We start from the raw sequence: 121,896 nt of genomic DNA, 5'->3' as shown, positions 1-121,896 counted from the left end.
GGTTCTTGAATTGATGAAAATGACTGAAAATCATTCAAATGTATTTACTGTTTGAGCTCAATGTCATGTTTGAACCACTAGAGGGAACTAGAAGCTTTTCTCGTCTCCACAAAAAACTCGTTTTTTTTTTACTTTCATAGTAATATTTTAGAAAAACTTTTTTTTCTGAATAAAAGAGAATAGAAAGGAAGGAAAGAAAGTTTATACATATAAATCATCGTATGTCAAAATAAAAAGTAATTCAATCCACTTTTATTTCTCTTCACTTTAATTTGACACTCCTGGTATTCCATAGTTCACATTCTGCGTGACTTTAAGGTTCAGAAGAACGACTCTAAGAAATAATAATAAAGTTTAAAGTGGAGTTTTTGTCACAGAAAATAGTCGTAATAACATGTTTGGTTTACTTTGACTTTCCATCTGGACGTGACGTCACACTGAATCCTCATTGGCTCAGATATTTCTTCCTGCGTCTGTTGTTTACTTTCACTTGTACTTCGTTCGTCGACCTGAAGACTTGTTGGATCCTAGTCTCCAGAAAAGAGCTGAAGATGAAGAAGGTGTTGTTTGTGCTTGTTGTGTGGATCCACAGCTCAACTGCGAGTGAGTCTCCTTCCTCCACTTTCATGTGTTCACACCTGCGTCACCTTTTATTTCTCCAAATACTCTTCACTACAACCTTCATGACCTTTTCACTCTCAGAGGAGTCAAAGTGTTTCACTGATTCACTTTTCATCTCAGAACCGTGAAGAAGTCGTACACAGAAAAGTAGATCCGAGCTCAATGTCAGGTGCTCACCTGGTGGCGCTGTTGAGTCACTTCTGTTGATTGACGGAGGAACTTGTTTGACGCTGAACAGAAAGTGACTCCAGAGTTTTGCTTCATGAGCTGATCACTTGTTTTTAAACGATGCTGCCATCAGGAGATTCATTGACTCACAAGAAGAGCTTTTACAATTTTCATTGATTTGACTTTAGTAAACAAGTCTATCATGAACTAAAATGAGGAAATAAAAACAAAGAAAGTGTCGCATTTCTTAAGTGCGCATGTTCAGACAACCTTGTAGCTCAGCTCACTTCAACATATTATCACATCTCACAGTTTATTGGAGCAACTCAGTGAAGCAGCTGCTCTGAACTTGTGTTTGGACTTAAAATATCTAAATGAAACATTTACAATCATGTTGAACAGTAATCTTCAGAAACATGTTATTTATAAACTGATATAAACTCATGTTATTTAAGTTCATCATTAACCTTAATGTCCTTCAATGATCTTTATTCTATCAATCATTCTTAGATTTGTTCCATGAACTTGGTTTTAATATTTTATTATCTATGCGTTTTTTAAAAACAATTTCAATTTAGTTGTTTGATCTTTTTCAACATTGTTGCTCCTGTTTCTTCTTAATTCATCCATTTATTCTTTTAATTCTCTTTATTCCTTATTTGTTTTATTATAAATATTTATTACATTTCAGATTGTTATTAATATTAATCGTTTTTTCTTCTTTCTTCTTCTTCTTCTTCTATAGTTGTGTCCCAGTTAGCCAGGGTTCTTGGAGAGTGAAGTGTGAAGGATGTTCTGCTGGTGTCCGTGTGTGGACGTGAACTTTGTGTCACTGCTGACTGTCCCTCTGTTCTTCACCTCTTTGTCTTTGTAGAAGATGTGATTGTTCTGCTGCATCACAACGTTGTGTCATCAGAACCAGAGAAGATCTAAACTTTGTTTTTGTGTCTCACAGTGATTCACACAATGCAGTTTTTCCAAACTGCGTCTGCTGGAGTTAAAAACTTCCCAGAGTTTGTTTCTGTCACTTATGTGGACGGAGTTGAAGTGGAACACTACGACAGCAACACCAGGAGAAAAGTACCCAAACAAGACTGGATGATCCAGGTCACAGCAGATGATCCTCAGTACTGGGAGAGAGAGACAAATATCTTAAATAATAACCAGCAGGTCCAGAAGAACAACATTGAAATAGTAAAACAGAGATTCAACCAAACTGGAGGTTTGTTGTCTTTAAAATCAATGTTTGACCTTAAACTGAATCATGTTCAACCTTTTTACATCCTGAACCATCAATCTTGTATACAGAGTAGATCAGAGGAGGAAACTGGAGTAGATCATACAAGTTCAGAGAAGAAGAGAAGACCACAGTGGAGTATTAAACAGTGGAGTAGACCACAGTGGAGTATTAAACAGTGGAGTAGATCACAGTGGAGTAGACCACAGTGGAGTATTAAACAGTGGAGTAGATCACAGTGGAGTATTAAACAGTGGAGTAGATAACAGTGGAGTAGATCACAGTGGTGTATTAAACAGTGGAGTAGATCACAGTGGAGTATTAAACAGTGGAGTAGATCACAGTGGAGTATTAAACAGTGGAGTAGATCACAGTGGAGTATTAAACAGTGGAGTAGATCACAGTGGAGTATTAAACAGTGGAGTAGATCACAGTGGAGTATTAAACAGTGGAGTAGATCACAGTGGAGTATTAAACAGTGGAGTAGACCACAGTGGAGTATTAAACAGTGGAGTAGATCACAGTGGAGTATTAAACAGTGGAGTAGATCACAGTGGAGTATTAAACAGTGGAGTAGACCACAGTGGAGTATGAAACAGTGGAGTAGATCACAGTGGCGTATTAAACAGTGAAGTAGATCACAGTGGAGTATTAAACAGTGGAGTAGACCACAGTGGAGTATTAAACAGTGGAGTAGACCACAGTGGAGTATTAAACAGTGGAGTAGATCACAGTGGAGTATTAAACAGTGGAGTAGACCACAGTGGAGTAATAAACAGTGAAGTATTAAACAGTGGAGTAGATCACAGTGGAGTATTAAACAGTGGAGTAGATCACAGTGGAGTATTAAACAGTGAAGTAGATCACAGTGGAGTATTAAACAGTGGAGTAGATCACAGTGGAGTATTAAACAGTGGAGTAGATCACAGTGGAGTATTAAACAGTGGAGTAGACCACAGTGGAGTATTAAACAGTGGAGTAGATCACAGTGGAGTATTAAACAGTGGAGTAGACCACAGTGGAGTATTAAACAGTGGAGTAGACCACAGTGGAGTATTAAACAGTGGAGTAGATCACAGTGGAGTATTAAACAGTGGAGTAGATCACAGTGGAGTATTAAACAGTGGAGTAGATCACAGTGGAGTATTAAACAGTGGAGTAGATCACAGTGGAGTATTAAACAGTGGAGTAGATCACAGTGGAGTATTAAACAGTGGAGTAGACCACAGTGGAGTATTAAACAGTGGAGTAGATCACAGTGGAGTATTAAACAGTGGAGTAGATCACAGTGGAGTATTAAACAGTGGAGTAGACCACAGTGGAGTATGAAACAGTGGAGTAGATCACAGTGGCGTATTAAACAGTGAAGTAGATCACAGTGGAGTATTAAACAGTGGAGTAGACCACAGTGGAGTATTAAACAGTGGAGTAGACCACAGTGGAGTATTAAACAGTGGAGTAGATCACAGTGGAGTATTAAACAGTGGAGTAGACCACAGTGGAGTAATAAACAGTGAAGTAGATCACAGTGGAGTAGATCACAGTGGAGTATTAAACAGTGGAGTAGATCACAGTGGAGTATTAAACAGTGAAGTAGATCACAGTGGAGTATTAAACAGTGGAGTAGATCACAGTGGAGTATTAAACAGTGGAGTAGATCACAGTGGAGTATTAAACAGTGGAGTAGACCACAGTGGAGTATTAAACAGTGGAGTAGATCACAGTGGAGTATTAAACAGTGGAGTAGATCACAGTGGAGTATTAAACAGTGGAGTAGACCACAGTGGAGTATTAAACAGTGGAGTAGACCACAGTGGAGTATTAAACAGTGGAGTAGACCACAGTGGAGTATTAAACAGTGGAGTAGATCACAGTGGAGTATTAAACAGTGGAGTAGACCACAGTGGAGTATTAAACAGTGGAGTAGATCACAGTGGAGTATTAAACAGTGGAGTAGATCACAGTGGAGTATTAAACAGTGGAGTAGACCACAGTGGAGTATTAAACAGTGGAGTAGATCACAGTGGAGTATTAAACAGTGGAGTACATCACAGTGGAGTATTAAACAGTGGAGTAGACCACAGTGGAGTAGACCACAGTGGAGTATTAAACAGTGGAGTAGATCACAGTGGAGTAATAAACAGTGGAGTAGACCACAGTGGAGTAGACCACAGTGGAGTATTAAACAGTGGAGTAGATCACAGTGGAGTAATAAACAGTGGAGTAGACCACAGTGGAGTAGACCACAGTGGAGTATTAAACAGTGGAGTAGATCACAGTGGAGTAGATCACAGTGGAGTAGACCACAGTGGAGTAGATCACAGTGGAGTATTAAACAGTGGAGAAGATCACAGTGGAGTAGACCACAGTGGAGTATTAAACAGTGGAGTAGACAACAGTGGAGTATTAAACAGAGGAGTAGATCACAGTGGAGTATTAAACAGTGGAGTAGATCACAGTGGAGTATTAAACTGTGGAGTAGACCACAGTGGAGTATGAAACTGTGGAGTAGACCACAGTGGAGTATTAAACAGTGGAGTAGATCACAGTGGAGTATTAAACAGTGGAGTAGATCAGGTCTCACTCTGGTTTCTCTCTCAGGTGTTCACATCTTTCAGATAATGGACGGTTGTGAGTGGGACGATGAGACTGGAGAGGTCAAAGGTTATGAACAGTACGGCTATGATGGAGAAGACTTCATCGTGTTTGACCTTCAGACTCTGACCTGGGTCGCTCCGAGTCCTCAGGCCGTCATCAGCAAACACAAGTGGGACCAGAATGAAGGCATGAATAAATATAATCAGTTCTATTACACCCAGGAATGTCCAAATGAACTGAAGAAGTTTGTGAAGTTTGGGAGCAAAACCTTGATGAGAACAGGTAGTTCCATGACCTTCTTCTCCTTCTGCTCTCCTTCCTCCTTCTCTCCCTCCTCTCTCTCCTCATGTCCTCTCTCTCTCTCTCTCCTCTTATCTTCTTTTCCTCACCTCCACCCCTGTCCTCCCTCCTCCTCCTCTCCTTCATTCTCTGTCCATCCTTTGACTTTCTCTCTGAAGTGTGGTGTCTCTCCCTTCAGAGCGTCCACGAGTGTCTCTCCTCCAGAAGACAGCCAGCTCTCCGGTCACCTGCCACGCTACAGGCTTCTACCCCGACAGAGCCATGTTGTTCTGGACCAAAGACGGAGAGGAGCTGCACGAGGACGTGGAACACGGAGAGATCCTCCCCAACCCTGACGGAACCTTCCAGAACATGGTGGACCTGAAACTCCCGTCTGACGACTGGTCCAGGTACGAGTGTGTGTTTCAACTGGACGGCATTCCGGAAGACGTGGTCACCAAACTGGATCCGTCAAACATCCTGACCAACGGTAAGAGTCTTCAGAACCTTCTTGGTGTCTCCAGAGGTTTCTTTCATCCAGATGAGAGTCCAGGTGTGGTCAGCATGGATCTGCTGAATGAGGCCCCACCACGTCTCTAACACTGGTCACCTGATCATGTCTCCACTTACTTTGCTCTCCATCCACAGCCAGGACTTTCCTGACCTTGTACATCATCATGGCCGCCGTCGCTGCCTCCGCTCTGGTGCTCACAGTGGTTGGATACTTCATCTACAAGAAGAAGAAGAAAGGTGAGAGTTTGTGATTTGATCCAGATCATCTCCAGATACTGGAGAGAAAGAATAGAAGGTCAAAGAAGGTCAGCAGAGATGAGAAGAGGTCAGAGGAACTCTTCTATGTTCATCTTCTTCAGGTGTAATTTGTCCTCTTTCTTTCCATTTCAGGCGACTCTGACTCGTCTTGTAAGTACATGATCTTGTCTCAGCTCAGATGTTGACCATGTGACAGAGTGCTAGCATGCTAGCATCAGTGTTGACACTAGTTTCATCTGCTGGTGAGAAGCACACAAGCTAACAGGGTTTGTGATCTTACAGCGGCCCCCAGCTCGGAGCTGGACCATCTGAAGGATCCGCCCGTGGACAGAGACTAAAGTCAGTGGATGATAATTGTCACTTTTCTTCAAGACTCACTTCACGCATGATTTTACAAGTTGATACATTTTTCTGTCTCCGTGTTTCAGGAGGAATCGACCAAGAAACGTCTTTTTCTTCTGAGACTCTGCAGACGTCAGAGCTGCTGATCTTTGTTCCTTCACTGGAAATGTGTTTGAAACTCACATCAGGATGTCATGTGATCTGAGCCGTTATGAAAACTACACACACACACAGATAAATGCACACACACGATTCTGTACCACACAAATACACTCACACACACAAACACTCACACACATGCTTCACTTTAACACAAATAAATGCACACACACAAACACTCACAAACATGCTTCTCTAAAACACAATAATGCACTCACTCACAATCACACACAAACACACACATGCTTCACCATCACACAAGGATGCACACACATGCATCTCTGACACACAAAAATGCCATCACAAACAACTGCAAACACACACACGCATGCTTTACCAAAGCAAAAAATGCACAAACACGCACACACACAAAAAAGCAATCACACACAATGACAAACACACACACATGTGCTTTACTACTACACAGAAATGCACACACATAAATACTTAAACACATGCTTCTCTGGCGCAACAAAAGCACTAACACACAATAACTAACGCACACACACAGATGTCTCTGTAGACAAAATGATACACACACGGAAAATATATACAGACAAACAGAGTCTAAAAACTGGTACTGACACACAAAATCAGGCACACATGCCCAAACACACTCACGAAAACAGTTGAACAAACCTGAAAATAAGCGCACACACAAATAAAAAGATAACAAACACATGTATTTACACATCAAATAACAAACAGAAGTACAAACATGCAAAAACCAAAATGGAAAAAAATCAGACACACAGTGACAAATTTATGAATGTGTAGACACACACACACACACACACACACACACGCACACACACAAGTACACGCACAGACAGTTTTGTGTTCATGTAATAGTTTGTGTGTTTTCTTCCTGGTGTGTAGACACTAGTTAATGAAGCGTCAGTTGTGATGTCAGAGGTGAAGAATCTTGTCAAACATAGTTGAACTGCTGCTTCATTTCTTGTGTGTTTTGATCTTCAAATAAATGGACAGAAAACGTCCACATGTGTTTGGACTCCAAATGTTCAGTAAAGTCACTTGTCATTGAGGGTCAGTGGAGGCTCAGAAAGAATCCATTTGTGCAGCTGTTATGAAAGGTCAACATCTCTGACCTCTCCTTCTGTTTCCTGATCAACTCATGTCCTAAATATGACTGTATTGCTTTGATCAACTCGTCTTGTGCTGAACAGGTGCACATAAGTTGTGTCCACTTTTGTGTAGAAGAAAAATCCAGAAGAGCTTGTGCCGACAATTCACATGTAGAAACTTGATTCAAAGTTTCCTGCTGAGTCGGCTGAATGTGTTTGTGGAGGTTTGCTCTCTGACCTGCTTCTCTCAAGTCAAACTTCATCAGGTTACACAACCATGAGACGCCGATCTCACGCCACACCTGTGCCGCCATCTTAGATCCCGCCAGAGCTCAAATGTGCAACACTGACGACACATTTGGACAGGTGTGGTGAGACGCCCAGTGTGGATGTTTGACTCCGCCCCCCGAGCACCTGCACCAGTCAGGTGTGCCTCTATGAGACTTGTGTGTCACGCCCTCACTGCACTCAACTGCTTTCTGTTTGCAGCGTGGAAGAGGACACCACAACAATCCACCTAGATCGCCCCCTAGCTGTGAGTCGCTCACCTAAGTTAACATTTTTATAATTGAATAAATATTTTCATTTTAACATCAAACACAACTCTTGTTCAAATGTATTTTCCCTTGTATTAAACTATATTGTTTAATGTTTACAATTGTTTGTAATGCATAATAAAATAACCTGATATAGTTGTTTTAATGTCATGGTGATCAATAATCACAGTTTAGATGAATTATGGAATTGAACGTAGTGATTTTGAATACATGTTGTGTATAAACTATGAAACTACAATTATGTTTTCTAGTCTCATCTCTTTGCAATCAAATGAATGACAGTAACATTTTAAAATTCAAAAACTATGCATCCGTCACTGTAATGGTTTGGTGTGAGGATGGAGTGTGATGTTGGTGCAGAGTTAAGTTAAGACTATACTTTCAGGGATCATTTCTATAGTTCTTAACTTAAGAAATGTGTTTGTAAAGTGTTTGGTGTCACTAACCATGATGAAGAGTTGTGATATTCCTTCCTGAGTGTGAAGCAGACAGAGAATAATGATTCACTTCATATGTTCTCTGTCATTGATGATCCTTCTTTACTTCCTTGTGCAGTATTGAGAGGAATATGATCAGAGTGGTTGTTGTGTTCAAGACAATATACTATTAAGCGACATTTTTAATGTAATTCTTTATAACTTTTAACAAAAATAAAAATGTATTTTCCTATTAATGTAAAGACTATAGTTTGTAGGTCTTTTTGTCTTTGTTGAAATTGATATTAAAAAATATCCAAACCTCTGTGGTGCTCGTCTGTAACATCTCTCTTGTACTGAAGCCTTGACGACAACAATTGTTCTGGAAAAATGAAAAGACACTGTTTCATGAAGCTTCACCAGACCATCACTAGTATTTGGATATTTTAAGTTTGTCATTTTGGAACAAGATGTGGACAAAGACCATTGAGCGTCATTTGCTTCTTTAAAATGAACAAACATTTTTTTTACTATAACTCTGAAAAGGAACCCATTATTCTAAAATGAATCACAACTGTTGAACAACATGAGGCTGAGTAGAAAATTAGTATTTCACCTGAACTAAATTGCTTTTACCATTTAGCAGAACAAACAACCACTCTGATCGTATTCCTCCTCTCAATACTCCTAAAGGAAGTAAAGAAGTAAGTAATTTGTATTTATATAGCGCTGATCATCAATGACAGTGAACATATGAAGTGAATCATTATTCTCTGCATTATCATTTTTTCACTGATAGCGGTTGATTTTATTGCCCATATATGAGACAAACATACTTTGTACGTTTCACACGGTTTCAAAATCAACAGGTTATTTTTGTTTCCATGGTTCTACAAAGACATGTGACACTCTCTATAGGAGGATTTTATGGATCTCTTGGCCCTGACTCACTGTTTCAACCACACCTTAGATCTTGTTCTAGCAAACAGACCTGAAGTTAAAACAACAAATGTCTCTCCTCAGAACTCAGTTTTGTCCGACCATCAAGTATTAAATGTGTTCTATGTATGTAGAATCCTGCTGATAAATTCTTGAGTAGCGTGATATTACTTTTTAAATTTAAAATATTTGTATCGAGCACAAGTATGCAATACAGGCATTCCAGGCAATGTTGGTCTGATGTAAAGGCAACTATGTAAATATGCAGACACAGCAATGTTACGTATATGCTCTTTTTTTTTCAAGAGACAGTAAATTCAGAAAAATAATCTATTGCAATACCAAAGAAACAACAACAACAGAGTGTACATATAGAAACAAAAAAACACATAAAACAATGAAAAATAAAGGTCAAGACAAAATCAATCCCTCCTGTATCACTGCTGTATTTAGACAGAGCTTTACCTCGTAATTTAAATGAACATGTTGATTGAAGATTAAACCAATTGTAAATATTTACAGGGTCTTAATCTGAATCAATAAAAAAGTTTGCATTCAACTTTTATCATTTAGTTCTAGTGATGTTCTGGATCATGGAGATCTTTTAAGGCCCTTGTATATGAATTGTTTGGCATTTGAATTTTCTGCTCCTGCACTCTGCTCAATTCATGAGTAAAAAAAAAATCAATTTTTGGAACAAATCATTTAATCGATTGTCGAGAAACGAAACAAATGCTTTGAGACACCATTTCAAATGTAATCTAGATAGAACTGCTCAAGGATTGTCAAGTTCAGAACACTCTTGCTTTCAGTACAATTGTTCTGGTGGTTGTGATCCAGTTGTGGGTTCGACTCCAGCCCAAGAAACATCAAAGTTCTTCGGTTTAAATAAAATACTTGGGAAGAAGTAATGTGACCTTCCTTGGTGAAAGTTTGTGTTGTTTCTCCACTGAAGGTCATTCTAAAGTCGTTCATTAAAAGTTGGGAAATGACATGACATCAATTTAAATACAGTTGGTGCTGAAATACTTTGTAAAATAGAGCTACTATAACACAAGTTGTCCACAATGATTGATTTTAAACTTTTTTAAAGAATTTAAGTGTTAACTTGAACTTTTTCTTCTAATCTTTGCCTATGAGGTTTTGTTGTTGTTGGAGTTTGTTGCTCATTACCATCTGGATCCACCGATACTAAAGGATTATTTTGTGTGACTTTTTTTGACAATCCTAAAAAGATATTTATGGACTTGATAATACAATGAAACAACATGGATTTAAATGAGTAGGAAGGTGACGTCCATGTTCTCAGTGATATCTGATCTATACATGTTAGGTGGACTTTGGTTTTACCTTTTTAAAATAAAGTTGAATGTTTACTGATGGAAATTCTTCTTTAAGAGCTACATGTTTAAGACGTTACAAAGCTAGCATCTCTCGGCAGCAGCTCGTGACGGGTTTAATACTTCTAGATGTTTTCTTTTTTCTTTTCTTGAAGAGAAAAGCAGATCCTAATCTCCATCATGTTTATTAGAGGGTGGTGAGACGATTCTCTGAACTCTGTTGGATCAGAATTTGAACAAACCTTTGTGTTTCTCCTCAGATCTGGAATATCAAACACATGATCAAGCTGACACAAGAACACTTGGAAGCTCTCCTGGACAAGTTCGGAGGAGAACACAATCCTCCCTCCATATATCTAAAGGAACACTTTTTTTTTGTTATATTCCATTATGTATTTTAAAAGTTGCATCATATAAAACCTAAACAATATAATGTCGTTTAAGCAATCTCTGAAATGACACTGCCACCTGCTGTCCAATGTGTCTTAGTAACTTATTCCTTATATTTTATATGATATGAATCTAGTTAGTTAGCAAAAAAGCAGCTTAACTGGAGTCTGTACATGTTTATCAGTTCAAATCATTAATAATAATGACTAATAATGAAAGGTATTATTACTATAAATTGTACTTTATCAGCACATCAGATACAGACCTAAGTTCTCCTCCATCTTCATGACTCTAAATTGTTTAGGCATTAAAGTTGATCAGTTTTAGGTGAGGAAGACTTTCTTCACTCTGGCCTTCTGCGACTTCTGCAGGAAGCTGCTTTTCCAGGGGTTCCGCTGCCAGACATGGGGGTACAAGTTCCACCAGCGCTGCAGCACCGAGGTTCCTCTTATGTGTGTCAACTACGACCAGTTACAGTAAGTTGTGTCACTTGAGAAGTTGTACAAAATCTTAAATTAAGCTGTGATTTAAAGTGTTGACTCTTCACTGAGGTCATGGTCAGTTTAAGCGCGTCTAAATAATTAACAATTTAATATAAAGAAAGTATTGTTTTTAACCTGATGCATCTATAAACATGTGTGCAGTTATAGATTCATATATAAGCAGGATAACATTCAGTAAAAAACCTTCATTTAAACTTGATTTTAATAACATTTTCTTTTGTGGTTCAAGCTTATTGCTAGTTTCCAAGTTCTTCGAGCACCACCCCTTCACTCAGGAGGAAGTTTCTTCAGAAGGGACGACCCCCGTGTCCGAAGTCTGTCCTTCACTCCCCCCATCAGACTCCACAGGGTAATCCCCGCTCTCTCCCTTTCTGCGTGTTCGTCTCTGTGCTCTCTCTTATTGATGGCTTCAAACCTTTCCAGATCCATATGCCACGCCACTGTGTCCCCGTCCAAGTCCATACCCATCCCACCTAGTTTCCGGCCCAATGAGGAAGACCACCGTAACCAGTTTGGGCAGCGGGACCGCTCGTCGTCCGCACCCAACGTCCATATCAACACCATCGAGCCTGTCAACATTGATGTGAGATGCAACAGTTGTTGATATAAATGACTTGATTTTTGATGTAAGAATGTGAAACCAAGTAGTCAGAGGTTCTGCCTGCATCTGAAAAAAATGGATGAATGTTCAAATGATTTCATCCGACGTTGTATATTCTTTCCTTAAACTATTTATCTATAATAATAGTAACACAAATGTTGATTCTTTACAGGATCTGATTTGTGATCAGTGCTTACCGAGGTCGGAGGGAGGTCATAAGGGGCGTCATAGCTCAGATGGTAGAGTGGTTGCCTGCAGTCCAAAAGGTTGCAGGTTCAATCCCAGCTCCAGACAAGCTTGTGTCGTTGTGTCCCTGAAGACACTTTACCCTGATGGCAGATTCAGCGCCATGTGGTGCAGCCTACTCCCATCAGTATGTGTGAATGGCTGTCAAAGCACTTTGTGACCCTGATCTATAAAGGTGCCAAATAAATAGAGATTATTATTATAAAGATCAACACGCAACATTTCCCAAACATCCTGTGGCTTTCTTTCCAACCATTCCGCGTCTGCGTGCTCTTAGTCTTTTGTGTGTGTGTGTGTGTGTGTGTGTGAGACCCAATAATGAATATGAATATAAATGGAATGTTGAAAAAGACAATACCATATACCATATATAATATTTAATTGTGTGTTGTTCGCTTTGCTTGAACAACCAAATATGATAAAATGATTCATCCAACAGCTTCTACACACTCAGCTACTTGGTTAAATAAGTAACTATAATAACAATTGGTACACATGTCAATAGTCATGTTTTAGGGTGAATAAAAAAAAACCTGTTAGTAATCTTGTCATATCAGCCATATTTATGTATTTGTTTATCTAGTGTATTTCTGCAGTGCTTTTCAAATATTGCCTGTAAGCTAGTGTGTAAAATAAACTATAACTTCATTAGCAATTTAGCAACAATGTTTATGAGCCTCATTAGCTCCTCATTCATAATTCACAGTAATTAGGTTAAATAAAGTTGTCAAGTGACTCATATATATATATATTTATATATATATATTATATCTATATATCAGTTTAACAAGCCTGCACCTCTCAATATATTTCCCTTTTGGAGATTTACATGCAATTAAAAACTAGCTTAAACGACACTTGACTTGCATTTATTAGCAGTTTAGAAATTTTGTAACATAAACTCTTTAACTGTATTATTTTGTTAAATAAATAAACAGATGGTTAGAACCATTCCAGTACATACATGACTAAAAATAAAGCAAATATTGTCTTGTATTTTTAAATAACAATGCATTTGTAATATAAATGATAGTAATGATAATAATCCAAGATAGATGTAATTAAAGTCAATGATTGCTTCAATATAAAAATATGAATTAATGGAAACGTGAAAAAACATATTTTTCTAACAATAAATGTTAAGAAGGATCAAGAGTTGCCAGTATTAGTTTCTGCCACGATTGGTCTCAGAGAATCGTCTTCACTGAACTGGTAATGTTTAAAAATAGGAAGTGGAACTGTGATAGTTGTAAGATGAATGCTCCAGTAAAGCCATGAGCAAAACCATGGACAGTTGGTGGTTAGAGGGGCCGGGTGAGTAGCAGTGATGGTGTGTCTGTCTCTTTTTGCCCAGCAGCCCCCCCGACCCACCCCGCCCGCTGCTTGAGGAAGCACCGAACACGGACCTCAAGCCCCCTCCTATACTCCTACCCCAATGACATAGTCTTTGATTTTGAGCCCGAGCCTGTTTTCCGAGGTAGTTAGGCCTCTGTGTGTTCCTGTGTTCTTCCTCTCTTCCCCCATCCTCCTCCTTCACCTACACCTCCACCCCAGCACAACAGCCCCTTTACCTTGTGTCAAGTCCACTGTGTGTGTTTCCCTCTTTATGTTTTCACATGTTCTCTCTCATGGTTGTGGGATTCACTTCAATCTTACTGTTTCAAACACTGTGATGCACTTTTGTTACACACAGACTTCAAAAGAGTTGTTTTCTTCATCATTGTATGGTAAATATATGCAAATAAATGATGCTGTTTTTAAGAGATTCCTTGGATAAGTCAAGCCTTTTGATAATGAATGTAGTATTTAAAATGTCCATGTATCATTTACCAGTGTAGCTCCATTAAAAAATATTTGGCCTTATAAATAAGAATAGTCTAACTGAGCTATTTATTTATATATATATGACGTCTTTCATTAAATTGCATAAACGTGACTGCAAGTCAATAAAATAATTAGTTTTAGATTTGTAATTATTAAGGCTTTTAACTTGTATAAATCATTCTTGAAAGTATTCACAATTGAGAGTTAAAGTACGAATGAGTTTCATTCATGATGTAAAATGAAAAAATAATAAATCATAGGGTAACAAACATTATTTGCCACTGCATGACCTCTTCTGCACATTCAAACGGCAAACGCACTCTTTAAAGTCAACTTTCTTCTTCTCTCCTCTTCTGCCTTAACTCACTTTTTCAAGCTCCAAATGCTTTTTCTCTGTTTCCCCTGCTGTCCAGGTACCACCACAGGTCTGTCTAAGAGAGATCAACCAGTCTGGAGTTATTGAAAGTTACATGAAACTACTTAAAATAAATCAAAAGCATTGAAACTCGTGTTATTCCTATCACTCATTAGCTCCTTGAGTGACAGGTGTCCCATTTTGATTGTGGATAAGACAACCATTGATCTTTGGTTTATCAAACGTCTAACAAAAGAATTACAATTGTAAGAATATCTTTTTTCCAGAAATGAAAAGCATTCTTCCCAGGAAGTGTCCTTGACGACTTCTCCTCCAGATATTTTCCTCCACGAGGACCTGACGGTAAAGATCGGTGACTTCGGTCTGGCCACAGTGAAGTCCCGCTGGAGCGGCTCACACCAGTTTGAGCAGCTGTCTGGGTCTATCCTGTGGATGGTGAGTGTGAAGCTGCCCCTCGCGACTCACCTGAACTCCCTCCTGACAGGACTGCTCTTTCAGGCTCCTGAGGTCATCAGACTGCAGGACAAGAATCCCTACAGCTTCCAGTCCGACGTCTACGCCTTCGGCATCGTGCTGTATGAGCTCATGTCCGGAGCTCTGCCCTACTCCAACATCAACAACCGAGACCAGGTCAGATGTTTGTTCGTCACACTCCAGTCTTTTTCTATAATAAAGCAGAGTCCTCTCAAAGATGTAATGAAACGGTTTCTGCTGCAGATAATATTCATGGTGGGTCCAGGTTACCTGTCGCCGGACCTCAGCAAGGTGCGCAGCAACTGTCCCAAGGCCATGAAGAGGCTGATGGCCGACTGCCTGAAGAAGAAGAGAGAAGAGCGCCCCCTTTTCCCCCAGGTGGGATCACACACTTGTTCAGACCCGGCTGCAGAAAAAACATTTAAAGGGGGGCATTACATTTTTTCAGGGGGCAAACTTTTCAACCTAAATGGAAAAATGGCTCTGGGACTAATCGCACAGTATAGAGAAAAAATTCTCCCATTACTGAAAAGTGATTTTCAAAGTTTAGTGCTGTGTCCATGTATTAAACTAAAGCACCACAGCTTCACTTCTACTAAAAACATAAGCACTGAAGTCAACCTGAACACTGGATTGAACATCAAATAAGTTGTCATCTCATTAAACAAAATCATGTGATGTGTGATGTGTTTGATACTTGATGAAGCCCAGTTGCTTAAAAATATGTCTTTTTAAAGGGCACCAAATAACAATCATCACAATATAGGCTATTTAGTCATTCTACAGGAGCCTTGTTTTTAAAAGGTACAATAAAAACACTGAACTGAGCCCAAGTCCAAGACAGGTGTCTTGGTGAGTTCAAGTAAAGCTTTAGCTGCAGCGACTCTCAGTTTGAAGGTTCACTCCAGGGTTCAGGTTGACTTCAGTGTGTTTTCAGTAGACATGGATGGCGTTGCTTCCTGCTCGCCCTCCTTGTTACTTTTTACTCGTCAGGGTATTATGGATGTTCATACTGAAAACCAAAACCAATTACTGACTCTATAAGCAACTGTAACCATTATTGTCAAATGATAACAATAACTGTAGTGGAACCTAATGACCACTTGGGTGCGCTGTTCTCTTGACATTGATGGATGTGTGTTGAGAGATAGAAGAAGATAATAAACGAACATATTTTGAATCCCGGATTTCTGTTAGTGTTGTTGTGTGTTCTCACATGGCAATAACTGAAGAGTTGAGCTACAACATTGTACATTTACATCACCTGTGATAGGCCAGCGCTTTGGCTTCGTTCGACAGGGCAGAGGGTTGAACTCTTACGTAAAAATAACTACCTTCCTGCCAGGGCGGGACCCAAGACCCCAATACAGGCCGGTGGCTATGGTAGGTTTTATTTGCGTCTCTGCACTCGACTTTCCTCCCACAGTTCAGAGAAGCATGTTCGTAACTGATTCTTACTGTAGGCGTGTCTGCAAACATCGACACCCCTAGTCTCTAGATACCACACTATTCTTTCTACGCAGTCGAGGCATGTGTAACTAGTTACTTGCAGTTGCCCTATATAACCACTGTTCTGTATCCGTTTAATAAAAAAAAACTAATCCCATCACAGCAAAGCCTTTCCAATAATTACCAGACCAAAATGATTTATTCTTGTAGACCCATTTCAGGAACTAAATTAAAGTTAACAAATGACTCACATAAACTAGTGTACCATATTTTTGGGACTATAAGGCAAACTTGAATAACATACATTTTCTCATAAATCGACAGAGTTCCTTTAAAGCTTTATTTATGATTTATGCTGCTCAAAATAAGGTCAAAATGTGAGGCTCCATAATAATGCACCTCATGGAGATATACTACGATGCTGCACTTAATTGTAATTATACAAGGTTTAAAATATTCTTAAATTAAAAAATAAATAAACACTCTTGCAAATTAAATTGTTCTATTGTGGTGTCAATAAAGTTGTGGAGGTAAGTCACACGTCACATGACAGAAACACAAACGCCATTGGTCAACAGCAGGTTAGCGCCACTTAATGGCGGATTATTGAAGTGTTTATGATTTGATATCCGTGTGATGGTTTAAATGTATAGAAGTTGAGATCTGTCCAGGGTGTCCTCTGTCTCTTGTCCCAAGCTTACGACAGAATGTTACATGTTCACTTCAGTTTGCCATGAATCTCAGAAGTTGTGTCCAAACCTGAGAATTCAAAATGTCTATTGGGTTATTTCAAGAACCAGCTGAATAACTGCTGACATATGCTCGTCAATCCATCACTAAAATTCTGTCTCCTTTGTTTTTTACCTTCCCAGGGGAGTTTTCGGCGTTTAAGTAATGTGTGCTGTTTCACAGCAGTTCATCCCTCCTTCTTCTTCACCTCTCAAAAGTCCCTTCGGTGGATCCATTCATCACCAACAAGTGAATATTAGCAGAATGTGTTCCTCCCTCTGACCACCTGCTGGAGGAGTCCGTCCACCGAACACCGCCCAGCACACTCAGACACAGGACCGGTGGTCGAGGCTGTGAGGAGGACTGGAGCGCTCCGCTGAAGAAGGACACGGGAGACGGCAGAAAAGAGGTTTTGGGATGGTTCTTCCCCGGGCCAGGTCGAAGGTCGGTCATCTCCACTGCACTGAGGCCGACTCAGGACAGAGCCTGCACGGCGATGACGACGGCGTCTGTCGGAGGCGGATGTCCTGAGACCCGGCGAGGGGGGTTCACCCTGTAACTATGACTTGAATCTCCTTCATCTTTCAATTTGTGTTTTGCCTTTTCAAGAGAAGGTTCTGTGCAGCACAAAATGTGGCACTGACGAGTCCTGCTTCGCCTCCTTTAACTTCATGTGACGAGAAAAGCTTCTCTTGGATCACATGGCTTTAATATTGCACTCTGCTACTCACTGAAACATTCTCTATCGTCCACACTTCTTTACGTTGCTCATCCCGGCATGTGTCCTGATTAGAATCCACCTGTTGTTTTATTTTTGCCTTTTTTTCTGTACAGGCAGGCCTGCAGATACCTACATATTTAAAGTGACTTTTTTGGTTTGTTTTATGAGCTAATCTTTCAGAATCTAAGCTAACAAGTCTTTCTTTTGGACGCTTGTGTACTTTGCACTTTGTAGAAAATGCATTGAAGCCTTTTTGATCGGAACATGAGTCCCGAGACGAAGAGCCGATGATGAACCGGAGGAGGCTCTTGTTTTTTTAAAAGGGAGGGTGAACATTCCTACAGCAATGAGAGCTAAAACAACTGCTAGCTTGATGAGAGGTGTTCAAACACGGACAGAGAGGTGGTCGTCCATCGTACACGTCTACCTTGACCCCCTTTGCAACATCATTACGACATATTTTGCTTCTGGTGTGGAGTTTTACACTCTTGTTTTCTCTCGGCTTAGCTTAGCGTAGCTTAGCACTTAGCTGACTGAATGCTAACTATGTTTTCTACCCTCATTTAAACAATCAGTTGATAACAACAGTAAGTCTTACTTTTTTTTTTAATATCAGCAAAAGGTTTACAGATGAAAGTGTGTGTACATGAAGAAAAAAAGGTAAGATATTCTCTTCTTAAAAGGTCTTTTTGTTGTCACTTACTTCAATGATTGGCTGCTGCTGGTTGTTGCATGATCAGCTCTTATCCTGCTGAAGTTTACACCTCAAAGTTACACTTGTCTTAGCGTCGTCCACTGATATTCATCGCCCAAAACCATACACAACAAGAGTTCCCTTCAATTGAATTCAGATGACAAGTCAAGATGAGGAAAATAACATCCACGTCCTTTCAGGGTTTTCTTGGCTGCTGATCCATGAACGCTGCTTCCGGTGAAGTTTTTCATATCCAAGTATCGTGACATGGCTACTGTGTTTACGGTTGAGCAACATCGCAAGTTTACCTTTCGCACATTCATGATGAGTGATCTTTGTTTGTTAAGATGTGTGATTCATATTTTGATGGATTGATGACAATGATTCGGTCGACTTTGAAATGAAATGTTGAATTATGAATCATCAAAGTGAATCAGAAACGTCTCCGACACCTTCTGTGTTTGTTTTTTTATTCAACTTTAGCACCTAAAACATTATTTTTAATCACATATTTGTAACATTTAAATGGGTTTTCAAATACATTGGAGCTCTAATCAAAAGGTTCCTCTCGAAAGAAACTCATTGTGACATAGTGTCGCAAAAATCCACAAAATCAATTCAATGTAAAAATGAATGGTTTGTCGGAGACACATATGGATGAAGTCGGGTCACATGTTCATCCTGGACTCACGGGGAGAAGCTGGCCTGGGTCGTGTTCACTGATATCACTCATGTTTCATAAGTCACAGCCAAGTTGTCACGAGCTGACATGAGTTGAAAAGAAAGTGGTCGCCTCCTCCACACATCAGTATCAGCCGGGATATCTACCTGTGCAGGGCTAGACGCACATCGGCCTCATTCTATCTTTTTTTTTGACTTGTATATCTCTTGAGCTCTGCTCCAGTCACCAACTCTTCTGGAACATTCCCTCTCTCTCGACCTGTTGCCTGCACCTTAAACTCCCTACACTCGCACACAAACACAAAAACCTTTCAATTGAAAATGATCATGACGTTTTCTCTTTTGTTTCGTTCCACCTGTAAATAGTTGTACAAAGGAAATACTGTCAAGTTTGCTAGAAGGCATGGAAACTACAAATGTAACAAATTATAAAATGTTCAATTTAAGAGACATTTTGATAGGCAAAAGAAAAAAAGTTGCGTGTACAAATATTTAAGGCTGTATCATACGGAGAAAGAGCTTAATGTATTTGTTGTGAATATGGAAAACTGATGTATTAAAGAAGTGCATGAAAAGTGGAGAATGGTAGTCGTCTTTTTTCTTTCTTCCTCTCTCCGCTTGGTGGCGCTGTTGTCAAGCTTGTACCGTCCGAGCAAGATGCCATTTTACTTGAAATCTTGGATTATTTTTGACGACTCTTTTAAAAGTGTTTAAATTTTAAGATAAGTTAAATATTGTCCTGTCACAATTGATCAATAAAATATTGTTAATATAAACACTTTAGTGTTAAAAAATGCGATTGATCTACTTGTTTGTAAAATGTTATATAATAACAAAATAAAACTATATGAATGTAGAAATAGTTATTTATTTCTTCAAAGAAAACTGAAACTATGAATAAATACATTACTAATGGTCAATACAAATAATAAATGATGTTGTGGAATAATATTAAGGTTGGTTCTTTTTTCTACATTTGACATAATTATTTTGAAACGAGACTGTGCCAAAAGTGGAAATTGTCATTAATGTATTTTAATGTATGTAGTAGTAATAATATGATTCTATAATGAACATGTTTAAATAAAAAACGTTAGTTACATTAGTCAAGCTTTAAAATATTTTAAATTAAATATGTGGAATAAAGTAAAATAAAATTGAAGCATATTATTTCTGATTTGAGTTCTGTTCAAAACGTTAATAAATTACAATTTCATTTACAATATAATTAAATCTCAGTTTTTTTTCCTGTAAAATTATATTTTCAATTTTCTATATATTTTTTTACTTTTTTAGAAGACAATACATACAAATGTCATTTAACTAAAAATAATATTCATTTTAACAACAAATGTAAAAAAACTTTTTTTTTATTATTTTCCACAAAAATAATCAATTTAATTGTTGATCAGATTAATAAGTGGATTTGTGCCTTTTTGAGACAAAAGAGTCAAGAGGACTAAAACTAAACACTAGCAGACCATCGAACAATCTTGGCAAACATCTTGTTGACTGACGACCTCAGGACTTCATTAGTAACATCTAGATGGCGCCGCAGATGGCTCGCTTTTTCCACTTCATCATGAATGACTCCTGCTTTGTTTTTGCAATACAGATACAAATAAAACATACAAAACATTTTAAAAATAACATTTCATCTTTAAAAAATGCAAAACATATTGTGACATTATTTCAAATGAAAGATTGACACCAATAGCAAATGCATGGAAAAGTTTGATGTCTCATCTCACCTTGAAACAAATGAGTGTGAGCACTTTTAATTTACATGTTGAATAAACCTTCATTCAAACTATTTTATTGTCTGATAAGTGTACATTTATCTTTGACAACACAACCACTCTGATCATATTCCTCTCAATACTGCACAAGGAAGTAAAGAAGGATCATCAATGACAGAGAACATATGAAGTCAATCATTATTCTCTGTCTGCTTCACACTCAGGAAGGAATATCACAACTCTTCATCATGGTTAGTGACACCAAACACTTTACAAACACATTTCTTAAGTTAAGAACTATAGAAATGATCCCTGAAAGTATAGTCTTAACTTAACTCTGCACCAACATCACACTCCATCCTCACACCAAACTATTATGACGGTTGATTTTGTATTTATTATTTTTCTTCTGCATTCATTAATTTGAACAAACATGATACTGTGTGATTCACATTAAATACACAACATGAAATGTATTTACAAATCAAACACATGCACCACAATACTTTCAAACTAGGTTTCTACATTATTTAAAAAACACAAAAAGTAAAGTCAATATTATAATAAACAAAAGTCAATTAATAAAATACTTTGTAAATATTGAAAGTGCTTTGTACTTCTTAGCTTGATGAAGCAGTGTCATTATTTTTAAGTGTCCACTAGATGGCGGTCTCTGCACTATTTTCCATTGTTTTGAACAACTTTTCTAATGAAACATAATTTTTAAACTGATGGCGCCACCTACTGACCTCTAAACAACATGACACTGTTTCATTTGGCTTCATCAACACATCACTATTAAATACACAACATGAAATGTATGTTTATATCAAACACATGAACCATAAAGCTTGCACACACATGGGGTAAAGTCAATATTATAAGAAACAAATGTCATTTATTGAATAATTTTGAGTAAACAATTATTTATTTCTGTGAACTACACTACAAAGAACAAGCACTTTTCTGGACTGATTTGACATCTGTGATCTATGAGGTTTAGATCTGGAGACTGACTAAGAGACTCCAGGTCCTTACAATGATTTTTATGAAGCCATTCCTTCAACACAAAGGTCACCTTTGGATCGTCACTGTAATGGTTTGGTGTGAGGATGGAGTGTGATGTTGGTGCAGAGTTAAGTTAAGACTATACTTTCAGGGATTGTTTCTATACTTCTTAACTTAAGAAATGTGTTTGTAAAGTGTTTGGTGTCACTAACCATGATGAAGAGTTGTGATATTCCTTCCTGAGTGTGAAGCAGACAGAGAATAATGATTGACTTCATATGTTCTCTGTCATTGATGATCCTTCTTTACTTCCTTGTGCAGTATTGAGAGGAATATGATCAGAGTGGTTGTTGGTTCTGTCAAAGTTTAATATAAACATCCTATGGTAGTGATGGTGAGATGAAGCCTCATGAAGCACCGAAGCCTCCCAGCCGAGTAGTTCATCTTTGGAGCAAAGCCTCGTGAGGCTTCATTTGCACGACCATGCCATCATGTGGACAATTGGGAGCATTGCATATTTGTGCGCAAATGATTCTGATATTAAAAAATGTGCTTGACAACCTTGTTTTTTTTAAATAATTATTCCTTTTTATTTAAAAAAAGCAATTTTCCCACAGTACTGGGCTTCAGCCGGTTTCTTTTTTTACTGATTATTTCCCCGGCTTTGGAAAAAATCCTTTCGCAGGGGACGGATGAAGCCGGGGTACACAGTATTTTCATGGCCAGCTGAAAGAGAGATGGGTGTATATTTTTACATTTCGCCCAGTACTGTAGGGGGTCCTCGTTTCTAGGAATATTGTGTTCGTTGAGGTAGGTCTTCACCGCCACCGTAGCATCAACCGTTTCATTCCTCGGCCTGGTCTGCTGTACTGTGGCATCTAAACGATGCCAGAGTTTGCTTCCTAAAACAGAAAAGCTGCATGTAAGTGACCACATAAAATAAATAACAAACAGTAGTATAGTAAATAAATGAATTTGAAAGAAGCCATCTAGCTTGCCTGACGTTGGTTCAATTGTCTCGTTGGTCTCCAAGCTCTCATGCAGGGCTCTATAATGCCTCAGCATTGATGAAGTGTTGTTGTTGAATCCAATTTCCTTGGAACACAACAGACACAACAGACAAAAAAAAAGATGGATATAAGTACAAGGCGTGTCCAATATATATATATATACACCAATTATTATCTTTTATATATACATATATATACTTTATATGTGTATATATAAAATATAATAATGGGTCTGTATATATATATATATATATATAGTATATATAATAATGGGTGTGTGTATGTGTCTGTGAGAATATATTAATCACAGGCTGTAATTCACAGCCTATATTCCAACATTATTATACCTTAATAGGAGAGATCTGCTCAAAATGCTGCCACACGGGGGAAAAACGCCTTTTTCTCGCTAGTTCCATGATACTACTAGTAAACCAAAGTTTGCTATAGTCAACAATCCGCCAATCCAAGAGATGTGGGGGAAGCTCCATTGCGTTTTGAGGCCACTTTTATTCTGAGTTTCGCGGGAAGTTCACGAGCGATTACCGAACCGGTCACGTGACGGGCTGGTTCGCGAGGCCTCGAACGTCATCACCTACGTAACCAACACACGCCTCGATACACGCTTCATGAAAAAATTCCTGGATTACTCGACACACGCTTCGAAGCCTCGACACAGTCGGTAACATCACTATCCTATGGCATTTTAATTCAATGGGTAATATATACATGAAAGCTTTGGGATAAATAGCATAAGTTATGTGATGATGGAGCTCATGCTCTCTAAGGTGTTGATCACAGATTTGTCCAACACTGTGGTCAACATTAGAACAGAGAGCAGAGTCAGCATTTCTTCAGTTTGTTGTAGAGCCAACCAGTTGAGGAACCAGTGATTTGTTGGAGCTTCTGGTGCCACTAAAATCAACCTCAAACCCTCGAGCCTCACTGTTCTCAAGAGGAAAGAGGAAACACTGGTGGAAAACCATAGAAAAGCCTTGGTCGGCACAATGGATGATCAAAAACCTTCATCCCAAGAGTAGGCTTGTCTGACTGAAAGAGAAGACTGTGTTCTCGTCCTGGACAAAGTGCAGAATGAGACAATATTTACACTTTTAAAATGGAAAACCAACACTCTGATCATATTCCTCCCCTCAATACTGTGAACTTACATATTAATCCAAATGAAAGTTCAACACATGCACCAAAATGTTCACATTGAGTGTTTAAACCAACCATGTGGAAATGTTTAATGTTTCATCTTGACAAAGAAACAAAAGTGAGAAGAATTATTTTCAATAAACTATCATCAAGAACAATTTCTAGTCGAAGTGTGTCAGGAAACTTGTAGATTCATAACTTTGTTGGCAGCATTACAGACTCAACACAACACGCTCAAAAGATATTCAGTCAGGGAAGAATCATTGTGGCAGATAAGGACAATCACCATGAACGGATACTGATCACATTTATTTGTGTGTAAAAACAAAACCTGATTGAAAATGTTAATTCAAATGGATTTAAAGACATTTTGATGAAGTTAAATATTGTAGCTCATCACACAACTTTATTCCTGTATGAGATTCATCAACTAAAAAAACAATCAAATATTGTATACTTTAAGTAAAAATGATATATTTTAATTCTATAATTCAACCTGAAAGTTTATTTATTTATTTTCTCCACTGCTTATATCCCCACTTTCAACCTGCTGTTGCCTGAGACCTTTACTTTCTCTGACAGGTTTACTTTTGAGGGCCAGTTCATGCTAAGGTTTGTGGGTAAATAGTACCAAGAACAGGCAGTTTTACTTCCTGTGAGACCATACAATGTTGGAGAGATCGTAGAGCACCAAGAGCTCACTGACCAGGAGGGAACTGAAGATAGTTCAAGTGTTTTTTTAACTACAGAAAGTCTGTCCGTAAAATAATGATAAAAATGGTTCTTGAATTGATGAAAATGACTGAAAATCATTCTAATGTATTTACTGTTTTAGCTCAATTTCATGTTTGAACCACTAGAGGGAACTAGAAGCTTTTCTCGTCTGCACAAAAAACTTACTTTCATCGTTATATTTTAGAAAAACTTGTCTGTAAAACTACACGAGGGCCATATTTTGTGAATGAAGTTGTGAATAAAAAAGAAGAATGAGTGTGTAACCCATATGAAGGAAATAACGTTTATACATATAAATCATCGTATGTCAAAATAAAAAGTAATTCAATCCACTTTTATTTCTCTTCACTTTAATTTGACACTCCTGGTATTCCATAGTTCACATTCTGCGTGACTTTAAGGTTCAGAAGAACGACTCTAAGAAATAATAATAAAGTCTAAAGTGGAGTTTTTGTCACAGAAAATAGTCGTAATAACATGTTTGGTTTACTTTCACTTTCCATCTGGACGTGACGTCACACTGAATCCTCATTGGCTCAGATATTTCTTCCTGCGTCTGTTGTTTACTTTCACTTGTACTTCGTTCGTCGACCTGAAGACTTGTTGGATCCTAGTCTCCAGAAAAGAGCTGAAGATGAAGAAGGTGTTGTTTGTGCTTGTTGTGTGGATCCACAGCTCAACTGCGAGTGAGTCTCCTTCCTCCACTTTCATGTGTTCACACCTGCGTCACCTTTTATTTCTCCAAATACTCTTCACTACAACCTTCATGACCTTTTCACTCTCAGAGGAGTCAAAGTGTTTCACTGATTCACTTTTCATCTCAGAACCGTGAAGAAGTCGTACACAGAAAAGTAGATCCGAGCTCAATGTCAGGTGCTCACCTGGTGGCGCTGTTGAGTCACTTCTGTTGATTGACGGAGGAACTTGTTTGACGCTGAACAGAAAGTGACTCCAGAGTTTTGCTTCATGAGCTGATCACTTGTTTTTAAACGATGCTGCCATCAGGAGATTCATTGACTCACAAGAAGAGCTTTTACAATTTTCATTGATTTGACTTTAGTAAACAAGTCTATCATGAACTAAAATGAGGAAATAAAAACAAAGAAAGTGTCGCATTTCTTAAGTGCGCATGTTCAGACAACCTTGTAGCTCAGCTCACTTCAACATATTATCACATCTCACAGTTTATTGGAGCAACTCAGTGAAGCAGCTGCTCTGAACTTGTGTTTGGACTTAAAATATCTAAATGAAACATTTACAATCATGTTGAACAGTAATCTTCAGAAACATGTTATTTATAAACTGATATAAACTCATGTTATTTAAGTTCATCATTAACCTTAATGTCCTTCAATGATCTTTATTCTATCAATCATTCTTCGATTTGTTCCATGAACTTGGTTTTAATTTTCATTAAAATATAGAAAATGTGTTATTAGAGAGAAATAATAAAAATAAGCAACATTATCTGTGTTTTTTAAAAACAATTTCAATTTAGTTGTTTGATCTTTTTCAACATTGTTGCTCCTGTTTCTTCTTAATTCATCCATTTATTCTTTTAATTCTCTTTATTCCTTATTTGTTTTATTATAAATATTTATTACATTTCAGATTGTTATTAATATTAATCGTTTTTTCTTCTTTCTTCTTCTTCTTCTTCTATAGTTGTGTCCCAGTTAGCCAGGGTTCTTGGAGAGTGAAGTGTGAAGGATGTTCTGCTGGTGTCCGTGTGTGGACGTGAACTTTGTGTCACTGCTGACTGTCCCTCTGTTCTTCACCTCTTTGTCTTTGTAGAAGATGTGATTGTTCTGCTGCATCACAACGTTGTGTCATCAGAACCAGAGAAGATCTAAACTTTGTTTTTGTGTCTCACAGTGATTCACACAATGCAGTTTTTCCGAACTGCGTCTGCTGGAGTTAAAAACTTCCCAGAGTTTGTTTCTGTCACTTATGTGGACGGAGTTGAAGTGGAACACTACGACAGCAACACCAGGAGAAATGTACCCAAACAAGACTGGATGATCCAGGTCACAGCAGATGATCCTCAGTACTGGGAGAGAAACACAAATAAGTTAAATAATAACCAGCAGGTCGACAAGAACAACATTGAAATAGTAAAACAGAGATTCAACCAAACTGGAGGTTTGTTGTCTTTAAAATCAATGTTTGACCTTAAACTGAATCATGTTCAACCTTTTTACATCCTGAACCATCAATCTTGTATACAGAGTAGATCAGAGGAGGAAACTGGAGTAGATCATACAAGTTCAGAGAAGGAGAGAAGACCACAGTGGAGTATTAAACAGTGGAGTAGACCACAGTGGAGTATTAAACAGTGGAGTAGATCACAGTGGAGTATTAAACAGTGGAGTAGATCACAGTGGAGTATTAAACAGTGGAGTAGATCACAGTGGAGTATTAAACAGTGGAGTAGATCACAGTGGAGTATTAAACAGTGGAGTAGATCACAGTGGAGTATTAAACAGTGGAGTAGACCACAGTGGAGTAGATCACAGTGGAGTAGATCACAGTGGAGTATTAAACAGTGGAGTAGACCACAGTGGAGTATTAAACAGTGGAGTAGATCACAGTGGAGTAGACCACAGTGGAGTAGATCACAGTGGAGTAGATCACAGTGGAGTAGACCACAGTGGAGTAGACCACAGTGGAGTAGACCACAGTGGAGTAGACCACAGTGGAGTAGACCACAGTGGAGTATTAAACAGTGGAGTAGACCACAGTGGAGTAGACCACAGTGGAGTAGACCACAGTGGAGTATTAAACAGTGGAGTAGACCACAGTGGAGTAGACCACAGTGGAGTATTAAACAGCGGAGTAGATCACAGTGGAGTAGACCACAGTGGAGTATTAAACAGTGGAGTAGATCACAGTGGAGTATTAAACAGTGGAGTAGATCACAGTGGAGTATTAAACAGTGGAGTAGACCACAGTGGAGTATGAAACAGTGGAGTAGATCACAGTGGAGTATTAAACAGTGGAGTAGATCACAGTGGAGTATGAAACAGTGGAGTAGATCACAGTGGAGTATTAAACAGTGGAGTAGATCACAGTGGAGTATGAAACAGTGGAGTAGATCACAGTGGAGTATTAAACAGTGGAGTAGATCACAGTGGAGTATTAAACAGTGGAGTAGATCACAGTGGAGTAGACCACAGTGGAGTAGATCACAGTGGAGTAGACCACAGTGGAGTAGACCACAGTGGAGTATTAAACAGTGGAGTAGATCACAGTGGAGTATTAAACAGTGGAGTAGACCACAGTGGAGTATGAAACAGTGGAGCAGACCACAGTGGAGTATTAAACAGTGCAGTAGATCACAGTGGAGTATTAAACAGTGGAGTAGACAACAGTGGAGTATTAAACAGTGGAGTAGGTCACAGTGGAGTAGACAACAGTGGAGTAGACAACAGTGGAGTAGACAACAGTGGAGTAGATCACAGTGGAGTATTAAACAGTGGAGTAGACAACAGTGGAGTATTAAACAGTGGAGTAGATCACAGTGGAGTATTAAACAGTGGAGTAGATCACAGTGGAGTATTAAACAGTGGAGTAGATCACAGTGGAGTATTAAACAGTGGAGTAGACAACAGTGGAGTATTAAACAGTGGAGTATTAAACAGTGGAGTATTAAACAGTGGAGTAGATCACAGTGGAGTATTAAACAGTGGAGTAGACAACAGTGGAGTATTAAACAGTGGAGTAGATCACAGTGGAGTATTAAACAGTGGAGTAGACCACAGTGGAGTATGAAACAGTGGAGCAGACCACAGTGGAGTATTAAACAGTGGAGTAGATCACAGTGGAGTATTAAACAGTGGAGTAGACAACAGTGGAGTATTAAACAGTGGAGTAGATCACAGTGGAGTATTAAACAGTGGAGTAGACAACAGTGGAGTATTAAACAGTGGAGTAGATCACAGTGGAGTAGATCACAGTGGAGTATTAAACAGTGGAGTATGAAACAGTGGAGTAGACAACAGTGGAGTATTAAACAGTGGAGTAGATCACAGTGGAGTATTAAACAGTGGAGTATGAAACAGTGGAGTAGACAACAGTGGAGTATTAAACAGTGGAGTAGATCACAGTGGAGTATTAAACAGTGGAGTAGACAACAGTGGAGTATTAAACAGTGGAGTAGATCACAGTGGAGTATTAAACAGTGGAGTAGATCACAGTGGAGTAGATCACAGTGGAGTATTAAACAGTGGAGTAGATCACAGTGGAGTATTAAACAGTGGAGTAGATCACAGTGGAGTATTAAACAGTGGAGTAGACAACAGTGGAGTATTAAACAGTGGAGTATGAAACAGTGGAGTAGAACACAGTGGAGTATTAAACAGTGGAGTAGACCACAGTGGAGTATGAAACAGTGGAGTAGACCACAGTGGAGTAGACAACAGTGGAGTATTAAACAGTGGAGTAGATCACAGTGGAGTATAAAACAGTGGAGTAGATCACAGTGGAGTATTAAACAGTGGAGTAGATCACAGTGGAGTAGATCACAGTGGAGTATTAAACAGTGGAGTAGACCACAGTGGAGTAGATCACAGTGGAGTATGAAACAGTGGAGTATTAAACAGTGGAGTAGATCACAGTGGAGTATGAAACAGTGGAGTAGATCACAGTGGAGTATTAAACAGTGGAGTAGATCACAGTGGAGTATTAAACAGTGGAGTAGATCACAGTGGAGTAGATCACAGTGGAGTATTAAATAGTGGAGTAGATCACAGTGGAGTATTAAACAGTGGAGTAGATCACAGTGGAGTAGATCACAGTGGAGTAGATCACAGTGGAGTATTAAACAGTGGAGTAGATCACAGTGGAGTATTAAACAGAGGAGTAGATCACAGTGGAGTATTAAACAGTGGAGTAGATCACAGTGGAGTATTAAACAGAGGAGTAGATCACAGTGGAGTATTAAACAGTGGAGTAGATCAGGTCTCACTCTGGTTTCTCTCTCAGGTGTTCACATCGTTCAGAGGATGAACGGTTGTGAGTGGGACGATGAGACTGGAGAGGTCAAAGGTTACCTACAGTACGGCTATGATGGAGAAGACTTCATCGTGTTTGACCTTCAGACTCTGACCTGGGTCGCTCCGAGTCCTCAGGCCGTCATCACCAAACACAAGTGGGACCAGAATGAAGGCATAAAGAAAGAGAAAAAGTTCTATTACACCCAGGAATGTCCAAACTATCTGAAGAAGTTTGTGAAGTTTGGGAGCAAAACCTTGATGAGAACAGGTAGTTCCATGACCTTCTTCTCCTTCTGCTCTCCTTCCTCCTTCTCTCCCTCCTCTCTCTCCTCATGTCCTCTCTCTCTCTCTCTCCTCTTATCTTCTTTTCCTCACCTCCACCCCTGTCCTCCCTCCTCCTCCTCTCCTTCATTCTCTGTCCATCCTTTGACTTTCTCTCTGAAGTGTGGTGTCTCTCCCTTCAGAGCGTCCACGAGTGTCTCTCCTCCAGAAGACAGCCAGCTCTCCGGTCACCTGCCACGCTACAGGCTTCTACCCCGACAGAGCCATGTTGTTCTGGACCAAAGACGGAGAGGAGCTGCACGAGGACGTGGAACACGGAGAGATCCTCCCCAACCCTGACGGAACCTTCCAGAACATGGTGGACCTGAAACTCCCGTCTGACGACTGGTCCAGGTACGAGTGTGTGTTTCAACTGGACGGCATTCCGGAAGACGTGGTCACCAAACTGGATCCGTCAAACATCCTGACCAACGGTAAGAGTCTTCAGAACCTTCTTGGTGTCTCCAGAGGTTTCTTTCATCCAGATGAGAGTCCAGGTGTGGTCAGCATGGATCTGCTGAATGAGGCCCCACCACGTCTCTAACACTGGTCACCTGATCATGTCTCCACTTACTTTGCTCTCCATCCACAGCCAGGACTTTCCTGACCTTGTACATCATCATGGCCGCCGTCGCTGCCTCCGCTCTGGTGCTCACAGTGGTTGGATACTTCATCTACAAGAAGAAGAAGAAAGGTGAGAGTTTGTGATTTGATCCAGATCATCTCCAGATACTGGAGAGAAAGAATAGAAGGTCAAAGAAGGTCAGCAGAGATGAGAAGAGGTCAGAGGAACTCTTCTATGTTCATCTTCTTCAGGTGTAATTTGTCCTCTTTCTTTCCATTTCAGGCGACTCTGACTCGTCTTGTAAGTACATGATCTTGTCTCAGCTCAGATGTTGACCATGTGACAGAGTGCTAGCATGCTAGCATCAGTGTTGACACTAGTTTCATCTGCTGGTGAGAAGCACACAAGCTAACAGGGTTTGTGATCTTACAGCGGCCCCCAGCTCGGAGCTGGACCATCTGAAGGATCCGCCCGTGGACAGAGACTAAAGTCAGTGGATGATAATTGTCACTTTTCTTCAAGACTCACTTCACGCATGATTTTACAAGTTGATACATTTTTCTGTCTCCGTGTTTCAGGAGGAATCGACCAAGAAACGTCTTTTTCTTCTGAGACTCTGCAGACGTCAGAGCTGCTGATCTTTGTTCCTTCACTGGAAATGTGTTTGAAACTCACATCAGGATGTCATGTGATCTGAGCCGTTATGAAAACTACACACACACACAGATAAATGCACACACACGATTCTGGAACACACAAATGCACTCACACACACAAACACTCACACACATGCTTCACTTTAACACAAATAAATGCACACACACAAACACTCACAAACATGCTTCTCTAAAACACAATAATGCACTCACTCACAATCACACACAAACACACACATGCTTCACCATCACACAAGGATGCACACACATGCATCTCTGACACACAACAGTGCACTCACAAACAACTGCAAACACACACACGCATGCTTTACCAAAGCAAAAAATGCACAAACATGCACACACACAAAAAAGCAATCACACACAATGACAAACACACACACATGTGTTTTACTACTACACAGAAATGCACACACATAAATACTTAAACACATGCTTCTCTGGCGCAACAAAAGCACTAACACACAATAACTAACACACACAAATGTCTCTGTAGACAAAATGATACACACACGGAAAATATATACAGACAAACAGAGTCTAAAAACAGGTACTGACACACAAAATCAGGCACACATGCCCAAACACACTCACGGAAACAGTTGAACAAACCTGAAAATAGGCGCACACACAAATAAAAAGATAACAAACACATGTATTTACACATCAAATAACAAACATAAGTACAAACATGCAAAAACCAAAATGGAAAAAAATCAGACACACAGTGACAAATTTATGAATGTGTAGACACACACACACACACACACACACACACACACACACACAAGTACACGCACAGACAGTTTTGTGTTCATGTAATAGTTTGTGTGTTTTCTTCCTGGTGTGTAGACACTAGTTAATGAAGCGTCAGTTGTGATGTCAGAGGTGAAGAATCTTGTCAAACATAGTTGAACTGCTGCTTCATTTCTTGTGTGTTTTGATCTTCAAATAAATGGACAGAAAACGTCCACATGTGTTTGGACTCCAAATGTTCAGTAAAGTCACTTGTCATTGAGGGTCAGTGGAGGCTCAGAAAGAATCCATTTGTGCAGCTGTTATGAAAGGTCAACATCTCTGACCTCTCCTTCTGTTTCCTGATCAACTCATGTCCTAAATATGACTGTATTGCTTTGATCAACTCGTCTTGTGCTGAACAGGTGCACATAAGTTGTGTCCACTTTTGTGTAGAAGAAAAATCCAGAAGAGCTTGTGCCGACAATTCACATGTAGAAACTTGATTCAAAGTTTCCTGCTGAGTCGGCTGAATGTGTTTGTGGAGGTTTGCTCTCTGACCTGCTTCTCTCAAGTCAAACTTCATCAGGTTACACAACCATGAGACGCCGATCTCACGCCACACCTGTGCCGCCATCTTAGATCCCGCCAGAGCTCAAATGTGCAACACTGACGACACATTTGGACAGGTGTGGTGAGACGCCCAGTGTGGATGTTTGACTCCGCCCCCCGAGCACCTGCACCAGTCAGGTGTGCCTCTATGAGACTTGTGTGTCACGCCCTCACTGCACTCAACTGCTTTCTGTTTGCAGCGTGGAAGAGGACACCACAACAATCCACCTAGATCGCCCCCTAGCTGTGAGTCGCTCACCTAAGTCAGAATCTTAATAATTGAAAAAACGTTTTAATTTTAACATCAAACGCAACTCTTGTTCAAATGTATTTTCCCTTGTATTAAACTATATTGTTTAATGTTTACAATTGTTTGTAATGCATAATAAAATAACCTGATATAGTTGTTTTAATGTCATGGTGATCAATAATCACAGTTTAGATGAATTATGGAATTGAACGTAGTGATTTTGAATACATGTTGTGTATAAACTATGAAACTACAATTATGTTTTCTAGTCTCATCTCTTTGCAATCAAATGAATGACAGTAACATTTTAAAATTCAAAAACTATGCATCCGTCACTGTAATGGTTTGGTGTGAGGATGGAGTGTGATGTTGGTGCAGAGTTAAGTTAAGACTATACTTTCAGGGATCATTTCTATAGTTCTTAACTTAAGAAATGTGTTTGTAAAGTGTTTGGTGTCACTAACCATGATGAAGAGTTGTGATATTCCTTCCTGAGTGTGAAGCAGACAGAGAATAATGATTCACTTCATATGTTCTCTGTCATTGATGATCCTTCTTTACTTCCTTGTGCAGTATTGAGAGGAATATGATCAGAGTGGTTGTTATGTTCAAGACAATAAACTATCAAGGAAGGTTTTAATGTAATTGTCTTTTTAAATTTTAACAAAAAGAAACAAGTATTTTCATTTTAATGTAAAGACTGAAGCTCATATGTCTTTGTCTTTGTTGAAATTGACAGACTAAACGGATCTGTCCAAGAAGCAATGAATTACACACATAAAAACACAAAAGTATCCCAAAGTAAAGGTTTATTTTTGTATTGAAAACATGTTTGTGTCCCTTGAAAGTGAAACAGCATTATTGAATTATTGTAATCAGATGCATTGTGGTCAGTCGTGTATGAGCGATTGACTTCACTTATGTTTGCAAGGTTCCATATTAATACTAAAAACACAAAAGTCTGTAGCAAGGTACACTTTTTTTTTTTTATATTCCATTATGTATTTTAAAAGTTGTATCATATAAAACCTAAACACTATAATGTCGTGCAAGCAATCTCTGAAATGACACTGCCACCTGCTGTCCAATGAGTGTTAGTAACTTATTATATTTTATATGATATGAATCTAGTTAGTTGGTAAAAAACCAGCTTGACTGGAGTCTGTACATGTTTATCAGTTCAAATCATTAATAATAATGACTAATAATGAAAGGTATTATTACTATAAATTGTACTTTATCAGCACATCAGATACAGACCTAAGTTCTCCTCCATCTTCATGACTCTAAATTGTTTAGGCATTAAAGTTGATCAGTTTTAGGTGAGGAAGACTTTCTTCACTCTGGCCTTCTGCGACTTCTGCAGGAAGCTGCTTTTCCAGGGGTTCCGCTGCCAGACATGGGGGTACAAGTTCCACCAGCGCTGCAGCACCGAGGTTCCTCTTATGTGTGTCAACTACGACCAGTTACAGTAAGTTGTGTCACTTGAGAAGTTGTACAAAATCTTAAATTAAGCTGTGATTTAAAGTGTTGACTCTTCACTGAGGTCATGGTCAGTTTAAGCGCGTCTAAATAATTAACAATTTAATATAAAGAAAGTATTGTTTTTAACCTGATGCATCTATAAACATGTGTGCAGTTATAGATTAATATATAAGCAGGATAACATTCAGTAAAAAACCTTCATTTAAACTTGATTTTAATAACATTTTCTTTTGTGGTTCAAGCTTATTGCTAGTTTCCAAGTTCTTCGAGCACCACCCCTTCACTCAGGAGGAAGTTTCTTCAGAAGGGACGACCCCCGTGTCCGAAGTCTGTCCTTCACTCCCCCCATCAGACTCCACAGGGTAATCCCCGCTCTCTCCCTTTCTGCGTGTTCGTCTCTGTGCTCTCTCTTATTGATGGCTTCAAACCTTTCCAGATCCATATGCCACGCCACTGTGTCCCCGTCCAAGTCCATACCCATCCCACCTAGTTTCCGGCCCAATGAGGAAGACCACCGTAACCAGTTTGGGCAGCGGGACCGCTCGTCGTCCGCACCCAACGTCCATATCAACACCATCGAGCCTGTCAACATTGATGTGAGATGCAACAGTTGTTGATATAAATGACTTGATTTTTGATGTAAGAATGTGAAACCAAGTAGTCAGAGGTTCTGCCTGCATCTGAAAAAAATGGATGAATGTTCAAATGATTTCATCCGACGTTGTATATTCTTTCCTTAAACTATTTATCTATAATAATAGTAACACAAATGTTGATTCTTTACAGGATCTGATTCGTGATCAGTGCTTACCGAGGTCAGAGGGAGGTAAAGATCAACACGCAACATTTCCCAAACATCCTGTGGCTTTTTTTCCAACCATTCCGCGTCTGCGTGCTCTTAGTCTTTTGTGTGTGTGTGTGTGTGTGTGTGTGTGTGTGTGTGTGTGTGTGTGTGTGTGTGTGTGTGTGTGTGTGTGTGTGTGTGTGTGTGTGTGTGTGTGTGTGTGTGTGTGTGTGTGTGTGTGTGTGTGTGTGTGTGTGTGAGAGACCCAATAATGAATATAAATATAAATGGAATGTTGAAAAAGACAATACCATATACATTTAATTTTGTGTTGTTCGCTTTGCTTGAACAACCAAATATGATAAAATGATTCATCCAACAGCTTCTACACACTCAGCTACTTGGTTAAATAAGTAACTATAATAACAATTGGTACACATGTCAATAGTCATGTTTTAGGGTAAATAAAAAAAACCTGTTAGTAATCTTGTCATATCAGCCATATTTATGTATTTGTTTATCTAGTGTATTTCTGCAGTGCTTTTCAAATATTGCCTGTAAGCTAGTGTGTAAAATAAACTATAACTTCATTAGCAATTTAGCAACAATGTTTATGAGCCTCATTAGCTCCTCATTCATAATTCATAGTTATTAGGTTAAATAATGTTGTCAAGTGACTCATATATATATATATTATATATATATTATATCTATATATCAGTTTAACAAGCCTGCACCTCTCAATATATTTCCCTTTTGGAGATTTACATGCAATTAAAAACTAGCTTAAACGACACTTGACTTGCATTTATTAGCAGTTTAGAAATTTTGTAACATAAACTCTTCAACTGTATTATTTTGTTAAATAAAAACAGATGGTTAGAACCATTCCAGTACAAACATGACTAAAAATAAAGCAAATATTGTCTTGTATTTTTAAATATCAATGCATTTGTAATATAAATGATAGTAACGATAATAATCAAAGGTAGATGTAATTACAGTTAATGATTGCTTCAATATAAAAATATGAATTAATGGAAACGTGAAAAAACATATTTTTCTAACAATAAATGTTAAGAAGGATCAAGAGTTGCCAGTATTAGTTTCTGCCACGATTGGTCTCAGAGAATCGTCTTCACTGAACTGGTAATGTTTAAAAATAGGAAGTGAACTGTGATAGTTGTAAGATGAATGCTCCAGTAAAGCCATGAGCAAAACCATGGACAGTTGGTGGTTAGAGGGGCCGGGTGAGTAGCAGTGATGGTGTGTCTGTCTCTTTTTGCCCTGCAGCCCCCCCGACCCACCCCGCCCGCTGCTTGAGGAAGCACCGAACACGGACCTCAAGCCCCCTCCTATACTCCTACCCCAATGACATAGTCTTTGATTTTGAGCCCGAGCCTGTTTTCCGAGGTAGTTAGGCCTCTGTGTGTTCCTGTGTTCTTCCTCTCTTCCCCCATCCTCTTCCTCCTTCACCTACACCTCCACCCCAGCACAACAGCCCCTTTACCTTGTGTCAAGTCCACTGTGTGTGTTTCCCTCTTTATGTTTTCACATGTTCTCTCTCATGGTTGTGGGATTCACTTCAATCTTACTGTTTCAAACACTGTGATGCACTTTTGTTACACACAGACTTCAAAAGAGTCGTTTTCTTCATCATTGTATGGTAAATATATGCAAATAAATGATGCTGTTTTTAAGAGATTCCTTAGATAAGTCAAGCCTTTTGATAATGAATGTAGTATTTAAAATGTCCATGTATCATTTACCAGTGTAGCTCCATTAAAAAATATTTGGCCTTATAAATAAGAATAGTCTAACTGAGCTATTTATTTATATATATATGACCTCTTTCATCGAATTGCATAAACGTGACTGCAAGTCAATAAAATAATTAGTTTTAGATTTGTAATTATTAAGGCTTTTAACTTGTATAAATCATTCTTGAAAGTATTCACAATTGAGAGTCAAAGTACGAATGAGTTTCATTCATGATGTAAAATGAAAAAATAATAAATCATAGGGTAACAAACATTATTTGCCACTGCATGACCTCTTCTGCACATTCAAACGGCAAACGCACTCTTTAAAGTCAACTTTCTTCTTCTCTCCTCTTCTGCCTTAACTCACTTTTTCAAGCTCCAAATGCTTTTTCTCTGTTTCCCCTGCTGTCCAGGTACCACCACAGGTCTGTCCGCCACTCCTCCTGCATCTCTACCCGGCTCTCTGACCAACGTCAAGGTCCCGCAGAAGTCCCCGTGTCCACAAAGAGAGCGCAAGTCGTCGTCCTCGTCTGAAGATCGCAATAAAATGGTAAGAGACCGTCTTTGTGCTTTGATGAACGTTGCTGTGGTGATGATGAAGGTGATGGTGATGTGCCGTGAAACAGAAAACTCTCGGGAGGAGGGACTCCAGCGACGACTGGGAGATATCTGAGGGCCAGATCACTCTGGGTCAGAGGATAGGATCTGGTTCATTTGGAACGGTGTTCAAGGGAAAGTGGCACGGTAAGAGTCGGTCTAAATAGTTTAGTTTAACGCTGCTAGAGTCTACAGACTAGTGTTAATGAAGTTTCTTTTATAAGGGATGGAGATTATTAAGGTTTTATACCAATGTGAATGATTTTTATGAAATTGTTACTAATAGGATACATTAGGAACGTTACATCCTTATCCTTAATATATATATTTTAAACAAAATCAGAAAGAAAATGGCAGCAAAACCGAACACTGTTTGGTAACTGCCATTTATATCATTATCGTGGCGAGTGTCTTTACTAATCCCTGGTCCTTTGTAAACATGTTACAGGGAAGATAAAAATGAGCTTAAATAGTTCGACCAGACTCAATAGAGAAGTGGTGTCAAACTCAATCACACAAATCTTCCAGCAGTTGAGGTTGTGGGTCTAACAACATGTAGATTTGCTAGGGTTCCCTAGAATCCATAAAAGTATTTAAAGGTACTACAGTACATTCAAGAATCTAATGATAAGGCCTTTGTTTGCATTGAAATACAATTTGAACCAGAGACTATCAGAGCTGATTTACATTGAGGTTCTACTTCAACATGCTTTATGTTGAAACTTCATTAAGAGAAATTGTCTCTGGGCATTATGGGAAAGTGTGAATTTATTGAGTTTTTTTCTAGCCAAAATGTTTCATGATGTCTAAAAGTTGTACCAGACGGGAGTCAAGAAAACGTTTTCAATGGACTAAAAATATATATATTTTAAACATCTTTTTATTGATTTTCAGATATTAAGACATACATTTTGAAACACACACACAAAATAAGTAAAATAAAAGGTATAATACAAAAACAAAGAAAGATCCCACCCTCCACCCCCGTAGAAAACCACCCCGCGGTCTCAGAAAACCAAAATCAACAAAAAATCAAAATCAACTCAAAAAGGAACAATGATGCATAATAGTATACATTGATACAAACAGACAAAAACAAAAAAAAAACAAAAGAAAAAACAATACTCCATACATATGGTGGTAAAAATAAACATAGAACCCAAACTGTTCAAGTATTATGTAAGGTTCAGCTCTTTAACATGCTGCATGAAAGGAGACCAGGTTTCATGAAACTTCTCCAGACAATTTGACCGACTGTATTTTATTTTCTCTAACTGCAACATAGAGAGAAGTTCTTGAACCCAACTCTTAAATGATGGTGGCTTGTCTGACTTCCACTGCAGAAGAACAAGTCTGCTGCCATCAATGAGGAAAATGCAATTGCGTTTGCATGTGCTGTATTTACAGAGAGGTCAGGTGGAGGTCGACAAATATACACATGTGTGGAGAAGGTGTTATTGCTTTTTTACACATGCGGGAAATACATTCAAATATTCTACTCCAGAAACCTTTGAGTGATGGACAATGCCAGAACATATGACCCAAAGTAGCAGGTCTGTGAGAACATCTTAAACAATGTGGACTGACGTCTGGGTAGATTTTAGCAAGTCTCTCATTTGAATAATGCAAACGATGTAACACTTTAAATTGTATGAGACGTTGCTTTATGCAGTAAGATGACGAATGGATACACTCTAAGCTACGCTGCCAGAAACTTGCAGATCATTTAATGTTTAAATCGTGTTCCCAGGCTTAGTTTTGTCCCATGACAGAGGTTTGACATTTTGCATGATCCTATATATTTTGGAAATATGACCTTTTATGTGTGGATTTAAGGAAAGAATCTCATTGCATGTGTTGTTGGATTGCACAAGTGGAAATTTAAGATATTTATTGGCAAAACTCCTGACTTGGAGATATCTGAAGAAATTACTTTTATGAAGATTGTGTTTTTGTTGTAGATACTCAAATGTTAGAAAATGATTATTTTGAATCAAGTCTTTTAGAAATACCAGTCCACTACTGTGCCAGACCTGGAAACCAGTGTCCATCTCGGATGGGGGGAAAAGATGGTTATTCAATAAGGGAGAGAATGTACTTAAATCTTTTAAATTAAAATGTTTCCGAAATTGATTCCAAATCTTTATAGAATTTTTCACAACAGGGTTGGAGATCTGGTGCTGGCCTATTGGTAGTGTAGCACTTAGCAGAGAAATGGCATTATTATTATTTATTTCCAAATTAGCCCAAAGTGGACCTCGTTTTTCCTGCCATGCACCAACACAAAATGCAAATTTGCACACATTTGCTGCCCAGTAATAGAACATAAAGTTAGGAAGACCAAGTCCTCCCACCAACCTTGGAATTTCCAGAAAACATTTTTTCATTCTTGGCACCGATCGGTTCCATATAAATGCAGAAATTAAACTGGCAAGTTCCTTAAAAACAGATTTGGGTAAATAATAAGGAATCATTTGAAAGAAATAGAGGAATCGGGGAAGAACAGTCATCTTTATAGTGTTCACCCTTCCTGCTAATGAGATTGGTAAGTGGCTCCACCTTAAAAGGTCATTTTTGGTTCAAACAGAGTTTTGAAGTGATTGTGGAAGAAATCTTGATATACATGTGTAATCTTTAAACCCAAGTAGGTACATTTGTTTGTTAACTGAAAGGGGAAGATATTATAGTTGATTGATTTTGCCAGATCATTGATTGGAAATTTAATTTGTAACCTGAAATGTGACCAAATATTTTTAATATTTCAATAACTCCAGGTATTGAAACAACTGGATTAGACAAATAGAGCAAAAGGTCATCAGCATATAGTGAACTTTAATGAATTTCCTTGTTCCTCAACACTCCAAAGATTTCCTCCTCTTTCCTCAGAGCCAGAGGCTCAATAGCTAAATCAAAAAGAAAAGGTGAGACAACAACCCTGTCTTGTTCCTCTGTAAAGTTTAAAATACGTTGATGTTATTGAGTTAGTGTGTACTGCAGCCACTGGTGTGGAATAGATTATTTTGATCCAAGATATAAAGTTCCAACCAAAACCAAATTTTCCCAACACTGTAAATAAGTATTTCCACTCCACCCGATCAAATGCTTTTTCAGCGTCAAGTGAGATAACAACTTCTGGCATTTCAGTGGAATGGGAATTATATAAAATATTAAGTCAACGTCGCATGTTAAAGAAAGATTGCCTACCTGGCACAGAACAAGTCTGGTCAGGGTGGATTATTTTGGTCACTGTTTCCAGTCGACGAGACAGAACTTTAGTGAGAATTTTATAGTCGCAGCAGAGAAGGCTTATGGGCCGGTAAGGTAAGGTAAGGTAAGGTAAGGTAAGGTAAGGTAAGGTAAGGTAAGGTAAGGTAAAGTAAGGTAAGGTAAGGTAAGGTAAGGTAAAATAAGGTAAGGTAAGGTAAGGTAAGGTAAAGTAAAGTAAGGTAAGGTAAAATAAGGTAAGGTAAGGTAAGGTAAGGTAAGGTAAGGTAAGGTAAAGTAAGGTAAGGTAAGCTAAGCTAAGCTAAGGTAAGGTAAAGTAAGGTAAGGTAAGGTAAGGTAAAGTAAGGTAAGGTAAGGTAAAGTAAGGTAAGGTAAGGTAAGATAAGGTAAGGTAAGGTAAGGTAAGGTAAGATAAGGTAAAGTAAGGTAAGGTAAGGTAAGGTAAGATAAGATAAGATAAGATAAGATAAGATAAGATAAGATAAGATAAGATAAGGTAAGGTAAGGTAAGATAAGATAAGGTAAGGTAAGGTAAGGTAAAGTAAGGTAAGGTAAGGTAAGGTAAGGTAAGGTAAGGTAAGGTAATGTAAGATAAGATAAGGTAAGGTAAAATAAGGTAAGGTAAGGTAAGGTAAAATAAGGTAAGGTAAGGTAAGATAAGGTAAGGTAAGGTAAAATAAGGTAAGGTAAGGTAAGGTAAAGTAAGGTAAGGTAAGGTAAGGTAAGATAAGGTAAGGTAAGGTAAGGTAAGGTAAGGTAAGGTAAAGTAAGGTATGGTAAGGTAAGGTAAGGTAAGGTAAGGTACGAGCCACATTCTCGCGGGTCTTTTCCTTTTTTAGGTATAACTGTAATAGTTGCCTGATTCATTTTTGGTGGTAGTTTTAAAGTTATACGTGTTTCTTCAAATAATTGACTTAAAATAGGTGAAAGTTTATTTGAAAACATTTGATAAAATTCAGTGGGAATCCATCTGGACCAGGTGCTTTTCCGCTTTGCATTGAGTTTATAGCTAGAGTTATTTCCTCTGTTGTTATTCTGGAGTCTATAACAGATTGTTCTTGTTTATTCATTTGGGGAATTTGCATATTTTCTAAAAAGTCCTCAATCTCCAATGATGTTGCAGAAGTCTCAGAGGTATAAAGGTCACTATAAAATGTTCTGAACTGGTCATTAATAGTTTGTGGATGTACAGATGTCAAACCCTCAGCTGTATTCATTTCAGAAATGATACGATTTGCTGCCGATTGTTTGATTTGGTGACAGTAGTCGAGCCACTTTGTCACTGTGTTCATAGTAGGTTTGTTTTGTTTTCAGGAGGAGTTTCTCAATTTGGACAGTGGTTAAATGATTGTATTCGGCTTGTAATAATTGTCTTTCATTGAATAAGGATGGATTAGGCTGAGATGCACATTTTTTATCTAATTGTAATCATTTCTGCTGTATCTCATTGAGGCGTTTAGTTCTTTCTTTCTTGACATTTGCTGAAAATGAAATCATTTGTCCCCTTAGATAAGCTTTGAGTGCCTCCCAGATTGGAGTGTAGGACATCCCGGGAGTAATATTGATGTCAAGAAAGAAATCAATTTGATCCGAGAGAAAATGTTGAAAGTTTTTGCTTGACAATAAGAGCGGGTCAAGACGCCATGTGCGTTGAACTGGTGCACTGTCTGGAAATGCTATGTCCAGTTGGACTGGTGCATGATGGGAAATCACAATACTGTGGTATTGGCATTTTGTTACACACGGCAAAATTCTGTTGTCTATCAGAAAAAAGTCTATCCTCGAAAACGATTGGTGGACATGTGAAAAAAAAGAATATTGTTTGGTAGTGAGGTTTAATTTCCTCCAGGGGTCAGTAAGTGCATAAGATTGTTTAATGAGATTTACTGTATTTGCTGATTTTGATCAATTATTTTGAAGTTTAGTGGAGGATCTATCTAACGTTGGCTCAGGTACGAGATTAAAGTCACCTCCTAAAATGATGTTATATTTGTTAGGATCTGGAATAGTTGCTATTAGTCTAGAGAAGAAGTGAGGATCAGTTAGGACCATAAATATTAACTAGTGCCACCTCAGTTCCAGACAATCTACCCACGACTATGATATATCTTCCCTTGTTATCAGATATGAAATTGTTTAGTTGAAAACAGACTCCTTTTCTAATAAGTATGGCAGCTCCTCTTGACCTATCCCCATAATCAGAGTGATGTTCTATCATCCCCTCTTTAACTTTGAGTGTTCTTCTGGACGTAAGTGTGTCTCTTGTAAGAACATTATCTCTCCACCTAATGACTTCAGGTGTGTAAGAGCTTTGTTACGCTTAATAGTAAGTAAGTAAGTAAGTAATATTTATTTATATAGCGCTTTTCGAGACCAGGGTCACAAAGCGCTTAAACAATCAAAACAATACTCAAAAAAGTACATACTTTAAAGATCAAGATAATACTGAGAACAACACAGGAGTTCGAGAAATTCAAGGAAAAGCCTGAACAAATAGAAACGTCTTAAGATGTTTCTTAAAGGAGTCAGTAGATCCATCAAGCGCAAAGAGAGAGAAGATTGTTCCAAAGCTTAGGAGCAAGAGTCTGAAAAGATTTCTCTCCTCTGGTCCTGAGTCGTGTGCGTGGAACCATAAGTAGATTCTGATCCACAGACCTCAGAGCCCGAGCTGGGGTGTAAGGCTGGATCAGATCAGTGATGTAAGGAGGAGCCTGACCATGAATAGATCTGAAAGTAAGAACCAGAATTTTAAAGTTGATCCTGAAAGAAACTGGAAGCCAGTGAAGAGTTTTAAGGATCGGAGAAATGTGAGTTCTTCTACTAGAGCGGGTCAGAATTCTGGCTGCAGAGTTCGGAATCAACTGCAGACGAGACACATCCTTCTTGTTAAGACATGAAAACAAACTGTTACAATAGTCCAGACGAGAAGAAACAAACGCATGGATAAGATCCAGATCATGTAGTGACAACATTTTCCTAAGTTTAGAGATTTTTCTCAGTTGAAGGAAACAGTTTCTGGTCAGTTTTCTACAGTGTTGAACAAGAGACATGTCTTTATCAAATACAACACCCAGGTTTCTCAGGCTCAGTTTGACAGACTGACCTAAGTCACCCAAGTACTGACTCAACCCTGGAATCTTATCATCAGGAGCAATCACCAGTGTTTCGGTTCACTCCTTTTACGTTCCAGCTTATAAAAGGTGTTGAACCTAAAGACAGTGGGTTGTGACTCATATTTTAACATGGGTGTAAATACACTTGTAACTGTATGGAGTAAACATAAACAAACAAAAACAACATCAACAAATAAACCTACCATAAAAGGTATCTGCACTAACACGCTCAGGAAGCTAAAGTTGGCCCCAACAGAACTTGACTTAATACAATTAAGGCTCCACTGATGTTTTTGTTGACATACTCGCGCCTCTGCAGCAGTAGAAGGATTTCTCCACATTCTTGTAGGTGATTCTGAAGCGGGCAGGATAAGCAAATCCGAAGCGAACCCCGTCCACTCCACGAAACCGACTCTTGACGTCATTGAACGCCGCGCGTGCTTTGGCAACACTTGTCGGGTCAGGAAACACTGAGATGCTGACTCCGTCCACACTGATGCGTTGTTTGATCCGAGCGAGTCTCAGGATGTTTTCACAGTCTTGGAAGTAGTGAACGCGGGCTATGATGGTGTTTGACCGGCGTCCCTCTGTAGATCCAGGCGGGGAGAGACGGTTCTGTCCAGGAGCGTCCTTCAGATCAAAGGCTGCAGAAGGACACAGACTCGGTGTTGCATTCACGGGTCTCCGGGATTCCGACGATCCTTCCATTGTTCCTCCGCGACCTCGCCTCCAAGTCCTCGCATTTATTGTGAAGTTGGTCCACGACCCCCGTGAGCCGCTTCACCTCCTTCTTGAGTGAAACAACATCATCCGTGCACGTTGACAAACTTTCTTCCACATCCTTCACCGTAGCTTTCATGGCGGAGAGTTCAGAGGTCAGAGTTCAGAGTTGATCGTCGACCTGTATTCTTTGAGCTCCGCTCTCGCTGCACCAATATCCGCTGGAATCACCGCCATCTCACTTTCCAACACTGCGCCAACTTCTGTTTGAAGGATTTCAAGTAAATCCTTGCGCACCGAAGATAGTAGTTCCATCTTGAGCGATTCAGTGACCGACGCGTCGGGTGCGGAGACACTCCTTCTCAGGAAAGCTACTTCAATGGAGCTCGGGGCTAAAGTCGGCGTCGAAGGCGAAGGCCTCGTGGCTTGAGTCGCTGTTTGCCCACCTTTGCTTGATTTACCAGCCATTTCAAAGTTTCGGTTTTTAGGCATATGGTTTAGCAAAGGTAAAATTCGAATGTTTTCCAAAAAGTGCGCTGAATAAATTACTTTTATATAGTCGTTCTGTGGAGCTCCAAAAAACATGTCTACTCCATTGCTATGCTCAACAGCGCCCCTAAATATTCAGGTTTTTAACAAAATACAAACACATATCTCTACTAGTCTCACAAATCAATGAATCTGACAAATAAAAGTTTCTGCTTCTGAATCCTTTAAGCAGAAATGATGCCAAACTTGATGGTTTGTTAGAGCAAATGAATCCTAAAGCTTTAGTTAAGGATGAACTACTCTAATGGAAGTCTTCAGTGGTTCATGAGGCTTAATCTCACCATTACTGCTAAACTCATAAAGGTTTAACATTTAGTTGTTATGAACCAACAACCACTCTGATCATATTCCTCTCAATACTGCACAAGGAAGTAAAGAAGGATCATCAATGACAGAGAACATATGAAGTGAATCATTATTCTCTGTCTGCTTCACACTCAGGAAGGAATATCACAACTCTTCATCATGGTTAGTGACACCAAACACTTTACAAACACATTTCTTAAGTTAAGAACTATAGAAATGATCCCTGAAAGTATAGTCTTAACTTAATTCTGCACCAACATCACACTCCATCCTCACACCAAACTATTATAGTGATGGTTGATTTTGTATTTATTATTTTTCTTCTGCATTCATTAATTTGAACAAACATGATACTGTGTGATTCACATTAAATACACAACATGAAATGTATTTACAAATCAAACACATGCACCACAATACTTTCAAACTAGGTTTCTACCTATTTAAAAAACACAAAAAGTAAAGTCAATATTATAATAAACAAAAGTCAATTAATAAAATACTTTGTAAGTATTGAAAGTGCTTTGTACTTCTTAGCTTGATGAAGCAGTGTCATTATTTTTAAGTGTCCACTAGATGGCGGTCTCTGCACTATTTTCCATTGTTTTGAACAACTTTTCTAATGAAACATAATTTTTAAACTGATGGCGCCACCTACTGACCTCTAAACAACATGACACTGTTTCATTTGGCTTCATCAACACATCACTATTAAATACACAACATGAAATGTATGTTTATATCAAACACATGAACCATAAAGCTTGCACACACATGGAGTAAAGTCAATATTATAAGAAACAAATGTCATTTATTGAATCATTTTGAGTAAAAAATTCTTTATTTCTGTGAACTACACTACAAAGAACAAGCACTTTTCTGGACTGATTTGACATCTGTGATCTATGAGGTTTAGATCTGGAGACTGACTAAGAGACTCCAGGTCCTTACAATGATTTTTATGAAGCCATTCCTTCAACACAAAGGTCACCTTTGGATCGTCACTGTAATGGTTTGGTGTGAGGATGGAGTGTGATGTTGGTGCAGAGTTAAGTTAAGACTATACTTTCAGGGATCATTTCTATAGTTCTTAACTTAAGAAATGTGTTTGTAAAGTGTTTGGTGTCACTAACCATGATGAAGAGTTGTGATATTCCTTCCTGAGTGTGAAGCAGACAGAGAATAATGATTCACTTCATATGTTCTCTGTCATTGATGATCCTTCTTTACTTCCTTGTGCAGTATTGAGAGGAATATGATCAGAGTGGTTGTTGGTTCTGTCAAAGTTTAATATAAACATCCTATGGTAGTGATGCGAGATGAAGCCTCATGAAGCACCGAAGCCTCCCAGCCGAGTAGTTCATCTTTGGAGCAAAGCCTCGTGAGGCTTCATTTGCACGACCATGCCATCATGTGGACAATTGGGAGCATTGCATATTTGTGCGCAAATGATTCTGATATTAAAAAATGTACTTGACAACCTTGTTTTTTTTTAATAATTATTCATTTTTATTTAAAAAAGCAATTTTCCCACAGTACTGGGCTTTAGCCGGTTTCTTTTTTTACTGATTATTTCCCCGGCTTTGGAAAAAATCCTTTCGCAGGGGACGGATGAAGCCGGGGTACACAGTATTTTCATGGCCAGCTGAAAGAGAGATGGGTGTATATTTTTACATTTCGCCCAGTACTGTAGGGGGTCCTCGTTTCTAGGAATATTGTGTTCGTTGAGGTAGGTCTTCACCGCCACCGTAGCATCAACCGTTTCATTCCTCGGCCTGGTCTGCTGTACTGTGGCATCTAAACGATGCCAGAGTTTGCTTCCTAAAACAGAAAAGCTGCATGTAAGTGACCACATAAAATAAATAACAAACAGTAGTATAGTAAATAAATGAATTTGAAAGAAGCCATCTAGCTTGCCTGACGTTGGTTCAATTGTCTCGTTGGTCTCCAAGCTCTCATGCAGGGCTCTATAATGCCTCAGCATTGATGAAGTGTTGTTGTTGTTATATTATTATATTTTATATATACACATATAAAGTATATATATGTATATATAAAAGATAATAATTGGTGTATATATATACAGGTATTTGACAATATTGTAACAGAAATGAATGGGACACTTATTTGTGGAGGAGACTTCAATGTGGTATTAAACAGTACATTAGATCCATCCAACAATAGAAGAAATATGAACCATGTTACAAAAACAATGAAAAACATGTTAAGAGACTACGGTATGATGGATCTATGGAGAAGGTTACATCCAAAAAACAGGGATTACACACACTACTCTGCACCTAACGGAAGCTATGCAAGGATCGACTATTTCTTTCTAAATCAAGAAGATTTTTACAAAGTACAACAGTGTGTAATAGGAGAAGCGGATATATCTGACCACAGCCCAGTAATATTCAAAATTAAACTAAAATCACGAGTTAAAAAAACAATGTGGAGGTTGAATATTGGTATTCTGAACAACAAAAAAATAGTTGAAGAAATCAAAAATGATATTTTCACATATCAAAAAGAAAAGGAAAATGGTGAGGTTAACCCTGCAATAGTGTGGGATGCTCTTAAAGCAGTTATGCGGGGAAATATTATAGCAAAGTGCTCTTTACTGAAAAAAACAAGAGAAGCAGCATATAAGGACGAGAAAGAAAAACGACTAAGGTTAGAACGACAACACAAAAACAGCCAGGACCCCACTCTACTTCCAAAGATACAAGAAACCAGGGATAACATAAAAAGACAATTAAATTCAGAAGTAGAAAAAAGAACTAGGTATTTAAAAGAGTCATATTACGAGATGGGGTCAAGAGGAACGAGACTTTTGGCAAGAAGACTTAAAAAACAGCAGATCGACCGCTCCGTTCATAAAATTAGAGATGCTTTAACAAATGAAGCCACTTTTGATTTAGAGGAAATAGAAACTAAATTTAGAAATTATTATGAGAATTTGTATAAACAACCACCTTCTGCCGACATAAGTCAAATCAAAACTTTTCTTAACTCACTAGATCTACCATGCATCGGCACAAAGCAAAATGACCTCCTAACAACACCGATAACAAAAGTGGAAATAGAGCGAGCAATTGGAAGGTTCAAATCAAATAAATCACCAGGTAGTGACGGTTTACCGTCTGAATGGTATAAAACATTCAATGAACAGCTGACCCCGATGCTACACACATCATTTAACTACACTCTTGAACAGGGTGTGATTCCTCCGTCTTGGAGCGAAGCTATCATCTCAGTTATCCCAAAAAAGAAAACCAGTGAGAAGTGTGAAGACGACAGGCCGATCTCATTATTAAACATAGATTATAAACTTTACACTTCCATCATAGCAAAAAGATACAGCACATTCATGACAGAGATAATTGATGAGGATCAGACCGGATTTATCAAGGGCCGTCAAACGCATGACAATATTAGGAGGACTATGCATGTAATAGATCATGTGGAACGTAACAACATCTCAGCTGTCCTCATAAGCTTTGATGCAGAAAAAGCGTTTGATTGCGTTAATTGGTCATTCCTGTATCTTGTACTAGAGAAATTTGGACTAAATAGTAAAGCAATACGATGCATTAGATCGCTCAATCAAAAGCCGACCGCAAGAATAAGAATAAATGCTAGTCTATCAGACCCTATTACCTTAGAAAGATCTACAAGACAAGGTTGTTGCCTCTCACCAACTCTTTTTGCTATTTGTATCGAACCATTGGCCCAAGCAATCCGACAAAACAAGGAACTTAAAGGTATAGAAATGAATCACCAAAAACAAATTATTGGACTTTTTGCAGATGACATAATATGTTATTTACAAGAACCAGAAACTAGTATTCCAAAAGTAATACAACACATGGAAGCATTTGGCTCCTGTTCTGGCTACAAATTAAATTGAGCAAAAACGCAAATTATGGCAATGAATTTTACTCCATCTGAGAATCTCAAAATAATATTAAACACAAATTGGTTTGCCAAAAAAATAACATACCTAGGGGTCACCTTGACCAAGGAATACAAGAAACTGTCTGAAGAAAATTATAGCAAACTACATAAAGAAATTAAAACTGACCTAGAAAAGTGGGGTCCCCTTACACTGGATTTGAGTTCAAGAATAGATACAATCAAGATGAACATCCTACCTAGATTACTTTACCTGTTTCAAGCATTACCAGTTGAGGTACCAGAGATTCTATTCAGAGTGTGGGACAAATTGTTCTCTAGATTTATATGGAATGGACAAAACCCGAGAGTAACATTTGAAACCTTACAGATTAGTAAAGAGGGAGGTGGGATGGCTTTACCAAACATGAGAGGATACTATCTTGCGGCCCAGATAGGACCAATTATAAGTTGGTGTGACCAACACTTTGACGCAAAATGGAAAAATCTAGAAGAAAAATGTAGAGATCAGGAAATTCGAAGTCTAATTGGAGACAGAAAAACCATGAAGGAATATAGTAACCAATTAGATACAATAAGTCAATTCACACTTGAAATGTGGTTCAAGGTGGTCAGAAAACACAAATTGGAAAATGAAATTAAAATATTCAGTTGGATAGCATACAATAAAAATTTCACTCCAAATAATCTGGATTTACAGTTCAGGCAGTGGATCCAGGTTTAACTGCAATATGCACAGACACAAAACATGGCAAAATGATGAGCTTCCAAGAACTGAAACAAATATACTCTCTAAATAACAGAGACCACTTTAGATTCTTACAATTACGGGACTTCTATGACAAACAAATTAAACCAAACATGAATGAAAACAGAAATGGTATAATCCAAACTTTGATTGGAACCTATAACGGCAAGAAGTGTAAAATTGTCTCAACATTATACAAGCAAATGATGGAAACTAAGGGAAAGACAACAAATGATGTAAAGGAAAAGTGGGAAAAAGAGTTCCATATCAGTATAAGTCAAGAAGAATGGTCACATATTTGGAAGACGCAGCATTCTACGACATCTTCTCGTATCTGGAGGGAACACTGCTGGAAAAATGTAATAAGATATTTCATTACACCAAAAATTAAAAGCAGACAACTGTCATCGGACCAGTCGTGTTGGAGAGATTGTAACGAAGTCAATGTCGATGCTCATGTTTTCTGGTATTGCTCTAAAATCAGGAAATATTGGAAGGATGTGCATGAAGCAGTTGAAAACATCTTGGGCTATAATATTCCACCTGCATGTTCAATTTTGTACCTGGGCTTAAATTCAAACATTGTAAACAAGGAAGACAAATATTTATTTAAAATACTAGTGGCAGCCGCTAAAAAGGCCATTACCAAAAAATGGCACAATACGAAAACCAGTGGAAGAATGGACTCACATTGTCAAAGGAGTTTTTGAAATGGAACTTTTAACCCACAGGATAAGGACACAAGAAGACAAATTTATAGAAAAATGGAAAAAGTGGACTCTGTTTACACAACAACGACACCTGTGAAATACTTGGACTGTATCAGTGTGTACTTTATATATTGAAAGATGCATGTAAGAAACATGAACAACCCCCATTTTTATTTTTTTATTTTTTTATTTTTGTTTTGTGTTTTTTATTTTCTGTGATGTATGTGTGTTTGCCTTAATGTGGAAAATTCTAATAAAACTTAAGTTTGAAAAAAAAGAAAATAGTGCAGAGACCGTCATCTAGTGTTCTCTGAAAATAATGACACTGCTTCATAAAGCTTCATCAGACCATCACTACTTACCACTGCTGAAGTGTTTTCTTCATGGACCACTGAGACTCTGGCCTCAGATGACATTTGGACATTTTGTCCCTCAAGATGCTTCTGCTGCTCACGTCAGTGTCAGCTAATTGTACTGATGACATGTTTGGTTTGTCCATCAGACGGATTGCAACTGTCATGCTATGTTTGAACCCTCTTTCTTTAGAAGGTTCATACCTGCACTGTGAGGACCAGAGTGGTCTCCTTCTGGGCTTTCTACCCACCCCTTCACTCTGGTCCAGAGTGGATGAATCTTCATCTACTCTGTCCAGTGTGTCCACTTGTCTGCTAGTTGAGGACGGTGAAGAAAGTCAGAGGCACGAATATATTGCTGGTGTGTTTCAGTGCAGGTCACATGTAAAGAGGTGGTGAGTGCTTTGTTCTTTTTCAGAGTCAGAGCCAAGAGAGGTTATCCATAGAATCATCCTATAGAGAGTGTCACAATCATTTGTAGAACCAAGGTTACATAGGTAACCTGTTGTTTTTGTATAGATGTTGTTTATAAACTGTGAAATGAAAAAAAAAACGATTCAACCGTCATTATAATAGTTTGGTGTGAGGATGGAGTGTGATGTTGGTGCAGAGTTAAGTTAAGACTATACTTTCAGGGATCATTTCTATAGTTCTTAACTTAAGAAATGTGTTTGTAAAGTGTTTGGTGTCACTAACCATGATGAAGAGTTGTGATATTCCTTCCTGAGTGTGAAGCAGACAGAGAATAATGATTGACTTCATATGTTCTCTGTCATTGATGATCCTTCTTTACTTCCTTGTGCAGTATTGAGAGGAATATGATCAGAGTGGTTGTTGGTTCATAACAACATGGTTAAATTTCAAACGTTTCTATGAGTTTAGCAGTAATGGTGAGATTAAGCCTCATGAACCACTGAAGACTTCCATTAGAGTAGTTCATCCTTAACTAAAGCTTTAGGATTCATTTGCTCTAACAAACCATCAAGTTTGGCATCATTTCTGCTTAAAGGATTCAGAAGCAGAAACGTTTATTTGTCAGATTCATTGATTTGTGAGACTAGTAGAGATATGTGTTTGTATTTTGATAAAAACCTGAATATTTAAACACAGGTACAACTATTACTGATATGGTTGTTGAGATATATTTTTGCTGATAACTTTGTTGTGAAATTAATCAGATAAATAAATGCATTGTTTATGAACAGAACTTTTTTCTCCAGGATGCCTGATTTTTTAGGAATTCAATAGATTTACAGTAAACTAGTAAATTCTTCAGACTAAACTCTCTGGTGTCAATTGTGTAAGAATATAAATACTGTCTAAACGAAAGAAGAAAAAAAAGTGATGTTTAATTAAAACAGTTGTTCAAAACAAAGGAAAATATTGCAGAGAGCACCATCTAGTGGAAAATAATGACACTGCTTCATGAAGCTTCATCAGACCTTCACCACTCTTCTGGTCAAAAGCAGTCTGTCACAGAGATGAGGGCTTGTTTTTGCTGGAGCCACTAAATGAACCTTAAACCTCTCACTCTCCTCAAGAGCAGGAGGAGGAAACACTGTAGTGGAAAAGATTAAAGTGACCACAATGAATGAGCAAGAGCATCTACCTCCAGTGGAGAGTTGTATGTATCTGCTCAAGGAGACAGTAGAGATGTAGATTAACAGATACAAATGTTTTCATATATTGTATTGAACATAACAACCACTCTGATCATATTCCTCTCAATACTGCACAAGCAAGTAAAGGATCATCAATGACAGAGAACATATGAAGTGAATCATTATTCTCTGTCTGCTTCACACTCAGGAAGGAATATCACAACTCTTCATCATGGTTAGTGACACCAAACACTTTACAAACACATTTCTTAAGTTAAGAACTATAGAAATGATCCCTGAAAGTATAGTCTTAACTTAACTCTGCACCAACATCACACTCCATCCTCACACCAAACTATTATAGTGATGGTTGATTTTTTATTTTAGTTGAACAAACATGATACTGTGTGATTCACATTAAATACACAACTTGAAATGTATTTACAAATCAAACACATGCACCACAATACTTTCAAACTAGGTTTCTACATTATTTAAAAAACACACGTAGTAAAGTCAATATTAGAATAAACAAATGTCAATTAATAATATACTTTGTAAGTATTCTTCATGAAGCAGTGTCATTATTTTTCCACTAGATGGCGGTCTCTGCACTATTCTCTATTGTTTTGAACAATTTTTCTAATGAAACATCACATCATTTTTAAACTGATGGCGCCACCTACTGACCTCTAAACAACATGACACTGTTTCATTTGGCTTCATCAACACATCACTATTAAACACACAACATGAAATGTATGTTTATATCAAACACATGAACCATAAAGCTTTCAAAGTAAGTTCCTACATTATTACAAAACATGGAGTAAAGTTAATATTATAAGAAACAAATGTCATTTAATGAATAATGTTGAGTAAAATATTATTTATTTCTGTGAACTACAGTACAAAGAACAGTTTGTGGTCAACATTAGAACAGAGAGCAGAGTCAGCATTTCTTCAGTTTGTTGTAGAGCCAACCAGTTGAGGAACCAGTGATTTGTTGGAGCTTCTGGTGCCACTAAAATCAACCTCAAACCCTCGAGCCTCACTGTTCTCAAGAGGAAAGAGGAAACACTGGTGGAAAACCATAGAAAAGCCTTGGTCGTCACAATGGATGATCAAAAACCTTCATCCCAAGAGTAGGCTTGTCTGACTGAAAGAGAAGACTGTGTTCTCGTCCTGGACAAAGTGCAGAATGAGACAATATTTACACTTTTAAAATGGAAAACCAACACTCTGATCATATTCCTCCCCTCAATACTGTGAACTTACATATTAATCCAAATGAAAGTTCAACACATGCACCAAAATGTTCACATTGAGTGTTTAAACCAACCATGTGGAAATGTTTAATGTTTCATCTTGACAAAGAAACAAAAGTGAGAAGAATTATTTTCAATAAACTATCATCAAGAACAATTTCTAGTCGAAGTGTGTCAGGAAACTTGTAGATTCATAACTTTGTTGGCAGCATTACAGACTCAACACAACACGCTCAAAAGATATTCAGTCAGGGAAGAATCATTGTGGCAGATAAGGACAATCACCATGAACGGATACTGATCACATTTATTTGTGTGTAAAAACAAAACCTGATTGAAAATGTTAATTAAAATGGATTTAAAGACATTTTGATGAAGTTAAATATTGTAGCTCATCACACAACTTTATTTCTGTATGAGATTTATCAACTAAAAAAACAATCAAATATTGTATCTTTTAAGTAAAAATTATATATTTGAATCCAATAATTGAACCTGAAAGTTATTTTTTTTATTTTCTCCACTGCTTATATCCCCACTTTCAACCTGCTGTTGCCTGAGACCTTTACTTTCTCTGACAGGTTTACTTTTGAGGGCCAGTTCATGCTAAGGTTTGTGGGTAAATAGTACCAAGAACAGGCAGTTTTACTTCCTGTGAGACCATACAATGTTGGAGAGATCGTAGAGCACCAAGAGCTCACTGACCAGGAGGGAACTGAAGATAGTTCAAGTGTTTTTTTAACTACAGAAAGTCTGTCCGTAAAATAATGATACAAATGGTTCTTGAATTGATAAAAATGACTGAAAATCATTCAAATGTATTTACTGTTTGAGCTCAATGTCATGTTTTAACCACTAGAGGGAACTAGAAGCTTTTCTCGTCTCCACAAAAAACTCGTTTATTTTTTACTTTCATAGTAATATTTTAGAAAAACTTTTTTTTCTGAATAAAAGAGAATAGAAAGGAAGGAAAGAAAGTTTATACATATAAATCATCGTATGTCAAAATAAAAAGCAATTCAATCCACTTGTATTTCTCTTCACTTTAATTTGACACTCCTGGTATTCCATAGTTCACATTCTGCGTGACTTTAAGGTTCAGAAGAACGACTCTAAGAAATAATAATAAAGTTTAAAGTGGAGTTTTTGTCACAGAAAATAGTCGTAATAACATGTTTGGTTTACTTTCACTTTCCATCTGGACGTGACGTCACACTGAATCCTCATTGGCTCAGATATTTCTTCCTGCGTCTGTTGTTTACTTTCACTTGTACTTCGTTCGTCGACCTGAAGACTTGTTGGATCCTAGTCTCCAGAAAAGAGCTGAAGATGAAGAAGGTGTTGTTTGTGCTTGTTGTGTGGATCCACAGCTCAACTGCGAGTGAGTCTCCTTCCTCCACTTTCATGTGTTCACACCTGCGTCACCTTTTATTTCTCCAAATACTCTTCACTACAACCTTCATGACCTTTTCACTCTCAGAGGAGTCAAAGTGTTTCACTGATTCACTTTTCATCTCAGAACCGTGAAGAAGTCGTACACAGAAAAGTAGATCCGAGCTCAATGTCAGGTGCTCACCTGGTGGCGCTGTTGAGTCACTTCTGTTGATTGACGGAGGAACTTGTTTGACGCTGAACAGAAAGTGACTCCAGAGTTTTGCTTCATGAGCTGATCACTTGTTTTTAAACGATGCTGCCATCAGGAGATTCATTGACTCACAAGAAGAGCTTTTACAATTTTCATTGATTTGACTTTAGTAAACAAGTCTATCATGAACTAAAATGAGGAAATAAAAACAAAGAAAGTGTCGCATTTCTTAAGTGCGCATGTTCAGACAACCTTGTAGCTCAGCTCACTTCAACATATTATCACATCTCACAGTTTATTGGAGCAACTCAGTGAAGCAGCTGCTCTGAACTTGTGTTTGGACTTAAAATATCTAAATGAAACATTTACAATCATGTTGAACAGTAATCTTCAGAAACATGTTATTTATAAACTGATATAAACTCATGTTATTTAAGTTCATCATTAACCTTAATGTCCTTCAATGATCTTTATTCTATCAATCATTCTTAGATTTGTTCCATGAACTTGGTTTTAATTTTCATTAAAATATAGAAAATGTGTTATTAGAGAGAAATAATAAAAATAAGCAACATTATCTGTGTTTTTTAAAAACAATTTCAATTTAGTTGTTTGATCTTTTTCAACATTGTTGCTCCTGTTTCTTCTTAATTCATCCATTTATTCTTTTAATTCTCTTTATTCCTTATTTGTTTTATTATAAATATTTATTACATTTCAGATTGTTATTAATATTAATCGTTTTTTCTTCTTTCTTCTTCTTCTTCTTCTATAGTTGTGTCCCAGTTAGCCAGGGTTCTTGGAGAGTGAAGTGTGAAGGATGTTCTGCTGGTGTCCGTGTGTGGACGTGAACTTTGTGTCACTGCTGACTGTCCCTCTGTTCTTCACCTCTTTGTCTTTGTAGAAGATGTGATTGTTCTGCTGCATCACAACGTTGTGTCATCAGAACCAGAGAAGATCTAAACTTTGTTTTTGTGTCTCACAGTGATTCACACAATGCAGATGTTCGACACTGCGTCTGCTGGAGTTAAAAACTTCCCAGAGTTTGTTTCTGTCACTTATGTGGACGGAGTTGAAGTGGAACACTACGACAGCAACACCAGGAGAAAAGTACCCAAACAAGACTGGATGATCCAGGTCACAGCAGATGATCCTCAGTACTGGGAGAGAAACACAAATATCTTAAATAATAACCAGCAGCTCCACAAGAACAACATTGAAATAGCAAAACAGAGATTCAACCAAACTGGAGGTTTGTTGTCTTTAAAATCAATGTTTGACCTTAAACTGAATCATGATCAACCTTTTTACATCCTGAACCATCAATCTTGTATACAGAGTAGATCAGAGGAGGAAACTGGAGTAGATCATACAAGTTCAGAGAAGAAGAGAAGATCACAGTGGAGTATTAAACAGTGGAGTAGATCACAGTGGAGTAGATCACAGTGGAGTATTAAACAGTGGAGTAGATCACAGTGGAGTATTAAACAGTGGAGTAGACCACAGTGGAGTATTAAACAGTGGAGTAGACCACAGTGGAGTATGAAACAGTGAAGTAGACCACAGTGGAGTATTAAACAGTGGAGTAGATCACAGTGGAGTAGATCACAGTGGAGTAGATCACAGTGGAGTATTAAACAGTGGAGTAGATCACAGTGGAGTATTAAACAGTGGAGTAGACCACAGTGGAGTGTGAAACAGTGGAGTAGATCACAGTGGAGTAGACCACAGTGGAGTAGACCACAGTGGAGTATTAAACAGTGGAGTAGATCACAGTGGAGTAGATCGCAATGGAGTATTAAACAGTGGAGTAGATCACAGTGGAGTATTAAACAGTGGAGTAGACCACAGTGGAGTAGATCACAGTGCAGTATGAAACAGTGGAGTAGATCACAGTGGAGTATTAAACAGTGGAGTAGACCACAGTGGAGTATTAAACAGTGGAGTAGATCACAGTGGAGTATTAAACAGAGGAGTAGATCACAGTGGAGTATTAAACAGTGGAGTAGACCACAGTGGAGTATTAAACAGTGGAGTAGATCGCAATGGAGTATTAAACAGTGGAGTAGATCACAGTGGAGTATTAAACAGTGGAGTAGACCACAGTGGAGTAGATCACAGTGCAGTATGAAACAGTGGAGTAGATCACAGTGTAGTATTAAACAGTGGAGTAGATCACAGTGTAGTATTAAACAGTGGAGTAGATCACAGTGCAGTATGAAACAGTGGAGTAGATCACAGTGTAGTATTAAACAGTTGAGTAGATCACAGTGTAGTATTAAACAGTGGAGTAGACCACAGTGGAGTATTAAACAGTGGAGTAGATCACAGTGGAGTATTAAACAGTGGAATAGATCACAGTGGAGTATTAAACAGTGGAGTAGACCACAGTGGAGTATTAAACAGTGGAGTAGATCACAGTGGAGTATTAAACAGTGGAGTAGACCACAGTGCAGTATTAAACAGTGGAGTAGACCACAGTGGAGTATTAAACAGTGGAGTAGATCACAGTGGAGTATTAAACAGTGGAGTAGACCACAGTGGAGTATTAAACAGTGGAGTAGATCACAGTGGAGTATTAAACAGTGGAGTAGACCACAGTGGAGTATTAAACAGTGGAGTAGACCACAGTGGAGTATTAAACAGTGGAGTAGATCACAGTGGAGTATTAAACAGTGGAGTAGATCACAGTGGAGTATTAAACAGTGGAGTAGACCACAGTGGAGTGTGAAACAGTGGAGTAGATCACAGTGGAGTAGACCACAGTGGAGTATTAAACAGTGGAGTAGATCACAGTGGAGTATTAAACAGTGGAGTAGATCGCAATGGAGTATTAAACAGTGGAGTAGATCACAGTGGAGTATTAAACAGTGGAGTAGACCACAGTGGAGTAGATCACAGTGCAGTATGAAACAGTGGAGTAGATCACAGTGGAGTATTAAACAGTGGAGTAGACCACAGTGGAGTATTAAACAGTGGAGTATTAAACAGAGGAGTAGATCAAAGTGGAGTATTAAACAGTGGAGTAGACCACAGTGGAGTATTAAACAGTGGAGTAGATCGCAATGGAGTATTAAACAGTGGAGTAGATCACAGTGGAGTATTAAACAGTGGAGTAGACCACAGTGGAGTAGATCACAGTGCAGTATGAAACAGTGGAGTAGATCACAGTGTAGTATTAAACAGTGGAGTAGATCACAATGCAGTATGAAACAGTGGAGTAGATCACAGTGGAGTATTAAACAGTTGAGTAGATCACAGTGTAGTATTAAACAGTGGAGTAGACCACAGTGGAGTATTAAACAGTGGAGTAGATCACAGTGGAGTATTAAACAGTGGAGAAGATCACAGTGGAGTATTAAACAGTGGAGTAGACCACAGTGGAGTATTAAACAGTGGAGTAGATCACAGTGGAGTATTAAACAGTGGAGTAGACCACAGTGCAGTATTAAACAGTGGAGTAGACCACAGTGGAGTATTAAACAGTGGAGTAGATCACAGTGGAGTATTAAACAGTGGAGTAGACCACAGTGGAGTATTAAACAGTGGAGTAGATCACAGTGGAGTATTAAACAGTGGAGTAGACCACAGTGGAGTATTAAACAGTGGAGTAGACCACAGTGGAGTATTAAACAGTGGAGTAGATCACAGTGGAGTATTAAACAGTGGAGTAGATCACAGTGGAGTATTAAACAGTGGAGTAGACCACAGTGGAGTATTAAACAGTGGAGTAGACCACAGTGGAGTATTAAACAGTGGAGTAGATCACAGTGGAGTATGAAACAGTGGAGTAGATCACAGTGGAGTATTAAACAGTGGAGTAGATCACAGTGGAGTATTAAACAGTGGAGTAGACCACAGTGGAGTGTGAAACAGTGGAGTAGATCACAGTGGAGTAGACCACAGTGGAGTATTAAACAGTGGAGTAGATCACAGTGGAGTATTAAACAGTGGAGTAGATCGCAATGGAGTATTAAACAGTGGAGTAGATCACAGTGGAGTATTAAACAGTGGAGTAGACCACAGTGGAGTAGATCACAGTGCAGTATGAAACAGTGGAGTAGATCACAGTGTAGTATTAAACAGTGGAGTAGACCACAGTGGAGTATTAAACAGTGGAGTAGATCACAGTGGAGTATTAAACAGAGGAGTAGATCACAGTGGAGTATTAAACAGTGGAGTAGACCACAGTGGAGTATTAAACAGTGGAGTAGATCGCAATGGAGTATTAAACAGTGGAGTAGATCACAGTGGAGTATTAAACAGTGGAGTAGACCACAGTGGAGTAGATCACAGTGCAGTATGAAACAGTGGAGTAGATCACAGTGTAGTATTAAACAGTGGAGTAGATCACAGTGTAGTATTAAACAGTGGAGTAGATCACAGTGCAGTATGAAACAGTGGAGTAGATCACAGTGTAGTATTAAACAGTTGAGTAGATCACAGTGTAGTATTAAACAGTGGAGTAGACCACAGTGCAGTATGAAACAGTGGAGTAGATCACAGTGTAGTATTAAACAGTTGAGTAGATCACAGTGTAGTATTAAACAGTGGAGTAGACCACAGTGGAGTATTAAACAGTGGAGTAGATCACAGTGGAGTATTAAACAGTGGAGTAGACCACAGTGCAGTATTAAACAGTGGAGTAGACCACAGTGGAGTATTAAACAGTGGAGTAGATCACAGTGGAGTATTAAACAGTGGAGTAGACCACAGTGGAGTATTAAACAGTGGAGTATTAAACAGTGGAGTAGACCACAGTGGAGTATTAAACAGTGGAGTAGACCACAGTGGAGTATTAAACAGTGGAGTAGATCACAGTGGAGTATTAAACAGTGGAGTAGATCACAGTGGAGTATTAAACAGTGGAGTAGACCACAGTGGAGTATTAAACAGTGGAGTAGACCACAGTGGAGTATTAAACAGTGGAGTAGATCACAGTGGAGTATGAAATAGTGGAGTAGATCTCAGTGGAGTATTAAACAGTGGAGTAGATCACAGTGAAGTATTAAACAGTGGAGTAGATCACAGTGGAGTATGAAATAGTGGAGTAGATCTCAGTGGAGTAGATCACAGTGGAGTATTAAACAGTGGAGTATTAAACAGTGGAGTAGATCACAGTGGAGTATGAAATAGTGGAGTAGATCTCAGTGGAGTATGAAACAGTGGAGTAGATCACAGTGGAGTATTTAACAGTGAAGTAGATCACAGTGGAGTATTAAACAGTGGAGTAGATCACAGTGGAGTATTAAACAGTGGAGTAGATCACAGTGGAGTATTAAACAGTGGAGTAGATCACAGTGGAGTATTAAACAGTGGAGTAGATCAGGTCTCACTCTGGTTTCTCTCTCAGGTGTTCACATCTTTCAGATGATGAACGGTTGTGAGTGGGACGATGAGACTGGAGAGGTCAAAGGTTACCTACAGTACGGCTATGATGGAGAAGACTTCATCGTGTTTGACCTTCAGACTCTGACCTGGGTCGCTCCGAGTCCTCAGGCCGTCATCACCAAACACAAGTGGGACCAGAATGAAGGCATGAAGAAACAGAAAAAGTTCTTTTACATCCAGCAATGTCCAAATGAACTGAAGAAGTTTGTGAAGTTTGGGAGCAAAACCTTGATGAGAACAGGTAGTTCCATGACCTTCTTCTCCTTCTGCTCTCCTTCCTCCTTCTCTCCCTCCTCTCTCTCCTCATGTCCTCTCTCTCTCTCTCTCTCTCCTCTTACCTTCTTTTCCTCACCTCCACCCCTGTCCTCCCTCCTCCTCCTCTCCTTCATTCTCTGTCCATCCTTTGACTTTCTCTCTGAAGTGTGGTGTCTCTCCCTTCAGAGCGTCCACGAGTGTCTCTCCTCCAGAAGACAGCCAGCTCTCCGGTCACCTGCCACGCTACAGGCTTCTACCCCGACAGAGCCATGTTGTTCTGGACCAAAGACGGAGAGGAGCTGCACGAGGACGTGGAACACGGAGAGATCCTCCCCAACCCTGACGGAACCTTCCAGAACATGGTGGACCTGAAACTCCCGTCTGACGACTGGTCCAGGTACGAGTGTGTGTTTCAACTGGACGGCATTCCGGAAGACGTGGTCACCAAACTGGATCCGTCAAACATCCTGACCAACGGTAAGAGTCTTCAGAACCTTCTTGGTGTCTCCAGAGGTTTCTTTCATCCAGATGAGAGTCCAGGTGTGGTCAGCATGGATCTGCTGAATGAGGCCCCACCACGTCTCTAACACTGGTCACCTGATCATGTCTCCACTTACTTTGCTCTCCATCCACAGCCAGGACTTTCCTGACCTTGTACATCATCATGGCCGCCGTCGCTGCCTCCGCTCTGGTGCTCACAGTGGTTGGATACTTCATCTACAAGAAGAAGAAGAAAGGTGAGAGTTTGTGATTTGATCCAGATCATCTCCAGATACTGGAGAGAAAGAATAGAAGGTCAAAGAAGGTCAGCAGAGATGAGAAGAGGTCAGAGGAACTCTTCTATGTTCATCTTCTTCAGGTGTAATTTGTCCTCTTTCTTTCCATTTCAGGCGACTCTGACTCGTCTTGTAAGTACATGATCTTGTCTCAGCTCAGATGTTGACCATGTGACAGAGTGCTAGCATGCTAGCATCAGTGTTGACACTAGTTTCATCTGCTGGTGAGAAGCACACAAGCTAACAGGGTTTGTGATCTTACAGCGGCCCCCAGCTCGGAGCTGGACCATCTGAAGGATCCGCCCGTGGACAGAGACTAAAGTCAGTGGATGATAATTGTCACTTTTCTTCAAGACTCACGCATGATTTTACAAGTTGATACATTTTTCTGTCTCCGTGTTTCAGGAGGAATCGACCAAGAAACGTCTTTTTCTTCTGAGACTCTGCAGACGTCAGAGCTGCTGATCTTTGTTCCTTCACTGGAAATGTGTTTGAAACTCACATCAGGATGTCATGTGATCTGAGCCGTTATGAAAACTACACACACACACAGATAAATGCACACACACGATTCTGTACCACACAAATACACTCACACACACAAACACTCACACACATGCTTCACTTTAACACAAATAAATGCACACACACAAACACTCACAAACATGCTTCTCTAAAACACAATAATGCACTCACTCACAATCACACACAATCACACACAAACACACACATGCTTCACCATCACACAAGGATGCACACACATGCATCTCTGACACACAAAAATGCACTCACAAACAACTGCAAACACACACACGCATGCTTTACCAAAGCAAAAAATGCACAAACACGCACACAACCAAAAAAGCAATCAGACACAATGACAAACACACACACATGTGCTTTACTACTACACAGAAATGCACACACATAAATACTTAAACACATGCTTCTCTGGCGCAACAAAAGCACTAACACACAATAACTAACGCACACACACAGATGTCTCTGTAGACAAAATGATACACACACGGAAAATATATACACACAAACAGAGTCTAAAAACAGGTACTGACACACAAAATCAGGCACACATACCCAAACACACTCACGAAAACAGTTGAACAAACCTGAAAATAGGCGCACACACAAATAAAAAGATAACAAACACATGTATTTACACATCAAATAACAAACAGAAGTACAAACATGCAAAAACCAAAATGGAAAAAAAATCAGACACACATTGACAAATTTATGAATGTGTAGACACACACACACACACACACACACACACACACACACACACACACACACACACACAGACAGTTTTGTGTTCATGTAATAGTTTGTGTGTTTTCTTCCTGGTGTGTAGACACTAGTTAATGAAGCGTCAGTTGTGATGTCAGAGGTGAAGAATCTTGTCAAACATAGTTGAACTGCTGCTTCATTTCTTGTGTGTTTTGATCTTCAAATAAATGGACAGAAAACGTCCACATGTGTTTGGACTCCAAATGTTCAGTAAAGTCACTTGTCATTGAGGGTCAGTGGAGGCTCAGAAAGAATCCATTTGTGCAGCTGTTATGAAAGGTCAACATCTCTGACCTCTCCTTCTGTTTCCTGATCAACTCATGTCCTAAATATGACTGTATTGCTTTGATCAACTCGTCTTGTGCTGAACAGGTGCACATAAGTTGTGTCCACTTTTGTGTAGAAGAAAAATCCAGAAGAGCTTGTGCCGACAATTCACATGTAGAAACTTGATTCAAAGTTTCCTGCTGAGTCGGCTGAATGTGTTTGTGGAGGTTTGCTCTCTGACCTGCTTCTCTCAAGTCAAACTTCATCAGGTTACACAACCATGAGACGCCGATCTCACGCCACACCTGTGCCGCCATCTTAGATCCCGCCAGAGCTCAAATGTGCAACACTGACGACACATTTGGACAGGTGTGGTGAGACGCCCAGTGTGGATGTTTGACTCCGCCCCCCGAGCACCTGCACCAGTCAGGTGTGCCTCTATGAGACTTGTGTGTCACGCCCTCACTGCACTCAACTGCTTTCTGTTTGCAGCGTGGAAGAGGACACCACAACAATCCACCTAGATCGCCCCCTAGCTGTGAGTCGCTCACCTAAGTCAGAATGTTAATAATTGAAAAAACGTTTTCATTTTAACATCAAACACAACTCTTGTTCAAATGTATTTTCCCTTGTATTAAACTATATTGTTTAATGTTTACAATTGTTTGTAATGCATAATAAAATAACCTGATATAGTTGTTTTAATGTCATGGTGATCAATAATCACAGTTTAGATGAATTATTGAATTGAACGTAGTGATTTTGAATACATGTTGTGTATAAACTATGAAACTACAATTATGTTTTCTAGTCTCATCTCTTTGCAATCAAATGAATGACAGTAACATTTTAAAATTCAAAAACTATGCATCCGTCACTGTAATGGTTTGGTGTGAGGATGGAGTGTGATGTTGGTGCAGAGTTAAGTTAAGATGATACTTTCAGGGATCATTTCTATAGTTCTTAACTTAAGAAATGTGTTTGTAAAGTGTTTGGTGTCACTAACCATGATGAAGAGTTGTGATATTCCTTCCTGAGTGTGAAGCAGACAGAGAATAATGATTCACTTCATATGTTCTCTGTCATTGATGATCCTTCTTTACTTCCTTGTGCAGTATTGAGAGGAATATGATCAGAGTGGTTGTTGTGTTCAAGACAATATACTATTAAGTGACATTTTTAATGTAATTCTTTATAACTTTTAACTAAAATAAAAATGTATTTTCATATTAATGTAAAGACTATAGTTTGTAGGTCTTTTTGTCTTTGTTGAAATTGATATTAAAAAATATCCAAACCTCTGTGGTGCTCGTCTGTAACATCTCTCTTGTACTGAAGCCTTGACGACAACAATTGTTCTGGAAAAATGAAAAGACACTGTTTCATGAAGCTTCACCAGACCATCACTAGTATTTGGATATTTTAAGTTTGTCATTTTGGAACAAGATGTGGACAAAGACCATTGAGCGTCATTTGCTTCTTTAAAATGAACAAACATTTTTTTTACTATAACTCTGAAAAGGAACTGAAGCCTCATTATATTTCTGTCAATCTGTTTGCATATCCTTATCACCTGTATTTGTTCGGGTGACACGCACTGAGTGTTCTATTCAATAAAGGTCAAGCCCGAACACTCAGGAAACGTGTCAATAACTTCTGTCTGTAACTTTCACCCCATTAGTCAGACATAACACCATCTGGATGTTACCTTATAAGGACTTGTGTGCAACAGTAGACAGACAACGGCCTTGTAAAATAACGGCCTTGTAAGAATATATGTGCGTTTGTTCACACTCGTAACTCAGAGCTCTGCGCACCTCTCGTTGTTATACATCTTGTGTAACTTCTTAATAAACCTTTTTGCCTGACTTCACGGACCGGACTCTGTCTCTCTACCCAAAGGATCTAACGAATCTGCTCGACTACTTCAATTGGCGTCACGAACAGGATCCTTTGAGAGAGAGGGTTCGGAGGAGCCGGATCCCATTCCGGGGGAGGTGGACTCGAGGCGCCGAGTAAGATAAGGTAAAAAACCATCGAATTCATTTATTTTTAAACGAGTCTTTACCTCTCTCTGTGTGGGTAAAGGTTTTCCTATCTCCAAGGTCTGTCAAAATGTGTTAAGGTATTGAATGTATGTGATGAAAAGTGTCTAAAAGAAATTACTATATCCTTGTGTTGGAATAGTTGTGAACATTTCTTGTGTTTTTGAAAATACTACGTCCTCGTGTTGGAGTAGTGAGAATTGTGAAATATTACTATATCCTCGTGTTGGAATAGTTGTGAAAAATTCTTGTGTTTTTGAAAAATACTACGTCCTCGTGTTGGAGTAGTGAGAATTGTGAAATATTACTATATCCTCGTGTTGGAATAGTTGTGAAGACTTCTTGTGTTTTTGAAAAATACTACGTCCTCGTGTTGGAGTAGTGAGAATTGTGAAATTACTATATCCTCGTGTTGGAATAGTTGTGAAAAATTCTTGTGTTTTTGAAAAATACTACGTCCTCGTGTTGGAGTAGTGAGAATTGTGAAATATTTCTATATCCTCGTGTTGGAATAGTTGTGAAGACTTCTTGTGTTTTTGAAAATACTACGTCCTCGTGTTGGAGTAGTGGGAATACTATATCCTCGTGTTGGAATAGTGGTACAAGTGTTGTTTTAACAGGTTTTAAAGAAAATACTATATCCTCGTGTTGGAATAGTGGTACAAGTATTATTGTGGTGTTTTTTAAATTTTTAGAAGTCCTCGAGGTGAACAATTGTTGAAAAATATTGAATAGAAGATTAGAGGTGTTGGCTTGTTCCGTAATTCTCGTGTTGAATTCCGTTGTGCTCGGAGGAAAAGTTAACTGGTCCCATATTCTCGTGTTGAATTCCGTCGTGCTCGGAGGAAAAGTTAACTGGTCCCATATTCTCGTGTTGAATACCGTCGTGCTCGGAGGAAAAGTTAACTGGTCCCATATTCTCGTGTTGAATTCCGTCGTGTTCGGAGGAAAAGTTAACTGGTCCCATATTCTCGTGTTGAATTCCGTCGTGTTTGGAGGAAAAGTTAACTGGTCCCATATTCTCGTGTTGAATTCCGTCGTGTTTGGAGGAAAAGTTAACTGGTCCCATATTCTCGTGTTGAATACCGTCGTGTTCGGAGGAAAAGTTAACTGGTCCCATATTCTCGTGTTGAATTCCGTCGTGTTCGGAGGAAAAGTTAACTGGTCCCATATTCTCGTGTTGAATTCCGTCGTGTTCGGAGGAAAAGTTAACTGGTCCCATATTCTCGTGTTGAATACCGTCGTGTTCGGAGGAAAAGTTAACTGGTCCCATATTCTCGTGTTGAATTCCGTCGTGTTCGGAGGAAAAGTTAACTGGTCCCATATTCTCGTGTTGAATACCATCGTGTTCGGAGGAAAAGTTAACTGGTCCCATATTCTCGTGTTGAATACCGTCGTGTTCGGAGGAAAAGTTAACTGGTCCCATATTCTCGTGTTGAATACCGTCGTGGTCGGAGGAAAAGTTAACTGGTCCCATATTCTCGTGTTGAATTCCGTCGTGTTCGGAGGAAAAGTTAACTGGTCCCATATTCTCGTGTTGAATTCCGTCGTGTTCGAGGAAAAGTTAACTGGTCCCATATTCTCGTGTTGAATACCGTCGTGCTCGGGGGACAAATTGATAAATAAAAGGTTTTTAAATATTGTATTGTTGTATGTGAAAATAATTGTAGGATAAATATACAATTTTGAACATAAAAAAAAAACAGGAACTAGGGCGTAGTCCGGAAATACTGGTCTCATTGGTATCATAACTAGACTAAGAAAAACTGTTAAAATTTTAGAAGTACTATAAAAATAAATCCAAACTAAAATGTCGAGTAAATTACAGAAAGAATTTAATCTTTCTACAAATTGGATTGATTGGTCGAGATGTGTCCCGCATCCTCAAAAAATGTCTTTGTCAGATCAGTTACAGGCCGCAGTTCAGGTCTATAGTGGAAATTTTGCGCCAAATGAACGAGATGAAAAAAAAGCAAAAATGGTGAAATGGTTTACAGAGACTCAAAATGCAGGTTACCTTCCTCAAAACAGTTCCATTCATCTTCTAACTGATGTGTTGAATAGAGTAGAACACAAGCTTATCGGAAGAATAAACGAAATGGAGGCGGAAGGCACTTCGAAATTAACATTGAAAGGGAGAAATAGAGCAGGAAGAGTGAAAAATCTTCAAGACACAAAATGTTTGGTAAGATGGTTGCATCTGTCCACTGCTCTGCTTGTGACTAAATCAGTTACAGGAAGTACAGCTGCTGGTATCAAAGGGGTGGAGTCAATCCCGCCCTCTGAGGAAGAGGCGGGGGAAGATTGGAAAGGAAAGTTGAAACAAGGCCTTTTCGATTCCGAGACGAACTCTGAGCTGATTGTTCTCCAGGCAACCAGGGATCCCACGATACCTTACTTCAAGAATCAGGGGAGAAAGATTGTATCTTATTTTCCTCATAGATTTATAATCTAAAATTAAGTTTATATTTGGTTAGGAAAAGATTACATATATATTTTATATTAGTTTTGGTTGCCTGGAAGAATAAACGTAAGTCTCTGGTTCTGTCACAAATTTAGATTATATTTTTCAATAGTGCTTTCTCAAGCTGATGCTCGTTTTTTGGGGTATTGCATGGTCAGTGTTGTTTGTTGTTGTATTAAGTGTAGACGACATTATCGTGTCCCGGGAAGAAGAAGCATCGTTGAAAAAAGGAAAAAAAAAAAAAACGTTGATTAGAATTTAAGTTGAATTGATGGGCAGAGGAGACGGTTACACGACCGGGTAACCCTGGGGAATTCTGAGTAGGGGTGGAGTGTAGCTGGCTCCCTCTACAGGGCATCTGACGTTTTTCCAGATTACTAAACTAGTTAGGATGCTTGGCCAATGGGTGATTATAGTAGACGTACTTTTTCAGTAAGCCAAGTAGCTATCATAAATTGGGGGATATGTGGTGATGGAGGGGTCTCTCCCAATATCCTGTTCTGAAGACTCTGCCAGCCGGTGTGTAGGCCAGTTAGATCTCATTGTGTTCGGTGTTGAGGGGTCTCCACAAAAATTTGGCAGTATAGTTAGGGCTAGTTAATTTTTCCGAACCATCACGGTGATGGATAAATTCTCATTGGTGATTAGTTTAGAGTTAGTTCGACGGGGGTTGAAATAGAATGGATGAGTTGAGGGGTCTCCTATCCAGGGTGTTTGGAAGCTAATTGAGCGGTCGAGGGGTTCTCCTGCCATTATGACTTCAACACTTTAGACACGACAGGCAGGACTAGAGTCTCGTTCCACGTAGCATAGTTTGTCTCTCTGGCCTGTTTTGGTAAAATACTGTTGTCGTCGTGTTGTTTGTTTAAATTGTCTGTGTCTGTATGTTTGTATCTTTTGAATATTTTTCTCGCTGCGATACTTGTAAAAATTAGCATTCATTTGTGTGAGATCTCTGACTTTCTGTGACTCAGCTGAGAGTCCAGGTTCGTGTGTCTTTGGACACTATCTCTTGCTGATAAGAACACTGCTTCTTGGCAGACGTTGTTACTTGTCAGCTGCTTCAAGTTCGAATGAGCTCCGAAAGAGTTTTTTCCTTGTTGGTGGGAGTGGTTTCGCTTGGAGGTTGAACTTCTAAGACTTCCTTCTTTTCCTCACCGACCCTCCCGTTGTATTCATGTCTTCTTTAAACACACATTCTTACGTCATCTTGAATTCTATTCACTATTGGGTTTGATTACTTAATTATGGTATATATGAATATACAGTTAATTAGTGGTATAATGGGTTTAAGAAGAAAAACAAACCAACTCACATTTCAATTTTCTCCTTCTGCTACATCGTCAATCGATCAACTCACAATTGGACACATTGAGTGTAACTTTTGTGTTTTGTCTAAAGCTAATACTGCTTATCTGAAACAAGTGTGTCACTGACTGCTTGCACGTGTGTACGTTTGTTGATATCTAGTTCCTGTTTTCTCTTCTTCTTCTCTCAATTTCTGATCTTTGGTGTTGTATTTGCTATGCTGCCCCCTGCTGGTTTGCTCTTTGTTTACTTCTTAATTGACTTCTGTTCTGACTCAATTGGTGTAATTATTTAATTACTAATTAATTTAATCAATTGCAGTTTATTCTGTTTTCTTAATTTTTCAATTATTACTTTAAATCAATTTTATTATTTTTACAATTAGTCATAAATTTACTATTTTTAGTAAATTAAGGATTGGATTTTTATCTTTTAATTATTGGAGGAATATTAAGTTAGATCTTGTATTTGGTCTTTAGACGGTCACTCTTATTCCTCTTTGTCAATTGTGCTATATATATATGCAACTAATTAGGAAGTTAAATAAATAATAAAAAATAAATACTAAGTTGTTAATTGACAATTGTTTTGACTTGAATCATTTTAATTAATTAGTATATATGTGATTAGATCTAATTGCATTTATTATTTTCAAATTATTCCATTTTATTTTTATTTGTTTTATTTTTATTATTATCTCGGATTTTATAATGGATTTTAATTAGTTAATTGAAGTTTTGGTTCTTAATTTAGATTTTTAAATTCTTCCTCTTTTATATTTTCATTTAATTATTTTTTGATAATCGCTTCTTTACTTATTATTATTATTATTATTTTTAGCATTATTATTAATATCATTAATATTATTATTAATTTGTTCTATTCATTTATTGACAAGACAAAAGTAACTATTACTACAGGTGACAAGTTAAAGCTCCTGACAGGGAAGAAAAATAGGAAACTTTAAACTCTGTTTTAACTTAATGGTAATTAATTACACAAAGTGCCCTTATTGAACTCTTGAGCTAGCCAGATACAGCTAATTAGGATTCAACTTAAAGACTTAAAAGAGCTTCTCTAAAAATAGAGAGATGATAGTTGATGATAGTTCTAGGCTCCTATCATAGCTCCCTATTGGCCACTGGCTGGAGTGCATGGGTGTGGCAGGAGAAGAGGACGAGGGGATGGAAACAAACAAAGAATTGTGTTCAACAATGGCGCATGTTTGGCCTTTAGTCCAGTAACTTTGGTCCAGTTCCCTATTGATGACACCTACAGTTGAAGCAATCTTTCTGAGCTGAACAAACAAGAACTCAACCTCAACAACTCTCCACCAAGAATGAACTTCTGCTCCAGAGAGGGAGGAGCTGTACTGGTTCAACGTGATTGAACATCTGATTTCTCTGATCTTGAAAAGACTTTTGAGACTTCATTCCTATGATCCACCTTTGGACCCCCCACGCTGCACTATGAACTATATCTGGGATGATGATGAACGTGATGATGAAGACAAACGATCTGGTCACAAACATGAACTTGACTCTTGTCTGCGTGACATTTTTGTGGTCCTGATGGTGAGTCTGCTGAACTAACAAACGAACAAGGTTCTCTATGCTCTCTGACACTTCTGTCCCTCGTGTTGCTCTGCTGTGGTTGCTGGTGGAGAAGCTAGGTTCTATATATTATATATATATATATTATATAGATATTATAACAGGGCCCTGAGATAAATGATTAAGAAATGCACAAAAGTTGTTTGTGATTTGACGAAAAAGCATACAAATCTAGCCTGTAAGAGACATATCTTCCTGAGTCTAAAATGTAACAGTAAAAAAGTAAATCCCAGAATAACATACTCTGATTGCTCCACTCAGAGCTATGAAGAAAGCAGCCATAAGAAAACTAAACAAAAACTTGTGTGGTCGACTGATGCAGAATTTTATTTAAACTAATTAAAAGTGACTCTGTCTAGAGCTGCTGCCTTGTCACCTCCAGAGACTAGACTATAGAGACTAAAATACTGTAGGAGGAAAGGTCAAAGAAAAAAATAATAGATTAAGAGATAAATTAAAAGAAACACTGAGAAATATAAATATGACATTCTTCTCTCTAGAAGAATAAACCAAATAACTATAGACTAATAGGAAATCTCCTTGAAGTGAATATTTGAAACTAGTTAAGATAAGCAAAAGAGTAATCTAGAATAGATACTGTATTTCTGTTGTGGGTAAATAATCAAAGAGGTCTGACTGACACCTGATCTAATTAACCATTACATTCATAAAACACATTTGAACTCACACAATACTCTTGGACATTCACATAGATATTACAAATAACACTGAGCTCAGAGATAAAAAAAAAACACATGACAAACTTTAACAGACATCCACAGATCAAAGTTATGAATACACAACTCGTGACACACACACAATATCCTCATCATCACCTGAATAGATTCAAAACTGACCTTCTCATAACTTCTGATCATTCTTATCCTGTTAGAGGTGGTGTTGAGAAGCTCCAGAGAGGGAGAAATAAGAAGCCACTGTCCACTGCAGACTTAAATATATCATAGAAGGTAAACAAGAAACATGAGCCAGCATGAGTAAAGCTAAAACTTGACTAGCAAGTTTAAATGTAGTTTAGGAAACTACTCTTTGGACATGTGGTGATATAGTTAAGATGTGTAAATTACCAAACACAAGAAATCATGATTTAAGATAAATACAACTTCCCTCAAACTAATAAGACTTTACTTAATGCTAAAAGAAGGAACATAGTGGTGTTATATATTTAAAAGGACATTCAATCGGACAAAATATCAAAAGGTAATCGCGCGGCAGATGCATTGGCAAAACAAACCGCGGGTTATCAGCCACAAGGGCAAATGATGGTGGTTCCAGCTGAAGAAATGGATGAGCAGTCATCTTGGTCAAAAATTCTTCACATTCAATCTCAAGCATCACCTGAAGAAATTTCAATGTGGATAAATCAAGGCTCAGGGAAAACAGAAGAAGGTGTCTGGTGTAAAAGGGGACGCCCGGCTGCACCAGTAGCCTATCTGAAATCTCTAATCCTTGAGGCACATGGTCCTACACATGTAGGCAGAGAAGAAACAATTCGAAGATTGGACAATTGGTGGCATCCATTTAAAAACCAAATGGTGAAACAAGCACTAATCTCGTGTAATGCTTGCAATCAAGCTGCAATTAGGCCTACTCTCAAACCACTACCAGGACTAACACACCCTTCAGTTTTCTTTCCAGGACAAATGGTTGTTATCGACTATACTGACATGTTGGTCCCAGTTTCTGGATACAGGTACCTGTTGGTGATGGTGGACGCCTACTCAGGATGGCCAGAAGCATATCCTTGCCGGAAAGAAGATGCAAAAAGCGTCTCTAAACATTTGGTTAACCATTACATTCCAACTCATGGTTTTCCCCATTGTCTGAAAAGTGACAATGGCACGCATTTCAAGAACACCCACTTACAACAGGTGGAGCGCCAATTGGGCCTCAAACACAAGTTTGGTTCTGTTTACCACCCCCAGTCACAGGCACAGGTGGAGAAAATGAACAGGACATTGAAGGACAACCTCAACCGAGTCATGATAAGTACCGGAGTCAACTGGCTCGCGGCACTACCAATGGCACTGATAAGTGTTCGAATGTCTGTTAATACCCGGACCGGCTACTCTCCATTCGAACTCCACACAGGTCGCTGTTTTCCAGGACCCCACGCTCCATTACCAATATCAAACCTAAAGGGTTCTCCAAGCAGACTGAAGAGGACCCCAAGCAACCCGTTCCACTGCAGGTCACCCTGTGTGTCTACCTGAAGGCGCTCAAGCGAAAGTGGACGGAACCACGCTGGACTGGTCCTCATCGCGTACTGGAAAGGACGTCTCACGCCCTCCGGCTGGAAGGCAAAGGAGACACCTGGTTCCACCTGACGCAGTGTGCAGCTGACCCCGAGAGCTGTGACAAACCCCTCCTCAACGTCAACGCCCACACCCCATCTACAACCCTGCCCCCCACCAACGTTGTCCCCGTCAACCTGGACAATCCTTCATCGACCCCGTCATCACTGTCTAACGTCTGACTGCTTGGCATGGCACCAAGAGTCGTGTGAGGAATTTTCCCTGCATCAACAAGTGCCGCAGGTTTTTTCCCACACACTGAGCACTGAACACTGTCCTGATCAAGAAAAGGTGCAAGACCTCCTTGAATCCGCTGTTTCATTTTGCACTCTTTGAGTTTCGTTGCGTTCTCTCGCATTTTTAATAATTTAGCTGTTGCACACTTAGTATTACCCATGGCTACCAGTATTCCTCGACATGTAATACGCTTGCATGTTTCTCAGGCGATAATTTTAAAGGCTTTTAAAATTTGTAGCAAAACGTGTTGAACCTAAAGACAGTGGGTTGTGACTCATATTTTAACATGGGTGTAAATACACTTGTAACTGTATGGAGTAAACATAAACAAACAAAAACAACATCAACAAATAAACCTACCATAAAAGGTATCTGCACTAACACGCTCAGGAAGCTAAAGTTGGCCCCAACAGAACTTGACTTAATACAATTAAGGCTCCACTGATGTTTTTGTTGACATACTCGCGCCTCTGCAGCAGTAGAAGGATTTCTCCACATTCTTGTAGGTGATTCTGAAGCGGGCAGGATAAGCAAATCCGAAGCGAACCCCGTCCACTCCACGAAACCGACTCTTGACGTCATTGAACGCCGCGCGTGCTTTGGCAACACTTGTCGGGTCAGGAAACACTGAGATGCTGACTCCGTCCACACTGATGCGTTGTTTGATCCGAGCGAGTCTCAGGATGTTTTCACAGTCTTGGAAGTAGTGAACGCGGGCTATGATGGTGTTTGACCGGCGTCCCTCTGTAGATCCAGGCGGGGAGAGACGGTTCTGTCCAGGAGCGTCCTTCAGATCAAAGGCTGCAGAAGGACACAGACTCGGTGTTGCATTCACGGGTCTCCGGGATTCCGACGATCCTTCCATTGTTCCTCCGCGACCTCGCCTCCAAGTCCTCGCATTTATTGTGAAGTTGGTCCACGACCCCCGTGAGCCGCTTCACCTCCTTCTTGAGTGAAACAACATCATCCGTGCACGTTGACAAACTTTCTTCCACATCCTTCACCGTAGCTTTCATGGCGGAGAGTTCAGAGGTCAGAGTTCAGAGTTGATCGTCGACCTGTATTCTTTGAGCTCCGCTCTCGCTGCACCAATATCCGCTGGAATCACCGCCATCTCACTTTCCAACACTGCGCCAACTTCTGTTTGAAGGATTTCAAGTAAATCCTTGCGCACCGAAGATAGTAGTTCCATCTTGAGCGATTCAGTGACCGACGCGTCGGGTGCGGAGACACTCCTTCTCAGGAAAGCTACTTCAATGGAGCTCGGGGCTAAAGTCGGCGTCGAAGGCGAAGGCCTCGTGGCTTGAGTCGCTGTTTGCCCACCTTTGCTTGATTTACCAGCCATTTCAAAGTTTCGGTTTTTAGGCATATGGTTTAGCAAAGGTAAAATTCGAATGTTTTCCAAAAAGTGCGCTGAAAAAATTACTTTTATATAGTCGTTCTGTGGAGCTCCAAAAAACATGTCTACTCCATTGCTATGCTCAACAGCGCCCCTAAATATTCAGGTTTTTAACAAAATACAAACACATATCTCTACTAGTCTCACAAATCAATGAATCTGACAAATAAAAGTTTCTGCTTCTGAATCCTTTAAGCAGAAATGATGCCAAACTTGATGGTTTGTTAGAGCAAATGAATCCTAAAGCTTTAGTTAAGGATGAACTAATCTAATGGAAGTCTTCAGTGGTTCATGAGGCTTAATCTCACCATTACTGCTAAACTCATAAAGGTTTAACATTTAGTTGTTATGAACCAACAACCACTCTGATCATATTCCTCTCAATACTGCACAAGGAAGTAAAGAAGGATCATCAATGACAGAGAACATATGAAGTGAATCATTATTCTCTGTCTGCTTCACACTCAGGAAGGAATATCACAACTCTTCATCATGGTTAGTGACACCAAACACTTTACAAACACATTTCTTAAGTTAAGAACTATAGAAATGATCCCTGAAAGTATAGTCTTAACTTAACTCTGCACCAACATCACACTCCATCCTCACACCAAACTATTATAGTGATGGTTGATTTTGTATTTATTATTTTTCTTCTGCATTCATTAATTTGAACAAACATGATACTGTGTGATTCACATTAAATACACAACATGAAATGTATTTACAAATCAAACACATGCACCACAATACTTTCAAACTAGGTTTCTACATTATTTAAAAAACACAAAAAGTAAAGTCAATATTATAATAAACAAAAGTCAATTAATAAAATACTTTGTAAGTATTGAAAGTGATTTGTACTTCTTAGCTTGATGAAGCAGTGTCATTATTTTTAAGTGTCCACTAGATGGCGGTCTCTGCACTATTTTCCATTGTTTTGAACAACTTTTCTAATGAAACATATTTTTTAAACTGATGGCGCCACCTACTGACCTCTAAACAACATGACACTGTTTCATTTGGCTTCATCAACACATCACTATTAAATACACAACATGAAATGTATGTTTATATCAAACACATGAACCATAAAGCTTGCACACACATGGGGTAAAGTCAATATTATAAGAAACAAATGTCATTTATTGAATCATTTTGAGTAAAATATTCTTTATTTCTGTGAACTACACTACAAAGAACAAGCACTTTTCTGGACTGATTTGACATCTGTGATCTATGAGGTTTAGATCTGGAGACTGACTAAGAGACTCCAGGTCCTTACAATGATTTTTATGAAGCCATTCCTTCAACACAAAGGTCACCTTTGGATCGTCACTGTAATGGTTTGGTGTGAGGATGGAGTGTGATGTTGGTGCAGAGTTAAGTTAAGACTATACTTTCAGGGATCATTTCTATAGTTCTTAACTTAAGAAATGTGTTTGTAAAGTGTTTGGTGTCACTAACCATGATGAAGAGTTGTGATATTCCTTCCTGAGTGTGAAGCAGACAGAGAATAATGATTCACTTCATATGTTCTCTGTCATTGATGATCCTTCTTTACTTCCTTGTGCAGTATTGAGAGGAATATGATCAGAGTGGTTGTTGGTTCTGTCAAAGTTTAATATAAACATCCTATGGTAGTGATGGCGAGATGAAGCCTCATGAAGCACCGAAGCCTCCCAGCCGAGTAGTTCATCTTTGGAGCAAAGCCTCGTGAGGCTTCATTTGCACGACCATGCCATCATGTGGACAATTGGGAGCATTGCATATTTGTGCGCAAATGATTCTGATATTAAAAAATGTGCTTGACAACCTTGTTTTTTTTTAATAATTATTCCTTTTTATTTAAAAAAAGCAATTTTCCCACAGTACCGGGCTTTAGCCGGTTTCTTTTTTTACTGATTATTTCCCCGGCTTTGGAAAAAATCCTTTCGCAGGGGACGGATGAAGCCGGGGTACACAGTATTTTCATGGCCAGCTGAAAGAGAGAGGGGTGTATATTTTTACATTTCGCCCAGTACTGTAGGGGGTCCTCGTTTCTAGGAATATTGTGTTCGTTGAGGTAGGTCTTCACCGCCACCGTAGCATCAACCGTTTCATTCCTCGGCCTGGTCTGCTGTACTGTGGCATCTAAACGATGCCAGAGTTTGCTTCCTAAAACAGAAAAGCTGCATGTAAGTGACCACATAAAATAAATAACAAACAGTAGTATAGTAAATAAATGAATTTGAAAGAAGCCATCTAGCTTGCCTGACGTTGGTTCAATTGTCTCGTTGGTCTCCAAGCTCTCATGCAGGGCTCTATAATGCCTCAGCATTGATGAAGTGTTGTTGTTGTTATATTATTATATTTTATATATACACATATAAAGTATATATATGTATATATAAAAGATAATAATTGGTGTATATATATACAGGTATTTGACAATATTGTAACAGAAATGAATGGGACACTTATTTGTGGAGGAGACTTCAATGTGGTATTAAACAGTACATTAGATCCATCCAACAATAGAAGAAATATGAACCATGTTACAAAAACAATGAAAAACATGTTAAGAGACTACGGTATGATGGATCTATGGAGAAGGTTACATCCAAAAAACAGGGATTACACACACTACTCTGCACCTAACGGAAGCTATGCAAGGATCGACTATTTCTTTCTAAATCAAGAAGATTTTTACAAAGTAGAACAGTGTGTAATAGGAGAAGCGGATATATCTGACCACAGCCCAGTAATATTCAAAATTAAACTAAAATCACAAGTTAAAAAAACAATGTGGAGGTTGAATATTGGTATTCTGAACAAGAAAAAAATAGTTGAAGAAATCAAAAATGATATTTTCACATATCAAAAAGAAAAGGAAAATGGTGAGGTTAACCCTGCAATAGTGTGGGATGCTCTTAAAGCAGTTATGCGGGGAAATATTATAGCAAAGTGCTCTTTACTGAAAAAAACAAGAGAAGCAGCATATAAGGACGAGAAAGAAAAACGACTAAGGTTAGAACGACAACACAAAAACAGCCAGGACCCCACTCTACTTCCAAAGATACAAGAAACCAGGGAGAACATAAAAAGACAATTAAATTCAGAAGTAGAAAAAAGAACTAGGTATTTAAAAGAGTCATATTACGAGATGGGGTCAAGAGGAACGAGACTTTTGGCAAGAAGACTTAAAAAACAGCAGATCGACCGCTCCGTTCATAAAATTAGAGATGCTTTAACAAATGAAGCCACTTTTGATTTAGAGGAAATAGAAACTAAATTTAGAAATTATTATGAGAATTTGTATAAACAACCACCTTCTGCCGACATAAGTCAAATCAAAACTTTTCTTAACTCACTAGATCTACCATGCATCGGCACAAAGCAAAATGACCTCCTAACAACACCGATAACAAAAGTGGAAATAGAGCGAGCAATTGGAAGGTTCAAATCAAATAAATCACCAGGTAGTGACGGTTTACCGTCTGAATGGTATAAAACATTCAATGAACAGCTGACCCCGATGCTACACACATCATTTAACTACACTCTTGAACAGGGTGTGATTCCTCCGTCTTGGAGCGAAGCTATCATCTCAGTTATCCCAAAAAAGAAAACCAGTGAGAAGTGTGAAGACGACAGGCCGATCTCATTATTAAACATAGATTATAAACTTTACACTTCCATCATAGCAAAAAGATACAGCACATTCATGACAGAGATAATTGATGAGGATCAGACCGGATTTATCAAGGGCCGTCAAACGCATGACAATATTAGGAGGACTATGCATGTAATAGATCATGTGGAACGTAACAACATCTCAGCTGTCCTCATAAGCTTTGATGCAGAAAAAGCGTTTGATTGCGTTAATTGGTCATTCCTGTATCTTGTACTAGAGAAATTTGGACTAAATAGTAAAGCAATACGATGCATTAGATCGCTCAATCAAAAGCCGACCGCAAGAATAAGAATAAATGCTAGTCTATCAGACCCTATTACCTTAGAAAGATCTACAAGACAAGGTTGTTGCCTCTCACCAACTCTTTTTGCTATTTGTATCGAACCATTGGCCCAAGCAATCCGACAAAACAAGGAACTTAAAGGTATAGAAATGAATCACGAAAAACAAATTATTGGACTTTTTGCAGATGACATAATATGTTATTTACAAGAACCAGAAACTAGTATTCCAAAAGTAATACAACACATGGAAGCATTTGGCTCCTGTTCTGGCTACAAATTAAATTGAGCAAAAACGCAAATTATGGCAATGAATTTTACTCCATCTGAGAATCTCAAAATAATATTAAACACAAATTGGTTTGCCAAAAAAATAACATACCTAGGGGTCACCTTGACCAAGGAATACAAGAAACTGTCTGAAGAAAATTATAGCAAACTACATAAAGAAATTAAAACTGACCTAGAAAAGTGGGGTCCCCTTACACTGGATTTGAGTTCAAGAATAGATACAATCAAGATGAACATCCTACCTAGATTACTTTACCTGTTTCAAGCATTACCAGTTGAGGTACCAGAGATTCTATTCAGAGTGTGGGACAAATTGTTCTCTAGATTTATACGGAATGGACAAAACCCGAGAGTAACATTTGAAACCTTACAGATTAGTAAAGAGGGAGGTGGGATGGCTTTACCAAACATGAGAGGATACTATCTTGCGGCCCAGATAGGACCAATTATAAGTTGGTGTGACCAACACTTTGACGCAAAATGGAAAAATCTAGAAGAAAAATGTAGAGATCAGGAAATTCGAAGTCTAATTGGAGACAGAAAAACCATGAAGGAATATAGTAACCAATTAGATACAATAAGTCAATTCACACTTGAAATGTGGTTCAAGGTGGTCAGAAAACACAAATTGGAAAATGAAATTAAAATATTCAGTTGGATAGCATACAATAAAAATTTCACTCCAAATAATCTGGATTTACAGTTCAGGCAGTGGATCCAGGTTTAACTGCAATATGCACAGACACAAAACATGGCAAAATGATGAGCTTCCAAGAACTGAAACAAATATACTCTCTAAATAACAGAGACCACTTTAGATTCTTACAATTACGGGACTTCTATGACAAACAAATTAAACCAAACATGAATGAAAACAGAAATGGTATAATCCAAACTTTGATTGGAACCTATAACGGCAAGAAGTGTAAAATTGTCTCAACATTATACAAGCAAAGGATGGAAACTAAGGGAAAGACAACAAATGATGTAAAGGAAAAGTGGGAAAAAGAGTTCCATATCAGTATAAGTCAAGAAGAATGGTCACATATTTGGAAGACGCAGCATTCTACGACATCTTCTCGTATCTGGAGGGAACACTGCTGGAAAAATGTAATAAGATATTTCATTACACCAAAAATTAAAAGCAGACAACTGTCATCGGACCAGTCGTGTTGGAGAGATTGTAACGAAGTCAATGTCGATGCTCATGTTTTCTGGTATTGCTCTAAAATCAGGAAATATTGGAAGGATGTGCATGAAGCAGTTGAAAACATCTTGGGCTATAATATTCCACCTGCATGTTCAATTTTGTACCTGGGCTTAAATTCAAACATTGTAAACAAGGAAGACAAATATTTATTTAAAATACTAGTGGCAGCCGCTAAAAAGGCCATTACCAAAAAATGGCACAATACGAAAACCAGTGGAAGAATGGACTCACATTGTCAAAGGAGTTTTTGAAATGGAACTTTTAACCCACAGGATAAGGACACAAGAAGACAAATTTATAGAAAAATGGAAAAGGTGGACTCTGTTTACACAACAACGACACCTGTGAAATACTTGGACTGTATCAGTGTGTACTTTATATATTGAAAGATGCATGTAAGAAACATGAACAACCCCCATTTTTATTTTTTTATTTTTTATTTTTGTTTTGTGTTTTTGCGTTGTTGGTTTTTTATTTTCTGTGATGTATGTGTGTTTGCCTTAATGTGGAAAATTCTAATAAAACTTAAGTTTGAAAAAAAAGAAAATAGTGCAGAGACCGTCATCTAGTGTTCTCTGAAAATAATGACACTGCTTCATAAAGCTTCATCAGACCATCACTACTTACCACTGCTGAAGTGTTTTCTTCATGGACCACTGAGACTCTGGCCTCAGATGACATTTGGACATTTTGTCCCTCAAGATGCTTCTGCTGCTCACGTCAGTGTCAGCTAATTGTACTGATGACATGTTTGGTTTGTCCATCAGACGGATTGCAACTGTCATGCTATGTTTGAACCCTCTTTCTTTAGAAGGTTCATACCTGCACTGTGAGGACCAGAGTGGTCTCCTTCTGGGCTTTCTACCCACCCCTTCACTCTGGTCCAGAGTGGATGAATCTTCATCTACTCTGTCCAGTGTGTCCACTTGTCTGCTAGTTGAGGACGGTGAAGAAAGTCAGAGGCACGAATATATTGCTGGTGTGTTTCAGTGCAGGTCACATGTAAAGAGGTGGTGAGTGCTTTGTTCTTTTTCAGAGTCAGAGCCAAGAGAGGTTATCCATAGAATCATCCTATAGAGAGTGTCACAATCATTTGTAGAACCAAGGTTACATAGGTAACCTGTTGTTTTTGTATAGATGTTGTTTATAAACTGTGAAATGAAAAAAAAAAACGATTCAACCGTCATTATAATAGTTTGGTGTGAGGATGGAGTGTGATGTTGGTGCAGAGTTAAGTTAAGACTATACTTTCAGGGATCATTTCTATAGTTCTTAACTTAAGAAATGTGTTTGTAAAGTGTTTGGTGTCACTAACCATGATGAAGAGTTGAGATATTCCTTCCTGAGTGTGAAGCAGACAGAGAATAATGATTGACTTCATATGTTCTCTGTCATTGATGATCCTTCTTTACTTCCTTGTGCAGTATTGAGAGGAATATGATCAGAGTGGTTGTTGGTTCATAACAACTAAATGTTAAACCTTTATGAGTTTAGCAGTAATGGTGAGATTAAGCCTCATGAACCACTGAAGACTTCCATTAGAGTAGTTCATCCTTAACTAAAGCTTTAGGATTCATTTGCTCTAACAAACCATCAAGTTTGGCATCATTTCTGCTTAAAGGATTCAGAAGCAGAAACTTTTATTTGTCAGATTCATTGATTTGTGAGACTAGTAGAGATATGTTTGTATTTTGATAAAAACCTGAATATTTAAACACACCTACAACTATTACTGATATGGTTGTTGAGATATATTTTTGCTGATAACTTTGTTGTGAAATTAATCAGATAAATAAATGCATTGTTTATGAACAGAACTTTTTTCTCCAGGATGCCTGATTTTTTAGGAATTCAATAGATTTACAGTAAACTAGTAAATTCTTCAGACTAAACTCTCTGGTGTCAATTGTGTAAGAATATAAATACTGTCTAAACGAAAGAAGAAAACAAAGTGATGTTTAATTAAAACAGTTGTTCAAAACAAAGGAAAATATTGCAGAGAGCACCATCTAGTGGAAAATAATGACACTGCTTCATGAAGCTTCATCAGACCTTCACCACTCTTCTGGTCAAAGCAGTCTGTCACAGAGATGAGGGCTTGTTTTTGCTGGAGCCACTAAATGAACCTTAAACCTCTCACTCTCCTCAAGAGCAGGAGGAGGAAACACTGTAGTGGAAAAGATTAAAGTGACCACAATGAATGAGCAAGAGCATCTACCTCCAGTGGAGAGTTGTATGTATCTGCTCAAGGAGACAGTAGAGATGTAGATTAACAGATACAAATGTTTTCATATATTGTATTGTACATAACAACCACTCTGATCATATTCCTCTCAATACTGCACAAGGAAGTAAAGAAGGATCATCAATGACAGAGAACATATGAAGTGAATCATTATTCTCTGTCTGCTTCACACTCAGGAAGGAATATCACAACTCTTCATCATGGTTAGTGACACCAAACACTTTACAAACACATTTCTTAAGTTAAGAACTATAGAAATGATCCCTGAAAGTATAGTCTTAACTTAACTCTGCACCAACATCACACTCCATCCTCACACCAAACTATTATAGTGATGGTTGATTTTTTATTTTAGTTGAACAAACATGATACTGTGTGATTCACATTAAATACACAACTTGAAATGTATTTACAAATCAAACACATGCACCACAATACTTTCAAACTAGGTTTCTACATTATTTAAAAAACACACGTAGTAAAGTCAATATTAGAATAAACAAATGTCAATTAATAATATACTTTGTAAGTATTCTTCATGAAGCAGTGTCATTATTTTTCCACTAGATGGCGGTCTCTGCACTATTCTCCATTGTTTTGAACAATTTTTCTAATGAAACATCACATCATTTTTAAACTGATGGCGCCACCTACTGACCTCTAAACAACATGACACTGTTTCATTTGGCTTCATTAACACATCACTATTAAACACACAACATGAAATGTATGGTTATATCAAACACATGAACCATAAAGCTTTCAAAGTAAGTTCCTACATTATTACAAAACATGGAGTAAAGTTAATATTATAAGAAACAAATGTCATTTAATGAATAATGTTGAGTAAAATATTATTTATTTCTGTGAACTACAGTACAAAGAACAGTTTGTGGTCAACATTAGAACAGAGAGCAGAGTCAGCATTTCTTCAGTTTGTTGTAGAGCCAACCAGTTGAGGAACCAGTGATTTGTTGGAGCTTCTGGTGCCACTAAAATCAACCTCAAACCCTCGAGCCTCACTGTTCTCAAGAGGAAAGAGGAAACACTGGTGGAAAACCATAGAAAAGCCTTGGTCGGCACAATGGATGATCAAAAACCTTCATCCCAAGAGTAGGCTTGTCTGACTGAAAGAGAAGACTGTGTTCTCGTCCTGGAAAAAGTGCAGAATGAGACAATATTTACACTTTTAAAATGGAAAACCAACACTCTGATCATATTCCTCCCCTCAATACTGTGAACTTACATATTAATCCAAATGAAAGTTCAACACATGCACCAAAATGTTCACATTGAGTGTTTAAACCAACCATGTGGAAATGTTTAATGTTTCATCTTGACAAAGAAACAAAAGTGAGAAGAATTATTTTCAATAAACTATCATCAAGAACAATTTCTAGTCGAAGTGTGTCAGGAAACTTGTAGATTCATAACTTTGTTGGCAGCATTACAGACTCAACACAACACGCTCAAAAGATATTCAGTCAGGGAAGAATCATTGTGGCAGATAAGGACAATCACCATGAACGGATACTGATCACATTTATTTGTGTGTAAAAACAAAACCTGATTGAAAATGTTAATTCAAATGGATTTAAAGACATTTTGATGAAGTTAAATATTGTAGCTCATCACACAACTTTATTCCTGTATGAGATTCATCAACTAAAAAAACAATCAAATATTGTATACTTTAAGTAAAAATGATATATTTTAATTCTATAATTCAACCTGAAAGTTTATTTATTTATTTTCTCCACTGCTTATATCCCCACTTTCAACCTGCTGTTGCCTGAGACCTTTACTTTCTCTGACAGGTTTACTTTTGAGGGCCAGTTCATGCTAAGGTTTGTGGGTAAATAGTACCAAGAACAGGCAGTTTTACTTCCTGTGAGACCATACAATGTTGGAGAGATCGTAGAGCACCAAGAGCTCACTGACCAGGAGGGAACTGAAGATAGTTCAAGTGTTTTTTTAACTACAGAAAGTCTGTCCGTAAAATAATGTTAAAAATGGTTCTTGAATTGATGAAAATGACTGAAAATCATTCTAATGTATTTACTGTTTTAGCTCAATTTCATGTTTGAACCACTAGAGGGAACTAGAAGCTTTTCTCGTCTGCACAAAAAACTTACTTTCATCGTTATATTTTAGAAAAACTTGTCTGTAAAACTACACGAGGGCCATATTTTGTGAATGAAGTTGTGAATAAAAAAGAAGAATGAGTGTGTAACCCATATGAAGGAAATAACGTTTATACATATAAATCATCGTATGTCAAAATAAAAAGTAATTCAATCCACTTTTATTTCTCTTCACTTTAATTTGACACTCCTGGTATTCCATAGTTCACATTCTGCGTGACTTTAAGGTTCAGAAGAACGACTCTAAGAAATAATAATAAAGTTTAAAGTGGAGTTTTTGTCACAGAAAATAGTCGTAATAACATGTTTGGTTTACTTTCACTTTCCATCTGGACGTGACGTCACACTGAATCCTCATTGGCTCAGATATTTCTTCCTGCGTCTGTTGTTTACTTTCACTTGTACTTCGTTCGTCGACCTGAAGACTTGTTGGATCCTAGTCTCCAGAAAAGAGCTGAAGATGAAGAAGGTGTTGTTTGTGCTTGTTGTGTGGATCCACAGCTCAACTGCGAGTGAGTCTCCTTCCTCCACTTTCATGTGTTCACACCTGCGTCACCTTTTATTTCTCCAAATACTCTTCACTACAACCTTCATGACCTTTTCACTCTCAGAGGAGTCAAAGTGTTTCACTGATTCACTTTTCATCTCAGAACCGTGAAGAAGTCGTACACAGAAAAGTAGATCCGAGCTCAATGTCAGGTGCTCACCTGGTGGCGCTGTTGAGTCACTTCTGTTGATTGACGGAGGAACTTGTTTGACGCTGAACAGAAAGTGACTCCAGAGTTTTGCTTCATGAGCTGATCACTTGTTTTTAAACGATGCTGCCATCAGGAGATTCATTGACTCACAAGAAGAGCTTTTACAATTTTCATTGATTTGACTTTAGTAAACAAGTCTATCATGAACTAAAATGAGGAAATAAAAACAAAGAAAGTGTCGCATTTCTTAAGTGCGCATGTTCAGACAACCTTGTAGCTCAGCTCACTTCAACATATTATCACATCTCACAGTTTATTGGAGCAACTCAGTGAAGCAGCTGCTCTGAACTTGTGTTTGGACTTAAAATATCTAAATGAAACATTTACAATCATGTTGAACAGTAATCTTCAGAAACATGTTATTTATAAACTGATATAAACTCATGTTATTTAAGTTCATCATTAACCTTAATGTCCTTCAATGATCTTTATTCTATCAATCATTCTTAGATTTGTTCCATGAACTTGGTTTTAATATTTTATTATCTATGTGTTTTTTAAAAACAATTTCAATTTAGTTGTTTGATCTTTTTCAACATTGTTGCTCCTGTTTCTTCTTAATTCATCCATTTATTCTTTTAATTCTCTTTATTCCTTATTTGTTTTATTATAAATATTTATTACATTTCAGATTGTTATTAATATTAATCGTTTTTTCTTCTTCTTCTTCTTCTATAGTTGTGTCCCAGTTAGCCAGGGTTCTTGGAGAGTGAAGTGTGAAGGATGTTCTGCTGGTGTCCGTGTGTGGACGTGAACTTTGTGTCACTGCTGACTGTCCCTCTGTTCTTCACCTCTTTGTCTTTGTAGAAGATGTGATTGTTCTGCTGCATCACAACGTTGTGTCATCAGAACCAGAGAAGATCTAAACTTTGTTTTTGTGTCTCACAGTGATTCACACAATGCAGTTTTTCGTCACTGCGTCTGCTGGAGTTAAAAACTTCCCAGAGTTTGTTTCTGTCGCTTATGTGGACGGAGTTGAAGTGGAACACTACGACAGCAACACCAGGAGAAATGTACCCAAACAAGACTGGATGATCCAGGTCACAGCAGATGATCCTCAGTACTGGGAGAGAAACACAAATATCTTAAATAATAACCAGCAGGTCCAGAAGATCAACATTGAAATAGCAAAACAGAGATTCAACCAAACTGGAGGTTTGTTGTCTTTAAAATCAATGTTTGACCTTAAACTGAATCATGTTCAACCTTTTTACATCCTGAACCATCAATCTTGTATACAGAGTAGATCAGAGGAGGAAACTGGAGTAGATCATACAAGTTCAGAGAAGGAGAGAAGATCACAGTGGAGCATTAAACAGTGGAGTAGATCACAGTGGAGTATTAAACAGTGGAGTAGATCACAGTGGAGTATTAAACAGTGGAGTAGAGCACAGTGGAGTATTAAACAGTGGAGTAGATCACAGTGGAGTATTAAATAGTGGAGTAAACCACAGTGGAGTAATAAAAAACAGTGGAGTAGACCACAGTGGAGTATTAAACAGTGGAGTAGATCACAGTGGAGTATTAAACAGTGGAGTAGATCACAGTGGAGTGTTAAACAGTGGAGTAGATCACAGTGGAGTAGATCACAGTGGAGTATTAAACAGTGGAGTAGACCACAGTGGAGTATTAAACAGTGGAGTAGATCACAGTGGCGTATTAAACAGTGGAGTAGACCACAGTGGCGTATTAAACAGTGGAGTAGACCACAGTGGAGTATTAAACAGTGGAGTAGACCACAGTGGAGTAGACCACAGTGGAGTATTAAACAGTGGAGTAGATCACAGTGGAGTATTAAACAGTGGAGTAGATCACAGTGGAGTATTAAACAGTGAAGTAGATCACAGTGGAGTAGATCACAGTGGCGTATTAAACAGTGGAGTAGACCACAGTGGAGTATGAAACAGTGGAGTAGATCACAGTGGAGTATTAAACAGTGGAGTAGATCACAGTGGAGTAGTAAACAGTGGAGTAGACCACAGTGGAGTATTAAACAGTGGAGTAGATCACAGTGGAGTATGAAACAGTGGAGTAGATCACAGTGGTGTATTAAACAGTGAAGTAGATCACAGTGGAGTAGACCAAAGTGGCGTATTAAACAGTGGAGTAGACCACAGTTGAGTATTAAACAGTGGAGTAGATCACAGTGGAGTATTAAACAGTGGAGTAGATCACAGTGGAGTATTAAACAGTGGAGTAGACCACAGTGGCGTATTAAACAGTGGAGTAGACCACAGTGGAGTATTAAACAGTGGAGTAGATCACAGTGGAGTATTAAACAGTGGAGTAGACCACAGTGGAGTATTAAACAGTGGAGTAGATCACAGTGGAGTATTAAACAGTGGAGTAGATCACAGTGGAGTATTAAACAGTCGAGTAGACCACAGTGGAGTATTAAACAATGGAGTAGATCACAGTGGAGTATTAAACAGTGGAGTAGATCACAGTGGAGTATTAAACAGTGGAGTAGATCACAGTGGAGTATTAAACAGTGGAGTAGATCACAGTGGAGTATTAAACAGTGGAGTAGATCACAGTGGAGTATTAAACAGTGAAGTAGATCACAGTGGAGTAGATCACAGTGGAGTATTAAACAGTGGAGTAGATCACAGTGGAGTATTAAACAGTGGAGTAGATCACAGTGGAGTATTAAACAGTGGAATAGATCACAGTGGAGTATTAAACAGTGGAGTAGATCACAGTGGAGTAGATCACAGTGGAGTAGATCACAGTGGAGTATTAAACAGTGGAGTATTAAACAGTGGAGTATTAAACAGTGAGGTAGATCACAGTGGAGTAGTCCACAGTGGAGTAGATCACAGTGGAGTATTAAACAGTGAGGTAGATCACAGTGGAGTATTAAACAGAGGAGTAGATCACAGTGGAGTATTAAACAGTGAGGTAGATCACAGTGGAGTATTAAACAGTGGAGTAGACCACAGTGGAGTAGATCACAGTGGAGTAGATCACAGTGGAGTAGACCACAGTGGAGTATTAAACAGTGGAGTAGATCACAGTGGAGTAGATCACAGTGGAGTAGACCACAGTGGAGTATTAAACAGTGGAGTAGATCACAGTGGAGTAGATCACAGTGGAGTAGATCACAGTGGAGTATTAAACAGTGAGGTAGATCACAGTGGAGTATTAAACAGTAAGGTAGATCACAGTGGAGTATTAAACAGTGGAGTAGACCACAGTGGAGTAGATCACAGTGGAGTATTAAACAGTGGAGTAGATCACAGTGGAGTAGATCACAGTGGAGTAGATCACAGTGGAGTAGACCACAGTGGAGTATTAAACAGTGGAGTAGATCACAGTGGAGTAGATCACAGTGGGGTATTAAACAGTGGAGTAGATCACAGTGGAGTAGATCACAGTGGAGTATTAAATAGTGGAGTAGATCACAGTGGAGTATTAAACAGTGGAGTAGATCACAGTGGAGTATTAAACAGTGGAGTAGACCACAGTGGAGTATTAAATAGTGGAGTAGATCACAGTGGAGTAGATCACAGTGGAGTATTAAACAGTGGAGTATTAAATAGTGGAGTAGATCACAGTGGAGTAGATCACAGTGGAGTATTAAACAGTGGAGTAGACCACAGTGGAGTTTTAAACAGTGGAGTAGACCACAGTGGAGTATGAAACAGTGGAGTAGATCACAGTGGAGTATGAAACAGTGGAGTAGATCACAGTGGAGTATGAAACAGTGGAGTAGATCACAGTGGAGTAGACCACAGTGGCGTATTAAACAGTGGAGTAGACCACAGTTGAGTATTAAACAGTGGAGTAGACCACAGTGAAGTATTATACAGTGGAGTAGACCACAGTGGAGTATTAAACAGTGGAGTAGATCACAGTAGAGTATGAAACAGTGGAGTAGATCACAGTGGAGTATTAAACAGTGAAGTAGATCACAGTGGAGTAGATCACAGTGGAGTATTAAACAGTGAAGTAGATCACAGTGGTGTAGACCACAGTGGAGTATTTAACAGAGGAGTAGACCACAGTGGAGTATGAAACAGTGGAGTAGATCACAGTGGAGTATTAAACAGTGGAGTAGATCACAGTGGAGTATGAAACAGTGGAGTAGATCACAGTGGAGTAGACCACAGTGGAGTATTAAACAGAGGAGTAGATCACAGTGGAGTATTAAACAGTGGAGTAGATCACAGTGGAGTAGATCACAGTGGAGTATTAAACAGTGGAGTAGAGCACAGTGGAGTATTAAACAGTGGAGTAGATCACAGTGGAGTATTAAATAGTGGAGTAAACCACAGTGGAGTAATAAAAAACAGTGGAGTAGACCACAGTGGAGTATTAAACAGTGGAGTAGATCACAGTGGAGTATTAAACAGTGGAGTAGATCACAGTGGAGTGTTAAACAGTGGAGTAGATCACAGTGGAGTAGATCACAGTGGAGTATTAAACAGTGGAGTAGATCACAGTGGAGTATTAAACAATGGATTAGATCACAGTGGAGTATTAAACAGAGGAGTAGATCACAGTGGAGTATTAAACAGTGGAGTAGACCACAGTGGAGTATTAAACAGTGGAGTAGACCACAGTGGAGTATTAAACAGTGGAGTAGACCACAGTGGAGTATTAAAAAGTGGAGTAGATCACAGTGGAGTATTAAACAGTGGAGTAGATCACAGTGGAGTATTAAACAGTGGAGTAGATCACAGTGGAGTATTAAACAGAGGAGTAGATCACAGTGGAGTATTAAACAGAGGAGTAGATCACGGTGGAGTATTAAACAGTGGAGTAGATCACAGTGGAGTATTAAACAGTGGAGTAGATCACAGTGGAGTATTAAACAGAGGAGTAGATCACAGTGGAGTATTAAACAGTGGAGTAGATCACAGTGGAGTATTAAACAGAGGAGTAGATCACAGTGGAGTAGATCACAGTGGAGTATTAAACAGAGGAGTAGATCACAGTGGAGTATTAAACAGTGGAGTAGATCACAGTGGAGTATTAAACAGTGGAGTAGATCAGGTCTCACTCTGGTTTCTCTCTCAGGTGTTCACATCAATCAGATAATGAGCGGTTGTGAGTGGGACGATGAGACTGGAGAGGTCAAAGGTTATGAACAGTACGGCTATGATGGAGAAGACTTCATCGTGTTTGACCTTCAGACTCTGACCTGGGTCGCTCCGAGTCCTCAGGCCGTCATCAGCAAACACAAGTTGGACCAGAATGAAGGCTTGAATAAATACAGACAGTTCTATTACACCCAGGAATGTCCAAATGAACTGAAGAAGTTTGTGAAGTTTGGGAGCAAAACCTTGATGAGAACAGGTAGTTCCATGACCTTCTTCTCCTTCTGCTCTCCTTCCTCCTTCTCTCCCTCCTCTCTCTCCTCATGTCCTCTCGTTCTCTCTCTCCTCTTATCTTCTTTTCCTCACCTCCACCCCTGTCCTCCCTCCTCCTCCTCTCCTTCATTCTCTGTCCATCCTTTGACTTTCTCTCTGAAGTGTGGTGTCTCTCCCTTCAGAGCGTCCACGAGTGTCTCTCCTCCAGAAGACAGCCAGCTCTCCGGTCACCTGCCACGCTACAGGCTTCTACCCCGACAGAGCCATGTTGTTCTGGACCAAAGACGGAGAGGAGCTGCACGAGGACGTGGAACACGGAGAGATCCTCCCCAACCCTGACGGAACCTTCCAGAACATGGTGGACCTGAAACTCCCGTCTGACGACTGGTCCAGGTACGAGTGTGTGTTTCAACTGGACGGCATTCCGGAAGACGTGGTCACCAAACTGGATCCGTCAAACATCCTGACCAACGGTAAGAGTCTTCAGAACCTTCTTGGTGTCTCCAGAGGTTTCTTTCATCCAGATGAGAGTCCAGGTGTGGTCAGCATGGATCTGCTGAATGAGGCCCCACCACGTCTCTAACACTGGTCACCTGATCATGTCTCCACTTACTTTGCTCTCCATCCACAGCCAGGACTTTCCTGACCTTGTACATCATCATGGCCGCCGTCGCTGCCTCCGCTCTGGTGCTCACAGTGGTTGGATACTTCATCTACAAGAAGAAGAAGAAAGGTGAGAGTTTGTGATTTGATCCAGATCATCTCCAGATACTGGAGAGAAAGAATAGAAGGTCAAAGAAGGTCAGCAGAGATGAGAAGAGGTCAGAGGAACTCTTCTATGTTCATCTTCTTCAGGTGTAATTTGTCCTCTTTCTTTCCATTTCAGGCGACTCTGACTCGTCTTGTAAGTACATGATCTTGTCTCAGCTCAGATGTTGACCATGTGACAGAGTGCTAGCATGCTAGCATCAGTGTTGACACTAGTTTCATCTGCTGGTGAGAAGCACACAAGCTAACAGGGTTTGTGATCTTACAGCGGCCCCCAGCTCGGAGCTGGACCATCTGAAGGATCCGCCCGTGGACAGAGACTAAAGTCAGTGGATGATAATTGTCACTTTTCTTCAAGACTCACTTCACGCATGATTTTACAAGTTGATACATTTTTCTGTCTCCGTGTTTCAGGAGGAATCGACCAAGAAACGTCTTTTTCTTCTGAGACTCTGCAGACGTCAGAGCTGCTGATCTTTGTTCCTTCACTGGAAATGTGTTTGAAACTCACATCAGGATGTCATGTGATCTGAGCCGTTATGAAAACTACACACACACACAGATAAATGCACACACACGATTCTGGAACACACAAATACACTCACACACACAAACACTCACACACATGCTTCACTTTAACACAAATAAATGCACACACACAAACACTCACAAACATGCTTCTCTAAAACACAATAATGCACTCACTCACAATCACACACAAACACACACATGCATCTCTGACACACAAAAATGCACTCACAAACAACTGCAAACACACACACGCATGCTTTACCAAAGCAAAAAATGCACAAACACGCACACACACAAAAAAGCAATCACACACAATGACAAACACACACACATGTGCTTTACTACTACACAGAAATGCACACACATAAATACTTAAACACATTCTTCTCTGGCGCAACAAAAGCAGTAACACACAATAACTAACGCACACACACAGATGTCTCTGTAGACAAAATGATACACACACGGAAAATATATACAGACAAACAGAGTCTAAAAACAGGTACTGACACACAAAATCAGGCACACATGCCCAAACACACTCACGGAAACAGTTGAACAAACCTGAACATAGGCGCACACACAAATAAAAAGATAACAAACACATGTATTTACACATCAAATAACAAACAGAAGTACAAACATGCAAAAACCAAAACGGAAAAAAATCAGACACACAGTGACAAATTTATGAATGTGTAGACACACACACACACACACACACACACACACACACACACACACACACACACGCACAGACAGTTTTGTGTTCATGTAATAGTTTGTGTGTTTTCTTCCTGGTGTGTAGACACTAGTTAATGAAGCGTCAGTTGTGATGTCAGAGGTGAAGAATCTTGTCAAACATAGTTGAACTGCTGCTTCATTTCTTGTGTGTTTTGATCTTCAAATAAATGGACAGAAAACGTCCACATGTGTTTGGACTCCAAATGTTCAGTAAAGTCACTTGTCATTGAGGGTCAGTGGAGGATCAGAAAGAATCCATTTGTGCAGCTGTTATGAAAGGTCAACATCTCTGACCTCTCCTTCTGTTTCCTGATCAACTCATGTCCTAAATATGACTGTATTGCTTTGATCAACTCGTCTTGTGCTGAACAGGTGCACATAAGTTGTGTCCACTTTTGTGTAGAAGAAAAATCCAGAAGAGCTTGTGCCGACAATTCACATGTAGAAACTTGATTCAAAGTTTCCTGCTGAGTCGGCTGAATGTGTTTGTGGAGGTTTGCTCTCTGACCTGCTTCTCTCAAGTCAAACTTCATCAGGTTACACAACCATGAGACGCCGATCTCACGCCACACCTGTGCCGCCATCTTAGATCCCGCCAGAGCTCAAATGTGCAACACTGACGACACATTTGGACAGGTGTGGTGAGACGCCCAGTGTGGATGTTTGACTCCGCCCCCCGAGCACCTGCACCAGTCAGGTGTGCCTCTATGAGACTTGTGTGTCACGCCCTCACTGCACTCAACTGCTTTCTGTTTGCAGCGTGGAAGAGGACACCACAACAATCCACCTAGATCGCCCCCTAGCTGTGAGTCGCTCACCTAAGTTAACATTTTTATAATTGAATAAATATTTTCATTTTAACATCAAACACAACTCTTGTTAAAATGTATTTTCCCTTGTATCAAAATATATTGTTTAATGTTTACAATTGTTTGTAATGCATAATAAAATAACCTGATATAGTTGTTTTAATGTCATGGCAATGATCACAGTTTAGATTAATTTAGTTTTTTATTCTATATTTTGTTTCGTCAACAGTATTTAATTTGACCTCATTATAAATTGTCCACCGCTGGTCAAGACGTGTTTTTTTATTTGCTGTGATATGGATGTGTTACGTTACAAGTCATTTACAAACGTGAGTTCATCATCATGCAGGTCCAAACCAAGACAACTGTGATACAAGATACTTTTAATCTGGTCCTGGTGAAGACTGAGCAAATGCTTTAGTTCCACAATTCAGACAGAAAACATTCTCAGGCACACGTTTCACCAGAATCACAGGAAATAGAATAGATCGTCAACAGGAAGTCGTAGTCGTTCTCAGTCACATGTTCATAGTTGGATTCACGACAAGTCAGATAAAGTGTTTAGAGATGGTGAACGTTCCTTCTCCAGAGTGTGTGTGTGGCTGAAGCCATTAGCTCTGCAGTCGTCACAGGACAGAGCTGAGGTCTGGTCCTGGCAGCTGCACTGGACGGGTCAGCTTCTGCACGGCTCCTCCTCGCCTTTATCTGCCGCCACGTCGCTCAGGTAGGTCGCCTCAGACTGATGGACAAAATAAAAGTATAATTTCCTGTTTTAAATACATCGTTTATGTCCGTCTTGCATGTTTACAAACCACTCGGGGTGTGAGAAAAAGTTGATACATCAATATATACAGATGTTTCTCTGAGCCGGCTGCAGAGTTTCCTTCCACAAATGGCAGAGAAGACAAGAGACTGAAGCAGCAGATGGAAGAGTTGAGATGGTTAGTGTTGATTTGTGTTCTTGAATTCAAACGTGGAGCTCACTCTAAATCTCATGACTTGTGTGAACATCTTCAGGAGGTGGCGTTGGTGGAACTAAGTGGGTCTGAGAGTGACTATGTAGACCAGGGGTGTCAAACTGGTTTTCACCAGGGGCCACATCATCATAATGGCTGCCCTCAAAGGGCCAGATGTAACTTATAAATGTAGTAATGAGTAAAATACATGTGCGGGTCTTAATCATTAAAGGGGATATTCTTTTAATTTATTCATACAAATGTGTTATACGTGCTATGCTTATATAACTGCAATACTATGCAACATTATGTTTCCTGGAAAACTACTGAGGTGAACAAACACACGAACATTACCACTCAGCCCCGACACTGCACCGAAGGATCCGAGGTCAGCGAGAGGAACCTCCCTGTTTCATAACCATCGGCATGTCAGTTGATAACGGTACCCTGGTAACCGTCAGAACAGGAACATGACAATTAGACTTGGGGCTTGACACCGAGAGACACCGATGGACCCACCCGTAACGGGGAGCAACGGCGAAGGAAGGATCCAAGTGCTCCAACCAGGCCGCGTATCGCTAAACAACGCCCGCCTGCATCTTTGATTTTGACCGATGTTAATCTCAAGATTCTCGTACAAACGAGTCTGCGCACTCTGCTTAGGTATCCTTTTCTGAACATCAGCTCACCTGAGAGGTTGTTCCGTTTAGGTCCGTGCACGTTGGACTGCCGGCATATATCTGCTCTTAAGCTTGAAATAAAGCATTTTGTTTTTAAACTTTTAAAATTCTCCGACTGCCTGATTTACAAATTCACAACAAACTTTGGTAGCAGAGGATGGTTTGATAACGATCGAACGGACCGAGGACTCGACTCAAAGATCGGCGTCCCGTCCAGACGGAGTCGGAACGAGCCAGAAGGCCAGCCGAGATCCGGAGAGGATTCTGCCCATACTCGGGAACTTGATCACCAGAGCTCTACTAAAAGAGGTAAGCAGAAACATGTTATAATCAAATTCTGTGATTGAATATACCAAATTGTGTGATCAATAGTACTGAGTGTGAGTATGAAGACTTAAGTTAAAAGTTAAACGTGCTAAGGATACATTTTGAGCAGATATATTCCAAATGTCCTGTTTATTTAAGGTTTAAAAGAGAGTTTGAAAGACAAAGGAAATCAAATACTAAGAGAAGAAGAATAAGAGAAATAAAGTGTCCTCCGGGACCCACCGTGGTCTGCCGATAGAGAGGCGGTGGTCTTACAACTCCTTCGGGACCAGACCTGGTTGTTAAGAAAACAGGGCGTTGGCTGCGGTTGTAATACATTAGAAAATGTTTGACGACACACAATTCTTTCGAGACCAGGCGTAGCTGTAAGAGAAAACAGTGCGGTGGCAGTGGTTGTGATACAATATATTTCAAATTTGGTAAATGAGTGGAACCAGTTCCGGAACAAGTCCAAGAGGTTATAGTTGAAAATATTGAGGTTGAGGTTGAAGGAGACGGGAATATCATTGAATTGGGAGTTGATGATTTACTTTTTGACAGAGACATTGGAGAAGCGTGGAATTAGTTTGATTCATCAAAATTTAACATGGCATGGAGTTGTTTGAAATTGAATTAAACCCAGAAATTGAACACATTTCTAGTAAATCAACAAGAATTAAGTTCCGAATCACAAGCTGTTGTTATAGATTCTGATCTAGTAGCAGAAGAAAGATTTTGGAGTAGATTTGGTTTGACTGAAGAAGAAGGAAATGGTGAAGTTACACTTGAATTGATTTTTGATCAGATTGAAGGGTTGAAGAAAGATTTGCGGAGTGTGTGGAAAACAAATTTACTAATTTTCGTAATATTCATGGTCGCTATTCTAAGCATTCTTATTGGATTAGTGCTGGGATTTAACAAAAACTAAATAAACAGTGCGGATTGTGACAAACTGTGCGGATTGTGTGAGTTCAAGAAACAATAATCTGTTTAAAAAAAACAAAAAAAAAACAGATTTACTGTTTGCTTAATTTGTGTGTGCGTAGGGTGTTCGGGACACAGCAAGTTACTTAAAAAAATCAAAAAACACACGGTGATTGTGTTGTCCACCGAGCACACCTAAAATGGCGAATGTGGGGGATCAGTGGGCTAAAAGAATAAAAGCTAAGGTTAAAGTAAGTAAGGATTATGAAAAGGGGGATGGGAAAGTAGTGGATAAACTGTTAAATAGATGGACGGTTGAAGGCTGGATGGGAGCTGGAGGGCCCCTCAATCAAAAATAGAATAGAATAGAAAGGCTTTATTCATCCCCAGAGGGGAAACACACTTTCACAAAGTTGGAAGAAAATAAAGTGCAAGGAGAAAGAAATAGTACAAGAGATAATACAAAATAAAATAAAAACGATCTTAAAAATATACAAATTATTTACAAAATTAGAAATTGACACTATTAACAAAATAAGATAGAATAAAAATAAAATAAAATAGAAATAAAAAACGGAAAAAAAATAAAATAAAAAGCATACAAGAAGAAAAACACGCTACGGATTAGCATCAGGATATTTAAAGTAGAGAGTTAAATATCCTGACACCAGTTGGGATGAAGGACCTTCTATAACGCTCCGTCCTACACTGGGGGTGCCTGAGCCTGCCACTGAAGGAGCTGCTCCTCCACGGTCAGGTGCAGTGGGTGGAGAGCGTTGTCCCTGATGGAGGATAGTCTGGAGAGTGTCCTCCTCTCTCCCACCTCCTCCACCGAGTCCAGCGAGCGGCCCAGGACAGAGCCGGCCCTCGTGACCAGCCTGTTCAGTCTCTTCCTGTCCCGGTCCTGCTGCCTGCTCCCCAGCAGACCACAGCGTAGTGGATAGCAGAGGCTACCACGGAGTCATAAAAGGTCCTTAAAAGTGGTCTGCACACTCCGAAGGACCTCAGTCTCCCCAGGAGGTGGAGGCGACTTCGGCCCTTCTTGTACACAAAAAGCCCTCGAGATCATAGCTAAAGATCTCAGAGAAAGGCATCTTAAAGCAAAAATAGATGCAACAGAAGAGGAATCTGCTGGTGGAATAATAAAAAAGACATCTGCCAGAAAACATTTTGAGATGGTAAAAGCAGAATCAAGAGTAGGAGGAGTAATAATTCAGACGTGCTATGAACAGCGCCACTTACAGCCCAAAGCAAAAACTGCAGACGCACCCTCCCAGAAAGACAAAGAAGCCGGATACGCCCATGCTGGGTTGTACCCCACCCTCACTAAACTAAAGATTTCTACATCTGCACCCGCGCCAACAACCAGTCTTGATGATTACATCACGCAACCTGATACCTCCGATGTTACTCCACCTCCTCCGCCTCCATATACTGCACTTGGTACACCCACTCACCTCTCCGCCAACAATCCATTTCTTGAGCAGGTCCAGATCCAGCCAACAGCGCCATCTGCTGTCCAAGCCCCGATACTGCAAACCACCACTGGTACAGTTTGCATTGAGGAAGTCATAACTTTGAATGACATGAAGACCAGAGTGCATGAAATGGGAAGATTTTTGAGCAGGTTGGAGGGAACCACAGGAGAGACAGGAAATATAAGTGTGGGAATTTAACCATAAAAGAACTAAGGGATGAAACAATTGCTCATCATTTACAGAATAACTCAGCGAACCGTGTCCCAAGGAGAAGAAGTAGGTCCAATGAAGACGCTAGTCGTACCAGATACACACGGCAGCCGAATGTCTCTTCTCAGCATTTCTACCAGCAGGACCCGAGACACAATGGATCTTCCAGCAAGAAGGACGGCTGAACTTTGCTTGTCTGCCTCCGAAGATCTGCTTAAACTGCTACAGAAGAAGGGTTACAAGATAAAGAAAGAAAAAGTCCAGTTATGCCGCAGAGAAGTGACATTTCTGGGACGACTCATCTCCGCTGAAGGACTTGGCGTATCTTCAGCACACAGACAATCTATCCTGCATCACCCTAAGCCCACCACTGTCTCAGGTATGCTCTCGTTCTTGGGTCTGACAGGATACAGCAGGTCCTATATTCCTGACTACTCACCAAGAACTGCCCCGCTGAGAGCTTTGATCAGTGAGGTTGGCGCAAGAAACTTGACTGCAGACCTCAACTGGACAGTTGAGGCGGAAAAGGCCTTTACGGATATCAAACAGGTATTGGCCCAAGCAGCAGCTCTCATGCCCCCGGACTACAAGTTACCATTTCATCTTGATGTTTCTGAACAATACTCTCATCTTCATGGAGTATTGTATCAGAAAAAAGGGGGAGAAAGAAGAGTGTTATTATATCACTCATCAAAACTGGACGCCATCGAAGCAGGCCAGCCGGCCTGTACAAAGTACATTGCAGCACTAGCAAAAACATTGCTAAAACAGCACATATTGTTATGTGCCACCCTCTTGAGATCCACACTAACCATGGAGTGTCAGCCTTCCTAACAAGCAAAGAGTTTACTTTCTCCACAGCAAGAAAAACAAAAATCCAGCGTACATGCACTCAACCCCACATTACCTATGTCACAGCCGACAGAAACACGGCAGGTAACTTTGGATCAGGTGAACCACATGTCTGTGAAGAACTCGCCATAATGGAAAACAAGATCAGGAGGGACCTCCTAAACACTCCATTATAGGCACCAGATATGTGGCTTTACACAGATGGATGTTGCTACAGAGGAAGTGATGGCCTGAACAGAGCCTCATATGCAGTAGTTCAACAAATGCCGGACGGCTCGATCCACACTGTCAAAGAAGGAGTTATTCCACAACCAGCATCAGCTCAGTTGGCTGAAATCGAGGCTCTCATTCAAGCACTCACTTATGCAGAAGGACAGACTGCTAATGTTTACACTGACTCAGCCTACGCTCATGGAGCAATTCATGTAGATGCACCAATATGGGAAAGAAGAGGATTTATGACTGCTAATGTAGCAGGACGAGGTTGTTGGCATTCCAGCCAATCCCGTCTTAGCCTGCTGGTTAAAAGGAGGCGGTGCACACACTTCTCTCTCGCTCTGAATGGCTGGAGGCTGAGTTCCCACCTCAATCAGCGTCCTACGCTTCCGCTTCCGGGGTCAGAGGTAGGCTGTTAGCGACGACTGTGGTTCTCTCGTTGTGTTCTGTCCAGCTCTGTGGTAAGCTCATTGATCCTTTTGATAGATTCCTCTCTGGGTGTGCTTGGCTGCGTGTTGCTTCCCCTCTGCAACTTCTTTACGAAGTGGGTGATGCCGTTTCGTGCCGTGCTCCCCAGGAATGTTTTGATCGGTATGTGGCTAGGTGATTAGCACATATGGAGCTTTCCACCTCCGGTTTTTTAGTTTGTTTTTTACTCTGCTTTTATTGATCCCCCTAGGTCACTTAGCGCAGCCTCCGCTAAGACCACCCGCTTATTTCACTGCTGTTTTGTCTTGGGTTGTTTTATTTAAACTTCACCCGGAACTGCTGGGACGGATCGGGTGGCAACGATTCGCCCTCCCGACCACCTCTGTGTCCCGACGGCCGACTGTGCGTGTGTGTGATTGGCTAATCGCACTAAGTCGAGCGAGCGACAGCGGACTGAGGCTCTGTGTCGCAGTTCGCCCCGGACTCTTGAGTTCTTGTGTTCATTTTTGTTTACGTTTATTTCAATTGTGTCTGTTTCTTTCCGTGTGACTATTTTGATCATTCTATGTTTTGTTGATTTTTCCCTTGTTTAGTTTTACAGTTAAAGTATATTCATTTGTATTTTGTTCGTCATTGTCGTCACTCATTGTTAAAGTTTCACTCTCTATCTGCTCAGGAGCTGCCGTACTGCGGTGTCGGATTGGTGTCCCGGTGGTGGTGTTTCCCCCCTTTCTTTTGCACATGGGTTTTGTTTGTAGTGTTCCCAGGGATCCCCCCTTTTCGTCGGACATCTCTCACCATAGGTGTCAGCCCTGAGCAAGGGTAGTCGTAACCAGCATTGTTTTATTATTGTGGTAAATTAATATATATAAATAATAAATATTCTTTCTGAATTACTGTCTCTGCTCCTTCCCACGAATGAACCTATGTGCTGACCTTTATATTAATATCCTCTGGGTGAAATTCCCAGGGTGGCGTTGTTGAACACACAAATTACATAAGTAATACTCTATCCGTGCTCCTGTCGCCACAAACTGGCGTTGTTGGCAGGATCGTGTGATTGAGAGCAGAGACAAGTGTTTAGTTTTAGATTGAGTGTGTATTCTTCTATTTTTGTTTAGAAAGCGAGTGACCAACATTTTGGTGTCTGACCTGTGTTTATTTTTTCTGTCCCACCTTACCTGGCTTCATCCTCAAGGCAAGGGTGGTCTTAGTTGTTAAAAAAAAAAAAAGGAAAAAAAAAATGAAATGATGGAGGCTGAAATGCAGGAACTTAGGGATTTAGTTGCTCAATTGAGGGCTGACAATGAGAAACTTAGGCAGGAACAGGTTGCAGCTGTCCCTGGCCCTAGTACAGCCCCTTCAGTTTCCCTTCCTGCATCCTTCAGCGTCAGTGCCCCTGTAACCGAGAGACTGGTTATGGTATCACGTGACAGAAGGTGTCCCATGTTTAGGGGAAAGTCGGGCATAGGGTTAGGTGAGTGGCTGGAGGAGGTACAAGCCGGTATGAGGGCTCGTCACCTATCTGTTTCCGATCAGGCATTCTTCTTGTTCGATCATCTAGAAGGGGAAGCGCGTGATGAAATTAAGTACCGCTCTGCTGAAGATCGTTGTCACCCTAGTCAAATAATTTCAGTGCTGCAGGAGTTATATGGATGCACAGCATCTTATGTAGCGCTACAAGAGGCGTTTTTCTCCCGACGTCAACACGAGGGAGAGACTCTCCTTGAGTTCTCGCTCGCACTTATGGGCCTAATGGCATCCGTGAAGCAGCGTGCACCCACAGGCATCCCCAATGCGGAGGTACTGTTGAGGGATCAATTTGTGGAACATGTGCTGGATGGTCACTCCGTCGGGAGTTGAAGCAGTTTGTTCGCGGGCAGCATGCCTCTACCCTACTTGAGGTCTGAAGTGAAGCCATCAGATCATCAGAGCGAGAAGGTTCGCACGTAGCAACTCTCTTCCCCTGGCTGTTGGTGCTCAGTATGTGGTTCAGGGTAGTTATCCGTTGGGTGTCCCTCAAGTCTCAGAGTTCAGCGAATTGAGAGAGATGCTTAAGTTGCAACAGGAGCAGTTGAACCAACTGACTCAAAACATTTCCCGTCTGCAAGGTTCACAGCAGCACAGCCGGGCAGTTTCTCGTGGTCCTATAATTTGTAGGAGATGCCAACAGCCAGGTCACTTTGCTAGGGACTGCGATGGATCACGTGCTCTGGCCCGCAGTCGACCTTCATCACCTTCTGCACAGCAGAAATCATTCCGCTCTGCTCACTCGCGGAAAACTAGCACCCGCCGCATTGCAGAGTCACAATTCGGAGGGGGCAGTTATTGGATCAAGTGTTCGGGCAGGCGATGTTGAAGTGTCCAAGCTCATGTCTTCCTGTCCTCATTTAGCGGTGAACATGGGCGGAGTTGCAGTCTCGTGTTTGGTGGACACGGGGTCCATGGTGTCAACCATATCGGAATCCCTCTTTTACAAAGAGTTTGAACCGTGGGGTCAAGAGCGACTCCGGTCTTGTCATTGGCTGCAGCTCACAGCAGCGAATGGTCTGGCTATCCCATATATTGGTTACCTAGAGTTGGATGTTGAGCTGTGTGGCAAGTCGTTACCTGCCTGTGGCATTTTAGTGGTTAAAGACTCACCTGGCGGTACCCATCTGCCGGCTTCAGGTGTGCTGGGGATGAATGTCATTCGCAAATGCTATGGGGAACTTTTCGGTCAGCATGGCCTGGCATTGCTCTACCCCCATTCTGTTGTTGGAACCATACAGGAGGTTAAGGTCGTGAGTTTGCCAGCTGATGTGACTGAGGTTCCGTCTGCGGTGGCCACAGTTTCTTCTCAGTCTGTTTCCTTCCCAGTGCGTGATCAGATGGCTGAATTGGAGTTTGGTCATCTTCCGGCAGAAGCGCAAGGTCAGGTGAGGGCCCTCCTGGGTCAGTTTTCATCAGTCTTCTCTGCCCATGATGGAGACCTAGGATGTACTGACCTGATCGCCCATGAGATCCCCCTACTGGATGAGGTTCCAGTACGGCAGCGCTATCGCCGCATTCCCCCATCTGAGTACGAGGTAGTCAAGGACCATATTAACTAATTGCTTGGTTCCAAGGTCATTAGAGAGAGCAGCAGCCCCTATGCTTCCCCGATTGTGCTAGTTAAAAAGAAAGATGGCAGCCTCCGTATGTGTGTCGACTATAGGCTCCTTAACAGTAAAACCCGGAAGGATGCATTTCCACTGCCACGCATTGACGAGTCTTTAGACGCCCTTAGTGGAGCCCGTTGGTTTTCCACGTTGGACCTGGCAAGTGGCTACAATCAGGTCCCTGTAGCGGAGCCTGATCGTGCCAAAATCGTTTTTTGCACACCCTTTGGCCTTTTTGAGTGGAATCGTATGCCATTCGGGCTTTGCAACGCACCTAGCACTTTTCAACGCTTGATGCAGCGCATTTTTGGTGACCAGCAGTGTCAGTCCCTGCTGCTCTACCTAGATGACATTGTAGTTTTCTCCTCTACCATTGAACAACATCTAGAGAGGTTGAGGTTGGTACTGGAGCGTTTGCACCATGAAGGACTGAAGGTGAAACTTGGAAAGTGTGCCTTTTTCCAACAGGAAGTGCGGTATTTGGGGCACGTTATTTCTGATCAATTCAATTCAATTCAATTCAATTTTATTTAAAGTGTCTTATCATAACAAAGTTATCTCAAGACACTATACAGTTGAAATAAGACTACAGTTGATTAAGGAAAAATAGATCCCAGCAATTCAACAAAGAGCAAGAAACAAAACACTGTACAGTGAGCTGTACAGTGAGCAATGGTAAGGAAAAACTTCCTTTTAGAAGGCAGAAACCTCGAGCGGAACCCGACTCATTGTTGACGGCCTGCCGCTTTGACCGGCTGGGAGGAAGGATGGGGCGGTAGATAGATGGATAAGGAGAGGAGTGAGGGAGGATATAGTGAGAGAAAAGAGGAGAGTGTAGGAGGGTCCATGGGGGTGCTGGAGAGAACTGGGGATCTGATGACGTGGTGAAGATCCTGGATCAGCAGCAGCTCTGGAGGTGGATCCCTGGATCAGCAACAGCTCTGGAGGTGGATCCCTGGATCAGCAGCAGCTCTGGAGGTGGATCCCTGGGGCTCCGGGAGAGAAATAAAAAGGTGTGGGTTTGGGACAAATGTAGACAATACACAGGTATACAGACTCCGGTGACGGGTGAAGATATATAGAGGGGAGAGGGGGGGAGGGGGGTTGAAATAGCCAGGCCAGAGGGCACATACCTAGCACAGCAGATCCAGACACAGGGGCCCAAGCCGCGGCAGGAACCCGCGGGAGACCAGGACCCGGCAGGCGAGATAACCACCAGAGCCGACCCCAAACACCAGCGAGAAGGCGGACCACCACCGGGGGCGCGAGAGGGCGAGCACAGGCGAGGACGACCGAGGAAGCAGAGAGGGGGAGGCACCAGCAATGGCCAGGCACCGGCCCAGGTCCCCCGGGTCACAGGGGGACCACGGTTGTGCGGGCAGGGCGGGGGCAATGGGGCCGCAGCCGTCCGGGAACGGCCCCCAGTCTTTGAACTGTAGACCGTCCCCAACAGCCGCAGCCCACCTCCCCATGAGGGAAGTTTGGGGGGCCAGCAGTATTCGATGGGCAGTCCACGGTCTCTAAGGTGCCGAGGCCCCGCCCATCACACGTACTGACCCCCAGCCACCGCCCCCACCCACCATGCACCACCCAGGGGGACAGCAGCACTTGCATGGGCGGTACATGGTCACTACGGTAACATGGGTCCGCCCAATGCCTCCGCCGTCCCCCCAATGCGGCCCCCCCCCACCCGTGAAGCCCCCGAAAAGACCGACCAGCCCGGCCACGAACCCCCAGGACCAAGGGCGACAAACCCCCCGACCACGGCACATGCCACACAGGGCGGGTAGAGGACCACAGCCACCGCTGCAGCAGACACCCACCCCAAGACAGGCCCCCCACCACAGACCAGGCGAAGCCATCGGGGCCGGAAGGTCATCCAGAACACCCGGCCAGCCCCAGCCCCACCCCCGACGGCTCACCCGCCGACGGGGTCGGCGGGACCAGCAACCCCCCAGCCCCAGCACCGCCCCCAGCGCAACCCCCCATCCATCACCCCAGCCACCCCCGCCAGCACCCGCCCCCACGCACCATCAAAAACCCCCCGGGAGCGGGCCACCCCCCCGCCGGCGCACGGGGCCATCGCGGCACCAGCGGTGACCACCACCAGGCCCAAGGCACCCACAGGCCCCACCCGCCGGACCCCCACACCCGAACCGGCCAAGCCAGAATGGCCCCGGCGAGAAAAGAAGGATATACAGAGCTCGGTGTCTAAAACTAAAACTAAAACTCCTCCAGCATTCTCAGCCTATAGCAGCTAAGATAAACAGTTTTGTTAGTTATGACAGCTAGAGATAAACAGTCAAGTTAATTATAGGCTTTATCGAAAAGTAAGGTTTTAAGATTATTTTTAAACATAGAGAGGGTGTCTGCCCTCCGGACTGAAGCCGGTAGTTTGTTCCACAGTAGAGGGGCTTGAAAACTAAAGGCCCTGGCTCCGAATCTACATTTAGAGATTTGTGGTATAACTAGTAGATCAGAGTTTAGGGATCGTAAGGTCCTTGAGGGTTGGTAAGTTTGGATTAAAACTTTAATGTATGTTGGTGCTAGACCATGTAAGGCTTTATAGGTTAGGAGAAGGATTTTAAATTGTATTCTAAATTCTACAGGAAGCCAATGTAGGGAAGACAGTACAGGGAAAATGTGTTCGCGCCTCTAAGTCTTAGTCAGGACACGAGCTGCAGAGTTCTTAATGAGCTGAAGAGTTCTGAGAGACTTTTTAGAACAGCCTGACAGAAGAGAGTTACAGTAGTCCAGCCTGGAGGTAACAAAAGCATGGATGAGCTTCTCAGCAGCATCTAAAGGAAGGAAGTGCCTAATTTTTGAAATGTTACGAAGGTGGAAATAAGCAGTCTGTGAGATTTGTTTTATGTGTGAGTTAAATGATAAGTCCTCGTCAAAGCATACACCCAGATTCTTTACAGTGGTGCTAGTAGCAGGAGCAAGTCCATTTTGTAAAGCTAGATCATTAGTTAATAATTGTCTGAGATGTTGCGGACCAACTAGTAAAACCTCAGTCTTTTCCGAGTTCAGTAGGAGGAAGTTTTTGGTCATCCATGACTTGATATCTGTGATACAGGACTGTAATTGTTTTAGCTGAATTCTTTCATCTGGCTTCATGGACAGGTAAAGTTGGGTGTCATCAGCATAACAGTGAAAATGTATACAGTGTCTTCTAATCAAGTCCCCTAGTGGGAGCATATAGATTGTGAATAGTATTGGACCAAGAACAGAACCTTGTGGGACACCATAGCTGACCTTAGTGTGTGTCGATGAGAGGTGGTTGACATGTACATAGTGCGTTCTATCCGACAGGTAAGATTTAAACCAGTTAAGAGCAGTTCCACGAATTCCTAAATGGTTTTCTAGCCTCTGTAGAAGGATTTGGTGGTCGACAGTGTCAAATGCAGCACTGAGATCTAAAAGAACAAGAACTGAGACATGGCCCTGATCAGAGGCCATCAGTAGGTCGTTACTTACTTTTACCAGGGCGGTCTCTGTGCTGTGGTGTTCCCTAAAACCAGACTGAAACACCTCAAATTGATCATTGTCCTGGAGATAATCACAGAGCTGACTCGTTACCACTTTCTCCAGAAGTTTTGAAATGAATACTAGATTAGAGATAGGCCTGTAGTTAGTGAGGACCTCTGGATCGAGAGTGGGTTTTTTAAGCAGAGGTTTAATTACTGCAACTTTAAAGATCTGAGGCACATAGCCGGATGTTATTGACAGGTTAATAATGTCAAGTATGAAAGTGCTAAGTAAGGGGAACAGTTCTTTAAGTCGCCATGTGGGAATAGGATCGAGAAGACATGTTGTGGACTTTGAGGAGGAAACAACCTGGAACAGCTGTCGAGGACTCACTGGTAGAAAGGAGTCAAAGTATGTATCAGTCATAGTGTCTGTGACCGGTGAGGCTTCACTGGTTGAATTAGACGAATCTAGGAGGTCTTGAATCTTTCCTCTAATAGTTACAATTTTTTCATTAAAAAAGTTCATAAAGTCATTGCTACTGAGATGATGAGGGATGGACTGCTCAATGGACTGATGGCTCCGTGTCAGCCTGGCTACAGTACTGAATAAGAACTTGGGGTTATTCTTATTTGCTTCTATAAGTGATGAGTAGTAGCTGGCTCTGGCTTTCCGAAGAGATGCCTTGTATATTTTTAACTTATCCTGCCAGTCCTGGTAGAATTCATTATGTTTTGATGAACGCCATATCTTCTCTAGTCGTCTACAAACCTGTTTTAATTTACGTGTTTCCTGAGTATACCAGGGAGCAAGACTACTTCTGTTAACAGCCTTTTTTGTTAGTGGTGCGATTAAGTCAAGCGTATTGTGCAACGAGTCTGTAAAACTGCCCACAAAGTTATCAATGTCTGGGTGACTATGGGTAGAGTTTCTTGACACACTGAGGCTAGGCGTTTTACTGAGCACAGAGGGAATTATTTCCATAAACTTGGTAACGACACTTTCAGACAGACATCTTTTGAGAGTGCTCCTGTTCTGTAGACTTGGCTCATTTAAAATGAAGTCAAAGGTTATTAATTGATGGTCGGAAAGAACTGAATTTTGAGGAGAGACAATAACATTTTTAATTTCAAGTCCGTATGCTAGGACAAGGTCTAATGTGTGCTTAAAGCAGTGAGTCGGTTCATGTACATACTGAGAGAAACCAAATGACTCCAGGATAGAGTTAAACCTGTTAGCTAAGCTATCATGGACCATATCAACATGGATGTTAAAGTCACCAACAATAATCACTTTATCTGATTTAAGCACCAGGCTGGTCAAGAACTCAGGGAACTCAGACAAAAATTCAGAATAAGGTCCAGGGGGACGATCGACTCCAACAAAGAGAAGTGACTGACCTGATCTCAAGGTTGTATTAGATACGCTAAGTATAATACTTTCAAAAGAGTTTAAATCACATTGTGGTCTAGTAAAGGTTGACAGACATGAGTTGATGATGGCTGCGACTCCACCTCCTCGACCAGAGCGTCGAGGGGCGTTAAAGTTAGTGTGGCTGGGTGGTGTTGATTCATTTAAAGATACGTAATCATCTATAGACAGCCAAGTTTCGGTTAATAATAATAAGTCAATGGTTTTATCTGATATAAGTTCATTAATTAGTGCAGCTTTTGAGGACAGGGATCGGATATTCAACAATCCACACTTAATTCTCCTGTCCTCTACAATGGTACTATTTATTTGATTTAGATTTATTTGAATTAGATTATCTTTAATAGCATCTACTGACATTTTTACTTGGTTTTATTAAGCGGGTCAGATTGACCCTCTCTATGTGGTTAGAGGTGGGTGGCTGTTGTGGGAGAAGGGCAGAAGAGTGTGGAAGACTGCAGTTCTGCCTTCTGATCTGTGCTCTGAGTCACGTTACACTAAAACTGTCAACACTGCTAGACAAGAGAGATGCTCCTTCCAACGTGGGATGGATGCAGTCTCTCCTAAGCAGACCAGGTTTTCCCCAGAAGGTTTTCCAGTTGTTAACAAAGCCAACCCCGTTTGCGGGGCACCACTCTGACAACCAGCGATTAAATGATGAATAGCGAGTAAACATATCATCATTGGCCATATTGGGAAGGGGTCCAGAGAACACTACGGAGTCCGACATTGTTCGTGCAAATGCACACACCGACTGAACGTTTACCTTGGTGACCTCCGAGCAACGTAATCGGATGTCGTTGCTGCCGACATGAATAATTATCTTACTGTATTTACGTTTAGCTTTAGCCAGCAGCTTTAAATTTGATTCAATGTCGCCCGCTCTGGCCCCAGGAATGCAGACTACTCTCGCTGGCTTCGCTAGTTTAACGTTCCGAAGAATGGAATCGCCTATGAACAGAGCAGGTTCCTCGACCGGTGACTTGTCGAGTGGAGAAAATCTGTTCGAAACGCTAAGGGGTTGGTGGTGCTCCGTTGACTTTGGCCGGGAACTATTCCTCCCTCGAACAGTCACCCACCGACCCTGGTTTCCCGGCTGCTCGGGAATTGCTGGAGGACTACCTGCTAGGCTATGTGGCTGTGCACTGTCTACCTGACACTGGCTAGCTATAGGTTTAGCTTCGACAGCGCACAACCGGCTCTCTAGTTCAATGAGCTTCACCTCCAGTCTAGCTAACAGGCTACACTTTACACAACTAATGCTATCTCTAAAGGAGGTCGAAGCGTAACTAAACATCTGACACACCGAGCAGGAAAGAACAGAGGAGGGAGAGGGAGAGGGAGACATAGTGAGGGGAAAGTTTGACGAATACGCTCACCGGGAAGTTTTCCAGACTTGTCCTCGGCCCGATTCGACTTCGAAGGATGTTGGTCCAAAAATAAATGTAGATGTTCACGGATGCTCCAGAAATAAGGCGAACAAAAAGAAAAAAAAGATTGTTCTGCTTGGAGCGAGAGAGACGCTGCGCGGTGCTGCACTACGATACGATCAGGCTGTCTCCACAGACCCGAGCAAGATTGAAGCGGTCGCTACCGTATTGGGGCTTCGCTCCTTTCTCGGTTTTTCCTGTTACTACCGCCGCTTTGTGGACGGTTTTGCAAAGTTGGCTGCACCTCTGCACAAGTTGGTGGCAGAGCTGGCGGGTGCCAAGCCCAAAACGGCCAGCAACAGCATTGCATCCCATTGGTCCGACGAATGTCACACTAGCTTCGAATCACTGAAGGCCAAATTAATCTCCTCACCAGTGTTGGCCTATGCAGACTTCTCCCTTCCATTTATCTTGGAAGTGGACGCCAGCTATGGTGGCCTAGATGCTGTTCTGTCCCAACGACAAAATTATGTGGTTAGACCAATAGCTTATGCAAGCCGTGGATTGAGGCCTACAGAACGAAATATGGAGAACTATAGCTCGATGAAGCTGGAGTTCTTGGCTCTCAAGTGGGCCATGACTGAAAAGTTTAGGGAGTACTTGTTGGGTCACCAGTGTGTAGTTTACACCGACAACAATCCCTTGAGCCACTTGTCCTCTGCCAAGTTGGGGGCCACGGAGCAGCGGTGGGCAGCTCAGCTCAGGTAGCAAAAGTTTGTAAGCCGGCCGCTCGTAGTTTCATGGGCCACTTGATGGCTTCTCGGCCTAATGAAATTTTAGCTATTGATTTTACTCTCCTCGAGCCAAGCCGTAATGGTTTCGAAGACATCCTGGTGATGACTGATGTATTCAGTAAATATACCTGGGCGGTCCCTACCCTTGACCAAAGGGCAACTACTGCTGCCCAGGTCCTGGTGACTGCGTGGTTTTCCAGGTTTGGGGTACCCGCTCGGATACATTCGGATCAGGGACGTAGTTTCGAGAGCACCATTATAAAACAACTGTGTGAGTTTTATGGCATTGACAAATCTCCCACCACTCCATACCATCCAGCAGGAAATGGTCAGTGTGAGCGGTTCAACCGAACACTCCATGATCTTCTGCGTACTTTGCCAGTGTCTCGGAAACATGACTGGAGCTCATGTCTACCCCAGGTCTTGTATGCCTATAACACCACACCACATCAAGCCACTGGTAAGTCCCCATTCTTGTTAATGTTTGGCCAGGAGCCCAGGCTCCCTGTTGACTTTCTCCTAGGTCGGGTTGAGACCCCCGTGGGAGGTTATATTCATGAGTGGGTTCAGGAGCATCAAACCCGACTGCAGATGGCATTTGAGGGGGCCCGTGACCGATTAAAGGTGGCCGCGGAGCGCCGTAAGAGAAATCATGATCAACATGTCCGGCATGCTCCTCTGAAGGAGGGCCAGTTCGTTTGGTTGCGGGAGCTTGGTGTACGGGGCCGCCACAAGATCCAAGATCAGTGGTCGTCTGTCATACACCTTGTCTTGAGGGTACCGAAAGAAGGGGGCTCGGTATACACCATCGCCCCAAAAGATGATGCAGATAGAACCAGGCAGGTCCATCTTTCCTTGTTAAAAGCCATAGTTGGTGTCGATCCTTCGTGTGAACCTCCCGCTGTTCCCTCTCCATCTCCGCCCAAGTCAATTCAGTCAGAAGATGAACTTTCATCTGAATGTGACTGGCTGGTTTAAGGACCGAGAGCTTTTCACCCATTTCTGTCGAGGCTGGAGCTCCAATCCATACTAGCCCCAGAGGTCAACCTTCAACCTCTGTGCACCCTGATCCTATGGTGGACAGGCCCCGTCTTCTCCCTTCGGTCGGCAGAGAAACTGTGCGGCGTACAGTGAGGTCAACTGCGGGTCAGCACTCTAATGTTCACCATCTTCCACGGCCGTTAGCAGACCCTGAACAAGGATCTACTAGTCCTTCCAACTCAGTGTTTAACTCTGTTGCTGCACTGTTTAGACCGTGGCAGTAAAATCGGTCATTGTGTCCGGTTATTCCATCGTCGGGGCGACGATTCAATTGTTGGGGGGAGATTGTAGCAGGACGAGGTTGTTGGCATTCCAGCCAATCCCGTCTTAGCCTGCTGGTTAAAAGGAGGCGGTGCACACACTTCTCTCTCGCTCTGAATGGCTGGAGGCTGAGTTCCCACCTCAATCAGCGTCCTACGCTTCCGCTTCCGGGGTCAGAGGTAGGCTGTTAGCGACGACTGTGGTTCTCTCGTTGTGTTCTGTCCAGCTCTGTGGTAAGCTCATTGATCCTTTTGATAGATTCCTCTCTGGGTGTGCTTGGCTGCGTGTTGCTTCCCCTCTGCAACTTCTTTACGAAGTGGGTGATGCCGTTTCGTGCCGTGCTCCCCAGGAATGTTTTGATCAGTATGTGGCTAGGTGATTAGCACATATGGAGCTTTCCACCTCCGGTTTTTTAGTTTGTTTTTTACTCTGCTTTTATTGATCCCCCTAGGTCACTTAGCGCAGCCTCCGCTAAGACCACCCGCTTATTTCACTGCTGTTTTGTCTTGGGTTGTTTTATTTAAACTTCACCCGGAACTGCTGGGACGGATCGGGTGGCAACGATTCGCCCTCCCGACCACCTCTGTGTCCCGACGGCCGACTGTGCGTGTGTGTGATTGGCTAATCGCACTAAGTCGAGCGAGCGACAGCGGACCGAGGCTCTGTGTCGCAGTTCGCCCCGGACTCTTGAGTTCTTGTGTTCATTTTTGTTTACGTTTATTTCAATTGTGTCTGTTTCTTTCCGTGTGACTATTTTGATCATTCTATGTTTTGTTGATTTTTCCCTTGTTTAGTTTTACAGTTAAAGTATATTCATTTGTATTTTGTTTGTCATTGTCGTCACTCATTGTTAAAGTTTCACTCTCTATCTGCTCAGGAGCTGCCGTACTGCGGTGTCGGATTGGTGTCCCGGTGGTGGTGTTTCCCCCCTTTCTTTTGCACGTGGGTTTTGTTTGTAGTGTTCCCAGGGATCCCCCCTTTTCGTCGGACATCTCTCACCGTAGGTGTCAGCCCTGAGCAAGGGTAGTCGTAACCAGCATTGTTTTATTATTGTGGTAAATTAATATATATAAATAATAAATATTCTTTCTGAATTACTGTCTCTGCTCCTTCCCACGAATGAACCTATGTGCTGACCTTTATATTAATATCCTCTGGGTGAAATTCCCAGGGTGGCGTTGTTGAACACACAAATTACATAAGTAATACTCTATCCGTGCTCCTGTCGCCACAAACTGGCGTTGTTGGCAGGATCGCGTGATTGAGAGCAGAGACAAGTGTTCAGTTTTAGATTGAGTGTGTATTCTTCTATTTTTGTTTAGAAAGTGAGTGACCAACATTTTGGTGTCTGACCTGTGTTTATTTTTTTCCTGAGACAAAACAGGGGATGGTTTTCGCGGATCGGCAACGAGCCCTGTCCCACCTTACCTGGCTTCATCCTCAAGGTAAGGGTGGTCTTAGTTGTTAAAAAAAAAAAAAAGGAAAAAAAAAATTGAAATGATGGAGGCTGAAATGCAGGAACTTAGGGATTTAGTTGCTCAATTGAGGGCTGACAATGAGAAACTTAGGCAGGAACAGGTTGCAGCTGTCCCTGGCCCTAGTACAGCCCCTTCAGTTTCCCTTCCTGCATCCTTCAGCGTCAGTGCCCCTGTAACCGAGAGACTGGTTATGGTATCACGTGATAGAAGGTGTCCCATGTTTAGGGAAAGTCGGGCATAGGGTTAGGTGAGTGGCTGGAGGAGGTACAAGCCGGTATGAGGGCTCGTCACCTATCTGTTTCCGATCAGGCATTCTTCTTGTTCGATCATCTAGAAGGGGAAGTGCGTGATGAAATTAAGTACCGCTCTGCTGAAGATCGTTGTGACCCAAGTAAAATCATTTCAGTGCTGCAGGAGTTATATGGATGCACAGCATCTTATGTAGCGCTACAAGAGGCGTTTTTCTCCCGACGTCAACACGAGGGAGAGACTCTCCTTGAGTTCTCGCTCGCACTTATGGGCCTAATGGCATGCGTGAAGCAGCGTGCACCCACAGGCATCCCCAATGCGGAGGTACTGTTGAGGGATCAATTTGTGGAACATGTGCTGGATGGTCACTCCGTCGGGAGTTGAAGCAGCTTGTTCGCGGGGAGCATGCCTCTACCCTACTGGAGTTCCGAAGTGAAGCCATCAGATCATCAGAGCGAGAAGGTTCGCCCAGCAAGGCTCGGGGTCGTAGCAACTCTCTTCCCCTGGCTGTTGGTGCTCAGTATGTGGTTCAGGGTAGTTATCCGTTGGGTGTCCCTCAAGTGTCAGAGTTCAGCGAATTGAGAGAGATGCTTAAGTTGCAACAGGAGCAGTTGAACCAACTGACTCAAAACATTTCCCGTCTGCAAGGTTCACAGCAGCACAGCCGGGCAGTTTCTCGTGGTCCTATAATTTGTAGGAGATGCCAACAGCCAGGTCACTTTGCTAGGGACTGCGATGGATCACGTGCTCCGGCCCGCAGTCGACCTTCATCACCTTCTGCACAGCAGAAATCATTCCGCTCTGCTCACTCGCGGAAAACTAGCACCCGCCGCATTGCAGAGTCACAATTCGGAGGGGGCAGTTATTGGATCAAGTGTTCGGGCAGGCGATGTTGAAGTGTCCAAGCTCATGTCTTCCTGTCCTCATTTAGCGGTGAACATGGGCGGAGTTGCAGTCTCGTGTTTGGTGGACACGGGGTCCATGGTGTCAACCATATCGGAATCCCTCTTTTACAAAGAGTTTGAACCGTGGGGTCAAGAGCGACTCCGGTCTTGTCATTGGCTGCAGCTCACAGCAGCGAATGGTCTGGCTATCCCATATATTGGTTACCTAGAGTTGGATGTTGAGCTGTGTGGCAAGTCGTTACCTGCCTGTGGCATTTTAGTGGTTAAAGACTCACCTGGCGGTACCCATCTGCCGGCTTCAGGTGTGCTGGGGATGAATGTCATTCGCAAATGCTATGGGGAACTTTTCGGTCAGCATGGCCTGGCATTGTTTCATCTACCGGTGGTGTCTGAGGCTCCTACCGCCGTCACAGAGGCCCTCCAGAAGTGCCATGAGGCCTGTGAGTTGGCTGATCCGAGAGCAGGGAAGCTCAAGCTACGTGGTAAAAAGGCTTGGCGTATCCCTGGTGGGATGATGAAGATTGTAGCTGCCACATGCTCTGATAAGTACTCCAGCACTACAGCACTGTTTGAACCACCAGAGTCTGGCCTGCCTGCCGGACTACTGGCTTCCCCCGCGCTAGTGCCGATAGCCCGAGGCATGGCCTATGTGCCAATTTTAAATGTTGGTTCGTTGGATGTGTTGCTCTACCCCCATTCTGTTGTTGGAACCATACAGGAGGTTAAGGTCGTGAGTTTGCCAGCTGATGTGACTGAGGTTCCGTCTGCGGTGGCCACAGTTTCTTCTCAGTCTGTTTCCTTCCCAGTGCGTGATCAGATGGCTGAATTGGAGTTTGGTCATCTTCCGGCAGAAGCGCAAGGTCAGGTGAGGGCCCTCCTGGGTCAGTTTTCATCAGTCTTCTCTGCCCATGATGGAGACCTAGGATGTACTGACCTGATCGCCCATGAGATCCCCCTACTGGATGAGGTTCCAGTACGGCAGCGCTATCGCCGCATTCCCCCATCTGAGTACGAGGTAGTCAAGGACCATATTAACTAACTGCTTGGTTCCAAGGTCATTAGAGAGAGCAGCAGCCCCTATGCTTCCCCGATTGTGCTAGTTAAAAAGAAAGATGGCAGCCTCCGTATGTGTGTCGACTATAGGCTCCTTAACAGTAAAACCCGGAAGGATGCATTTCCACTGCCACGCATTGACGAGTCTTTAGACGCCCTTAGTGGAGCCCGTTGGTTTTCCACGTTGGACCTGGCAAGTGGCTACAATCAGGTCCCTGTAGCGGAGCCTGATCGTGCCAAAATCGTTTTTTGCACACCCTTTGGCCTTTTTGAGTGGAATCGTATGCCATTCGGGCTTTGCAACGCACCTAGCACTTTTCAACGCTTGATGCAGCGCATTTTTGGTGACCAGCAGTGTCAGTCCCTGCTGCTCTACCTAGATGACATTGTAGTTTTCTCCTCTACCATTGAACAACATCTAGAGAGGTTGAGGTTGGTACTGGAGCGTTTGCACCATGAAGGACTGAAGGTGAAACTTGGAAAGTGTGCCTTTTTCCAACAGGAAGTGCGGTATTTGGGGCACGTTATTTCTGATCAATTCAATTCAATTCAATTTTATTTAAAGTGTCTTATCATAACAAAGTTATCTCAAGACACTATACAGTTGAAATAAGACTACAGTTGATTAAGGAAAAATAGATCCCAGCAATTCAACAAAGAGCAAGAAACAAAACACTGTACAGTGAGCTGTACAGTGAGCAATGGCAAGGAAAAACTTCCTTTTAGAAGGCAGAAACCTCGAGCGGAACCTTGAAATAGCCAGGCCAGAGGGCACATACCTAGCACAGCAGATCCAGACACAGGGGCCCAAGCCGCGGCAGGAACCCGCGGGAGACCAGGAGCCGGCAGGCGAGATAACCACCAGAGCCGACCCCAAACACCAGCGAGAAGGCGGACCACCACCGGGGGCGCGAGAGGGCGAGCACAGGCGAGGACGACCGAGGAAGCAGAGAGGGGGAGGCACCAGGCGCAGGCACCGGGGCAGAGGGGCAGCCAGAAGAACCAGTCAGGGGATAGGGCCCCGGGGCCAGGCCGGGCGACGGAGGACCCCCAGACCGTCAGGCCGCCAACAAGTCCATAGCAGGGGACCGAGTCAAGGAGATGGGGACCCACCACAGCAGCGGCGGGGGAACCCCCCCCAATACCCTGCGGACACGGCCAGTAGCCGGGTTGAGTGCCACCGCATGAGCCCGGGGGAGCAATGGCCAGGCACCGGCCCAGGTCCCCCGGGTCACAGGGGGACCACGGTTGTGCGGGCAGGGCGGGGGCAATGGGGCCGCAGCCGTCCGGGAACGGCCCCCAGTCTTTGAACTGTAGACCGTCCCCAACAGCCGCAGCCCACCTCCCCATGAGGGAAGTTTGGGGGGCCAGCAGTATTCGATGGGCAGTCCACGGTCTCTAAGGTGCCGAGGCCCCGCCCATCACACGTACTGACCCCCAGCCACCGCCCCCACCCACCATGCACCACCCAGGGGGACAGCAGCACTTGCATGGGTGGTACATGGTCACTACGGTAACATGGGTCCGCCCAATGCCTCCGCCGTCCCCCCAATGCGCCCCCCCCCCCACCCGGGAAGCCCCCGAAAAGACCGACCAGCCCGGCCACAAACCCCCAGGACCAAGGGCGACAAACCCCCCGACCACGGCACATGCCACACAGGGCGGGTAGAGGACCACAGCCACCGCTGCAGCAGACACCCACCCCAAGACAGGCCCCCCACCACAGACCAGGCGAAGCCATCGGGGCCGGAAGGTCATCCAGAACACCCGGCCAGCCCCAGCCCCACCCCCGACGGCTCACCCGCCGACAGGGTCGGCGGGACCAGCAACCCCCCAGCCCCAGCACCGCCCCCAGCGCAACCCCCCATCCACCACCCCAGCCACCCCCGCCAGCACCCGCCCCCACGCACCATCAAAAACCCCCCGGGAGCGGGCCACCCCCCCGCCGGCGCACGGGGCCATCGCGGCACCAGCGGTGACCACCACCAGGCCCAAGGCACCCACAGGCCCCACCCGCCGGACCCCCACCACTCCATACCATCCAGCAGGAAATGGTCAGTGTGAGCGGTTCAACCGAACACTCCATGATCTTCTGCGTACTTTGCCAGTGTCTCGGAAACATGACTGGAGCTCATGTCTACCCCAGGTCTTGTATGCCTATAACACCACACCACATCAAGCCACTGGTAAGTCCCCATTCTTGTTAATGTTTGGCCAGGAGCCCAGGCTCCCTGTTGACTTTCTCCTAGGTCGGGTTGAGACCCCCGTGGGAGGTTATATTCATGAGTGGGTTCAGGAGCATCAAACCCGACTGCAGATGGCATTTGAGGGGGCCCGTGACCGATTAAAGGTGGCCGCGGAGCGCCGTAAGAGAAATCATGATCAACATGTCCGGCATGCTCCTCTGAAGGAGGGCCAGTTCGTTTGGTTGCGGGAGCTTGGTGTACGGGGCCGCCACAAGATCCAAGATCAGTGGTCGTCTGTCATACACCTTGTCTTGAGGGTACCGAAAGAATGGGGCTCGGTATACACCATCGCCCCAAAAGATGATGCAGATAGAACCAGGCAGGTCCATCTTTCCTTGTTAAAAGCCATAGTTGGTGTCGATCCTTCGTGTGAACCTCCCGCTGTTCCCTCTCCATCTCCGCCCAAGTCAATTCAGTCAGAAGATGAACTTTCATCTGAATGTGACTGGCTGGTTTAAGGACCGAGAGCTTTTCACCCATTTCTGTCGAGGCTGGAGCTCCAATCCATACTAGCCCCAGAGGTCAACCTTCAACCTCTGTGCACCTTGATCCTATGGTGGACAGGCCCCGTCTTCTCCCTTCGGTCGGCAGAGAAACTGTGCGGCGTACAGTGAGGTCAACTGCGGGTCAGCACTCTAATGTTCACCATCTTCCACGGCCGTTAGCAGACCCTGAACAAGGATCTACTAGTCCTTCCAACTCAGTGTTTAACTCTGTTGCTGCACTGTTTAGACCGTGGCAGTAAAATCGGTCATTGTGTCCGGTTATTCCATCGTCGGGGCTACGATTCAATTGTTGGGGGGAGATTGTAGCAGGACGAGGTTGTTGGCATTCCAGCCAATCCCGTCTTAGCCTGCTGGTTAAAAGGAGGCGGTGCGCACACTTCTCTCTCGCTCTGAATGGCTGGAGGCTGAGTTCCCACCTCAATCAGCGTCCTACGCTTCCGCTTCCGGGGTCAGAGGTAGGCTGTTAGCGACGACTGTGGTTCTCTCGTTGTGTTCTGTCCAGCTCTGTGGTAAGCTCATTGATCCTTTTGATAGATTCCTCTCTGGGTGTGCTTGGCTGCGTGTTGCTTCCCCTCTGCAACTTCTTTACGAAGTGGGTGACGCCGTTTCGTGCCATGCTCTCCAGGAATGTTTTGATCGGTATGTGGCTAGGTGATTAGCACATATGGAGCTTTCCTCCTCCGGTTTTTTAGTTTGTTTTTTACTCTGCTTTTATTGATCCCCCTAGGTCACTTAGCGCAGCCTCCGCTAAGACCACCCGCTTATTTCACTGCTGTTTTGTCTTGGGTTGTTTTATTTAAACTTCACCTGGAGCTGCTGCGACGGATCGGGTGGCAACGATTCGCCCCTCCCGACCACCTCTGTGTCCCGACGGCCGACTGTGCGTGTGTGTGATTGGCTAATCGCACTAAGTCGAGCGAGCGACAGCGGACTGAGGCTCTGTGTCGCAGTTCACCCCGGACTCTTGAGTTCTTGTGTTCATTTGTGTTTACGTTTATTTTAATTGTGTCTGTTTCTTTCCGTGTGACTATTTTGATCATTCTATGTTTTGTTGATTTGTCATTTGTTTAGTTTTATAGTTAAAGTATATTCATTTGTATTTTGTTCGTCATTGTCGTCACTCATTGTTAAAGTTTCACTCTCTATCTGCTCAGGAGCTGCCGTACTGCGGTGTCGGATTGGTGTCCCGGTGGTGGTGTTTCCCCCCTTTCTTTTGCACGTGGGTTTTGTTTGTTGTGTTCCCAGGGATCCCCCCTTTTCGTCGGACATCTCTCACCGTAGGTGTCAGCCCTGAGCAAGGGTAGTCGTAACCAGCATTGTTTTATTATTGTGGTAAATTAATATATATAAATAATAAATATTCTTTCTGAATTACTGTCTCTGCTCCTTCCCACGAATGAACCTATGTGCTGACCTTTATATTAATATCCTCTAGGTGAAATTCCCAGGGTGGCGTTGTTGAACACACAAATTACATAAGTAATACTCTATCCGTGCTCCTGTCGCCACAAACTGGCGTTGTTGGCAGGATCGCGTGATTGAGAGCAGAGACAAGTGTTCAGTTTTAGATTGAGTGTGTATTCTTCTATTTTTGTTTAGAAAGTGAGTGACCAACATTTTGGTGTCTGACCTGTGTTTATTTTTTTCCTGTCCCATCCCCTGAGACAAAACAGCAGTTGGTTTTCGCGGATCGGCAACGAGCCCTGTCCCACCTTACCTGGCTTCATCCTCAAGGTAAGGGTGGTCTTAGTTGTTAAAAAAAAAAAAAAAGGAAAAAAAAAAATTGAAATGATGGAGGCTGAAATGCAGGAACTTAGGGATTTAGTTGCTCAATTGAGGGCTGACAATGAGAAACTTAGGCAGGAACAGGTTGCAGCTGTCCCTGGCCCTAATACAGCCCCTTCAGTTTCCCTTCCTGCATCCTTCAGCGTCAGTGCCCCTGTAACCGAGAGACTGGTTATGGTATCACGTGATAGAAGGTGTCCCATGTTTAGGGAAAGTCGGGCATAGGGTTAGGTGAGTGGCTGGAGGAGGTACAAGCCGGTATGAGGGCTCGTCACCTATCTGTTTCCGATCAGGCATTCTTCTTGTTCGATCATCTAGAAGGGGAAGTGCGTGATGAAATTAAGTACCGCTCTGCTGAAGATCGTTGTGACCCAAGTAAAATCATTTCAGTGCTGCAGGAGTTATATGGATGCACAGCATCTTATGTAGCGCTACAAGAGGCGTTTTTCTCCCGACGTCAACACGAGGGAGAGACTCTCCTTGAGTTCTCGCTCGCACTTATGGGCCTAATGGCATCCGTGAAGCAGCGTGCACCCACAGGCATCCACAATGCGGAGGTACTGTTGAGGGATCAATTTGTGGAACATGTGCTGGATGGTCACTCCGTCGGGAGTTGAAGCAGCTTGTTCGTGGGGAGCATGCCTCTACCCTACTGGAGGTCCGAAGTGAAGCCATCAGATCATCAGAGCGAGAAGGTTCGCCCAGCAAGGCTCGGGGTCGTAGCAACTCTCTTCCCCTGGCTGTTGGTGCTCAGTATGTGGTTCAGGGTAGTTATCCGTTGGGTGTCCCTCAAGTCTCAGAGTTCAGCGAATTGAGAGAGATGCTTAAGTTGCAACAGGAGCAGTTGACCCAACTGACTCAAAACATTTCCCGTCTGCAAGGTTCACAGCAGCACAGCCGGGCAGTTTCTCGTGGTCCTATAATTTGTAGGAGATGCCAACAGCCAGGTCACTTTGCTAGGGACTGCGATGGATCACGTGCTCCGGCCCGCAGCCGACCTTCATCACCTTCTGCACAGCAGAGATCATTCCGCTCTGCTCACTCGCGGAAAACTAGCACCCGCCGCATTGCAGAGTCACAATTCGGAGGGGGCAGTTATTGGATCAAGTGTTCGGGCAGGCGATGTTGAAGTGTCCAAGCTCATGTCTTCCTGTCCTCATTTAGCGGTGAACATGGGCGGAGTTGCAGTCTCGTGTTTGGTGGACACGGGGTCCATGGTGTCAACCATATCGGAATCCCTCTTTTACAAAGAGTTTGAACCGTGGGGTCAAGAGCGACTCCGGTCTTGTCATTGGCTGCAGCTCACAGCAGTGAATGGTCTGGTGGTGTCTGAGGCTCCTACCGCCGTCACAGAGGCCCTCCAGAAGTGCCATGAGGCCTGTGAGTTGGCTGATCCGAGAGCAGGGAAGCTCAAGCTACGTGGTAAAAAGGCTTGGCGTATCCCTGGTGGTATGATGAAGATTGTAGCTGCCACATGCTCTGATAAGTACTCCAGCACTACAGCACTGTTTGAACCACCAGAGTCTGGCCTGCCTGCCGGACTACTGGCTTCCCCCGCGCTAGTGCCGATAGTCCGAGGCATGGCCTATGTGCCAATTTTAAATGTTGGTTCGTTGGATGTGTTGCTCTACCCCCATTCTGTTGTTGGAACCATACAGGAGGTTAAGTTTGTGAGTTTGCCAGCTGATGTGACTGAGGTTCCGTCTGCGGTGGCCACAGTTTCTTCTCAGTCTGTTTCCTTCCCAGTGCGTGATCAGATGGCTGAATTGGAGTTTGGTCATCTTCCGGCAGAAGCGCAAGGTCAGGTGAGGGCCCTCCTGGGTCAGTTTTCATCAGTCTTCTCTGCCCATGATGGAGACCTAGGATGTACTGACCTGATCGCCCATGAGATCCCCCTACTGGATGAGGTTCCAGTACGGCAGCGCTATCGCCGCATTCCCCCATCTGAGTACGAGGTAGTCAAGGACCATATTAACTAACTGCTTGGTTCCGAGGTCATTAGAGAGAGCAGCAGCCCCTATGCTTCCCCGATTGTGCTAGTTAAAAAGAAAGATAGCAGCCTCCGTATGTGTGTCGACTATAGGCTCCTTAACAGTAAAACCCGGAAGGATGCATTTCCACTGCCACGCATTGACGAGTCTTTAGACGCCCTTAGTGGAGCCCGTTGGTTTTCCACGTTGGACCTGGCAAGTGGCTACAATCAGGTCCCTGTAGCTGAGCCTGATCGTGCCAAAACCGTTTTTTGCAC

General features: G+C 41.2%; 6 protein-coding genes and 13 non-coding genes across 19 annotated transcripts; 14 read left to right on the top strand and 5 right to left on the bottom strand.

Moving 5' to 3' along the window:
• The first annotated feature begins 1,750 nt into the window (after positions 1–1,750).
• Positions 1,751–6,383, top strand: LOC148074703 (major histocompatibility complex class I-related protein 1-like). Its single transcript, XM_087794817.1, has 7 exons — positions 1,751–2,011; positions 4,628–4,906; positions 5,103–5,393; positions 5,552–5,653; positions 5,807–5,824; positions 5,957–6,013; positions 6,103–6,383. Exons 1-6 carry the CDS (start codon positions 1,756–1,758, stop codon positions 6,010–6,012), a joined length of 1,002 nt encoding a protein of 333 aa, XP_087650943.1. The 5' UTR covers positions 1,751–1,755; the 3' UTR covers position 6,013; positions 6,103–6,383.
• Positions 6,384–8,186: 1,803 nt separating this feature from the next.
• On the top strand, positions 8,187–8,399 carry LOC148074702 (small nucleolar RNA U3). The gene has a single exon (XR_015712021.1). It is a non-coding gene; the product is annotated as a small nucleolar RNA U3 (small nucleolar RNA).
• Positions 8,400–11,028: 2,629 nt separating this feature from the next.
• LOC148074701 (serine/threonine-protein kinase B-raf-like) lies at positions 11,029–17,663 on the top strand. The gene is made up of 12 exons (XM_087796108.1): positions 11,029–11,037; positions 11,230–11,378; positions 11,635–11,754; positions 11,829–11,988; positions 12,179–12,218; positions 13,610–13,729; positions 14,490–14,501; positions 14,745–14,887; positions 14,951–15,082; positions 15,170–15,426; positions 16,272–16,309; positions 17,368–17,663. Exons 1-12 carry the CDS (start codon positions 11,029–11,031, stop codon positions 17,661–17,663), a joined length of 1,476 nt encoding a protein of 491 aa, XP_087652234.1.
• A 3,391-nt stretch (positions 17,664–21,054) lies between these two features.
• LOC148074700 (small nucleolar RNA U3) lies at positions 21,055–21,267 on the bottom strand. The gene has a single exon (XR_015711938.1). It is a non-coding gene; the product is annotated as a small nucleolar RNA U3 (small nucleolar RNA).
• Positions 21,268–22,082: 815 nt separating this feature from the next.
• On the top strand, positions 22,083–22,295 carry LOC148074699 (small nucleolar RNA U3). The gene has a single exon (XR_015712009.1). It is a non-coding gene; the product is annotated as a small nucleolar RNA U3 (small nucleolar RNA).
• Positions 22,296–26,728: 4,433 nt separating this feature from the next.
• On the top strand, positions 26,729–31,463 carry LOC148074698 (class I histocompatibility antigen, F10 alpha chain-like). The gene is made up of 7 exons (XM_087794815.1): positions 26,729–26,989; positions 29,831–30,109; positions 30,306–30,596; positions 30,755–30,856; positions 31,010–31,027; positions 31,160–31,216; positions 31,306–31,463. Exons 1-6 carry the CDS (start codon positions 26,734–26,736, stop codon positions 31,213–31,215), a joined length of 1,002 nt encoding a protein of 333 aa, XP_087650941.1. The 5' UTR covers positions 26,729–26,733; the 3' UTR covers position 31,216; positions 31,306–31,463.
• Positions 31,464–33,385: 1,922 nt separating this feature from the next.
• LOC148074697 (small nucleolar RNA U3) lies at positions 33,386–33,598 on the top strand. Its single transcript, XR_015712011.1, has one exon. It is a non-coding gene; the product is annotated as a small nucleolar RNA U3 (small nucleolar RNA).
• A 2,879-nt stretch (positions 33,599–36,477) lies between these two features.
• On the top strand, positions 36,478–63,631 carry LOC148074692 (major histocompatibility complex class I-related protein 1-like). The gene is made up of 11 exons (XM_087796107.1): positions 36,478–36,517; positions 36,561–36,680; positions 37,444–37,580; positions 37,657–37,774; positions 56,706–56,972; positions 61,074–61,352; positions 61,553–61,843; positions 62,002–62,103; positions 62,257–62,274; positions 62,407–62,463; positions 62,548–63,631. The coding sequence occupies exons 1-10, from the start codon at positions 36,478–36,480 to the stop codon at positions 62,460–62,462; spliced, it is 1,428 nt and encodes a 475-aa protein (XP_087652233.1). The 3' UTR covers position 62,463; positions 62,548–63,631.
• On the bottom strand, positions 45,567–45,779 carry LOC148074696 (small nucleolar RNA U3). Its single transcript, XR_015712000.1, has one exon. It is a non-coding gene; the product is annotated as a small nucleolar RNA U3 (small nucleolar RNA).
• LOC148074695 (small nucleolar RNA U3) lies at positions 46,597–46,809 on the top strand. Its single transcript, XR_015711988.1, has one exon. It is a non-coding gene; the product is annotated as a small nucleolar RNA U3 (small nucleolar RNA).
• On the top strand, positions 51,886–52,098 carry LOC148074694 (small nucleolar RNA U3). The gene has a single exon (XR_015711937.1). It is a non-coding gene; the product is annotated as a small nucleolar RNA U3 (small nucleolar RNA).
• On the bottom strand, positions 52,970–53,179 carry LOC148074693 (small nucleolar RNA U3). The gene has a single exon (XR_015711975.1). It is a non-coding gene; the product is annotated as a small nucleolar RNA U3 (small nucleolar RNA).
• Positions 63,632–64,646: 1,015 nt separating the features above from the next.
• On the top strand, positions 64,647–64,859 carry LOC148074691 (small nucleolar RNA U3). Its single transcript, XR_015711912.1, has one exon. It is a non-coding gene; the product is annotated as a small nucleolar RNA U3 (small nucleolar RNA).
• A 10,595-nt stretch (positions 64,860–75,454) lies between these two features.
• Positions 75,455–75,667, bottom strand: LOC148074690 (small nucleolar RNA U3). Its single transcript, XR_015711978.1, has one exon. It is a non-coding gene; the product is annotated as a small nucleolar RNA U3 (small nucleolar RNA).
• An 818-nt stretch (positions 75,668–76,485) lies between these two features.
• Positions 76,486–76,698, top strand: LOC148074689 (small nucleolar RNA U3). The gene has a single exon (XR_015711967.1). It is a non-coding gene; the product is annotated as a small nucleolar RNA U3 (small nucleolar RNA).
• Positions 76,699–81,791: 5,093 nt separating this feature from the next.
• On the top strand, positions 81,792–82,004 carry LOC148074688 (small nucleolar RNA U3). The gene has a single exon (XR_015711936.1). It is a non-coding gene; the product is annotated as a small nucleolar RNA U3 (small nucleolar RNA).
• Positions 82,005–82,865: 861 nt separating this feature from the next.
• On the bottom strand, positions 82,866–83,078 carry LOC148074687 (small nucleolar RNA U3). The gene has a single exon (XR_015711956.1). It is a non-coding gene; the product is annotated as a small nucleolar RNA U3 (small nucleolar RNA).
• Positions 83,079–86,594: 3,516 nt separating this feature from the next.
• On the top strand, positions 86,595–93,239 carry LOC148074686 (class I histocompatibility antigen, F10 alpha chain-like). The gene is made up of 7 exons (XM_087794820.1): positions 86,595–86,855; positions 90,723–91,001; positions 91,198–91,488; positions 91,647–91,748; positions 91,902–91,919; positions 92,052–92,108; positions 92,198–93,239. The coding sequence occupies exons 1-6, from the start codon at positions 86,600–86,602 to the stop codon at positions 92,105–92,107; spliced, it is 1,002 nt and encodes a 333-aa protein (XP_087650946.1). The 5' UTR covers positions 86,595–86,599; the 3' UTR covers position 92,108; positions 92,198–93,239.
• A 4,669-nt stretch (positions 93,240–97,908) lies between these two features.
• On the top strand, positions 97,909–117,815 carry LOC148074685 (uncharacterized). Its single transcript, XM_087796106.1, is given in 9 exon segments — positions 97,909–98,281; positions 98,828–98,970; positions 99,803–99,896; positions 99,976–100,080; positions 102,313–103,555; positions 109,507–110,094; positions 110,127–111,085; positions 114,085–115,073; positions 117,102–117,815. Coding segments are annotated over 9 exon segments (5,208 nt in total).
• Positions 117,816–121,896: the final 4,081 nt, after the last annotated feature.

The sequence above is a fragment of the Callionymus lyra genome, chromosome 7, assembly GCF_982586985.1.
Source record: "Callionymus lyra chromosome 7, fCalLyr1.hap1.1, whole genome shotgun sequence".
Classification (NCBI taxonomy): Eukaryota; Metazoa; Chordata; class Actinopteri; order Syngnathiformes; family Callionymidae; genus Callionymus; species Callionymus lyra.
The sequence above is the reverse complement of the archived record's forward strand: the minus strand, read 5'-3'. Positions and strand labels throughout refer to the sequence as shown.

Bases quoted from the DNA above. Each gene is read 5' to 3' on its own strand.
- LOC148074703 (XM_087794817.1), top strand. From the start codon at position 1,756: ATGCAGTTTTTCCAAACTGCGTCTGCTGGAGTTAAAAACTTCCCAGAG. The intron at 4,907-5,102 runs GTAGTTCCATGA...CTCTCCCTTCAG, and splicing joins CAAAACCTTGATGAGAACAG to AGCGTCCACGAGTGTCTCTC. The intron at 5,394-5,551 runs GTAAGAGTCTTC...CTCCATCCACAG, and splicing joins GTCAAACATCCTGACCAACG to CCAGGACTTTCCTGACCTTG.
- LOC148074701 (XM_087796108.1), top strand. The intron at 11,379-11,634 runs GTAAGTTGTGTC...TTGTGGTTCAAG, and splicing joins GTCAACTACGACCAGTTACA to CTTATTGCTAGTTTCCAAGT. The intron at 14,888-14,950 runs GTGAGTGTGAAG...CTGCTCTTTCAG, and splicing joins CTGGGTCTATCCTGTGGATG to GCTCCTGAGGTCATCAGACT.
- LOC148074698 (XM_087794815.1), top strand. From the start codon at position 26,734: ATGCAGTTTTTCCGAACTGCGTCTGCTGGAGTTAAAAACTTCCCAGAG. The intron at 26,990-29,830 runs GTTTGTTGTCTT...TTTCTCTCTCAG, and splicing joins GAGATTCAACCAAACTGGAG to GTGTTCACATCGTTCAGAGG. The intron at 30,597-30,754 runs GTAAGAGTCTTC...CTCCATCCACAG, and splicing joins GTCAAACATCCTGACCAACG to CCAGGACTTTCCTGACCTTG.
- LOC148074692 (XM_087796107.1), top strand. From the start codon at position 36,478: ATGAGCAAAACCATGGACAGTTGGTGGTTAGAGGGGCCGG. The intron at 56,973-61,073 runs GTTTGTTGTCTT...TTTCTCTCTCAG, and splicing joins GAGATTCAACCAAACTGGAG to GTGTTCACATCTTTCAGATG. The intron at 61,844-62,001 runs GTAAGAGTCTTC...CTCCATCCACAG, and splicing joins GTCAAACATCCTGACCAACG to CCAGGACTTTCCTGACCTTG.
- LOC148074686 (XM_087794820.1), top strand. From the start codon at position 86,600: ATGCAGTTTTTCGTCACTGCGTCTGCTGGAGTTAAAAACTTCCCAGAG. The intron at 86,856-90,722 runs GTTTGTTGTCTT...TTTCTCTCTCAG, and splicing joins GAGATTCAACCAAACTGGAG to GTGTTCACATCAATCAGATA. The intron at 91,002-91,197 runs GTAGTTCCATGA...CTCTCCCTTCAG, and splicing joins CAAAACCTTGATGAGAACAG to AGCGTCCACGAGTGTCTCTC.